The sequence below is a fragment of the Mixophyes fleayi genome, chromosome 12 (assembly GCF_038048845.1).
Source record: "Mixophyes fleayi isolate aMixFle1 chromosome 12, aMixFle1.hap1, whole genome shotgun sequence".
Taxonomy (NCBI): Eukaryota; Metazoa; Chordata; class Amphibia; order Anura; family Limnodynastidae; genus Mixophyes; species Mixophyes fleayi.
Genome location: NC_134413.1, coordinates 9,687,969 through 9,832,147, shown reverse-complemented (window position 1 = coordinate 9,832,147; position 144,179 = coordinate 9,687,969). Strand labels below are relative to the sequence as shown.

Here is a 144,179-nt window from a genome sequence, read left to right as displayed (position 1 = left end):
TTGCACGCAAAAAAAAATATTAAATAGCTAACCCTCCAGCAAAAAAAGCATTTTACAGACTTAAAATGAACATGTTTAACACCCATCGGTGATGTTGTGTAGAGGGCTGGTGTACAGAGGGTTAAGCATTGTAAGAGACAGAAGTAGAGCGCAGATAACCTATCGGTGTCTGTCTGAGGCAACAGCAGCCATTTCCTGGGTGGTCAAGTTGTTGTCATGGAGATGAGAGAGCGACGGGTTGGCAGCGCGCTGAAACAATCATAGCGTGTAGTAGTCAAAAATGTTTTTAAGGATGGGGACCCCCGTACAGACCTCACCAGTATATTATCAGCAAAGTATTTTCTTGTACTTAAACTACATGGTTTACGATCTGCTCGTAGAGAATGACGCCGGTAGACTTGACCAATGTACGCGTGCGCGGTAGTTTAACAGAACTGACAAATCCTGTTTTCTAGTCATTTTCTAGTCATCTTAAATAAAATAAATAATCTAAATAATACAGACGTATTTCTAGTTTCTAAACAGATCATTTAAAAACAGCGCAAAACTTATCCTGCGATATCACGTACGGTTATGTAGTTGTAACTGGTTTTACAGGTAAACACATGGATTTGTGGGCCCAGACGACTGCGTTTGTGGGTGTAAAAGTTTGCCCCAGCCGCCGATGCGGAGAGTTTGAGGGAATTCCTGCCTAAGAGCGGATTAGGCGCATTCGTCTTGCGGTAAAGTAGAGAAATTAGATTTTCGTTTGCGAGACGGGATCATTTAAATGAGGTGGAGAACCTGCTTGGCGGGAGGGCGTAACATCCTTTTGCTCCCCACAAAACCCAGGGAACCTAGGAAGGATTGGTTTTGTAAATCGAGGTAGAAGCAGCCAAATATGTTTTTACTGTTTTCAGACACTTGAGATTGCTCCAAAACACGTGACATGGAAAAAAATACATTTTATATACAAGTATTGGAGAAATGAATGGCTCCATTGTAATAAAATAGTAAAAGCTCTGTTTATCTCACAGGACCAGCGCTATTTAAAGTAATAAATTGGCAGCTTATTGCCACAGTCACCCAACAGCAGAGGCGTTGGGCTCAGCTGGTATCCTCTATAACAGAGAGACCACGGGTGTCCCCTGCCTTAGTGAAAACCATCCACGGGTTGCTTGTCGGGGTGAGGTCTGCAAAACTACCCCTCCGCTTCCACAGCTCCGTGCTTGTGGGGTCCGGGGTAATGGACAGGACATTAGAGCTCCAAGTATAATGGTCACAAGTCACTAAAACCTATGTCGCTGGCAGCCAATCACAAGCGTTCTTTAACACTGGCCACTTGTGATTGGCTGTGACTCAGCTTTGATCCTAAATCAATAGATGCAGCTTCCAGTTCAAGCTTTGGGCATCTCTCGGGTACGTGATTTTCTGTTGTATCACTTGCACCAGCTACAGGTTGGGTGTAGGGGACGTGTACTAGGGACGACGGCTGTGTATACAGCTGGAACATGTGTTTGCAATCAGGAGCAACTGGAAAAGTGTATTTTATGTACAGTAGACATTAATAACATCCTAATATCCCCTTTTGAGGCTGTTGTGTTTATCTAAGAATACACCCACTCATACCATTTCAGGGATTTACAAAATCTTAATGAATGATATATTTCAGTCTACTCCATCATATACAGGTCCATGGGAGCGCAACCTAACACCTCACATATCACAAACCTCATGGCCCAAAATCTATCAAAATACCCAGAGTTGCTCTTTGAGTGCCTGGGTTGTTGAAACGCAATATAAACTCCTGACTAGATGGTACAGGTGCCCGTCCACACTACATAAATACCACCCTCAGATGTCCTCGCTGTGTTGGAGATATAACGAAGCGTTCGGCTCTTTGATGCATATATGGTGGGAATGTCCAAAGATCACTCCCTTCTGGGACGAAGTCATTAAACTCTCTAAGAATATCGTTGGTTATGAAGTCCCTGAGGATCCCGGTTTTTGGCTCCTGTCTTCCTCTGATATCCCTTCATCTAAATATCACTCTAAGGGGGGTATTCAATTGTCAGCGTTAACGCTAACAAACGAGCGCTCATAAAATCTTACCGTTAATACGGTAATTACTCGCGGAATTTCAGCTCGCAGCCCCCTGAGCGGCGAGCTGAAATTCCGCGAGTAAACTACCGTATTAACGCTTTTCGGGCGCAATATTACCGTATAAACGGTAATATTTTTTGAGCGCTCGTTTTTCAGCGTTAACGCTGACAATTAAACATCTGAACAACGCAGCCAGGGCGGCTGTGCCTGCACATTGGAGATCCTGATCCCCCCCCCCCCCCCCCTTCGGTTAAGGACTGGATCTCCAGAGTGGAATATTTTATGTCTATGGATGACATTATTTTTTCTGTAAAAGATAAATATTCAGACTTTACGGCCTCTTGGTTTAGATGGATGGAGTTTAAATAAAAAAAGAATTTAAGACTCTTGCAAACACGCCCTGACAGATTCAGGGTTACATATACATATACAACAATAACCCCAGAATCCTCTATAGAATACAAATTTATTTAATTTCGTTATAAAAAAATAAAATAAAAAATAACATCCTAATAAATTTATTTTATCGGAGGTAAACTGAAAAATAAAAGCTGTTGTTTAGTGTTTTCTCATTAATGACTGTATTATTAACAGGCGACATTAATTGAATTTTTTTTTTTCTGAAAGTTCTTTTGTGACTTTCTATTCCACATATGTATCGGATGTATCCTGCAGTGTATTGTCTGTTGGCGCAGAGCGGACCTAGACGTATCTTTGCATCAGCTCCTTGTTGAATGCAGACGTGTGTATACCAGATCCACGTACATTTTACAAAAGAATGCACAATATGTTGACTTTGTGTGCATGAATCAGGACCGTAGCACAATCTGGAAATACCATTGCAATTAATGGGTGCATTAAAAGGACCTTTATGAATGATGTAACATTATTATTATTATATCTTTTTTTATTACTGGTTATATTTGTTTATGCAATGACTGCCAGAAGGAAACCAGTTATTGAAAACACGTAAAAAAAATATTCTTATAATTTTGGGTAAAAAGTTCCTTCATAAGTACAACCAAAGAATTACTTTTCCGGATAATAAAATTAATTGAGTCAAACATGTTTATCTTGTTGTTGAACACCCCCCATAAAACAGTCCATTGGTTAATAAAAAAAATGTTGTCAAGACTTTTCATTTTTTAAATTGTTTCGACTGCCGATGTCACGGCCCCTCTACCACTTCTTTAGTACATTAGTATGGCTGCACCTAGAGTTCGTAGACACTACTAAGGATTTTGCGCAGAGCAGTTTCATATAAATCTACTTTTAAAATGTATAAGATGAAAGATGGAGGTTCGATGGTGCGTTTTGTCAGCTCGAAGTGAAGCATTTCTTTATAACTAAATAGAGATGTCCAGAATAAAAATGGGGGACTTTTTTTCTAAATGTAAGCATGTTTTTTTTCATTGAAATGTAAGATATTGTTTCCCTGTAAAGTGGAACAGAATGCATTTGTTGCAGCATAGAGCTGCGACCTCTCATCTAGCAGAAGTGATGTTGTCTTCACCTGAATTGTCCTGTTTCCGTGGTTACCAGTCAGTCCCAAAAAGTTTATTTTTAGTTGGCAAACATGTCGTTCTCTAGATCTCTTCGCACTGGTGTACTTTCCACTTGCCTCCCACATGTGATCCACACTCATTTAGAGGCTCACACTGCCGTAAATAAACAGAATGTGGAATCCACGCCTCACATGTCTGTCACCAAAATGTTTTCCCATAGACTCACCGTTCTTGTACAAAGTCTCTTTACACAGCAAACTATACACAGAGAATGTTGGTTAAAGGTGAATTGTAGCTGAAGCCCAGACCTCTATGCATGTGAAAAGTTATTTAAAGGTGCAATTGCATGTAAAAACGAGGTCAGTGTCGTTAACATAAATCACTCTGGTTATCTGTAAGAAATTAAGTCATTTTGCAACGTATATTCTTAGGGGCATATTCAATTCCGATCCGATCCGAAAATGCGCAGTACTGCCGGTAATACGGTACCGCAATAACGCGGATTTTCCACGTTATTGCGGTACCGCGGATTAGGTTTGCGGCCGTTCCGGCGGATCGGGATTGAATATGCCCCTTAGTGTTTTGATTTAAGCTGCTATTAATGGTTTACAGTTTGCTCAGTGTCAGGCAATTACCATGGCAACCACAGTCACATGATGTGAGCAGAGAGAATTTAAAAGCCTTTCTTCTCCCTGGGTCGCCCCCACCCACCCAAATCTTCCGCTGCCATCATGTGACCACCAAGGAGCTCCGTGATTAAGTGCTCTGACTCAGAGATTTTCACATCAAGGTTGGAAGATTGCGGATTCCCTGTTTCTCAGCCTGAATCCAGAACATTGGGAAACGGCAACTTAAATAGACGCGTCTGATCTGATTTTTGGCGCGTTGATGATTTCAGATGACCACCATTAGAGAATTTCAGAAGAGCCGCGACCGGTTGCTCGGTAACAGTGCGGGGTGTGGAGTGGACAGGCAGGGGAGAGGATGCGGGCTCCGGTCAATAACATCCAGAAGCCAGGTCCGTTGTGTTTCAGGACACGGACATCTATAAGAACCATTCCTTTCCTTCTATAATCATATTTGCCAACTCTCCCGGAATGTCCGGGAGACTCCCAGATTCCAGATGGGTCTTCCGGACGAGTATGTCAGCTCAGCAGACTATTAGGAACATTTTAAAGGAAAAAAAAATGGAGAGGTACGGCAGTGAATTTGGCCAGTGTGAGTGCTTGTCAGCTTGCCATTAGTCAGACTGTGACCACGTGGCAGTACATGGTATTACACCGTGCACACAGGGCCATCTTAACAACATTATGGGCCCCCGGGCAAAGCAGTGCACCGGGGCCCCTACATACATATAGATATAGATATATAGATGTATAGAGATATAGATATAGATGTATAGCGATACAGATATAGATATAGATGTACTTGCTCAGTGACCCTTAAAAGTTTTTTTTGCAGGTTTTTTTCTTTTGCAGGATTATTTATTCTAATTAAGAGCCCTGCCTATGGGGCCCCCTTGGGCAGGGGCCCCCGGGCACCTGCCCATCGTGCCCAATGGAAAAGATGGCCCTGCGTGCACACTGTCCTCACCTCATCTGTACACAGATGATAATATACCTGAGAATAACGCTGAAAACCACGTTTGTTGTGCTCTGCGCTGTAGCGCCATCTAGTGGTGAAGATGATTATCACAGTTATTCTTGCAACAAGTGGAATATTACTGTAGAAGTGTTTAATTTACGTTTTTTTTTCTATTACACCATTTTTGAAGAGTAATGTTTTTGTCCCACCAACGATTGTTCGCAACTTCAAAAATCCAATTGAATATTTATTATTCATATTGGAAAATCTGGCAGCTTCAGTATGTGTAAAATAGTCATGCACTGATTGCTATCCATACTGAGTTCCAGTCATTTGCCTCTACCTGTGAAGGTCTGGACCAATGTTCATATTGATAAGTGAGATTATTCTGCCATTTAACAGAGCATTCGTATTTCCATATGGGCAGTGCCGTAATCGTTCCATTATCGTCTGCACGTTCCTGGTCAATATGTAGCAGATTCTGCCAACAGGAGAATACAGAATATCTGCAAGAACCTGTGACATTACTGATGTACTTTTATTATAATCCTGATTGTGTTGTTCTATAAGGCTCTCTTCTTTTCTTGTTGTTAGAAAGTTTATGAAATAAGGGACGAGAGGACTGAGTACGCACAAACCTTCACGGCGAGATTAGCCATATTAAAAGTCCACTAACCCAAAACACAAAATAAACCATATTAAAAGCCATCTTGCAACAATCGCAAACATTTCTATGTAAAATTTTCCATGCCTTGAGAAAAATTCACATTTTAGGGGATCATGTAGAGTTTGCACCACAAACGCAAGTAAAGACACACACATAAAAAAGCGCATTTAGCTGCGTCTAGCTGTACAGCAGCAGTAGGGCGTACATCCAGAGTAACAAGTGTGTGTACTTACGCCCCTCGATAGCAGAGACCGAGCTTCGGGCTGTGGGTTGAAAGTATTCGTAGTAAATGCCAAGGTCGCTTTACCCTTTGTCTACAATCTAATAATGTAACGAAGCTTCATATAAACAAGAGAATCGTGTCTTGACAGTGTTATTAATAAATGCGTGAGACGCATGTTCTATATAAAATATAATCAAATACAAACACAAGTGCAAAGTAAAAATTGCATTACATTTTTTGACGCACAGTATGGAAATTCATATTTTACACAAAAAAAACAGATGTACATCCAACTGAATCTACATGCCGTTACCTCGCTGCAAAGCATTGTCATATCGTGTTCTGTTATTAGTCATTTTTAGGCACAGAAATTCTCTCTGCAGTTCCGTAGGGTTTACTTGTGGGCAACACTGGTTCCATTTTGTGGCAGAAAACAACATTGTCTATCAATTCCATATGTACTAATGTCAGCGAAATTAATTACATGATACCACCCCAGGGTCAAACGCAGGATTTGCAGAGGGGGGTTTCCACACTATGCCGCCAGTGGGCGTGACCAGCATGCATGGGGGCGTGGCTATTATATTAGACAGTGCTTGGCTGCTCTCCAACTCTCCCTTTCCCCATAATATACATGGGCAATGCTGCGTGCACTACTGTTAGGTGCACGCAGCTCCCTTTTCGAGCAGAGCCCTGTGAAGCGGGGGCAGGGTCCATCCACCTCAATTATACAGTGCCCCAGGCTTGGAGGGGGATTTCCAGGCACTAGGAACCCCCCCCCCCCTCGGTTTGCCTATGCACCCTTGTGGGTGGGGGTCCTGTTGAAGCCAGGGAATGTGTGGGTGAGATCTCCAAGACCAATGCTCCTGATTTATATGGTTGTGGCTGCAGTTGGCATCTTATTTGTCACTATTTCAAAATTCTACTCCCCATTTAATAAAAGCTGTGACCTTTTCTTGCCACTAACAAGTCTCTCTATTTCTTATTAATTCTGTTTTCGTGTGTCCTTTCTGATGTAGGGGGTTATAACTTAAACGTGAGGGGAACGAATCATTTGCTAGGCGGTTTAGTCGTATTCAACAGTGGATTTATCCAACTTGCGCCCACTTGTTGCTTTTTAACAAAAGAAAAAGTGGAAGAGGTGTAAAGATGGCGCTATAACGTTGAACAATATGGAGTGTGACAAGGAGACGTAACTTGTTCCCAGGAAACAGCAGTATGGCTGCTATAATCCCGGGTTCCCACAGATTTGGGTGAATAAGAAGATAAGGACATTTTTTATGTTTGAGTAGCATTCTAACCCCTATTATATTCCTTATCAAAATATGTAGTTAAAACATTGGGGTATATACATATAATTATATATGTAACATGGAGGCTAAACAGAACTAACTTTCCTGTGCTATTGCCTTAAAATTTAAATACCACAATAAATTAGAATTACCACTATTTCCCAAATCCCAGAAATGTCCAGATCATTTCCCCGGGAACCATATGGAAGTGTTGCCTATAGCAGCCAATCAAATTCTAGCAATACTTTATCGAGCACATTTTAGAAACCAGTAGCTAGTATCCAATTGCTTCGTATGGACAACATACATCTCCACTTCTGCTTTTTTGAAGCCTTCACAAACCTAATGCTTACTGCATTCATTCGAGCATGAAAAACACATTAACTTAACATTTCTTAACACACTTTTAAAGTTCCTATTTTTTTTTTCACTGCTGGGGGGGGATCTGATGGGAAGACAGCAGCAGAAAGCTGCTTGCCCATTTCTGGTACTGTTAAAACCCTCTGCGGAATTTTAAAAAGCCTGACACACCCAGACACACTTCCCCTGTGACCACCAGCTAAGGCTGCACACCTACAAATACAAAAGTGGAAGCTGCTCAAATCAATTTATAGGCCATAACAGGTGCTTGAAAGGGTGGGGTTATCCTGCAAGGAACATACACACAACATTTTTTCCCCCAGCACACTGCTATAGCCAGCAACAGATCTGCCATTTCTACTGTAGATAAAAATGCAAAAGTCTTTGTTGCACACATTTGCAAATGTATGTTTAAGCCATCCGCCACGCCAAGGAGCTTTTGCTAATAGGATGGTCCTACTCTAAACAATGAGAGTCCCACATATTTGGGCCATACATATGTGTTTTTAAATTGAGAGCCAACTTACCAAAGAGGTAGCCCAGAAGCCTCCAAACACCTGCCAGTCAGTAATATGATCGTCTGATTCAGCTTTTGTCAACTGAAATAACCTGGACTAGATTAGTTCATTAATGTTAACAAAACCTCTAACAGCAGTTATTAAATGCAGTCCCTGATGGTATAGATCAGTGTTTTGCAACCCCAGTCCCCAAGTACTCCGGTGCTTGTTTTACATTTCTCTATGCTGGAGCACAGCTGTAATCATTACTGACTGATACATTGTAACAGTTGCACAGGTGGTATAATTATATCACTGGTCACCTGGAAAACCTGCACTGTTAGGGGCCCTGAGGATTTGGGAAACACTGGTATAGATGGAAAATCATTTGTGAGCAGCAGGAGCAGACTATTACACTGTGAGGTAAGGAGTTCCCTTGTCTGTATCACGTTTTGTTTAGATGCATGTAAGCAGTTACCATATGAGTTATGTAAACATCAACACATTACATAGACCCCCCACATACTCTATGGCTGCACTGCAATTAGCGTTGTGTTGTACTAAAGGGTACAACCTAACGTGCACAATGTTCCTATTAAAATGAGCTATGATAAAGAAATGAAAGTTTAACAATAATTGTAACTAGTGAGAATTCCCCCCAAGGAATCTGCTGTTGCAATGTGTATATATTTAGTGTGCGTTTGGATAAACCTGCTTGATCCTGTCCTATGCATCACATTTGGAATATGTTGGGAGGAATTATGCATGTGATTTTGGACTCCCTACCACCACTGCTGCCCCTTAGGCTATGTGCACATAGTCTGCATGTTCTGTTATAAACTTGCGTTTTGTTGTTTGTTTTGTAAACCTGCGTTTGGAAAGGTTATTACAGTCACATAGGAATACATTGTTGAATACAAAAAATGCTTTGCAATCCTTATGCAAATCTGTACGTGCTTTCAGTACTGTAGCCATGGGCAGAAAATGTCTGCTTCATTTTCCACGTTTGAATGGGGCGTGAGAAAAAAAAAATAATGGCAAACAATTTCATTTTTAATAGGGTTATTCACTGTAAACATGTTTGCATGGTGTCCACTAGGTGGCAGTGCGGCACAAGTCATGCAGAGGACAAGTTTGCAGATATTGGGCAGGTAACTCCGTTTAGGGTACAAAGATCTAAGTTCACATATAGGAATAGCACAAGACGTGGGTGCAGTCAGCCAAGCAACCAACAGGACAGAGAAAAATAGGGAGACTGATAAAAGGATTATTTTCACACAAGTATTATATACAGAGTGACTTAATATCAGTGCTGCCAAAATGTTTTATCAGCTGGGCTGCTTATATTCTAGTGATGTCCTACAAGGGAATACCCTGGGACATCCTGGTCTCCCTGAGGTTAATCTCTATAACCCTAATTGTGTCAATGTGACATTCAGACAAGTGTCACCTTCATGTTATGTAAGTAATTGGCGTGACATGCCTGGGAATATATCGCTCATAGCGGAAATGTTCTGGATGCTAAGGTCAGACACACACAGCTTGTACACGGAGAAGAATTCCATAGAGAGCTATTCCAATGTAATGAAGGAAACTGAATAACATTTAAGGCGGGACGATGGCTCAGTGGTTAGCACTTCTGCCTCACAGCACTGGGGTCATGAGTTCGATTCCCGACCATGGCCTTATCTGTGTGGAGTTTGTATGTTATCCCCGTGTTTGCGTCGGTTTCCTCTGGGTGCTCCGGTTTCCTCCCACACTCCAAAAACATACTGGTAGGTTAATTGGCTGCTAACAAATTGCCCTTAGTCTCTCTTGGCCTGTCTATGTTAGGGGATTTAGATTGTGAGCTCCAATGGGGCAGGGACTGATGTGAGTGAGTTCTCTGTACAGCGCTGTGGAATTAGTGGCGCTATATAAATAAATAGATGATGATATTTATCAAGGACACTGTATGGATGATAGATGTGTGTAGAATGCTTTGTCAGCTTGTACGTGTGTTCCAAATAGTGAGAAAAATACAAATGGTGCAAGGACAGGGCATCTTTGGGATTCACAGCTTGGTGTCTCTTTACATAATGGTCCATCATACAGTCATAATAAGAGAGGTTTGAACTATTTCAGACAGCTTGAAATCCGATCGGACCGTCCTGGTTTGACAACCTTGAACTTTTGGTCGAACCATCTTGAAAATACTGAAATAACTTTTTTTTTTTTTTTTACCACCATGTTTTATATTTTATAACTGCTAAGCGGTTATCTCGAAGTTCGAACTATCCTGCGACATGGTCGAAACTGATCACCTTGGTCAATTTAGATGTATTTATTGTAAATCTAAAGTTTGAGAATTGATTGCAAACGTTTAACTGGTCCAGTAGCCACTTTGAAATAACTTTGGCCATCTTCACTTACACTTGGGCTTACATATGTCCAGGGGAGTACAGATTTTGGGTGGTGATTACAGCACAGAAATGTTTCCGGACTACTAGAGGGTACAACACAATGCGCAAAATGTTCCTATTAAAATGAGCAATGATAAAGAAAGAAATGAAAGTTTAAGCAACAATTTTAACTAGTGAGAATTCCACCCAGAGGAATCTGCTGTTTAGTACAACCCCATGTGCAATGGACTTTTACTAAGCTTCTTCTAGAATGTTAATGTATAGCAGGATTAGTAGATTCCTATAACTGTTTTCACACACTTGGGTGGCATTTTTGTACTTTAAAAACAGAATATTACAGCTGTGTCCCTGTTTCTGTTACACAACGTAGCAGTCCTATTTATAACCCTTTCCAATCTTGTAATGAAACCGTTTTCAAAGTATTGCCTTCAGATTTATACATTATTTAAAAGAATTCTGTTGATAGTACCAATGTTCTGTCTACGTGGTCTTCTGCGTAAACTAAACAGTTTAAAAGTGTATCTTATTATTGTATATAATGATTGTTCCACTTTGGGAGCCCTGTATTGAGAATCTGCTGTTCAGCACAACTCTGAATAACTTGTTTTTGGTTTTTCTTAGTACAACTTTTACGATTATTGTATGCAGTTTGAGAGAACTGTTTCTCTGAGCCTGTACTGTGCACGGACAGGGTTTAAAAATACTTCTGTCATCATCAAAACGGCAATGAACTTTCTTGTGTGTCAGGGTTCAAAGAAGCTTAGAAATACAACTATAGTTAAGAGTCCCGTGGTAAAATGCTTATCTATCTAACTGGCTTATTCATGTAATGCTTATCTTCTGTCAAGTGTCTCGGTGATGTGTGGACTTGGATCCTATACACTAGATAATCACCAAATCTCTCAGTTGCTTTGACTACTTAAAGTGAACTTGTCACAATTTGTCCACAATGCGTAAAAATAGCAACTCTACTTTGTTCCAGAATTGTGTAGTAATTTTGCTCTCTACATTGACTCTGTCTCCGTTACTGATATCTCCTCCCGAATGATGACCACACAGGCAGTAATACCAGGGGCGGACCCGGACATTTTTCCTACCCCGGACGATTTTTTTTGGGGGGGGAGATTTAGGCCCCGCCCCCTTTCTGTGTTCTAAGGCTGCCGGCGGCTGCACAGTATGTACAGATCCGCTCAGCAGTGACCGTGTGCTGTCCCGCTGCTCTGATTGTGTTTAAAACACAATCAGAGCAGCCGGGCAGCACACTGTCACTGCTGAACGGACCTGCACAGTTACTGCAGGGTTTATTGTGCAGGAGCACAGTTATTTATAATGGGTAAGTGGTAATGGTCACACTTACTGAGGATTGTAGGGGAGCACATTGCAAACTTCCCCATAATAACAGCTAGCCTTGGTATAAAGCAGTGTTTCTCCAGTCCTCAGGACCCACTAACAGTGCAGGATTGCCAGGTGACCAGTGATATAATTATACCACCTGTTACAATGTATCAGTCAGTAATGAATACACCTGTGCTCCAGCAAGGAGATATGGAAAACATGTACTGCTAGGGGGTCCTGAGGACTGGAGTTGAGAAACACTGGTATAGAGTAACCAAACATTGAAATATTACAGGCGTACGTGGTGTGTCTGTATCAAGAAACAATACAGGGTGGCCCAGTAGTTATAACTTGTCATCAGACATAATGTGTCTGTGTAACCAGTCATTTGAGAAAAGCTTTAGTTATGTGGTTGTAACTATGTTCATTCATAAAGAACAATGGACTTGGAAACATTTTGTGTACTTGAACTTTAAGAAAAAAAACGTTTCAAATGTCATAAAGGTTTGTGTCAGCGTAGAGAGGTGACAATGAGATAGATTATAAGACGGGAAAAATTATTTACTATTATTAGTGCCTGAAACACGAAAACAGATATTATACAATGTGTATATTTTATTAAAACATTTTAATGCACACATACAATGAAGCAGCATAAACATGGATGTTACAAACATCAGCAGTCAGAAGTAACAATTTTCCAATATACAATTGTGTCCACTGATTTAGCTTTGATAAAGCTTCTATGCATTCTCTTTTAATACGGACACAGATGGATATTGCAGCAAGATCGAGTCTAACTTTGGTCCAGTTCCCAGGGTGGGGACCACCCCAGTCTCCTTCTCCCATTTGGTTTCATATAATTCCTTATGCTGGACGGCAGCTGCCATTAAGCAATTGTACATAGAGGAGTTTATTGGAGTTCTAGTGAACAAGGCACAAAGCTTCCAGGGTCTAACGTAAGTCGGAGAAAAGAGCCGACATACAAGAGTGGGTGAAGTGTCGAAATTGTTGATATTGGTAAAAATGACGATTCCATAGCTGGAGGCTGGTGCATAGCTCAGAGAACGGTGGCTCAGTGGTTAGCACTTCTGCCTCACAGCACTGGGGTCATGAGTTCAATTCCCAACCATGGCCTTATTTGTGTGGAGTTTGTATGTTCTCCCCGTATTTGCGTGGGTTTCCTCCAGGTGCTCTGGTTTCCTCCCACACTCCAAAAACATACTAGTAGGTTAATTGGCTGCTATCAAAAATTGACCCCAGTCTCTATCTCTCTCGCTCTGTGTGTGTGTCTATATTAGGGAATTTAGACTGTAAGCCCCAATGGGGCAGGGACTGATGTGAATGAGTTCTCTGTACAGTCCTGCGGAATCGGTGGCTCTACATAAATTGATGATGAAGTCAGGTTCAAGAATTGGAACATATTCTAGTATTTTGAATAACCATATATATTACTGAAGTTTAAATATACATTCCAAAAATACTTTGCTGCTGAGAAGGCCTATGCAAGCCAAATTTATCAGATATTGAAACCTAAACAGGGACAAAAATGATAGTAACTTCTGGGCATATAACGAGCGACAAAATAAGGACAGCTTTTAATACATTAAAACTGTCACAATGTTTTATAAAACACATCAATCTCTGGCTCATTATAAGACACAATGGCCACAGCTGGAACTGTCCCTGAAAAATAGGGATAACTGGTGAAGCACATTGAGTGGTACTGAATAGATGGATCTGGGTGGCGTACATTCTCTATGTTCATTGTTCATTGAGCTTGGTTTTAATATCTTCTTTTTGACAACAATCAGTAAAGAGCAGAATAGCAGATGATGATGAAAGAGTTATTAAATGTTTACCAGTAACCAGGCCCGGCGCTCCCATTAGGCAAGGTTAGGCACTTGCCTAGGGCGCCGGGCTCTGGAGAGCGCCTGGAGGGCGCCACAGAACTGGAAATTAATTTTAAAACTGTGCGGCGACCGCTGACCATACCTGTCACGGCCGCCGCACAGCATTCAGATGCATGGGGAGGGGGGGAAGAGGCTATTGCTCACCACCGCCACCTCTCTGCTCCGTCTCCTCCCCTCCACTCACTAGTGTCAGTGAGTGGAGGGGAGGAGACGGAGCAGAGAGGCGGCGGTGGTGAGACAAGGTAAGAAAAGACGGGGTGAGGGGGAGGAGGGCGCCAATTTTTGCGGGGGGGGGGGAGAGGGCGCCGATTTCGCCTAGGGCGCCATGGACCCTAGCATCGGCCCTGCCAGTAACTGCACAGGAAGGGGCTTGGGGATTGGAAACAGCCTTATGCAATCTCAAACTCATTGTTCTGTTCCTTTTGTGTATATTGTAGTATTAGTGGGTCAGACGTTTATTCGCCTGTTGTTGGGCACAAAATCCGATCATTCAATCCAATCGTCTTTTATCGACTTGTGGAATATTTGACACGTGTGGGTGATTTCTAGGTCAAGTGCAAAGATGGGCCAAATCGATTGACAATATGATCGGATTAGGTAGAAATGTTTAAACGAAAAGGGATTAAGCGATTAAGTGTAATAATAGGAGTTAAATGAACAGTGCTACAACACTACAATGCATATGCACTAAATATATCTTTCTGCTCTATTAAATGATACAATTTGTAATGTGAGTGAGATAATCACTTTTTCATTAACAATCTGACTACAAATGAGCGGATTGTAGCTTGTGCGCATATTGAGATGATTACACAGGAATGCTGAGAAAGACAGAGTGAGATATGTTTACCTGGATGTTATATGTCATCTGTAATAACAGCAATGTGGGTTTGTGACATTGGGTGGGGTATCACAGAAGACTTGAGCAAACATTATACAAAATCAAGCAAGTCACTATTGCAAACTCCATTGTTATCTGTTTACTGTGCAAAGGTTACTTGGATGACCTGAAGACGATCTACCGTCCACTGCTTGTCTGGATGGTGGGAAACATTATGGAAAGGAATTTAGTTTCCTTAGTTTGTTATTTTGTTGAGGTCTAACAGCATCTGGAATGGTACAAGGGATAATTTGCCTCTTAAAAGTGTAAGGCTACATTCACACGGACGGTTTTTGTGAGTTCAAGAAGTAAATTGGAGCCACTACCTGAAGAAGCGCTCACATGGGGATAGTGTTATGTTATATACAGGGCAGAAACGCCGCGTGTGCCATGTAAATGAAGTCTAAACCTATTTTACCCCATACTTGGTCATAGCTTCTAAATGATGGGTTAGGTACAAAATGTCGGTAATGAAAATGTTGGCAAATATCCTACAATACAATAACGAGTGTCTGCAGCCAGCAGTGAAGCACAGTGGAGGTTCCTTGCAAGTTTGGGGCTGCATTTCAGCAAATTGAGTTGGTGGACTTGGTCAGGATTAATGGTGTCCTCAATGCTGAGAAATACAGGCAGGTACTTATCCATCATGTGATACCATCAGGGAGGCGTCTAATTGGCTCCAAATTTATTCTGCAGCAGGACAACGACCCCAAACATACAGCCAACGTCATCTATCTTTATCGTAAAGAAGAACAAGGAGTCCTGGAAGTGATGATATGGCCCCCACAGAGCCCTGATCTCAGCATCATCCAGTCTGTCTGGGATTACATGAAGAGGATGTTACCCAGCTACATCCACAGAAGATCTGTGCTTAGTTCTCCAAGATGTTTGGAACAACCTCCCTGCCAGGTTCCTTCAAATACTGTGTGCAAGTGTACCTAGAAGAATTGATGTGGTTTTGAATACAAGGGGCGGTCACACCAAATATTGATTTGATTTAGATTTCTCTTCTGTTCATTCACTTTGCATTTTGTTAATTGCTAAAAATAAACTATTAACACTGCTTCTATTTTTGAATGCATTATTTACCTGCCTAAAACTTTTGCACTGTAGTGTGTATGTACTGTACGTTTATGTGTGTGTGTAATATATATATATATAATTATTTTTTTTCTCAAGAAATAAGACATACCTACAGTGATCTCATCTTGTGTCATAGTATTTACATATGCTGTGTCAGCATCTCATTAGTTGGTTTTATTGTCTTTGTTTTGCTTTTAATCCACATGACAAGAAAGACATCTGTGTCCTTTCTGTAGCGCTTTTGTGTCCTAGGATCATGAACATAACACAATAAACTGATAGACGTGGACAGACCTCTCCCCATAATAAATTAAGCAGTCCCATGTCCTAATACTCTCTGAGAATACAAGGCACACATTGTAACCTTTATACATTTATGATATTGAAACAATTGATGTGAGAATGTTGTCAATATTAAAGTAAATTATTCATGCTTTGGCAGCCTTATTGCTGGGATTTGTAGTCCCGTAAACGTTGGAGACCCAATCTCTGATACGTGCCATTGCCTATACCTATTTATTACTTCCATAAAAAATGTCTTCTACATGCTCAGATTTTTATTATGCAAAAGGAAATTGGTTTAATAAATTGGCTTATGTAAAAAGTGCCATCATTATATCTCATAAGCTCAACTGAAATATTTATATATAAGCTTTACATTGTTATCAGTTTCGTTTTCTGTCCCTTACGTTTGGTGCACTTGTTTTTTTTTTATCATCACTTCTATTTTTGAGTCCTGGCCCCACCCCAGAAAGTGCTGCCAAAAACTGTTAGAATGAAGTGGTTCAATAGCCTGGTCTGTATATACATAAACAAATAATCCTGCTATACACTGAAAGCTTGGGGTGTGTGTGTGTGTGTGTGTGTGTGTGTGTGTGTGTGTGTGTATATATAATATAATATAATAATATATATATATATATATATATATATATATATATATATATATATATATATATATATATATATATTTATTTATTTATTGTAATATTAGATAAACTTCATATTTTGTTTGTTTTTCATTTGCTAAAATGACAACTGTTCCATCTTTACCCTCAAACAATAGATTGTTTTTGGGCTTTTCTGGGAAGTGTTTTTCTTATTTTGCAATTCGTAATTGTTTCTCTTCTGTTTCCGAGGTGGCAACACTGCTTCATTTTCCTAATGAACAGTGAAACGATATCAGAACTCACTCTTTATACAGATATTATTTACAGGCGTTTATACATATATCAACATCACTTGTGTATTATAAGTAAATAATTTCATTCTAAAAAATAAATAGCATTCTCTTTTATGACTATTGGCTTCTAGACAGCGGGATAATTAGTCTAAACAGTTCATGAATTATTTATTTAGTCACCGCACCGCTCGCAAATGATTACATTACTTATCAGTCTGCAACACGAGACTACCTCAAATGTATATTTTAATAGCTTGCAACTAAGTAAAATGAAGGACTTTGGGGGCTGAGTAAGCTCAGGGGTCTGCAGCTTAGAAGTGTTAGGAGGTTGGCAGGCTGCGAGTCTCTATTTGCTATGGAACTACAAGTCCTAGCATGCTGTGACAGCATGCAATCTTGGTCTGATTTAGGGTTACTTAACCAGTGATTCTCCAATTACTGTGGAACTATAAGTACCAGCATGATGGCAGGGAGGAATTTGAAGTTCCAGAGAAGCTGCAGGTTTAAAGGAAGGTTTCCAAGCATGCATAATAATAATAATAATAATAATAATAATAAATTACTAATGATAATTAATAATGGTGCTTGTGTTGTTCAGAGTTTATATTAACCCTGTCTGTGCAGCAGTGTTTGGTGCAGATGGGATGTTGTCGGTGCGGGTCTCCCTAGCTCCCCCTCGCGGTGGACACGCCACACTGCAGCGCTGCTATCACTCCGGACTCGGACAACTTTCTTGGCACGCTGCCCGCTCGTGACGTCAGAAGGCCAGGGGGGCTCGGCTCGCTCCTTGAGCCAATGGGAGCGGGCTGGAAGTGCCGCCAGCCAATGGGCGCAGAGCGGACAGTTCCGCGGTCCTGACGACCTTCAGGGATCGGGAATAAAATTGCCGGCTGGAGAGAGGAAGAGTTTGCTGGAGAGAAGCGCTGAGTGCGGGAGCTGCGGGGTGACAGCCGGGAGACTGAGAGTAAGGAGCGGGCTGATCCCTGTCCCGACTTTATGTGTTATGTAATGTATGGCCGAGGTCCCGGGAGGGGGAGCTGCTAATGCTGCAGGACACCTAATAGTGATCTCATGTCATATACTGCACAGCTCTGCAGGACACCTAATAGTGATCTCATGGGGATATAGGACATTATGTCATATACTGCACAGCTCTGCAGGACATCTAATAGGGACTGCTGTCTGCTAGTGATACTGTGTGTCTGCTGATTGTAGGGACCTGTCCTGTATACTGGTCATGTAGATGTAGGGACATGTCCTGTATACTGGTCATGTAGATGTAGGGACATGTCCTGTATACTGGATATATAAATGTAGGGACCTGCTCTATATACTGGTTATATAAATAAATGTAGGGATCTGTCCTATATAGTGGTTATGCATATGTAGGGACTCTTTTATATAGTTTGTGTTATCGCAGTGTCTGTATATGTTGGTGTAGTATCCCTATATACAGTAGTAGTAACCCCTCTGTAGTTTGTATGCAGTTGTGTAAACCTCCCCCCCTCCCTGTGTATGTATTGCTGTCACTGTGGGTGTCGGGGCCCCTCCCCTCTATGTAGGTGTACAGAGGCTCCTCTATGGTGTAGATAAAGATGCACACATACAGACCCCTCTATGATGCTGAGCTAGGATCCCCCCCCAGCCAATGTATGTGTTGTTGTCACTGCAGGTGTCGGGGTCCCTCCCCTCTATGTAGGTGTACAGAGAACCCCCTATGATGTAGATAGAGGTGCACAGAGACCCCTCTATGATGTAGATAGAGGTGCACACAGACCCCTCTGTGATGTAGATATAGGACCCCCCCTCTCTGCTGGTGTATGTGTTGGTGTCACTGCAGGTGTCGGGGCCCCTCCTCTCTATGCAGGTGTACAGAGACCCCTCTATGATGCAGAGATAGGACCCCCCCCCCCAGCTGATGTTTACCTGAATGCACTTTGCCATTTTAGGAGAGCAGCCGCTGGTCCGCTCATGGTGCCCGGGTGATGCCAGGCAGCGTTCAGTGCCAGTCCCAGTACCAGTCCCAGAGACAATGCAAGAAGACCTCGTTCGCCTTCTACCAGGCGGTGCGGGACCTGCTGCCTGTGTGGCTGCTGGAGGACATGCGGCTGATGGAGGTGCTGCACTGGGAGGAGGGGGGCAGGGTGAGCTCCTACTCGCCCTCCGAGGCTCTGCTCTACGCCCTGGTCCATGACCACCAGCCCTATGCCCGCTACCTGCTCGGCCACTTCCCGCATGATGCCCTGTCCGTGCCCAGCAAGAGCTTCAGCTGCTGCCAGTCCTGTGCCCCGCACCTCTCCATGGCCGTGCGCTATGACCGGCTGCCCATCCTGCGGGAGATCCTGCTCACCCTGCGGGCCTTCCCTGCTGCCAGCCGGACTGCCTTCATCAACCGGAGGGGCTGCCAGCGGGTGGAGAGCGGCAAGACCCCCGTGCACCTGGCCTGCGAGCTGCAGAGGGCCGAGTGTCTGACCCTGCTGCTGGGGCACGGATCCTGCCCCTATGCCACGGACTGTAGCGGCAACACCCCCCTGGACTACCTCCTGCAGCTCATCCGGGACAGACCCCAGGACCTGCGCCTCAGGCGGCTGTGCCTGGACCCCCTGCTCCTCTACATGCCCGGGGGGCAGCCCCCGTCTACCAGGCACAAGCTGCAGCAGGAGAGCGCAGCCTGGCAGCAAGTGCTGGGGCAGGACTTGTACACATGGCTGACTGGCACCTCACCCCCCACCCTCTTCACCTTGTCTATGCAGAGCCTGCTCAGGGCCCTCCCCGCTGACAGATTCCCAGAGGTGCTGGAAGAGATCCCCTTACCAGACTTTCTGAGACCCCTGGCCTTACAAAAGCAAGTCCCAAAATAGAAGACATATATTGGTTATTTACCTAAGTGTCTGAGCTATGTGCCATGTATGGCAGTGACTAGGGGGGGGGGGGGGGTACACATACTCAAGACAGAGAACCTTGACTTTATCCAGACTTCACTGAATTGTCAACATTTATATGGTCTTGTATAAGGTTTTGGTTTTTCTCCCTGTTCAATTCTAAGTTTCTGCATGTGAACAAATACTAATGAAGAATGCTAGATATAATGTTGGAATGCTGCACTCCTACCTATTGTGTATCTCCAAATTCATACCTGCTGGCACTTATAGTTCCACAACAGTTGCAGAACCACCGGTTGCCTTAGCCAGAAACATTTGCCCCTGCAGCAGTTTATCCAGAATGAAAATGGAAATACTACTATAGAATGTATTATAATCAACAATATCCACACATGCCTTTGTAAGATAATCTAGATCATGTCCCCATCACCAGCATTACTGATATAGCCAGTAGATTTGTGTACTAGAAGGCTAAGTACTGAAACCTTGCAGTTAGCAACATGATCCAAATGTAATTTACAAGCTACCAATCATCAGGTTTATATGTCTCTCGGTGGCCATAGATTCAATCTATTTTCTGGAGGAAAGAAACACACTGCATTGGGATGGAGTTTTACTGGCAGAGCAGTGTGTGGTGTCTTATGGCCAATCCCACATTAAGCCAATCAGTCAGTTTTAAGGGTGTTTGCCACCTGAAGTTTACACCCTCAAATTGATAAAAACATAATCTACAAATCATTGCTATTAATTTTTCTGCTGCTTTAAGACTTATAGAAACTATGTTTCTAAACACTAGTTAAGAAAAACAGAGAAATGTATGTATTTTTTTCATGATATTCAAAATGTGTTCACATCGCCCTGAAACTGCATTAATAAGGCAGTGGTCAGGGTGGTTAAGTGCATCCTGACAAGCATTTAGCAAGTAGTAAATGGATGTCCCATAGAATTCCATTGTTTTTGTTATGCACATAGGGGAGATTCAATTCAGCGCAATGTGTCTCCGGAACAGTCCTGAGAGACACACCACGCCTATGTTGAGAACGGACTGAGCGGAGTCTCCTTGCCGTAATCATCGACATCGACATCGACACCGACACACACACACGTTAGCAGCCAATTAACCTACTGGTATGTTTTGTAGAGTGTGGGAGGAAACCGGAGCACCCGGAGGAAACCCACGCAAACATACAAACGTCACACAGATCAGGCCATGGTCGGGAATAGAACTCATAACCAGGGTCGGATCCAGACTATTGCTATACCCCGGGCAATTTTAGGGGGGGTGATTTAGGCCCCGCCCCCTTTCTGATTTCTAAGGCTGCCGACGGCTGCACAGTATGTACAGATCCGCTCAGCAGTGACTGCTCTGATTGTGTTTAAAACACAATCAGAGCAGCCGGGCAGCACACTGTCACTGCCGAGCGGACCTGCACAGTGTGCAGCTGTCGGCAGCAAGCCCCAGCTAGGGGGGGCGGACCCCCCCCCCCCGGATCCGCCACTGCTCATAACCCCAGTGATGTAATGACCAGCAATGTGCGCAGCTGGACATCGCGGCTAATTGAATCTCCTCCATTAAATGCTACAGGAAACACTGAAATTGATGTGAAGTAAACAGTGAACACTGGTCACAAATTGTGTGGAGGTCTATTGGGCTAATATTGTTGTTGTTTTTTTATATATACAATGTCAACATATTTTATGCAGTGTGATTTACAAATGCTGAATGCGCCAGCGACTGACAGTGTGAGGGGGGAAGGATAGGAGTAGGAGAGGAAGTATTTTTCTTCACCTGACTTCTGCTCTTCACCCTGTCGGTCATCCAGTCGCTTCTGGAGCAAGTGGCTGAGGATCAGAGTCCTTGATGGTTGCGGGCAAACTACAAGCAGGGGCTGGCTGCCAAATTGGGGAGCCTATCAACATTTTCAAGGAAAAAAAATTCAGGTCGCCCAGTGACCCAGCCCAAAATAGCCCACTATGGGACCAGCCCTGGGGGCAGAAGCCCCCCCAGCCCTGCAATGCACTGCCTACAAGTGCCCCCTCTATAGCAGCATGCACATGGTTAACTATGCATATTATTAATAATGCACATGATCACTATATTACCTCATGGTGGAAAGTCAACTTAATGGTCATTTGCCTATAACAGTGTTGGCTAACCTGTGACACTCCAGGTGTTTGTGAAACTACAAGCCCCAGCATGCTTTGCCAGTGGATAACTAGCTGATAGCTGGCAAAGCATGCTGGGGCTTGTAGTTTTACAACACCTGGAGTGTCACAGGTTAGCCAACACTGGCCTATAATGAAGGTTCTACTATAGATATATTGTATATACTGATTGAGAGAAATGATGAGGGTGAAACGTTATATATATATAATTTGAATGCTTACAATGACTCTCACATCTCCACAATAAGAAACATCAATTTCAATTGTTATTTGTTTATCAAGCATTATAATCTGGATGTGTTGTTCATACTCCACGTGGTTATCAGATTGTCTCCTTAGTGCAGGAGTCCTGTGCTCAAATCTTACTTCACATCTAGAAGTAGATCATCAATATTAATAATAATAATTTTGGCATCTTTTCAGCCTGAAATACAGGAGATATGATCTTGTGTTGTAATGCCACATATCTCCATTTGTTTTGGTGATATTGTTATACAATTATATTTAACTAAGCCACATTTTGTCCTCCATATGTACAAAATATGTATTTATTTCCAGATTGTGAACATCATTTGTCCAGTTCATTTACTTTAAGAATTTCACTCCCAATCTGTGCTTTTTTTTAAAAAAAATTATATAATGCTTTTGGATATTTTATTTAATAAGAAGGGCTAGAATTGTACTAAGCAAACCACTGAAAGATTAGTAAGGATAAGTAATACAGTTTACAAGAAACCCCTTGTCCTAGTGCACCCTTAGACAACAGCCTGTTGGCATATCGGGGGCTAGGATTGTAGTATTACAGAAATAAGCCGCTAACACTGGTATTGTGACAAAAGCTGCATTTTGAAATGTGTGATCTCTCCAGGGTGAGTCGATGATACAAAGTTGTATGAGCCAAGCGGAGGACGTTTATGTCCCGGCTTATGATATTTGCACTATTTCACGGTGGTGCGTTATTATGTAACAGACATTATTGGAAGGCGAGCTGGGGATTTTATCACAAATGCAATATACTGACAAGCACTTTACAATAATGTACAAATATATATATAGATATAATGTGCCCGCTGGAGACTTAACTCTGTTTACTCCTAACTTTTTTGGTACTATATTTTCCTTGTGTATTATATATTTATTTGTTGACTTTGTTATGATGAATAAAACAATATCTCAACTTTATTCTTTTACTGGGAGATGAAGAACTCCGGGAACTAGGAGTACTCCTGTCTAGAGTTGTCTCTCTGTTATACTGCAACAGGAAGAGCAGGAGAAGCCTGTGAGTGGTTTGGAGGGATGCCAGAAACACACATTCCCCTTGGAAAATGGATATAGAGTATTTAACATAGAGGCAGCCTCCAGCTCTTCAGCTGTTGTGGTACTACATCTTCTAGCAGGCTGGCTGACAAGACATGCTGGGATTTGTAGTACCCCAACAGGCAGAGAGCCAAATGCTAAGTAACTGGTTTATTTTGCAGTACTGGAAAAGTCATTAATTTTGCAGGCAGTGGGAGACTGTTATGAGACCCGGTGGTCATGATAAAATTGGTGGTATTCAGAGCAAATTCTATTTTCTAGTGTTTAGAAAATGAGAGCAAATGTTCGATTGGTTACTATGGGGTAACAACAACATTGTGTGCACCATTTTTCACAAAATTTCCCCCAATTTGTTGCTTAATTTTTTTTTTTTTTGTGAAGGTGTTCGAGGTGCTTCATCCACGGATTATATTTCCATCTAACCATTTTATCACAGTATAGTGATTAGATGTTACGCAACGAGAACGTTAGACTGTATTTTACTGAATGGTCCACTGCAACTGTTAGTAAATGCATTGGTTTATTTTTCTAGCTACATTTTGTGCCTTTTTAAAAAAAATCATTTTTCAAAGGTTTGTTTTTGTTGACCTGGGAAATGACACAAACCCTTTTGTCAAGCACCGATTTTAATAAGGGGGATTCCAACTTTGCGTTGCACGGAAATAAGCATATGCTATATCTATGTAAGCAGTATAAATAATATGTATGGTATATATCCCAACATTTCTATACATCCTGCTCGAAGCTTGTGCAGTGCAACAATGTGTATTCATTATGTCTGGTCTCCAGGGGGATTCTGGGAATTCTCTCCTCCACTCGCACATGACCATGAAATCCGCTCTCTGGATAACAATGCAGAGAGCACAGCCAGGGCCTGTCACAGCCCAGGACAGAGGAAATAAAACAGATCTGTCTGGTGATATAAATACACTGCTGAAGATAAAGCAATGCAGTTAGTAAATGGTGCAGGAGGGTGCACACAAACCAATAAAGGAAATCAGAGTCGAAAACCCCTGTTAACTTTCATTTTGCAATCATTATATTTTTTCATCAATAATTATATGCTTAATCTGTAGACATGAAAGCAACTAAAATAGAATATGGATATTATGTAGTAGGTGTTTCCAGTAGAGTTGGGATTTTATCACAAAGGCAACGTACAGGCACTGTACACAAAGATGTACAATAAGCAAAGTGGTCTCATAGCTCAAGAACATATCTACAAACATTTTATTTATATAGCAGCAGTATGTTCCATAGCGCTTTACAAACACCGTAATAGATCAAGACAGAGAGGTAAGAGGGTGCTGCTCGCAAGCTTACAATCTATAGCAGTGTTGGCTAACCTGTGACACTTCAGGTGTTGTGGAACTACAAGTCCCAGCATGCTTTGCCAATATATAGCAGCTTATTGCTGGAAGGGTATGCTGGGACTTGTAGTTTCACAACACCTGGAGTGTCACAAGTTAGCCAACCCTGATCTATAGGATACCTACCAACTGGATCCCAGGACAAAAAAGGAAATTGACGAGGACATTGGTAATAAATGACTAAAGATGAGCACATCAATAAATTTGCTATTTCTCTTGTTGCATACTAAACTAGTTAAAGTGAGTGGTAAATATTTGATACCTAGAAAAACAAAACCTTGTTTACCCTGCGTTGGCCCTTATGTCGAACATACCAGTAGTAGTGTATTATGTACATGTTCACAAGAACACGTCAGATGGTCTTATCAATGACACATTGCAGAAAGGTGGCTTCTAATTCATTCACGAAACTTCACAAAAACAAGAACGACACAAACATTTACTGTTATCCGACATTCGTAATCTTCTCGCTACAACTAACCACCCACAGATGTTGTTTTCCCATCGTAGACACGCAGAGGGTTTGTGAAAATTGCTTAATGAGAAATGACGTTGAAACGAAGTTTATATTTGAAATGTTACATAACAAACAGATATATATATATATATATATCTCTATTACACAACTAACCGTAACATTTGCACCTTCTTAATCTGGTGAGAAAATGTTGCTAATTCCATCTAGCTGGAGATTTTGCATTTCTTTTAATTAACGATATACTAAAAATACAGATGGAGGGCCTGAGTCATTAAGGAGAGCAAAGCATAAAAAAGGAGTAACATTTGCACTTGGGCAAAACTATGTTGCATTGGAGGGGGAGGTAAATTTAAAATGTTGGGACAGATTTATACTTGGGGTAGGACATGTCCTAGATCAACTTTAAATTTCAGTGTAATAATAAAGCTAACAAGTATTTGTGTGCTAGATGAAAAAACAGCCAGTATTTAACTTATGTGCAAAATAATAAACTAATTTTCACCCCTTAAGTTGTAACATGGTTTGTCCCAGAGAACATTTACTCCTTTTTTGCCTTAATGACTCAGGCCCGGAGTCGGTTTTAATTGGACCCTTTTTCAGACCAAGCGCACCAGGTACCGAATTGTGAACAAAGTGGGCAGCGGGGAAACGGGAAGAGGGGGGGGGGGAGTGGGTAGATTTCTGTCATTGATTTAAAACCTTAACACCATTTGGCCCCTGACAGGACTTCTTTTGAGAGTTTATACAATTCTGAACCTTCAATTCTGCATGTGATAGGGGCAGTGTTGTTACATGAGAAGGGGAATGGATGTGAGACGGGAGAAGGCGCAGGGTCCCCTTACAGCACAGTAATTATGTGACATGGATGCAGGAAGACTGTGGTGTTAAATGCACCTCTATATGGTAATGTGTTGCTACAGTGCCCTTTTAATATACATAATATTACAACTGTTACACAATGTGATCACTGGCAGGTTGCTGGTGTACTGACTGTGAAACATCTTTATGTGAATGAGGAAAGCACAGACTCTGTTATGGATATACTTAGAACCTTATCTCTCTGCACCAGCTTACTGAGTACGACACTAGGACATATGGGAGTTACAGTTCAGTATTTTCCCTCCAAACATTTCACTCTTATGTATTCTCAACGAAAACAGTATCTTTATCTTACTTTTACTAACAAATACATCTCTCTACATAGATGATATAAATAAATGATGATAGATGCCAGGTCTTTCAGATGCATTATAGTGATAAGAGAGGGAGTAATACTTAGTATTTACATGTTGTACTATATATTCTATTATGGGTAGACTGCTATAGCTTTTATCTTCCATTGTTGGGTTAAAGAGAACTTGAGAAAACCAGACAAAGAAGATATTCAGTTAAATTAAATAATATTTTCTAGTGCAAGGACCTGTCCAGAGAACTGTACAGAGCACAAACCAGTCTCCTGCTCTATCCCTGACATTAGTGTGTAGTAAGTGGTGTGATATCCCTGCTGCTGTGTGACCTGTCTACTGACACAGTGCAGGGAGGAGAGAGAACTGTACAGAGCACAAACCGGTCTCCTGCTCTATCCCTGAGAGTGTCTAGTAAGTGGTGTGAGATCCCTGCTGTGTGACCTGTCTACTGACACAGTGCAGGGAGGAGAGAGAACTGTACAGAGCACAAACCAGTCTCCTGCTCCATCCCCTGACATTAGTGTGTAGTAAGTGGTGTGAGATCCCTGATGCTGTGTGACCTGTCTACTGACACAGTGCAGGGAGGAGAGAGAACTGTACAGAGCACAAACCGGTCTCCTGCTCTATCCCTGAGAGTGTCTAGTAAGTGGTGTGAGATCCCTGCTGTGTGACCTGTCTACTGACACAGTGCAGGGAGGAGAGAGAACTGTACAGAGCACAAACCAGTCTCCTGCTCCATCCCCTGACATTAGTGTGTAGTAAGTGGGGTGAGATCCCTGATGCTGTGTGACCTGTCTACTGACACAGTGCAGGGAGGAGAGAGAACTGTACAGAGCACAAACCAGTCTCCTGCTCTATCCCCTGACATTAGTGTGTAGTAAGTGGTGTGAGATCCCTGATGCTGTGTGACCTGTCTACTGACACAGTGCAGGGAGGAGAGAGAACTGTACAGAGCACAAACCAGTCTCCTGCTCTATCCCCTGACATTAGTGTGTAGTAAGTGGTGTGAGATCCCTGATGCTGTGTGACCTGTCTACTGACACAGTGCAGGGAGGAGAGAGAACTGTACAGAGCACAAACCAGTCTCCTGCTCTATCCCTGACATTAGTGTGTAGTAAGTGGTGTGAGATCCCTGCTGCTGTGTGACCTGTCTACTGACACAGTGCAGGGAGGAGAGAGAACTGTACAGAGCACAAACCAGTCAAACCAGTCTCCTGCTCTATCCCTGACATTAGTGTGTAGTAAGTGGTGTGAGATCCCTGCTGCTGTGTGACCTGTCTACTGACACAGTGCAGGGAGGAGAGAGAACTGTACAGAGCACAAAACAATCACTGTTGTGGCAGAACAACAGACCAAGAAATAAGAACACAATGCAAAATAACTTTTATTTAAACAACAATAATAAAATACTGTTAAAAGAAACAGCATATATGAGTAAAGCTAGACACAAGGGGGAGATTCAAAAGCTGGCGTTGTGGCGCACAGACATGGCGCTGCTTACATCGCCGGCAGTTACAGTAGGACTCTCCGCTCAGCCAGAACATTGGCGCAAGGTGTCTCCGGACGTTCCAGAGACACTTTGCGCCAAATTGAATCTCCCCCACTGAATTTGAATAATAAATTGGCATATTTGTTTCCACTATAACCCCACATTTAAATTGAATAAGTAACAATATTAATTGCGAGATTAAAAAGTAATTTTGAGGTCACTATAACAAAACGTGGACCGTACTTGACATCCCAGTGATCTACTGGCGGATACAATTCAGAAGTGATCGGTCCGTGCTAGGCCAATGCAGCGCTTTACAGTGTAACCAGCCTACCACAATATCGTCACTTCTAACCAGTAACGTGGACATTTAGAAACTGAACATGTGGATCCAAGGTGCTCATAACACAGTGTCACTCAACACCACACCAAGATATGGTGGAAACTTAGAGGAGAAGGCTGCGTCTCAGTGACGACAGAAACAATGGCAGAATAATAATTATATAAAGTGGTAGACAGCAGTGGCCATTCTGGAAGATTAACATTAGAGCAAGTTGGGTACCCAAAGGGACGGGCGAGACTAAGTTGGGATATTGTAGAAGTTAAAAATTAACTTCTGTGATGCTAATGGACGTCTAGACTGAAAAATCTCTCTAAACTTTGTGCAGGGATTTTATGGAGGATGAATCCCATTTAGTGAAAGTAGAAAGCGTCGGCTACAGTTAGACGGGCGGTATCCGCCTGCCTTTGTTGAACACAACAGACCGTGAGAGGTCATTGGACAACTTCTGGCTGAATAGATCTTTTGTTCTCAGACAAGAGCCTATTTCTCCAATGTCTACTCACAATGGGGGACATTATGAAAACGACGGGTTAAAGCACATTCTTCGTACAACTACAGCTGTACCAGTTTTCACAAATGTTACCCCCCCCAAATCATCATATAAAAGCACTATAGGCTTCTAGGGGGTCTCACCGAGGGAACCCCAGAAACAGAGGTTCATGGTTACTAATTTATAAACCCTGTCTGACTATCCTTTGACACGTATGGTAAGGGAAGCGGTTAATATTACAGTTGATATGTTACACAATACAGCTCACGTGTCTCTAATCTGGGGTTTAAGTATATTACATCTATATATACAGGGCACACTTACAGTAACGTTGAAATACTCTGGACCAGGCGAAGTGCTTTGTATATTACACAGATTATTAATAAGGACAATACAGGCTTTTTAGCAGCTTAAGAACTATCACACCGGTAGCGTCGGGTCAGATCACCTCCCATTCGTCTTCGAAGTCTGAGTGCGCCAGCCGGCCGTCGCTGTTTGGAATGTTGGGGTGGTGGCTGTAGGTCTTGGTCAGACGCTGTAGAAGTGACCCTGCGCTGCTCACACCCCACAGCTCGTCCTGTGGAGTCACTGCAGAGAAACACGGGTGGTCAGTATGGGGGTAAGTAAAAGTCGCACAGGGGCGTGAGGAGGTTTATTAAGGCTTCTGTAAAATGCGCCATCCCAAAGTACCTTATTAAAAACTCAGATTATTTAAATTATAAATTAAATGTATAATCCACCTTCAGATAACTTTGATTTGTAGCTTGCCTACTACACCCTCCTTCAACTTGTACTATAAATGTAACAAGGACAACATAAATACATAACTGTGCCCACATTATATGAAGGCTTTGGCGAAAAAAATACAGGACCTAAAAACAAAGAGCGATGTACTTAGTGAAAGTCACAGTAGGGTATGGTGGTATGTGTAAACCAATACATTAAAGTCATATGTAGGTTGACAAACCTTTAGAATAGGAACTACCAGTTTTACTAAATACCATATTAAATAAGGAAATACCCCAATTAGTAACATGTATTTCTGTTTGAGTATAATAGATACTGATAATGACAAACAATCTCTACTATCTATGGGGGCAGCCATGTTGCCTACCTCATTAGAGGTCCATCCTGGTTAGTTATATAACTTTAAAAATATATTTCCTGCAGTTTCTCACATGACATCTCTCAGCACCGAGTGTAAACCTACCTGTTAACCAAGACATATTTCCTGGGATTTTCTTCCAGTAGTCGCCAGCTGCGTTCTTTTCGGTAATTCCGTAACGTCTCGCTATGTCCCCATTTGGGCACAGGGCCCAGACTGTTCTCACACTCACGGCCAGCTGACATGCTTGCAAGCCTACGGGTTGTAAAAATCACATGAAGGGACAATGATTCAAGAGCGAGTGCACCTGTCACCTACACGGAATCTGACATTTTGTTGGAGGAACCAATACTCATGGGCCGTCAATTATCCAGGAACCAATCGTATACCTGAGAATACAGCCTAACGATTCAGAACCAGCAACAAAGTGCCTGAGTGACGTCTCTGGTTATTAATGAAAGGACAGGATCCACAATGGCTGCCTCCACTGTGTGTTTGGTACAGATTTAGCGGTTCCGGAAGGTTTTTTTTTTTTTTTTTGCAGACTTAAATATTTACTTCTCAAGTCATTCAACATTCAAGTCTTGGGCACAGCGATGGGCACCACATTTGCCCTCTCAAAGTATTTAGGGGTTAATGTTGAAAGACACTTTGGCTTCAGAGAACATAAACTCTTTCTAAAATGTACTTAATGAGCATTTCTAAAGACAGGGAATGGGATAATAGTTATTGAATGATTGTAATAGGTCTTACCTGGAACATGCTCCCAGTCTATTCCAACAGGCATCTCGTCAGTAATGCCAATTCTTACATAAACATTGCATTTGTTATCCAGTGTCCAGAGCATGTTGTCATTTGGACTGGAATATACATTAATCAGGTTGAAACCTACAGGCTAAAAACAAAATAAAAATTATCATCAAAGAAGACAGTTCTCGGACACTATGAATATATAGTGATAGAATTACTTATGGATTAGGAAGACATGAGAAATGTGATTTTCATCTTAAAAGAACCCAAAACCCCTACAAAACTCAAACATGTTTTGCATGTCCCCAGGTTAGTTACTGGTCACACTACCGGCCTTTAAAGGTAACAGGCATTAGATGCTACAGTTTGTGAATGCACAGTTCTGATTACCTGTCATTGGCTTCTACTGTGAGAGGATGGAAATTTGCAAAGCTGCTGTCCAAACGGGGTATCAGACAATACTAGTGCAGGTCAGGACACTGACTTCCTCACTATTAATCTTTATTTTAAAAGACTGCTAAGCCCAAAAGACGCAATTATTATAGATGAGATTTATGGAGATAAAAGCATTCAGTCTTATTCTGAGATCTTGATGCAAAGAAATTAAAAACAAACCTTATTATATAGCGAATGTTAAAGCATAACATGCCTCCTGAAATGGCATCAGTGGCTATTTCCCTGTGTTTGGATCCACAGATTTTCTATCCTAGGTACTTAATGTTTGGCCCTTAAGTTTTGGCGTTTTTTTTTTAAAAAAATAAAATAAAAAAAAAATAAATCTTCAATCTATTAATTCTTGGAAGAATGAGACTCTCCACCTTTCAGAAAACAGTGGAGACAGAAAGCACATACAGATTTAGTATAAATCACTTATTTCAGATATAATGTGTTTTATTTCATACCACACAACACTTCGATACGTGTTTAAAGTCAAGTAGTGCAATGTTCTGTTCTGGGTCCCCTGTGGTATAATCCCGGTCTTTTCTACCATTGCTATTTGAGAATGCAGTTGAGCTGGTTATATTTAGCAGCAATCACTGGTGTATGTATAATCGTGTCATCGCTGTTGTTATGTCGGTTAGATCACAACCAGGTATGATGCACGAGGTCATGTGGAAAGAATGTTGGCACATGTGTGTTGCTTCTCAGAGGATTACGATGGATTTCAGACCTCTATGAAAACCGGCAATCACATCAGCTCGTGATGTACCCTGTAAATGCGCATACTGACACTGCTTCCGGCTCTAGCTTCCTCTACAAACATGCAAAATGGTTTAAATAGTTGTCCGGTACAAGAAGTACAAGTTGAAGGTTGCTTTAGTGAGCTGCTTAAAACTGCTAGGTTTATATCGTTTCAGTGAGGATCCTCTCTAGCACTCCACATGCAGAGCAGGAAACCCTGATCCTACACTGATGAGCTCCAACAAGATTGAAACAGGATTCCCACCTACCTATCTCAGCATAGGCAGGTGCGCTCTGGGTGCCCAGTGAGGTGACTCTCTAAATTGTACGTCTCTGTTCTAGAAATGTGACGACATTCGCAAGATGCAAACTCTTTCATATGTATCTGATCACAGATCTCCCATTTGTTTCATGATAACACCGATCCCCCTGTTCTATAGTTGTTTGATAATCTGTATATAATAGTTAGCAAATAAAGTGCTAATGAATATGTAAAATGTAGAGTTTAACAACCTGCCACAATCACATAGACTGGAGGGGCTGCTGGACTTTGCGGGTGTTCATCTGTTGTAGAACTACATTTGCCTACTTGGAATGCAACGTTTTAGAAATAAACACCAGGAAATAATTGTATGGCTGTGAAAACGTTTGATTGAAAGGGAACTTTGATTTAATAATAAAAAAATAATAATCCCAGGGAACTATTTACTGTTCAATATAACAATATACTTTTATAGCTTTATATTAAACAGTCTGCAGCAATCTGTGGCTTTCCACCTGCTGTGAAACTACAAGTCCCAGCATTCCCAGAGTCCCCTTCATTAAAATATGTGTCCTTTGTATAATAAACAAATATGGCAGCTTCCACTCAACTGATTCCAAGCAAATACCCAGAGAAATACAGACGGACTTACATGGTGAACAGATAAAGTGGTAATAAACAAGGTTATTTGTTTGCTAACAGTCTCTTTGTATTGTAACGCTGCACATCAAGGTGTTCCCGGAGCCTTCAGTCATTAGGTTTGCAAGAGATTGAATACATAGGGTCATATTCAATTAGCTTTCCGGTTACCGCGAAACCTGCGCAGTATTGCCGGTAATACGGTACCGCAATAACGCAGGTTTTCGTACGCAACCCTATGGGCTGCGAAGGAAAATCCCCGTTATTCCGGTACCGCGGATTGACTTCGCGGCCCGTTCCGGCGCGATCCAGAAAGCCAATTGAATATGCCCCCTAATGTGACGTCCACTAAAATAAGGTATAGAGGTTGCATGTATTTATTACACCCATAAGGAACTATAACAAGCTTACCACTAAAAAAAAAAGGGATCAGTCTTGTAAGGACGGCTGAGGGGGAGGTGTAAAACTGAGTCAATATGGCTAATTGTTCAGCAAACAGATCACCAATCCCAATTCACAATTGCTTTCAATGGCAGAAAATCTGATTGGCTGATCACACAGGATCAGGTGCGGTCATCATCCAATCAGAAAATCCGGTTCGGTGAGGCTCCTTCTGTTACCTGTATCGGTGGCTCAATCATGATCCAGGCGGGCAGCATCATACTTGGATTGAGCGGCTGGGTCCCCACTCGGAAGTAGACGACTCCGCTGGTGTCGCAGGCCCAGATGTGCTGATTGCCGCAGGACAGACCGCACAGCTTGACCGAACCTAGCAAAACAGAGCACAGGGTCACACCGAGGTACTAACCCTTCTCACACCAGAAGTAACTGGACCAACGTCCGTGAACCCGTACATCAGCTTGGTATGTGTCTGCACTACAACCATAAACTATACACACACACACACACACACACAGTCAGAGCGCTTCTCTATACAGCAGAGCACCTCTGATGTTATCTGTATGACAGGACTGTTCTATAGTACAGTATGTTATATAACAGCCCTGCCCAAGTTGTGACTCTCCCAGGTGTTGTGAAACTACAAGTACCAGCATGCTTGGCCAGTAGATAGCAAACTGATAGTCCTGGCGAAGCAGTGTATACCTTTCCAGCTGTTAGATGGCAAAATACTGAGCAATATCCCCAAGTGTGTGAAAAGTATAAAACATAACTTACTATAAAACACTTAACAATAATTTATAACCAATTAAAATTAAAAACATACGAAAGAGAAAATGAAAAAGCCATCAGTCCGTTAGGCGTCATACCCACTGGGTTCCATATAGACCCTGGCATAGTAACCAAATTGGGAAAAATATTTTGGGGTACTCTTTAGGGTACATACTTGGAGGTTCATGCCCTCCCAGGGATCACATTGGGTGGAGGTCAAACTGCCTATTACTATGTACCCTAAAGCGATGTTGAAAATTAGGTATTCATTAAAAATACTATAGAACACTCTAAAGAATTTGCATTGGGCAATTCTATAACCCCCAATAATTTATATAAAAAACAACAAAATAAAAAACTAAAACCTTTATTCACTAATTGCTCACGATAGATAGTGTTTCCCGTAAACAGTCCCTCTGACGTTTGGAAAAGCTGCTCCTATTATTGTAAAGGTAGAAACATTCCATCTAAGTAAGGTATACTTTCATTTCCAATATACCTTTTCTTAAAGCCAGGAATACTATGGGACGTATTAAGTCTCAGTTTCTGTTAAACGAACGCTGCAGATATTTACAGAAGCTTATAGACAGCACACAGTGACTATAAAGACATAATACCTGCTGCTTTCATGTGAGCTGGTTACCTACCGAGACTGCAGCCCAAACAAACCGCTCACTAAACAGAGATCCAGTTACATCCAGAGGGACCGGCCCTGTACACAATGGGGAGATTTGCTGGAGGCTAAACTGAAAACATCAGCTGATCAGTAACCAGATAACCGAGATCTACACAACACTAAAGGTCCCACTGTCCAGCCTGGTCCCAGGACCTTCCAGGGCCAATCTCCCCACAGCGCCTCACCTTCCAGAAGGTTGGCAAAAACAAACTCAATAACTTAAAATCCAGCTTCCTTCACCAATATTTATATTCAATAACAAATGAATAAAAAAAAAAAAAAAAAGAAAAAAAGTTATTTAAAATCAGACCCATAGTAACAGACTGAAGGTAGAGAGGAGAGTAAACATAACTTGCTATTGAATATGGAGTACACGCGCTTACGTGCAACTTTTTCAGAGTAGCAGATGCATCCAACAGGAACAACTTCCCAATATGCATACAAAAAATAAATCCTAATCTGTAACAAAGAAATTATTGAAGTCTCAATAATCAGTCTACAAATCAATCACTCGCAAACCTCTAATTACAAGCAGTTCATTAGTTTGGGTGTTTGTCTCCATCATCCGCTACTTGCACCCGCAAATAAAACCGCTTTTTCAGCCGTATCTGTGACTAAGTCCCAGTCTGAATTCAAAAGCAATTGCTGGAAGACGTCCTTACTGTACATCAACTATGTTAGAACACCCCGTCCCTGCAGGGTACGGTCGGCGTCGCACACCCGCGTGTGCTAGAAGTGGGGTAAGGCCGGTGTCGCACACTATTGGCGCAGTCCCTCCAGTACCGGTCCTTCTACAATAACATATCGCCTGGTGACATTACTCCTAATCACATCACTTCTGTAACACAAAAGGGATTCCTGGGAGAACAACCATGAGCCCAGTGCTGGCCAGGAGACTGTACGATGTACACAGAGTATTCTAGACCACAGAAGGCGGCTTAATACCGTTATCTCTGCTGAATCCTCTCACATGTGCCGGAATAAGCGGGATGTCATGTACACAACGATCAGCCGGGATGTAATGTTCTACGGCTGTCACACAACAGCTACATCTAATCACTGAGAGGACCATTATATATATATATTATTACAGCTGCCTTTCCAAACTACCAGAGTCTTACACTATGTTAACAAGTGGATGGATCTAGATTCCCTTGGAGAATGATTAACCATCATATGATACTTCTCTGGATCTCTGAATAGGTCTCAGAGAAATAGTTTAGAGGTTTGTGGTTTGTCACCGAAACCTGCCATATTTCTCTCCAAGTCCCACACACCCAGTAAGAGTCTTGGATCAATAAAGAAACAATGTAATATTACCAGCAGACTTTGTTCCACTTGTCCCCTTCTGTTTACACTCCACACATAGAATCCCATTAAATCACTAATATTTGGCGTTTAGTTTCACCTTAAATAAAAACGTCAAGTCATACATTAAGTCAAATCCTTTCCTGATTAGCTGAATTAAAATGTATCCAATTGCTGAAAAATTCTTGTTCAAAAGTTCCTTCTTTACCTGTAGAGTATGACAACCCCAATTTACTTAAATATTAATGTTCTTTGCTCCTATAAAAGGGCCGGTTCTACCCCCTTCTGCAGTTTTGTCCATCTACAAATACACTGTTTTTGTCGTCGGTCTCGCCCCCCCTCCCCCTGCCTTCTTATCACTTGTATTCCTGTGTAATACAAGGCTTGCAGGTAGCTGCTGGTGTAATATGACCATTGGGGACGGAGATCTGGCAAATTGTCAGATTAGGCAAAAGAGAGGCTACGTTTTCTAAGTCTATTCTACAACTAGGTCAGCCTTATACAGTCCCTGGACTACACACATACTTTCAGGTTAGCGAGTCTTTAAGCAGTGTAACGAGTGAAGATATAAATCTATGCAGCCTGGTCTACAGTTTTGTAAAACTTAAATTTTTCTTTTCAACAGCATAAACGATTTAATAAAAGAAATGTGTGTAATGCAGATAACAAGCCTATAAAGTAACAAAAACAAGACATATAGACACCACCCCTGGGTAACATTTCCGTGACACAGATCATTTGGTTCTCAAACACAACATTGTACTGTCTGACATTAAGTTACAAAGTCGTCCTAGTTAGTGAAGTCTCCCATCTACGTGTGACTTGTGTCTAAGATATCGCTGACCCGTCACATGACTCCCAGCTGTCAAAATGTGTCGGGGGCGACAGTCACTGCCTGGCTGCTCAGCATCAAATATCACTTACAAAGCTGCGTGGGTGTCTCGTGCCCCCCGAACTACGCCCGTTGTGTCACAGTTCTAACCCAAAGGCACAGATTCACAACTAAAACCCCTTTTATTTGGATCAGATCGACAACGTAACGCTCAGCTTCTGTGCTTTGAGTCTGATTAGTGTCACCGTGGCGACGACATTGGGAGCTGTCACTCTAGAAGGAAAACACAGCGGGCGCACTAAGTTTAGACGTCCTGATACCGATAGTGTAACCTTACACAAATGTCATTCTACAGATATAGCCGCTTGACGGCAATGAGCAAATATTGGGTTTACAGAGAGCAGAGAATGTAGCTGAGCACACGGGAATGAGCTGATGAGGAAACCGGCAGCCACGACTTACAAACAACTAATATATAAACCACGATCTGAGAGATACTGAACGGAGAGAAAGTCTCTACACTAACATCAAACACGGGTCTCTCTTCTACCGAGGCTGCGCAGACCATACAACATGACACACGCAGGAATCTGTACAAGACTTTTATGAAAATAGATATATAACAGAGACTATAACTGTCAAATTATTTGTGTAGCCCGATTCACGAAAACAACCTCAGATCTTGTGATGCCCGTGTGGTCCGTACCACGAAGGACTAGAAAGGACCGGCTCCGTCGCAAACTGACCACAGGTTACATCGTTATGTAGGGCAGGGATAGGCCACTTGATACATTTCAGGGGCCACATGGACAGCCGTCGAAACTTCAAAAGGGCCACACATTACCCTTAGTCACAGCAATCAGGTAAAACAATGCATTTAATCAAAGAAACAGGCCCCCATCTGTAGTAACAGATCAGCCGGCAGTTTACACAAGTGTTACAAGCTATAACAAACATATATGACAATAGAGCAGGAAGGAGCTAGGGGCCACGGGTGAAGGCTCAGAGGGCCGCATGTGGCCCCAGGGCCACCTCATTTAGTGCATGTAATTACAGACAGCAGATGCCGTTTCATTGGTCCTAAAAATGGTGAGAACACAAACCTATGAGGATATCCTTTTACCACACTCTTGGTACTCTGATCAAACACACAATGTGCCATGAATAACACAGGAAAGATTTGTGGTCCCTGAGACGTCTGATAACCGCACAGCGAGCCTGGTAAATGCGTTACTACATTGGGGCGTATTCTTTTTTAGATCTGTTAATCATATAAGCTATGAGTATATGTCAAACACTATGAGTCGTCTCAGAGAATCCTATTGGTCAGGCAAATCTGTTTTGCTGCCCTTGGATACGACAGACGCCCTCAGGTCAGTGCATTTGTTGGCAGCAGATCTACTGTCGTATCTAAGGGGAACGAACAAACATCGGCCTGGACAACAGAAGGTGGACTTTCCCATTAACTTTTAAATTATTTCTCTTGCAATGGGGACAAGGAAGTTTTTGGGCCATCAGTAACGTTCAAGATGGTGTTTCACGGTGAACACAGTGGCGTACCGACATATTTCATGCATCTTACCCAACTGCGAGAGATCCAGCTTCGTCCAATGCATCCCCGTGGGGCAGGACTTGGAGAGTGTTCTGATGAGCACCCCACTGTGACTGTCTAAAGCCCACACTGCATCCCCACAGGCCGACATGTGGATCATCTCGGTGTCAGGGGGAAGCTGGACTGTGGAGGGTCGATGGGGAGAGATCAGGTCGCTCAAACAGAACAGATCTTTCCTGCTCTGAGATATCCAGAGGACGCTTCCTACGAAACAGAAGAGTGACATCACGGTGCTGCAAAATACTTTACATTCCGTTCAACCTTAGAGCTACAAGTAAAACACACTTGATGTGTAGTGAAGTGTATTTATTATATATATTAATATACAGGCTGCTTTACTTATACAACTGTAGAAATAGGGCTGACCAAATAATAAACTTTTGAACAATTACACTGGATAATATCCTTCCGTTTTCATGTCTTCAATTAATCAGAGTGCGGTGACATCGGCACGGTCGTTACATTTGTGTGTGTTTAAAGATTTTAATATATTGATAAAATGTGCCTGGAAATGCAGGTTCTTGTATGAAGTAAGGAACGAGTGCTAATTTCCACCAAAAATACACTGCGACATCCCGCAAACCAGGAAACAGCCCCGAAATAAGCTCTCTCCACCCCCTCTCAGTTTAATATCTCGTACCACAAAACAAACTCACATTTTTTTTGAATAAGAGCGTAAAATGAGGCACACTCGCATTTACTTATCTACCCCCCCAATAAGCCGAACTCCCCCACTCACCGTGCTGAACACCTCTGCAGATACCGCTACGGTGCAGATACCGCTACGGTGCGGTGCAGATACCGCTACGGTGCGGTGCAGATACCGCTACGGTGCGGTGCAGATACCGCTACGGTGCGGTGCAGATACCGCTACGGTGCGGTGCAGATACAATGCGCATATTGGCAAATATTGGTGCACGAGTTACCAAAACATAAATCTGCGCTGCTGCTGGTAGTTTTGCACTTCTGATAATGAACCTTAGTGACCCCCAGCAACGTTGTACATAGTGAACATTCCTGTTTCCAGCAGACTTATTTTGAGGTCTGTTGTGACCACAGAAGCTACATCTCTACACATGGTGACAGCCTGGGAATCCTGCCAAGGTTAGTTTTCCAGTAAGAGGAAGCGTCGGCCTCCAATCCCCAATGTAGAACTCTGGTAACAAGATGCAGTTACTCACCTTCTCCACTAGGGGAAGCAGAAGCAAAGACATTGGTCCACTTGGTGGTGGAAGCTGTACCCCTCGGTACGATATGATGCCAGTAAGTACCTGTCAGAGAGACACAAGGCATAAAACAGGTTTATAAAAGCAGATATTGGAGCAACAGATTAGATCATTTATTAGTTTGTGCAAAACCCTGCTGGGAAACCCTGCTGACACAGCTTGGGGGCCACACACATAATGTTAGAAAAACATTTAAATCAGGACAGTCAGTGCAATCTGCAATAAAGTACACATACTCGTTATCCCCATAAGCCTTCAAAATGCAGAATAAATCTAGGAACAAAACACAGTAACATGAGTGTCCCCAACGGTGAGGTCTTCTGTGGGTAAACGGGATTAGAAAAGACAGGATAATGCTATTGCTTTACACTTCCACTAGGGGTCAGTGTCCAAATAAAATACAATGGGGTTATAGAGCCTATAGTCTGGCACGAGGTTTATGCTATATCTTGCGAGGACAATAAATTCGGCATTGGGCTGAACCTCTCCCACCCCTCGGATGTCTGGTCCATTCATACTATGACGTCACACCAGACACTCACCTATCAGATTTCCCTTCGCTACGTGAAACTCGTTTTTGCCGGAGGTGATCCACACCCCGCTGCTGTTGACTCCCAGTAGGCTGGGCTGACACTGGGACTGCTGTGACCAGAACGTCATGCGGAGTTTGTCGGCCACTTTTTCTACGGGTGCCTGGGCCACTGTGGCCACCGTCTGCGTGGCCTGGATGAGGGTTTGGAATAAGGTGTAATGGTCGAAGACCACGTAATCCGTGATGCCGACCTGTAAAACACCAAGAGAGTTAATTAGAAAATTGTCCGACGGAACTGCTGTTCACACAGTCGGAGTAACTTTTACTTTTTATAGCTCTAAAAGGATTTGGAGAAGTCGTAGAACAGGAAGCGGGAGCGGATCCGAGATCAAAAGTAGGGCAGATAGTTTATGGACTGAACCAATATAAGGATGAAGTCTCTATTCACCAAGATCTAAGCACTTGATGACTAATATTCATGGAGGTTCTGTTCCAACATGGCTGCCCCCATTGTGTCTAAATAGGAACGAACACCAAAATACAAGATTTGGGTGCATGTTAAAATTGTAAGTATAAATGGAGCCAACTGGTTACCCTGGTCACACAAAGTATCCGATCTCCCTAGGCAACCAGTCTCCCTAGGCAACCAGTCTCCCTAGGCAACCAGTCTCCCTAGGCAACCAGTCTCCCTAGGCAACCAGTCTCCCTAGGCAACCAGTCTCCCTATTCATCTTCACATTATAGACCAGATCACACAGTAAAAACAAAAAAGTTAACATCTCATCAATGGGTTACACCTTCAGATGACCAATTTATTGGCAGGCACATGTCTTTCTGTGTCTTTTACTAAGAAACTTGATTTTTGTTTCTAAATTCCCTGTGTGTTTTGTTTTTTTTAAGCTATGTCTCTATATAATTAGAGATGTTTATTTCCTTTGCCCTTGGATACAACACAGAGCTGCTCACAGAATACAATTGTGCAGAGGGGTGTCATATTCACCCTATTTGGCTTTTTTCATTTTCCCACAAAATGGGATCAACATGGATTGATCTGGGAATTGTTACCTCTGTTCAACTCTAAATACACCAATGTCAAATAAATAAATAAATAAAATAAATTCCCCCCCACCAAATAATCCCTGGAGATCATTGTGAACAATATCATAAATATGATAACGAAATGGTACATAGATCAGCCCCTACTCATAGCACCACTGTGAGAGGGGCACTTAAGGGAAGCCACCAAGAGGCCTATGGGAACTAGGAGACGGGAGACTCTGTCCAAGGGACAGTAGCAGCCCGGGGACGTCACAAACCTGCAATATATGGGGAGAATACCAAGGAGACGATTTAATTAGAAGCTAACTTTTGCGTTTTTACCTTATGTGTTATGTTAAAGTGTCATTATCAAGGGTGATAATACGCACGGTTGACCTGTGTTACATCCAGTTTAGCTGGAGTTAAACTGGATTGAATGGTCGGAAACTCTACTTTGAGGGATGCCAGAAACGAAACTGGTAGACTGCTTAGCAACACCATAATCAGCTGCTAATTTATTTCGTATACACCTCCCTCAGCCCTCTAACATACACCTCCCTTTATATACCATCTGTATTACTCATACCCACTCCTGCAAACTCTTTTCACAAACATGTGTCTCCTCCTCCGCATTGGACTGTCAGCTCTCCTGCCTGCTATTTTTGTGTTCTGCACAGCATGACTCAATGTTATGCTCAAACGTTTAGTACTTTGCCTGCTGTTCATCTTTGTACTATGCTGAACTTCCAATGCTGCATACTCGTCTGACACCTTGTAAATATACGAATATCATCAATAGGCTCCCTAGAGGTTTATATATAAATATATATTAGAATACAATTTTTTTTTGCTCATGTACAAATGCAGGCTGCAATTCACTTTTCTTAGCAACAGGTGTCTAGAGAAGCCACAGACTACAATACAGTTCACCGACAGGCTGTTATCATGTGGCAACCTGCTATAGACGTGAAGACATTTGCAATAATCCCCCCAAATGTACCTTGCATGCATTGGACATAGTATTACACTTGATACGCTGGAAGTGATCTTCAGAATTGAATTCACTTAGAATAAATTGGCTTCTGACAAAATGAACACACTAGTATGTTTTTGGCGTGTGAAAGGAAACCGGAGCACCCGGAAGAAACGCATGCAAACATGGGGAAAACATACAAACTCCACACAGATAAGGCCATGGTCGGGAATCGAGCTCATGACCGAAGTGCTGTGAGACAGAAGTGCTAACCACTGAGCCACCGTGTTTAAAACTTCATGATTAATATCTGAAAGCTTCAATTTGGAGGTTTAGTGGCCATTTAAAGTTAAACAGACTTTTTACTTGCTACTGGCTGTGCGAGATTGCCATGTTCATAGGATAAGTCACTAGAATACATTTCAGGTCACTATAGAGAGTTCTTGGTACTATAAAAGACAAAATGCCTACTTGCCACCAATGGTCATCTTCTCCTTGTGGCATCTTGGGAGTGACTCCGGTCCTGAACCACAGGTTGCCATTGGCGTCCAGCGTCCACACGGTCTCTTGGTCACCCAGCGTCACGCAGACTGGTTCCAGAGCTTGTCTTTCACTGCAATGACAACACACAGCAATCATGGAAACGGGACTAAATCACGCCTATGAATGGGGGAGGAGGGGGTGGATGCAGCTGCAAACGTCACTGATGAACGCTGAATGCAGCATTGCAGCTCCACTATACAAATATATTCACCAGGGAACACGGGAGATATCAAAGACAAACGGTTTGGCATCACCATTAACTATCAGTCATGTGACCACATTTTGAGATGCATCACGTGACAGTTAAGAGGACCACATTGATTGGCCGGACCTGATGCCCACACCATGTGACCACAGTCATTCTCTTTAATTCCTGACTTACACAATGTCACTGTACACTACTTTGTTTGACGTCATGCTCGACCACCCATATATTTGCTCACAACCATATTGTAATACAGCAGATAACATTGTATCAATGTGGAGGATGTTCAAATATATATATATATATATATATATATATATATATATTTTTTATTTATTTTTTTAAAACGTCATGCGTTTTCAATATATACTAGCTAGTAGATAGACTCCACCAGATCAGAGTCAAGGTGTATTATAATGGAGACCTCATCATCACACGTATTGACTCCAGCATGAACTTTGATGGTCTCTGTAATGAGGTACGGGACATGTGCTCCTTTGGCAAGGACCAGATATTCACCATGAAGTGGATAGATGAAGAACATCCTCCATGTACTCTGCCCTCACAACTGGAGCTGGAGGAAGCTCTCCGGTTGTATGAAATCTATAAAGCCTCAGAGTTGCCCATTTACATCTTCTGCGGCACTCCCGAGAGGCCTGGGATGTGGTGCCCTGGAGAGCTGACGTGCAGCAAGAAAGTGGAGGAAACTCTGCTACGCAAATGGGCACGCATTCCAAATAAAGAGATTTCACATGGGGGCTTGGGCGCAAATGTTACAAATGCTTGCACTGTGAGCTGACAAATGTGTGGCAATTCTTATGTACCATCAGCGCAGAGTGTGGAAAGGTGCTACTGGTGCGGCGTGTAGAGACTGGAAGCATCTACGCCATGAAAGTGGTCAAAAAACAACTGGCTGATGCTGATGACAGTATGGACTGGGGGTGCAGACCGAGAAGAGTGTGTTCCAGCGAGGCTCAGAGCACCCATTCCTTGTTGGACTACACGCCTGCTTCCAGACAAATACCAGACTCTTCTATGTCATCGACTATGTGAACGGAGGAGATCTAAGCTTTCACATACAGTGTGGAAGGAAGCTATTTATGAAACATGCCAGCTTCTATTCCGCTGAAGTTAGTATTGCCTTGAACTTCCTGCACGAGCGAGGTATTATCCATTGTGACGTAAAGCCAGATAACATCCTACTAGATTCTCAAGGGCACATAAAGCTTACGGACTACGGTGTGTGCAAGGAAGGCTTGGAGCCTGGAGGAACAACTAGCTCTTTCTGTGGCACACCCCATTACCTTGCTCCGGAAATGTTGCAAGGCAAAGGCTATAATTTCAGCGTCGACTGGTGGGCGCTGGGGGTCATCATGTTTGAGATGCTGACGGGGCGTTTGCCCTTTGACACTGCAGAGGAGTCAGACATGCCAGACATGCCAGACCACAGCGCAAACGATATTCTGTTCAAAGTTATCATAGAACAAAAACTTTGCATCCCCAAATCATTGGTTGTGAAAACAGCCAGTGTACTAAAAGGATTCCTAAACAAAGAGCCAAAGGAGCGTCTGGGCTGCAATCCACAGACGGGGTTTTCTGACATCCAGGGTCATGCGTTCTTTAGCATCATTGACTGGAACCTCATAAAACAAAAACTACTGGCTACCCCATTTAAACCAAAGGTCTGTGGAGAGTTTGGATTGGAGAACTTTTATACCGAGTACATAAGCCAGTCTGTCCATCTAACACCTGATGAGGAGGATGTATTGTGTATCCAGACTGAATTCCAGGGATTCGACTACATCAGTCCCCTATTGATGGTTGCAGAGGAAACTGCATGAGGTCCGTTCCTGGTCCATCTTCCAGAACAAAAGCAGAAGACATTGATCATGTCTAAATAAATGTATGGGTTATTTGATATGGGAGATTCTATGCTAGAGGAGCTAGGTTGTCCTAGTCCGCCTCTTTTACGTGTTTGGGGAAACTCAAATAAAACACTTTAATAAAAGTACCTTGTGTCCATTTCTGTATTTTTACATGTCCTTATTTATATAGATAGATTGAGATAAAGATTAGTAAGCAAAGTTTGAGAATCATTTTATGATAAAGGCAAGAAAAAAAAAAAAAGATTTTCCTAATTTATCATCAGGTTACAGCATGATTATACCAACAATATTTACAGTATATGCGAATACTAGCGGATTTGTAATAAAATCTATGTTGTAATTTGAATTCCCAGAGACATTGAACCCATTATCTGTAGATCAGACACAGACCCTAGGGGTGCTTCCAGGACGGGCATCTCCTCCTCCGCCCAGCCTGGCACAGTGGTAGTATGGTGTGAATAGATTGGCTCTCAGTAATTACCTGACGAGATCACACTGCCAGACTTCACCCTCCGGAGAAAAGCTGCTCACCCCTTCCCTATAGAGGAGCCCACGCTGCTCAGTGAGCGCCCAAACAACGTTATTCCTGGTGGTGATCTGGGACAATGGGCACGGGCAGTCCACCTTTATGGCCCTGGCACACGGGCGATCTACACTGAGGCCTGGCAGAGACACACAAGGCAACAGTTACAGGACTTGTGTAGGGAGGAACATAAAATGCTTTAAATGAACTGTAATGCTCTAACAAACTATACAACATATACAGTATACAATTAAATATACAGATATGAGATTCATTGCTCTGGATCTAGGGGTTTTCTGAAATTTAGAGGACTATGCCTAAAATATACTAAATTACATTTAAAAATTGGCCCTTATCTGTTTTTTTGCAGCCATTGCCCAGAGTCTGAGGGGATGCAGCTGAGCCCCTGGAGCATAAAAGATCCCAAACTTGATCTGGACTTTGTATTAAATTGATGCATTATTTTTTAATGCGTAATATGCAATGTTCTTTTTGCTCCTCCTCCGTATGATTTTTAATAGCATGCAGTTCCCGTTTTATCCTCTAAATGTCATTTCTGTGTACAGAATGCATTAGGCCAACCTGTGTCTCTCCAGGTGAAACTACAAGCCCCAGCATGCTTTGCCAGTAGACAGTCAGTCAATGGCTGGCAGGGTATGCTGGGAGTTGTAGTTTCACAACACCCGGAGAGCCACAGGTTGGCCAGGCCTGCACTAGGCATATAGTTAAAGCAGCAATCCCACATGGTTCTTTTGTTCCTTTAAATAGGAAGTTCCTGTTCTTCACCATTGTCCTACAGATCATTATCTCCTTTTCACTTCCTCTCTGGATGGCAAGCAAGTATGGCTGCCACAGGGTCACAGCTCTCAGTGTGTCATGATGGCAGACGGGGAGAAGACTTGCAGTGAAGACAGACACAAAACACACTATCTGGCTGCCAAACTCAGGCACAGTTAGTCTGTTACACAGGATCAGACTGTCGTCATGTCATGTGATGGCAGAGGGAGAGGAAAGATCTCACAATATACAGTTCAGACAAGAGCTCAGAGTGGAATTCCAAAGCCTCTCTGCTTACTACATCACGTGCCAAGTGACTGTGGTTGCCATGGTAGTCTAGAATCATAAATCATTAATAGCAGCCTGAAGAAAACAAACAAGGGGATATGATATGGTAGATGTCAACTTTTTTCTTATAGCCTGCCACAGTGATTTATGCTAAAATACTTTTTTTTCTTTCATGTGATTGCTTCTTTAACTTCCTACACACAGAAGTAGAGACAGTAATGCCTACACATTTTACAATTATTTTAAAACATTTGTCTTTTTGCTTGATTTAAAAACAATACTGATATCTTGAGAACATTGCATCACATAGGGATGGTAACACACTGGTTTTAATTAGCGGGAATAATCCCAGTTGGAAAACAGTAACATAACCCCTATAATAGGGAAACGTGCTGATATTCTGTAGTCACACTCATACTATGATTGTCATCCGGCCAGTATCTACCTGTCTGTAAGTACAGGTCTCCATTGGTTCGTATAACCCAGGCAGTGTCATCACTCAGCGCTACAAAGGAAGCCTGAGGCAGCGCCTCGTACCAATGACGCTTCCCTTTAATCGTTACCTTCCCACACGCAAAGGCCTTGTCCGACTTCTGTTCTATCTTCCACAGGAGGTTTCCTAAAGACATGAAATCTATTATGTTGTATTATTGCAGCAAACACTCTAAAGATATCCCCATGACCAAATGCACATTCTGCTGCTAAATAAACTATTAAAAAAAGAGTTTTACTCAATTACTACTATAAGAAATAAAGAAATAAATATATTATATTATATACACACACACATACACTGAAAGCCAATGTGACATTGCGGAGAAGCTCAAATAAACCCTAATTACTTGTAATCTTGTAGCAATAAGCAGATAGTTAAATGAATGTAGAATACTGCAGGAACTTTAAGAAGCCGGGGAAGATGGGAGCCCAATGGTATGAATATGAAAGGCTCCCAAAACGTAGGCGTCAGTTGTAACTGTTTAGGTGCCTGGGTTACTCGACCCTTTGTCCGGCATTAGTAATAAGCAATGAAAAGCGCTACAGTATATGCTGGCGCTATATAAAAAAATGTTGAAAAATGTTGAAAATAAATATTGTGCTATATCCTGCGGAAGTCAGGCTGACAATTGATAATGAATGAAGCTCTCCCAGACAATATGGAGGTCAAAGCACCATCTCATTCCTGACACTGCCTATTATATAGAAGGAGACTCATGTACGGGATCGGTCTGGAGTTAGAAGACAAACCTGAGGGAGAGACTGCCACCTGCTGGACGGATTCCTCAAACTTCTGCCACCGCAGCCCAGCAGCCGGGAGAGAGCTGCAATACAACGAGCCCTTGTAGTCCAAACACCAGACATACTTCTCCGACACCACCAGGCTGAGGATCCCACTGGCAGGTCCCGAGTAAACCATCCAGCTCTCTGCAAGCTAAGCAGATCAGACCCAGGGGGGCACGTTATACAATGACAACTACACTGCACCCCTAAACACACTATACTGCTGGTTTATTGGCTACTGGTATGTGTGTTGTGCAATCGGTAGGGAAATTAGATTGTAAGCTCCACTGTAGCAGGGACTGATGCACCTCAACAAATTCTGCTGTGTGTCCTGCACTGCACAATATATTGGTGCTATGTAAAATTAAATAATAATAATACATATGCATTATATCCTTTCCATATCTATAAACCCTAATTTGCATTATCCTAAATTATCAATCTATATAGTTTCACATCAGAAATATGTCTTTGTCAACTTATTGTTTTCCAGTTATTGGCTAGTTGGACATTTCCACGTATTTTAAAAGGACTCTAAACTGGTACTCAGTGCCTTATATATACACAGAATCCATACTTCATTTCATTGTTCCCAAGGATTCACCTAAATACCGTACTTAACCAGAACTCAAAATTTGTATTTTAAATTTTGGCGCTGGGAGCCAAATGACCAACTCTTATCTTTAGCTCTGGGAAGTGACTGAACTCTTGGTAATTCTTCACAAAGTTTACAGAACTCCGTTTTGATTGGTTTAAACCTAAGGATTTGGCTAAAAACCACAACATGATTCTTCAAAGAATCCTACATTCATTAGGCCCCTTCTTCCGATATTAGTTATTATACATAAGTAGAGACCACAGCAAACAGTAGACCATTCTAGATCAGTAATACCTGTTCAAATTTTTGTGACGAGTTTTCTTCCTGCATGGATAGGGACATATTTTGGGATGTGGCCATTTCCGCCACACTGGTATTGGAGGAAGAGTTTGGTATCCTATGTCCGTAAATATCCTCCTCATCACTGGACATCAAGGCGTGATCCTGGTCACTCCGCACGGATCTACAGCTTTTAGCGGCCTCTATGGATTCCTTGGGATAGGAGTACGCAGTTTGACAAGAGTCATCCCCAATATAACTTGAGGGTATGTGGCACTGGGCACTTGACACTTCTTGTTGCTCCTTAGACACGTCAGCGAAGTCCGTGCGATCGCCCAAGGATTGTCCGAAGACACTGTCGACGCATAAGCCCCCACTTGACCCATCATCGTCTTTCCCGGAACCCTTTTGGTCTTGCTTCTCCTCTTGAGGACACTGCTCGGAGAAATCGCTTCTCTCCTCCACAGGTCGAGGTTCTAAACAGCCGTTTGTAAACAATATCTGAACTTCATTAACAGTTTGTGAATTGGCTGCAGAGTCTGAAGCAACTTCAGTTGACGCAACGTCGATATTCTTACCATCGTCTTCCGATTCTCCTTTATCTCCATCGCAAGAACGGTTTACACTACCCACATTATCCGGATCAGCAGCGGGAGAGTCGGAAGTCTGCAATGTACTGAAAGCGCTTGATGCGTCGTACTTCCCGCTGGCCAGGCTCTCCTGAGAACTTAGGTGATCGGTACTACCACTGGGTAGACTTGTCGTGGCAGAGGAAAAGTAAGACGCTAAAGAGAGCGGACTGTCCACGCTGGGTGTGCTCTCAAGGGAGCCAAATTCTTGATTCTTGGATCCACTTTCTGAAGTCAGAGCATAAAATAAAGAAGAGAAGGAAATTAATTCATTAATTAATCTAGCAATATGCTCAGCAGCCCTGCTTCACAGTACCACAACGCCACCTAGTGGTATGAAATGGTAAAGGCTACAAATTGGGTTACAAAGGCCCTATGGCAAGCACAGTCCGCACGTTTATAGTAGTACGATAATCATTTCAGCGCAGCTGAACAAAGTTTATGCAACTCCTCAAACAAAATTATGAAAAATAAAACTTTTTATTTAGCTGAATAACTGTAAGCGAGAGCCCTGACAGCAGTTGTGGAACTACAAGTCCCAGCGCACCCTGCTGTTGCACAACTGTTTAAGCCATGGGTTGTCTAACTATGGTGTATGCTGTATATGATTTTCTAAATTAGTCTTATTCAGTATATGCTGAGACTTGTAGTTCACCAGGTTGCCTAGGCATGCATTATATCTTCAGGTGTGTACTCTGTAATTACCCTGTCTTCTCTTTTTCTTCTTTTTCACTTTGATGGGCTTCACCACCAGTTCCTGGTCAAAGTCCTCATTACTGATGGTGCTGAACCTCTGAGAGGAGGACCGCTGGTCACGTACCACCACGGTACCAGGGGAGTCCTGATCCGCATCCGTTACACTGTAGCCGCTGTCGATAGAGACCGTGGTGTTGCTCCTGCTGAACTCTACGGGGGGAGAGCCCCTCCGGACTATCGGCTCCTCTCCCGGCTCTGGGGTCCCTTCTTCGCTCTCCAGGGGGTACAGCTGGATCCTCTCCGTTATTACTGTTTGGACAGCTGGGGTCTCTGTAATACCCGGCACTGATCCGTTCTGGGTGTTTTTCTGTAGCTCAGAGTGTTTTGGCAGCATCCGGAACGGGCTGTGCAGGACGGCTAGTACAACAATACAGACGGATTACTATAAGGTACAGCGAGAGCCAATAGCAAGATAAAACCGGGATGCATAAAACAAGACTAGTTCAATGACTATATTAACACCTACTTGTGGTCTGCAACAGACAGCATCAACAACATACTGCTTCTGGTCATTAGCTGGACATGCTTCATTATGCAAGTTACCAAACATAAAGGAGTACAGGAAACCTGGCTAAATTGATCACTCTTAAAAAATAAAACCCGACTATTTTCATGGGATTCCTACTTTATTTTTGTCAACATAAATCACTGTGGCAGGCTATAAGAAGAATTAATATTTACTATTTTTCTTTGTTTGTTTTCAGGCGGCTATTAATGATTTATAATTCTGGACTACCATGGCAACCACAGTCACAGGATGTAGTGAGCAGAGAGGCTTTGGAACACCCTTCAGAGCTCCGTCTGCAGTGAGACATCCTTTTCCTCCTTCCTCTGCCATCACATGCTGACAGCTGTGAGTCTGTGTCTGTGTAGCAGGCTGATTGTGTGTGTCTTTTTCTGGCACACATTTCTTGTTTGTCAAACAGAGAGCTTTTGAAAAGGAGATAATGATTTGTAGGAGGATAGCTAAGAAAAATGACTATCAGAAGCATACTTAAAAAAAAAAAGGTACTAGGATTGTGAATTTAAATTGCAAGTTATTTAAAATCTTCTATAGGGTATTGTCGCTTTAATTTGATGCCAGCTGTGTGTTTGATGTCTGTGTGTGCTTTGTTTGGACCTCTAGTAAGTTTTCTTTGGATTCTAGCTCCAATTTTTTAGACTGCACTAGAACATGATAGCTAGAATCTGATTGGCTGCTATGGGCAACACCTCCACTTCTCCTTTTTAGAACGTTTGATAAATCATCCCAATGGACATATTCTTTCTGATGGAACATTCTGTTCCTACAATTATTCCAAAGCAGCCTCCTTATCACAGAATACTTTTTCCTTTCGATTTCTACAACCCAGGCAAACAGCCAATACTCAGTTCCGTCTGGATTTCTGGACATGTGGCCGATTTGTAAAAGATTCGGGAAACCTCTCTCATGCATATATGCAACACTGCTCCCCTCCGTCCAGACGGGTCTCTCCAACTGCTTTGTGGAGTAAACAAAAGACTTTTCTGAGCTCAGAGGGGTCCTCTTAGGAGATTCTCCCACAGTTGGTGATCTCTGCTAGGGATTGTATGATTCAGCTCTGGTATTTACAATAATAATCCTGTAAAGTGGTTAGGCTCATCACAAAAATGAAGACTTCTAAGTTTTAAAGATCTCTTGTAATGGGTTTGGTAGCATGAACACAGCACGATTGTGTCATAGTCTTTTGTTTCTAACGTGTAAACCGAATCCCAAATGTTTAACATTTCAAAATAAAGACCTATAGGAGGGGAATTCAATTCGGCCACGTTAGTGTAGGAATAACGCGGCGCTAATTGCATTATCGTTAATATGGTAATTTTAACCTGGATTTTTGCTTGTGGCCCCGAGGTACTACTGCGCAGGTTTACCGTATTAACTGTAATAGTGCGCAGGCCGCGTTATTCCTAGAATAACGCAGAATTGAATTGGTCCCATAGAATATAGATTAAACTGTGATAAAAAGCTTCACGCACACTAAAACTGACAAGTAATAAAAACAGTCCCTCTTTATTTAAAGTATAAATATGCTAATCTGATCAGTATTTTAGGACAAAAATAGAAAGTTATTTTATTGAAAGGGGGTGATAAGAAAGGAGGAGGAGGTTGCATTTTGAGGTCAGGTTATACGATTTACAAGGCACCTTCTGAACATTGAGATGCGCGATCAGATTGCGGAGCTGCTCTTGGGGAAGAGAGGGTGCGTACATCTTAGTGTACGCTAAGACAATTAGCAAAGCGCACTGATATTTTGCGGTGTGAACTACAAATTCATTTGTAACTAACATCTAAACATTTAGAGCAAGCAGTCATTAGCAGATAGTCAGATTAAAGCTAACTGGCTGATAAGATTTTACCAAAGATTTACACCGGTTATGCACCTTTTAGTACACAATCCTTTGTAACATTGTCAGAGGCACAATGCAGCAACCAGACAGTGACATTGTGATACTAGTGCTAGGAGCGGTTATACAGACAGTGGAGGAAGTCATGACATACATTCGTGTCTGTGATCACAGGTTAGACATACCTGATAAACACGGGTTATATACAGAACAGGACACATTACATAGATGTAGTCTTGAGTCAATGATGTGCAGTATTTAGGCATCAATCTAATGTTACATCCAAATTAATAAACCATAAATATCTAGATATATACAAACCAGAAACGGCTCCTTCTGGAGTGTCGGAGATGCGGATGATTTCCCGGTCGCCTTTCAGGAGAAAGATTTCATTGTTTACACACGCGACAGAGACAATATCCCCGATGCTCTCTAGGCCTCCAATCACAGCCTGGAAATAAATAATATTTAACATCATATTATCGAGCAATCACACTACAGATACCGGACATGGTCTTACCGATCAGTCCCGCTACAGACACCCGACATGGTCTTACCGATCAGTCCCGCTACAGATACCAGACATGGTCTTACCGATCAGTCCCGCTACAGATACCAGACATGGTCTTACCGATCAGTCCCGCTACACACACCCGGCATGGTCTTACCGATCAGTCCCGCTACAGACACCCGACATGGTCTTACCGATCAGTCCCGCTACAGATACCAGACATGGTCTTACCGATCAGTCCCGCTACAGATACCAGACATGGTCTTACCGAGAAAGATTTTAAAACTGAGAAAACGGACATCTAGGAGATAAATCATAACAAAAACATGCTCAAACATTGGTCAAATGGACCCTACAAAGTTACCAGGACAAGCTCAGTTTACCTGATTGATAGTGTCAATGAGATAGATACTGTACTCGTCCCAGCTGAGAACCCATCCTTCATGTAGGAAACAGGACACCTGACCAAGGTGTTTCTCGGACAGTGTATAGTCTTTTTGGTTTGTCGTTTCCACTCGAGGATATAGCTCAAATGACTCCAGTTCAGCAGATAACACGTCCTTTAAAATGAAAGTAGACTGAACAGATCCGTGGGCATCAGCCTTCCAGAGGCGCAGTCCCGGCCTCGATGCAAACAACGTAAGGTCGCTCTGCTTGCAGAGACCAGGAATAAAACATGCTCCGTACCTGCCATGCCTGTAAAATTAATAGGAAGTTATTGATGTTGCAATAATGAAAGATTAGTTACAAAAATTACTGTTTAAGTGCACAGGTCACCTACAACACATTTGAATGAACCAAGAACATCACAGAGGCACAAATTTCCTCAGTTATGTCATGTCATAGGATAGGATAAGCTGCACTCCCAGTGATGTCTCTGATTTATAGTGAATGGACAGGCTGCATTCTCAGTGATGTCACTGGGTCCTAGTGAATGGACAGGCTGCATTCTCAGTGATGTCACTGGGTCCTAGTGAATGGACAGGCTGCATTCGCAGTGATGTCACTGGGTCCTAGTGAATGGACAGGCTGCATTCGCAGTGATGTCACTGGGTCCTAGTGAATGGACAGGCTGCATTCTCAGTGATGTCACTGGTTCCTAGTGAACGGATAAGCTGCATTCTCAGTGAACTCATTTTAAATATTTTAGCTGGTGCATTAACACCAAGGGGTAAATGTATCAAGCTGAGAGTTTTTCGGCGGGTTTGAAAAACCAATCAGATTCTAGCTATCATTTATTTAGTACATTCTACAAAATGACAGCTAGAATCTGATTGGTTGTTATAGGCAACATCTCCACTTTTCAAACCCGCCGGAAAACGCTCAGCTTGATACATTTACCCCCAGGTCTTGCCTTCTATAACAACACTGAGATCCTTTCACAACGGAGGTTGAAGGGCATTGTTATGTCACTAAAGCTGCTTACGATTTTCTAGGCCGATTCCCGACTTGCTTGATGGACTTTTCTTCGGTGTAGTAGAGCAGACATCTCTGATTGGTTGATACAAGCAGCACCTGGTGACTGTAGTCCAACTGAACAATTGAGGACAACTCCTGCAGTATGAGGCTGGGGTTGCAGGTTCCCTACGTAAAGACAAACGTACAGGAAGTTAGTAACAGAAACTATGGGGAGGGAAAACAATCAAGGTGAATTTCAGGAGCGGGAGCAGCCATGAGGTCAATGCCCTCAGTAGTTATTAGCACTGCACCTTGTCAAAGTCCAGATCAGCCTGTATGATCTTTCCTCTGTCGTCCCCGGAAAATAACTTCATCCCGTTGGGGCTCCAGGCCAGTGCGGTGATACCGCTCTTGTGATTGCCGAGCACGTCAAACCGCCTCAACTGCAACACAAACCATAAACCGGCATGAGACGGGGGAACTAAATCAGACGGTTGCAAGATGAAAAAGGATTCAGGATTTGCACAATCAGTGGGATCTGGAGACCGTCAACACGGTGCATCAAGTGTAACATTGCTCAAATACAGCCTGGGTGCTGGAGATCTCCCCAATAGGACATCTGTTATTGCCATAACAGGACAGCTCTGCTCTCCTGACAGAGAAATGTACGGCTAGGATAAAAGGGGTCAACGGCTGACTGTACAATAGTACAGATCATGGTCATTGGCCAATTGAATTATCTGGGATGTGCGACCATGAAACAACACTATAATTCCCAGGCATGAGACCTGGGGAATGTTCAAAGTTATTACGCCCATCTCCCCAAGACTACAGAGAGCCACTGTCGTGTTGTAAGTCCTTTAAGAAAAGAGATTATTGGGCTCAAACTACCACTATTTGCTACCCTGTATTTTTGCCGACTATCGTGCTTGTTTATGACACATAGCTTGCCAGATATACATTAATATACCAGGTTTCTATACTTCACTTGGATCATTCAGCAATGAAAAAGTCTTGTTGCAATTAGAGGTACCTAAACAATCAATTGTACTCAAAATATATTTTCACAACCAATATAAAGCTAAATATACCTGATATATTTAACATGCACTTGACGACTGTTCAATCCACGGGCACACACGGAGCTACGATTGTACCACACAGTGATATCTGTATAGTATACAGTGCTGCTTATATTACGCTTATATTTTCCCCTGGAAATAAAGAAAATACCGACCTGCTTATTTCTCCCAGGTAGCGGGGATACCAGCTGGAATATGGCCACCCTGCCCGAGACGGTGCCCACTGCCACCAGATCATCGAAGCAGCTGAGAAGTTTAATGACAGATATAGATTCGGTTTTCCTCTGGAAGAAAACAGAGTGAGGACATGAATCATACTCAGGACTTACAAATAGCAGAGAGACTCGTGTACAACAACTGGAGGAGTCTCCCTGACTTCAGCCAACACGTTCCAGTGCGGAGCTCTTATCACGTAAAAGTAAAGTTATATGAAAGAGACACAGCGGTCACAAACTCTGCAGTTTCTCCGTGTTTCTCCGGTCAGATATCCATCACATCACGCTGGAAGCTACGTCAGGCTTGTCTGTGCTTGTTGAAAACTAATATGTATTTATTTTAATGTAATTGAAAGCTTTTATCATGCACTATAAATACTTAATTTTGTTTCTTTAAAAAAACCAACAACAACCAGCCAATCAACACAGCTGGGCTCAACAATATAATGTTACGTATGCAAATGTGCCATAACCTGTAGCAAAATTTGTATATCACCAAACGTCCAGCAGCCTTACATAGGAACATTTGCATTCTATGTGACAATAGGCTATGCACCCCCCAAAGTCATGCGACACTGATACAGCGGGAGTGGTTACATACAGATATGGGCGGGGCCAGACATGAATGGGTTGGGCCAAATGCCAACGCTATTAGAACACTTAAAATGTACTCTGCAACATAGGGGGCAGGGGGGGGGGGGGGAAGGATCCATCCGAGCGGTTATTACAGTCATTTTGTGGATAAAGATACATTAGCCGTAGAGATTGTTCAATTAGTAATTTGATCTTCTTATTAAAAAGGGAGGAATCTAAGGACGGCGTCGTTATTGCTTCTAACTAGCACACAGTCTGTAATGGATGAAGTCTCTGATGCCCAGGAGTAGGTAGAAGATGGAAGTGCCATGTTTTAATAGCATATAGAAAGCTGGAGGGACTAAGACTCCAAGAAAATATACAACATAGAGTATAATGTTCTTTTATTACGTTTATTTGGTCCTTTGTGGATGATGCAGAAGAGACAATGAAGGCTTCAATAAAGTTACTTATTTTACATATTTTGTCACAGTGTCCAGGAGCGCTGTCTGTATCCGACATATTCTACACTCTAATTTCCCTCCTGTATTTTACATTCTCTGGGTCAGATTCATGTCCCACACAACATGCACGCAAGCTCCACGTTTAAAGAGCGCATGCAACTCGAGCGCAGTATTCAAATCCAAGCGGATCTTAAAATACGTTTCGATTTGAATCTGGGTAGAAATACGCTGTGATTCAACAGTACCTGCCGTACGCAGACAAACAGAGCAGACTGCAGTATACACACAGGCGTAAGTACATATAACTGTCAGCAGAACATCCGTCAACAGTATAATCATTTATATGAAGATTTCTTTTCAAATATAAAACTTTATTTAAAAAAAAAAATATATATATATATATATTAAATAAAGTTGCTCTCAATGTGTACTGTACATATGTGTTTTTTATAGTATACCTTGGCTGCATACAGTTATTCTGTGATAGATGCTGGCATGGGTCATTTTTAAATCAAAAGACTATGCCGTGTCTGTCCTGACCATCAGTCGGCATTTACACCTGTTCTGTAACGGGTGTAAAAGTTACGGCTGAAAACATGTACTTATGACGAAACACAAGACTTGGATCGGACGCAGCTGTGTTAGAAGCGCCCTTACGGCACACGGTCTACGTAAGTCCGCCCCTTCACGTTCCGCCCCTCCAGTCACAGACAGTGGTAATTGTCAGTTGTGTGTAGACTAGAATTGGAGTAATATCAGTTTCTGTGCATGCACAGAATGGAATCGTGTCATATTCACTACACCAGCGGGTGTACAGCCAAACACGTAGCAGACCCTCACTGTCATAACAAGCTGCGGCTTTATAAAACCTCCATTAGGATCCTTACCTCCAGGTTATATTTCTTCATCTGGTTTGTGTGTCGGCAGTAGAGATACAACATCCCAATGCTGCTCCCTACCGCGATGTAGTCCCCGTTGACATCGATCGCTGTGAGATAGACGAGGTAGGATCGGAACCCCTTCTGTACTTTAGCCGGGATAGCGTTGAGAATGGAATACAAGGGACAGAACTCCTTAAACGTTACGGGTCCCGGAAGAGCCGCCATGGCTTTCGGTCTCGTTGAAAAATGCAATTATATCATTTCATTCTCAAGAAGTACCTGAAAACCACATCAAATAAGTCAGTTCTGAGTACAGATATAGAACAAAACAAGACGTTACAGATGCAAAAAGACAAAACATTGTGTTACAGAATCAAACAACAATACATTTTTGTTAAATAAATAAATATTGGTCGAGGGGCTCCTTGTAGCTGCTTTGGCGTAAGCCATTTTCGGGGGACTTTAGCTGCCCCCTTCGAAGCTTCTTTTGCACACACCCCCACGAGAGGTAGGATATGTAATCACTTACATCAGTCCCTGCCCCTCTATGGGCAATGGAATCTATAACTTACGAACTGTCCTCGACAAGTTGGCGCACTCACATAAAACGCAGGTTGGCAGAGACTATATTTGGACAACAGAGCTCGGAGGAATAATAAGACTGAGCTGGGCGAACTACAGGAACCAGGCAGCCTTAACTGTTGTAGATCTCAATGGGAGACGTGTTCTGGCTCCTTAAAAAGTTTAGCCATTGTCTGCATTTGCTGAACATCAAACATTAGGTCGACAAAGTTTTATATATTTAATATAAATATACCAAACAGTGAATCATTGGCTCCATAAAATTCCCCCAACAGAAATAGATTTGCATTTGTTAGATATCATCTACTAGAGAATATTTATAACATTGATGTTATTTGTGACACTTTCTGTGCTCTATTTCCACACCCTGCACATTCATTTGCTGAATTTCGTGGGCTTTAAATCCCCAGGGTAAATAGTTTTACATTCTGGGGAATTTTCTCCTTCATCAAAACGCGGAACAAAACCAACGGTCACAGTCGTTGGGGACAGGTCTGCAATAAATCTATATGACACCCCAACGTGGTACCGTGCGACTCATAGCGCCAGACACCAGAATACAATGGGGGCATGGTGACAGTATTTCTGAGGAAATCTCTTATTAGCAAATAAGCTTACTCTGATCTGAGAGAAGGATACGATCAGAGGTAAGAGAGAGGACCACTCCTAAACACGTCATTAATAGCCCCCCCCCCACTATTATTCTGCCATCAATGCATCCAACAAATCAGGACACGTCACGTGTCAAGATCTGACCAATCACTACTCTCGACACATGACCAGCAGCTGTAAAACATGGAATTTAAAAAATATTGGTCTACTTCCAGTGGTTACTGGGAGATAGAGGGGGATGGAGGAGGCTGGTCAGCATTCCCCAAAAGGGAGGGTCCCCAAGCATCACTCCTACCATTCTGATACTAGGGGGTATGGAGGGGCTTTGTTTGCGATTTGAGTTACTTGCTAAGCCATGTAAGTTAAATCACAACTGGAATTACTGTTATAGATAATATTTCACTCTATCTAAAGTAAAAGAAAACTAAAATGGCAGCTGACACCAGTAATTAACGCAAATTAATAGAGAAATAAAGTGCTCTGGCATGTAAAACATGTGTGTTTTAAGGAAAAAAATAAATAAATAAAATAAAAATAAAATTATATATATATATATATCTGTAAAGAACAAAACAAAACGCCATGGAGTTAAAATAATCCCGACTCTTTGAAGTTGTAAATGACACACAATGTAATAAAAGGAAAACAGACCGGACAATGAGCAGTTTCCACTGAAACCAACACAAGTGACAATTGTATTGGGGGGCGATAGGAGAGACAATGGCGACAGTGTATATAGTACAAGAGTCAGGTTACAGATTATATAGGAAGCGTTTGAGTAACTCAGAATTATATTCCAGGTATCTGCAGAGCATTCACCTTCCTGCACCAGCAACAGAAGCAAATCGCTCTCCCTGTAATTACCGCACAGACAATCTGAGAAGGTGATCACACAGCTGACAATCCTTTATAGATAGCAGAGCTGCGTCTACCGTGTAGACTAAATGGGCTGCGCACACAGGCAAAATGCCCTTCATTTAAAAAAGGGCCAAACTGCAACATTTTCATTTTTTTAGAATCATGAGGATAAAATACATTATTTCCACCGCTAGTACATTACCTTCCCTATACCAACTGCTAAAGCTACTCCCACATCTATAGGAGTTTGTGTCGTGTTTTGTGGGTGGAGGACCCTTTAATAACAGAATATAAAAAAGACACCCAAAGTGCAAAGATTTTATGCATCTGAGATACAAGATCTTTTCTCAAACTATTTATGCAGAAGCAAATCAGAGACGACTTAATCCTGATGGCTGAATGCGCCGGTACACGTAGAGATGCAAAGAGAGACAAAGAAACAAGTTCTACTGTAGGAGTAGTTTTATCACTTATCTGATTTCCAGCTAGTTACAAGTTCCCCACTCAGGTCATTAGCGCACAATACAAAAACCCAATAAGGTTCTTGCTGGCGGCCAACTTTGGAAAGCAGGTAGACTAGAAATGCAAGACCCCCATCTTTTTATTTATTAACTGTTTATTGAAAGCATAGTGAGCAATACATACAACGAAAAAAAACATAGCCCCAGTGAGTAAAAGGCGTAACAAAATTGCTTGTAGTTATTACATCATTGTAACTAACAATATAATGACCAGGGACTAATGGTGAAGGCGTAGGCCAACGATGACAACTTGTTTTACCTGTTTAGGTGGATTGTCAGGAGGGAAAGCAAGGATCAGGGATAGGAAGGACGAGGAATATAGGGACATGGGGCGGGTATTGATCCACTCGGGTGGGTTCTGTGAGAGGCGACTACGTCTAGCACGACTTAACGTTACGATGGATACCCAAGAAGATGTTCGAGATTACAAGTTCACTACCTCCACCATAACAACACTTAGGGGTATATTTACTAAACTGCGGGTTTGAAGAAGTGGGGATGTTGCCAATTGGATTCTAGCTATCATTTAGTACTTTCTACAAAATGACAGCTAGAATCTGATTGGTTGCTATAGGCAACATCTCCACTTTTTCAAACCCCCAGCTTAGTAAATCTAGCCCGTAGTCACTCTCAGGTCTTGCTTCATGATAGCACTCACGTAGCATGGCTCAGGCTACCGAGATTAAAGACCACAGGATCTCAGCATGTGGGATGCGAGTCCCAAGAGGTACTTCAGACAGACAAAGGGTATTTCCAACTTTTACATTTAAGTAAAAAGAACAGTCTAATGTACTGGTAAAAATTAGTCACATACAGAACTAAGTTGGCTTATTATTATAATCACATTTAAAATAGTGATGACGCTGATTAATCAGAATGTTTACACAGGGAAATTTGGTACAAATGTTAACACATTAGGGGATAGTTGGAAATATTTACAATTATAAGTGGATTTAAACAACAAACAAAAATGTTAAAAAACCAAGTTACTCTCAAGTTATAATACCAAGTACCTGTTTGTTTTGGGAAAGAACTCAGCCATTGGTAGTGATAACAGCAGAATTTATTATTTACAATCAGAGTAGCTCTCAAAGGGAGACATTTCAAAACTAGATAGTGAACGATTTAAAGGATTAAGATGTAAGATGTGACTTTGCAATGTGGCATTTAAAAATAAATAGTCAACGTACATTGCAAGATAAGAAAAAGAAGCACCTTTTGAAGTGCAAGGTAGAGATTTATGGGATGCTAATAAAATCTGTCACTAGGCTATTTATGCAAAAAAAATAAAAGGAAAACATCACAAAGAGATAAAAATGGTTTATACCCCCCACCAAATTATACCGGTCTGACACAATGCTCCGCACACAGAACACACTTATTCCATTCACCCTGGCAGAATGACTCCATCCAGACCCACCCTGCAGCAATGTAATCATTTGGCAAATACCCACCTTCAGGAAAAGTGACATATAATGAAATATATAATAAGGTGAGGGCAATGTAACCAGAACACCACCCACCGTAGAGCATTCTGGCAACAGATCAGAAACAAACACTATGCAGAAGGGCGTCAATATGCATCTCACCCGTATTATTGATTTATAAAGCACGGAAGTCACCCACAGTGCAGGGTTATAGGACATACATTATTACAATTACACAAATGTTATCATATATGAAAACATGGATACACAACACGCACTTCTCACTCTATTTCTCCAGACGGCCAGTGACAAAATATTCTGCTGTGTAAAAATATCCAAACAGCAGCAACTGGGCAAATATGAAACGTGTTAATCAGACTGCAGCAGTAACTACCATAGAAATGGGGGGTTCAGCTGCTACGGAGGGGGCTCACTTCCAATGTTACAGCCCCTCATATGTGTTTTTTCCAGTCTTGGGCAATATATGGGGCTCTTCCAAACCCTTGCCATGGGGTCCGCACAACACCCTGAAGTGACCACCTGTGACTTGTAAGACACTGAATCACTGACTTCTACTAGCTGGAGCTCACTGAACCGGAATAGAAATTACTGATTGCGCTGGGCACCTCTCACCCAGGTGGCGGCCACTGGCAGCACTGGGCACCTTTTGGCCCTAGAGCTGGCACTGGGCACCTGTTGGCCCTAGAGCTGGCACTGGGCACCTGTTGGCCCTAGAGCTGGCACTGACAGCACTGGGCACCTGTCGGATCTGTAACTGGCACTGGCAGCGCTGGGCACCTATAGCTCCTACAGCTGCCACAGACAGCGCTGGGCACCTATAGCTCCTACAGCTGCCACAGACAGCGCTGGGCACCTATAGCTCCTACAGCTGGCACTGCCAGCGCTGGGCACCTGCTGGCAGAACAATTGCCTTGTTGTGCACAGGTATGTAGGGTATGATGACAAATACATGATATATTTAGGGATTGCCTGTGAGTTTCCATACACTGCTGTGTGTCCAGCTGATCCTTTATATGAATACAGATATTACAATGTACATGTGTTACAGAGATGTACAGACATTACAGTGTCCAAATATCACAGTGACATCCAGATATTACAATGTATGACAGACACACAGATATCACAGTGTACATGTATGACACACAGATATTAGTGTACATGTATGACAGACACAGGTATTACAGTGTACATGTACGACAGACACACAGATAGATAGATAGATAGATAGATAGATATATATATATATATATATAATGACATACAGATGACACACAGCAGGATATGTATATACAGGACATATAACCATGTGTGTGATCCTCTCTCACCTGCTCCGGGGGTCTCACTGCTTCCTCCGGCCGGACCACCCCCCGGTCCTCCAGCTGCCTCTCCCCCCAGAGCTGCCCCTGACGCAGCTAAAATACAGCCCCCCTGACACCGACCAATCCGGACCCACCCTCCCCGTGACGTCACTCTGCCTCCTCCTCCCCGCGGAGGGCGGAAGTGTCTTCTAGGAGGTCACGTGGTGTGCCAGTGCTTGGCCTTACTGACTGTTTCCTGACATGCTGCTGTGATCACCATTCAGCAGGATGGAGAGTAAGTGACCACACATGGCATAGTGTACTGCTGCTGGAGGGCATGCTGGGAGTTGTAGTTCCACAGCACCTATACAGCATCAGGTTGTTTACATTGACACAGGCCCTTTGCTGATACAGTAATAATAACTATGATTGGTATCTAGAGTGTGTTACTAGTGTATGACTATGGTGTCACGTTGGTTGTATGATGCTTCCATAGTCATTTTGTCAGCTGATGTCTGTTTTGTATATTTTGCATTGTTGGAACACATTATACTAGATTTCCCAGCTCCTGGCTTTGCAGATACATTAGTTGTGTGTGCCTAAATGTTGATACAAAATTAAAAATAACCTCTCAATATTGTGTTTTATTTTAATTGTCTACAGGTAAAAGCCCAGGATTTGTTACCCCTAAGAAGACGGCATTAACCGGCAGTGCTAGGAAAATCAAAGACAATGTTGCGGATTGGCACAACCTGATGCTGAAATGGGAGACTTGTAATGACACGGCGTTCAGTGCTGCGAGCAAGATCGTCAATCTTAAAATAAGTACCCTGTAAGTGTTGTGTGTGGTGGTCCCTCGCAGGTCCCAAGTTTCCACTGAAGTTTGTGCGATATCTTCCTCGTAGGCGCACAGACAGCATTGCTCAGTAGTTTGCTATATATTGTAGCTGAGTGTGTAATACCCTTACAGCGCTACATAAACCACTTCTGCAAATCAGTGAGTTGCAACCTAACACCTAGGTATAGATAACAGATAGAAAAAATGTATAAATCACCTTTTTGCGCTATGGTTTCCCAAACAAGACAAAATTGAGTAGATATTGGGAAAAAAGAATAAATAAATAAAATAAAAAATAAAAAAATAACGAGTATACTTATTGTTATTGATGTGAAATTCGATTCCCTTCAGATGATCATACACAAGTTTTCACGTTGGCAATCAGACCATATAGAAAAAAAGAGAAATATATAATAGTGTAACACTGTAGAATACAAATAATATGTATCTCTGAGTCCAAATGATATATAGAATATCCAATCCTATTGTTGCCTTCAATCAATATTTCACCACTCATTACTCCGCGGTATGAATATGTATGTTTTTTTAAATAAATGTTTTTAACTACAACCTAAAAGGTATACCTCTTTCTTCCATATATTTACTGAGAAATTTCGGAGAAGAAAGGAGGAGTGGAGACTAATATTCTGAAGTGCCAATTTTAAAGAATCTACATTGTAAGTAGATTGGATTGTGGGACATCCCACATCATACATCAACTTGGAAAAATAACTTTGTTACCTATGGTGAAATATTGATTGAAGGCAACAATAGGATTGGATATTCTATATATCATTTGGACTCAGAGATACATATTATTTGTATTCTACAGTGTTACACTATTATATATTTCTCTTTTTTTCTATATGGTCTGATTGCCAACGTGAAAACTTGTGTATGATCATCTGAAGGGAATCGAATTTCACATCAATAACAATAAGTATACTCGTTATTTTTTTATTTTTTATTTTATTTATTTATTCTTTTTTCCCAATATCTACTCAATTTTGTCTTGTTTGGGAAACCATAGCGCAAAAAGGTGATTTATACATTTTTTCTATATATTGTAGCTGTGTTATGACAAATCCAACCAGTGAAATGTTACGTATCAAGTCATTCAAGAGCCTGGATAAAAAAAATTATATAGCAAAGAATCTTGTGCCATTTGGTTGGCAAATAACCACATATACACACAATAGCGCGGTCATCTGCCAATCAGATTTTGGGAAGCGCTTATCAAAGCAGATTCCATTTCTGTTAAGGTCCATGGTGCCTTAATAGTCAACAATTCTAATATTTTGCCCATTGTGTTGACTCAGTTGTTTGGGTACACTCACAATTAAGGGTGACTAAATTTGGCCCATAAAATCGGAATTTTGTTGATCCAGAAAAAGGCAATACAAAACTACTTATTTTTCCAAAATTCTGACTCCTAATGTTCCCAAATTAACAGGACAGTTGGGTAGGAGATTGATATAATAGTTTTAACTTATTTGGAACAAAAATGAAGACATGGCCTCCTGGTGTCCCGGAATTTACGTGGCCTTCATGATCAGTTTCCTGCCTAGCGGGGTTAGTAGAATGGACAAGTGCCGGATTCCTGTGATGGACGATACAGAATGCAGATAATGTTCACATTAATCAGACAATGCTGGATAATATCAAGATGTGGAGGCAGTTTCCACGGGGGCCAAAATTATTTGCACTTTAATTTTTCTAATGAGATAAATACACTGTTTGGGACAATAAATGATAAAACTGTAACTGACTACATTGGTTTTCAGATACTGAGGCTGTATGTACAAGGTTCTGCCACGTTGTCTTTCAACTTGACCCCAACACATAAATATAGTTTCTGTGGGCAGCACAGTGGCTTAGTGGTTAGCACTTCTGCTTTACAGCAGTGGGGTCATGAGTTCGATACCCGACCATGGCCTTATCTGTGAGGCGTTTGTATGTTCTCCCCCTGTTTCCTCTGGGTGCTCCGGTTTCCTCCCACACTCCAAAAACATACTGGTAGGTTAATTGGCTGCTAACAAATTAGTGTGTGTGTGTTTAGATTGCAAACCCCAATGGGGCAGGGACTGATGTGAGTGAGTTCTCTGTACAGCGCTGCGGAATTAGTGGCGCTATATAAATGATGATGATGTCTGTGAGCTACGTGTTAAAGTGACGGTACACAGCTCTATCCCGCCCCACTCTAAAAAAAAACCTATCATTTGGCCGTAGCCAAATCTGAAGGATCCAGCTCTACTGCGATCAAAGATCACTGGCCGTCCAGATTTAACTTCTGACCCGTTTGTTATCTGTTAGATCTCAATCAGATGTTGATTGGCATTAGAAGTGTTTTAATGCCCACACTCACTGTGATTACAAGGGCATCGTACCTAAAACGGCCCAATCACTCATTATAAACACTGTGTGTACGGGACTCTAGACCAGCTAATCAGCGCAGTTATGTGTGCCTTGTGTCGGAGTAGATTGCCTGCATGAGATTAAAAAGCACCAGAATCCTGAAACATAAATTGTTCTGTTCCAGATTTTCTTTATTAATTTTATGTTATCTGCTGTCTTTGGTCTATGGCTCAGGAAAGTTTCTTTGGTTCTTGCAGTTGAGAGATTGAAGAAAATATTGGATACTTCTCTTGCAAGTATTTGGACGCACTTCACACATAATAACAATTATTTATTTTTTAGATCATACGAGAAAATGTTATTAGATCACACTTTACCCAGTAATGAGAATGCTGACAAGAATAAAGAAGAACTCGAAAGATTATGCTCAGAATTGCTGGATCTATTGGAGAATATGGTCGGTACAATGTTTATTATACTCATCTTTCATATTAGTTCAGTTCTCAGAATCCCCCTTGTAATATTGCTGGTTTTTTTTCTCTTTCAAATCCCTCTTTAGAAACAAATACAAATGAAGATGGAAAAATTGTCCTCTACATTTAAAGGGGTTTGTGAACTGGAAGCTTTTCAGTGCAGCGGCAAAGATTCTAGACCCGTTCTCTTTCATACATGGCCCACAACCCACTTTTGTGAGTGACTTACTTATAATGTAATATTTTTGTTAATGTTCTGCATAATTAAACTTAATAAAGTTGAGATGTTAATATTTGTTAACCGTTATGTCCGGCGCTTTGAGCACTTGAGCTCTGAAGACGCTGCACACAATGTTTTTCGGAGCTTAATCACTCGTGTATGATGGGAAGAGCAATTTCCTTTCAGTTTAACCTGTCGCAAAAGCAGCGATTGAGGGAGATGAACAGGAGCTGAAGAAGTGTTAGTGATCCAAGTGTTTCATTTATATATATATATATATTTTTAGTTTTTATGAATAAAGCGCTGCGGAATTAGTGGTGTTCTATAAATAGCTGATAATGATAAAGTAAATTAATGCCTTATGTTGTGGCATCACAGTGGCCTAGTGGTTAGCACTTCTGCCTCACAGTACTGGGGTCATGAGTTCAATTCCCGACCATGGCCTTATCTGTGTGGGTTTCCTCCCATACTCCAAAAACATACTAGTAGGTTAATTCGGCTGCTATCAAAATTGACCCTAGTCTGTCTATGTGTTAGGGAATGTAGATTGTAAGCTCCAATAGGGCAGGGACTGATGTGAATGAGTTCTCTGTACAGCGCTGCAGAATTAGTGGCGCTATATAAATAGATGATGATGATGATGATTATGTTAAAATGTCTATGACATCCAATCACGTGACATTTAGAGTTTGAATTACAAGGATGTTAGAAAAACATTTGTTAAAACATAGACCGAACATTGTACTTTAGCCTCGCCTTAAAAGCATTAGAAGCACCTTCATTTAACGTGGGTGAATGCGCCCATAGAACGCCATTGTACTTTACCAAGCTCTAACACGTACATCATTTTTTGGGGACTATTGGCATCATATCTCATTTAATAGGCTTTGAGAATATGATTTGAACACTGACATCTGGTCTGTGTATGAGGATTGAATTAGATTGAGCTGAAAATGACTGATAAGAGAATAGCAGTCTTGCAAATCTAGTTAAAACATCGCCAGTTATTCCAAAGTGTGGAGATTTAACATGTACTTGTGAAGGTTAGTAGCTGCTTATAGAAGACCACTTGTATTTTAAATTTGTGGTCCTTTAAATGATGTCACAAACAAACTATTTCTATAATGACATAGTAAGCAAGAATTGTTTAATACAAGAACATAGGGGATAGTGTCTGAGGAACACTCCGTCCACCTTAAGCAGTAGACCAGTATTATATGAATGGTAATTGGTGCGGAATGCCCGTTATTTGGTTACAGACTCTTAATTTTGCAGCTCGCAAACAAAAAGAAATTACTTTCTGCATTGTTATATTTTGCAGATGAAACCTCTGTAAAGATGTCAGAAATGTACAAGAAAGAAATCTCCCTGAAGAGCGTGATTGTGGGGGAGATAGCGCACACCTCGGACCAGGAGCTGCTCCTGGTCTATCTATCCTGCTGGTTGTATCAGCCCTACGTGGACAACTCTATCAAAGTCCTGCTGGAGAGCATGTTGCTGGAGACAGGACACCGTCCCCTGTAGGGACATTAACATCGGTGACTGTACCCCGGCACGGTTCTTCAGGGAGCGAGGAGGCACCCGACTAGGATATAGTGATCCTCTGCAGAGGACTGAGATCGCCGAACTGGTTACCGCGGTAGTCCTCCGAGGGCAGTTGTACGGTACAGGGGAACCATTACTGCTGTAGCAAATATTGTCCTATGTGTCTACCAAATGCAGCATTTCAGGAAGTGTGGGTTAAACATGTGATGGCACAACAGGCCTGCCCCTCACAGTTATACTGTGGGACACACTAGTGTTGCTGGAAGAGTGAATCTATTATGTGAAGTTTGTTTCAGTTTATGATAGAGATATCAGCTGCCCGAATAAAAAGCTTGCCCATGACATTATCAGTACCATTCAGTCTTCTTGTCCCACTGGGGGTAGGTTTCGATGGTTTGCCTGGCTCTGGGTAGATTTACTAAAAAAAAAAAATTGTTTTAAGTGGAAGTGTTGCCCATAGATTCAATGGGCAATCCCAAGTCTAGCCATCGTTTATCTAGAATCTGATTGGTTGTTATGGCCAACACTTCCACTTTTCCTTTTTAGACACATTAGTAAGTCTACCCCTTGGAATTTTACCCTGTAATTCTGGATTATTTAATACCCCACCAGGTCTCATCCTTATCTGCTAAATAAAAGCATTATGCCTAAAACAGTCCCACATAGAGTTCATCTTGTTGTGGTCCAAGGTAATGGCAGTGAGGTGCCCCTAAACCAGCTTCTCAAACACGTTATTAAAAAAACAATGGTATTAGAAAGTTTATACCAAGAATAAATCTGTTCTGCAACAAAGGCTCCTTAATGACTGCTCACTCCCATAACCCAAGGTAGTCGTTATGAATAGTTGTCGAGAGAGCAGAGATCGAGTTCACAAGGGTTCTTAACGGTGCGATGTTGGTGGACCTTTGGGTGAGAGTACAAGAGACACACACAGTCTGCCCAGGTAGGACGTGGAAAGTGGTGTGTCTATATTCCGGAGTCCTTGGCTGTAGAGACAGAACCTGCCGAATTAATGTCAGTGTTATGCAGTAAGCAGTTATCTTGTGCAATACTTCCTTATTCACCGTTATGCAGGACAAGACATAGGCTCGTTTAATGAAAAGCTAATGTTTATTTCAGAAAAACATACAATTTCATTGTGCAGCAAATGGCAGTCACATTGTATCTACATGGCAAGGCCTGTACAATCTCCATCAAGTGGTACGGAAAACATGGTTAGTCGTAGGGTATGGGTAGGATTAGCAATCATTAAGACTTCGATATACATGCTTTAAAATCATTTTGTGTAGTGGAACGGTTCAGGTAGGAGGGGGATGCACGGTAGAAAGATCTACACAAACCTGTAATAATGATGAATAAAGATTCAGGAGTTGTTCTGGAAAATCAAAGAACTTTTCAGGATCTTTAAAAATCACAGCAGATAGTTTGGTACCAGGCGTATCTCTAGGCACCATGTATACCTGTATTAAGTACTGTGGGACTGTCATATATGCTGTAATTGTCCATTTTCCTACTTTGGCCTATTGAGCGCAATATGCAAGTGGCAAAAAACACTCTATACACTGCATAACCAACACTCACGCCCATCACATATACAGCAAGCAAGCAGCTAATTTGTGGGCTGGACCAAACATACAAGAATACAGCCTAGCGGCTCACTAGATACTAGTGCGCTATCTGTTCCACCTACAAATCTGCAAAGATTGCCAAATGGTTATCTGCGACTTCACGAGTGATATACCAGCTTTTCTTTGAAATAGTTAAGGACCATCATCAGTTACCATATACCAGCAAGGTTTCTAAATTCTACTCCAACCGGCCAGTTTTAAACGCAAGGCATATAAGGCTTCTCAATAAGACGAAACAGCAGCAAAGCTTGTAGGTGGTTTAAATTGGCAACTGGGCTGAGAGAATACAGGTACATAGAGGCGTTGGGGGCGTTCAGATTATTCCCTTCTTTCCAAGTGTACGTTGCTGGATCAGACAAGGCACTATTAGCGTGATGGTATGATAACGACATACACAATCGTGTAGTCCTCACCCAACCAGTTACCCTCCCGGCCATCGTCCGATATATCTCGATCGGATATCGATTTGGTGCCAAATGCAAAATCGGTGAGTACAAGTATCTTTACACAGTAAGTATTCATCATTTTAAAAAAGCAAGGTTGCCGAGGGATTGGATGAGAAAGCAGAATAGGGTTAAAATGTTCAAAATGATGCGTTCACTTTTAAGAAGGTATTAGCAATTTCACTTTTCCAAGCAATGGGAGTGGAACAGTAAAGAACAGTGTTACACCTCTACCCACTCCTGGGGGGAAACAAAAAAACATTGCCATCCTCCCTTTATAAATAAAGTTCTGTCTTCTCAATGAGCATCACACCTAACTGAATAATTGGCAAATGTACCCGTGTTGTGGTTACTGTATGGTGTTGCCGATGTCTGTACCATTGGTTCTCTCCCAGGACAAAATAGTGCACGTGCGGAAACTTCTATTCTGAAAGTCTATGGAACTAAATGTCTTCCCTCTAATTGGTAAAAAATAAAACTCTCATAGAAACAAATTTACAAATAAGTTATACATTGCAATTTAGAAGAATATATAGGAAATATCCTAATTTATTTTATATATTTATAAAAAAACAAAAAACACAAGCGTAATGATCATCTCAAAGCGAGACGAATATATTCACTTCATTTACATCTCAACAAGTGCTACCACTGTGTCTAAGTGCGTGTTTGTGGACTCTGTGTTGTCGAAGATGACAACGGCTTCGTCTGTAATGGTTTCTTCCGCGCTGTCGATGAAGACCAGCTCGTGTTCATGGTTTAAGTCATAAGCTGCGCTGCACTCATCAGCACCGAGATTTTCTGTACAGAAAGTGGCTGAAGGAGAGACAAGAGACTGTCCCACCTCCGGGGGGAGGTGTGAGGTTTCGCTGTACGTCTCCTCTGCCGAATCTGATGGCTCAACAGTGGGGAAAGTTTTTACAAGAGTTTCCATCGGTTCAGGCTCAGCCATCTGTGGACAGTGACCTGAGCTGAAAGACGATGCACTGCAGTCAGATGGCGGCGCTGGGTTAGCCGATTCGTCTTTGCCCAAATCAGAAGAGAGCTCTGATACAACTGTTCCCTCCTTCACGTCCTCGTGGGTAGCTGGAGTTTGAAAACCACTCAAGGTGTCCTCTGGAAGCTCACATAATATATTATAGGAGTCGTCACACGATTGGACAGTACTTAGAGTAGATGTTTCCAAGGGTCTTTGTTTTGTCTCACAAGGAACAGGTTCCGATTGGGTCGGTGGCTGAAGACTCTCTGTATCTCCATCCACTTGTTCGGGCTGTATGGCTTCAGCGTTCTGCTCTGCGGCATTAGAACCAGGGTCATTTCCAGATGATTCCTCTGGATTGTCACCCTGGGATCCGTGACCTATATATCATAAATAATAATTGGAGTCTCAAAACGGTCAACGTCAGCACACAACTGGTCATGATTTCAGTCTGCCATAAACAGTTCTCAGAGTGTCATTAACAAACCAAACCATGTACTAGTATTATACAACAGCTCACTGCACTGCTAGCCACAGTCCCCCAAGACCAGTCTACTAGAGGGACAGACGATGCTTGCATTAGTAAGGACTACAGAATAGCCGTGGGTAAATATCCACATTTCCCACCAGTCTGCCCTGAATCACCTCTTGCAAGCTAATACAGACTGAGAACATTTAAAGCTCAACCAAGCTGGTCAGTGTACGTTCTTGTTACACAAGCTCAGATGAGATACTGAGATTTTAACCAATTCTTAAGCATTTTTGTAGTCACTCGTTATCCACATTGAGGATAAATTGGCACGTGCCTGGAGTAACACCGCTAGAAGGTAAAGTATGTTGATGTAGACGGAGAGTCGTCTTATCAACCTTACTGGATGTTTAACTGTACATGTATGTAATGTGTGGTCTCTGTCACTATACTGCTATAAAAGTAGGAATTATTCCTTGTAGATATATGGAGCAAGTTTGGTTTTAGTGCTATCGGCCACCACAGGGAGTTACGACGTGATATTTAAGTAATAGGGATTGTACCTTTCAAAAGACATCTGTGGCTCAGTCTGTCTTGCTTTAGTGTTTGTTTGCATTATTGCCTATGTTTTGTAGCTATATTGCATAGTATGTTTAGCCAGCTCTTAAAGTCAGTCATTCTCCCCGATTCGTAGAGAAGGTATATAGATAGATACATATGTATATATAGGTTTGTAAGTTTATCTTAAATTCACAAAAGAAATTTGCCTTTGGAGGCACTATTATAGTCATATATAACTCTGGGGTCAATTCAATTATGACTGATGGTTCTGTATTTGCCTCACAAATTGTAAGCAATTACCATGCGTGGTAAAATATGCTAAAGTCGGCTTATTTTTGCGCGCACCCCTAAGAGCTGCGAACAACGTCTTGTTTATATAGTGACTGTATTTTGCAGGTTATTGATTGGGGTTTAGTAACTTCTTATTGAAAATACACTTTGTTTTATTCTTTAGCGAGGAAACAACAAGAATACAAACATTGCACAACTTATAGGATGTTTCCCAATTAGTTTTGTGCCTTCTATCAGTGAGAAGTGGGGAGGGGGAAAAGGACGAGATTCTTATCTTTAAATTCTAACTATTAAATATGTAATAGTTCAGTATTAATTAGTATATTTCACTTAAGTTTAAGAAATTAAGAAGGACATTTGAAGGAATATATCCATAATTTAGTAAAGTTATCAGTGATTATCAAAGATGTTCATGATAGATTGTTAGTATGGTTGATTCAATGTAAATCAAATTGTAATTTCTTAAATATTTCTTTGATATCATCAGGAGGATGTTATAACACACTAACGGCATTTTTAATAACCCGATATAACGGAGAAATGAGGACGTTTATATTTCTCAGCTAAAAAGAAAGATAGCAATATATATTTCTCTCTAATCCTCTCCTTATCATTCAGTGACAGTATTCTAGCTTAGCCTTGATTGTAGAGTGACCTGCATTTTGTAGTTAATGTAAGTTACTCAGTATTATTGGTGAAGAGATCCACATTTATGAGGCAATTACGTAATAGTTCAATATTAATTACAATATTTCACTTTTCATCTAATTTAGGAGCCACCTTACCCTCCTCCCTGAGTTCTGCTTCACAGACGCCCGGAGTGATCTCACTGGCTCTGGGTTCAGCCGATGTGTCCAATCTGAATCTCTTTGATGGTGGCATCGTCTCTGCACCTGAACACTAACACAGAAGATCACGATTACAAATGAACCTGTAAACGTCAGCTATAACCACATAGGAAGTGATGACTTATGAAGCAGACTTACCTCATTCTCTGCCTCCGAATCTTTTTCCTGCTTCTCGGTTACTAAAGGGGCGACAGGACAGACATTTATAATGTCTTCCGGGATGCCCAGTGACTCTGCCACCTAGAGGGTATAATGCACAGGGCATGGATTGGTAAAGTGCTCATCTAAAAAAAAAACACATTGTATTCTCCCAGTCATGTAAATCACCGTCTCTAGATCAGATTACATGCACGCCGGCTCACCTTGCTATCGGTTACGTCAAGAGTCCCCTTCTCCGTGCTAAGAGCCATGTTACTGACGTATTCTTGTGCTAAGGCTTTGACCATTAAATGCAAGTTCTCAAACTCTTTATAAACATGTGGAAACAGAGGCTGGTCTGGGTGATCTTGTTTAACCTGTAAAACAAAATAGAAGGGTGTACATGTATAAAAATAAAAAAATATAGCTTAAAATGCAGTTTATTATTTGTGCTCAATCGATTCAACTAGTCCGCAAATCAAATTGGCCTGGAGCGGCAGATTCTCCTGCTCCGCACACCCGTGATCTAACCTGTCAAAGTTCCTCCCTGTAAGCTGCTCATTAGCATAAATGGGAATTCATGTGGGAGGGACCTTGTTGCTGTGAACAGGGTCACCCAGGTAGGAGAGGGAACCGCCTGTTCAGGACGATGCATTGGGGAACCCACTGAAACAGAGCACAGGTAGTTCAAATTTGATAATTTGCTGTGAATAACTAATAAATACATAATAACTTATACATAAATGCGGTCCATTTTAATGTTTGAGACAGACAGTAGCGTGCTACTAGGAGCTTATAAAGGTGCTTCAGAAAATCAGATAACTTGTGTCATGAGGCCGATCCAAACTGGATTATTCAACATTAAATCACTGCTGAAACTTGATAATGACTCCAGGTAATGGGCCTATATGATGCAATCATTAGGAGGTCAGTTGCTTTCCTACTGCACAAATTTTTTTAACCCGCTCTCAACCATAATTACCCATGTGGCAGCTGTAGATGTAAATGGGTGTTAAATAATATATTCTTAAGATGTTGTGGTAGATGATGGCCAGCACTATATTACATCATGATTTTGCTAGGACAGCTTTGTGGATTGCTGGATGTTGCCACATTTCTGAAAATGTCTGTCCCCCACATAATAAAACCGCTTGAAAACTTCTGTAACGCTCAAGGAGAGAGAGGAAGATCACATATGGAAAGAAATTAATAAATGGCTGTGAGTCAATCTGGCCCCTTCATGCGGTCCCTATTCTCCTGCAGCTCTTGCGGTACAGTATCTGTCCAGCAGAGGTCCTCGTCACATTGGGTAAAAGGATCATCTGTTCAAACTGCTTTGCTGAACGTATTTCTGTCCCCCGCTCTATCCGAAACTTACAAGCAACTTTATTAAAAATTGTCCTAACAGCAGAGGTGGTTAACGTAGGATGAGAAAACGTCTCTAAATCGTCCATCAGTGGAGATTACGCTGGACAGACTTCAGAGAAAAGCAACAACACACTATGGAACTTTCAAAAGTGTGAATAGATTTGGAGAGTATTTAAAAGGTTGGTACAGTGTCAGATGACAGAACCCACACAATACTCAGGGAATTAATGTACCGTTACACACAGGAGGAGTAACGCTTACTGTAGTCCTGCTTACATATATGCGGGCGCAACAAGTCATGTTTGTCTGTGAGAAACGAATCAGCCAAATAAATTAACTCATCTGTGCATGATTAAATAAACCCTCACAACATGACCTGTCGGGGGTTCTCGAGAAACCCTGTGCTAGATAATCCATAGCTATGGCTGTAATATGGACCACACCCCTGTACACTATCTATACTAGAGGGAGAATGAGCCGGCTGCAAAGAGGTGATAAGATAAACACAACGCTGGTTCCTAGGAAATGAAGCAACATAAGGGATTTTCCCCTAACAAAAAAAAAAAAAATGTTCTATATTTTTTATTTTTGCTTCAGAGCTACAACAGATCTGGGGGTAAATGTATTAAGCTCCGGGTTCTTCAACACCCGCGAGTCCGGCGTTTAAATTTAAAGCGGCGCTGCCTTGTAAAGGGAAACTTCCCTTTACAAGGCAGCGCCGCTTTAAATTTAAACGCCGAAGACGTTGAACTTGCGGGTGTTGAAGAACCCGGAGCTTAATACATTTACCCCCTGCTGTATTAATTGCCAATCTATATGCGGATTCATTGCACTTATACAAAAAACTGGACCACAAAATATTTGTTCTGGGTGAACCCAATGAGAGCAGACGACCATTGAATGTGGAGGGCATTGGATGAGAAAGGTTTTGAAGAAGCAAATTAATTGTCATTAAGTGTAGTTTTTCCATTTTTTATTATAATACATTAAAATAAGGGACGTATTCACCTCCCGTATCCAAAAAGTACAAACCTTTATTAGTAAAAAGTCATAGACTGAAAAGAGTTTGGCAAAACTTGGTGCAACTTGTCCTTTTAAATCTGCATAACTGCACTGTTCAATCATCTACAAAAAAAAACAACATTTTATTATCATCAATACACAAATAAAGTACCGCTGTACATTTAACTTATCGTAATATATTTTGTATCTATCATGCACTTATATGACTTCTAGGTCTATATCACATATATTTGATATTTTAGAACTTATATAAATATATTCATACCTCTTTTACCGTCGGTTCCACCGGTCCAGCGGCCAATATTTTTCGGGGACGTCCGAACCTCCTGCCTGACATCTGCCGACGTCCCCGACGTGCGGTTGGCAATGGTACAAACTCAAAACCATCTCGGGCCAAGGTGGGGTTGAGAGGATCGTCCAGCAGCCTCTTTCTAGGTCTCGGGACCGGCTTCTGAGATCACATGTTAGACAAAGTACATATGATAAACAAATGAGGGTGTGGAATATAGAAGCTTCAGCATCAAACGGTCAACAAGAAAGCACAGCCACAACACTAACCAATCTTCAAATGTTTATTTCTGAATTTAAAGTTAGCGTAATGTCTGCATTCACAAGTTCATGTCTACACACCGCAAGTATGAGGACCAACAAACGTGAACCCAAGAACAGCGAGTGCTAAACATAGAGAAATTCAGTTTACACTGGTGAATGTGTAATTGCTGGGAACCAAAACAAGTGATTCTAGGCTGTAAGACTGCTGTGCATGGGAAGTAATGTCCTTTCCTCATACACTTCCTCCTGAAACCACAGCAACGTCATCACCAGTGCATTAATGGAAGGACAACTCTTGGAAGACCCCGAGAGTTGCTCTCCGCACTCTACCACTATTGTTAGAAAAACATTTGCTTAGATGTCAGTGTCACACAAGCTCATCTTTTACTTGTTTTTTTTTTGTTTGTTTAAAAACATCTACATCTAACAATGACATTCTGTGTAATCTGGAATAAAGTACACCTATTTGGTATCCCTATAAACCTTACAGTATGTAATAAATATATATATATATATGGTTATGCCAACAAGGCCCTTTTCCTTATTTTGTAAGATATAATTATAAAATAACCAAACAGAACAGTTTGTTCAGAATACAAACAGTCTGCTAACGCAACATGTTGTAGCCTGCAATATACTTCTGGATAAAGTAATACATCTGGTCATATGGGACACACCTGGTGGGTGGCAAAATTATTCAATATTTTTTTGCTTCTTTTTTTAGGCTCTCAGCCCCTACCTCCTGGATTGTAGTTACTAGTAAGTGCAACGTAAGCCGTTTCACGTAATGAAGTGTTCTCTAGGAAGCTTGTATGATAACTGAACCAGACACCGTACATCATCATCATCACCATTTATTTATATAGCGCCACTAATTCCGCAGCGCTGTACAGAGAACTCATGATAAAATCTCACAACACAGGTTCCTTAAACCAAAGCACAGTATCAGAGGCAACATTTTTTTTTCTAGCATTATATATAAATTGGACTTCCCTCCTATGTATACGGATGCCACTGACTTTACAAGACCAACAAGTATTTCTGGAACAACAATACAGATGCTAGAATCATACAATGTGGATGCAGCAGGACAGGAGCCCATGAGGTCAGCACACCACGTGTAATTACTCATAGCACCATGCAAACACCTCCATACAACCTTGGTAGACGCATTATTTTGCAGACTTCCAGGTGTCTAAACACGACCATGATGACCTCAAATATACAATACCCACAGCGTATTAAAGCAGACAACAATGTGAATGGACAGCCTACCCACTCATCAATACTGCTACAGCCCAAATAGCATCTGACACCACCGTGCAGAGGCAAAGGGTGGGGCTTACCTTCTTTTCAGTGGGGAAGGATTGTCCGGCCACACCAGCATCTCCGTTTTTCCTGCCATCAGAAACGAATGGAGACTCCAGCTGCCCATGACTGGGGTAAAGTCTGTAGTGACGGGACAAACCTCCTTTCCCCATATAGGACTTCTCACACGTCTGACATTGGAAGAGAGTGTTTTTCACAGTGTAGGGTTGCAAGTGACAAGGAGCGCTCTCCTTTTTGCTGCCCCCCTCTTCCTCTTCTGTGCTCAGTTCCGAGTAATCTTCTGAATCTGAAGAACTGCCCTGTATCATATCCCCCACTTTGAGAAACTTGTAATCTTTTGCCTTGTGCTTCGGAGGGCGGGAGATGCGACCAGAGCGGGTTTTTATTTTCACAGACTTTTTGCGTTTCTGACCTTTCTTCTGCGTTTTCTCAGCTGTGCACAAGGAGTGGCTGCCATTCTGGGGGTGGGCGGCACAGGTTCTCTCCTCGTCTAGAGGTTCGAAGAGTCTTTGGTTCCTGTTGGTGTCTTGGGTTTTGGCTTTTGCCGAAGCCAACTGAGCCTGTCGGATGAGAACTTGGAAGGGAGACTCCAACGAGGAAGGACTGACAAGAAACTGTTGTGCTGAATCAGACAGAGGTTTGATTTGGACAATCTGAGCACCCAAAAGACTGGAATTAGCAGAGTTCATATTGGAAAGGTCAGACGTATTCTCTCCGATCCCATCATCGAGCGCATCTGTGCTGTTCTTTGACGGTAGGCCGGGCACTTGAACACGAATGGATTTCAACTGCTGTAAAACAGACATTTTGGACACAAGTCATTCCTGTTTCATCAAACAAAACAAAAATGCAAATATACTGTGTTTATTTTTGCAAACTCTTTATCTCTAGGGAGGAATTCAATTAGCCAAAAAGTGTCTCCGGAACGTTCGAAATATATTTTGTGGTGGAGATTTGACAGAAATCTCTGCTCATTCTTCCTCGCAGCTCTGCAAAATGAGCGGAGATATCTACCGTAATTGCCGGCAATGAATGCGGTGCGGTGTCCTCAAGCCACATCGCCGTCAACTGAAACTGAACTAAAACTATATCTCAACCTAAACTAGCGTGGTGAGATCAAGAAGATAAAATACCCCCCCCCCCCCCCCAACCCCAATCTGGCTGCAATGGTCCCATCGCCAGCAGTTTGAGAAAAGCACAAACTGAAAGGACGAGAACTCCTATTTGCACCATTCCAGGTATCATAGCACCCTCTGGATAGGAAGAGCACAGAGAAGATTTAGGGATTTTATCGACCTCGCCGAACTGCGCCATAAACTAGAAATTTATGATTATGTGATTATCTTCTAAGATATTATTGAGGGTCACTGCAACTTCTTATAGAAATTACTTACTGATCAATGCTACATACTTTTTTTAATCCGAGAGAAACTAAACTCAACAAAAGGAGTCACTTTAAAATTGAATGCAAGTGAAAACGAAAAACAGGTATTTTATACTAAAGACATCTACACATGGCTCCCAAACATAACGTAAGCAAATGGCTTGTGATCTCTCTGTGTGTGTGTGCGTGCGTAAAATATATATCTGTCTGTATCTCTATACACACACATGCCGTGAGATGCTTTCACTGTGCGTAAATTTCACCATTTCCTGCAGCACTAAAACATTACCGCTCAGTAAACCATAATGGAGATTTATGGGAACATCCGTCAAGGCACTAAGTACATAGTGCACTCAGCATTTCATACAAGTGACTCAAAGCTCTTCTGAAGAGCGGTCAATTTAAAGAAAATTGTACAAGTTTCTCTGCAGAAATGTTTCACAAAGAGCTGCAACATTGTTCCAACCAAGTTAAAAAGAAAACGAAAAACACAACAACGAATAATAATTTTAGCTTCTTTTGTAGTAAACAGGAAAGGAGGAGATGAGAGCTCTATCTTATTCAAAACACAGCAGGTGAGATATTCATCACAAAATATTATTTCATCGCTAGGAGGCAAAATGAGCCAACGACTCCTCAGTTTACAACTAGCCCAACAAGAGAAGGAAGGGGGGAACAAACAAAAAAACAAACACTTCTAGGTGAAGGATTTCACATTAAAGTACAAGACTCCTTTTATTTCTTCCCAGTCTGTATCCCCTACTACCATGTCAATGAATAAACAGCTGCCTGAAGGACCCTCTCTCACCAAAAGGTGGGCTCTGCAGACGATTCCACTTTGTAAAGATTTTAAAAAGTATGAAAACCAGGGGGTCAATCTGCAAATCTGGTCCAACACCATCCATGGCCCCATCCTAGGAAAAACAATGACTATAAAAGCTGGAAGCAGAACCAGCTAGTCTTGGAAAAAACAGGGCAGAAACCTTGGCTTACAGTACCCACACAGCAACTAAAATTGTTATTCAATTTCTTATCAAGATTTCCCCTCTACCGATACATTTCAGGGGCCACATAGATACTTTTTAACCTTCAAAAGTGCCACATGTTACCTTTAATCTCAGTAACAAATTAAAACAGTACATCAAAGATTAAAAACAGTCACCCATCAGCGGAAGGCTCGGAGGGGTGGTCCATCAAGGGACAGGGTCAAATTAACTCTTTCATACCACTGTATGTCATTTATTTGTGTCATGATACAGTCAATGTACAGCGCTGTGTAATAGGTCAGCTGTTTGAAAATTAGATAATTTAAAAAAAAATTATCTCCAAGTCCCTCCTGAACTCATTACCCTTATATATTACAGTGTATTCATCATATCCTCTCCTCTGTGCTGTACACGTACGGCTCTTGAACTTCTGACATGCAGCCCATGCATCATTTTAGTATCCCTTCTGATTTAATTTTCTATTTTATTAATGTTGTTTTGGAGATAGGCCTGAGAAGTACACACAGTTTAAGGTGTTACCAGTGACCTATGAGGTAATATAATGTTCCTCTTCCTGCTATGATTATCTCTCTATATACAACCAAGTATTCTGCTGGCTGTTCCAAATGCTTTCTTACGCTGGCTACCTACTGGTGTTAGGAATACACCAGTGACACCATAGGGCAGATTCAATTCTTGGTGACGTGCGGCCGAACATCACTGTTATGTTTGGCAGTAACCTACGTGGCAATTTTTCCTGCGTTCCGCTATGGCGGGCTAGGCAAAATCTGCCAAGTTACATTACTTCAGACTACCCCAGCGACCATTGTGGTGGTACATTGCCAAGATCTGTGTCACACAATACCCTACCTACACCTTTTTACACACTTTTACTAGAGCTAGTAAAAGCTTGATCTTTAACAAGTGGCTTTTTCTCCATAACATCTGAAACTAACTACAAGGTTCCTTTCCTTCATTCTGCTTTCAGATGTGTGTAAACCATTTGCAATATTTAACATTTCGGTGTATAAAACAATCTCTCTTTCCAGCACTGCAATAATTATAGGACTATGAGCAAATATTAACTACAATAAGGGGGAGATTCAATTCTAAACAAAACTGTGCAAGATGTTTTCGGAACAGTCATGAGCCACCCCAAATTTTTTTTTTTGCCACAGAAATATCCATTATTATTATTATCTTTGACTTATAAGGTGCCACAAAGGGCCCGCAGCACCGTACATTACATATACAGAAAACAGAAAACAGAACCAAGACACAACATGATACACAAATATATACAAACACAGGTGACAGGGTAAAGCAAATCAGGTTATATCTGACAGATAGTGAACGGGATGGTAGAAATCAGCAAGAAGGCCGAAGATTAATAAAACAGGGAAGACAGGGCTAGCGAAGCAGGCCAAGAGGTACAGAGGGTGAAGGAACAGTAGAAGGAGCACACAAGGAAAGAGGGCCCTGCTCATGAGAACTAACAACCTTTAGGAAAAAGAAGGGGGAGACACATTTTGGTTTGAGCCCCATAGAGGTGTGAGCAAACATGAGCAGATATTTTAACCACAAATTGTAAAAACACACAGCCAACTGAATTCCCCGCCTAGACATGGGAGTTCAAAGATCAAATGTAGTAATGTCCTGTGAGGCTACTTCTAATTTAGCCTAGTATGCCATCTGCATGTGTGGAACTACAAGTCTCAGCGTGCCCAGACAAGCTGCCTCTGACATATGCATCATATTACTGGTATTATTCAGAATACAGAGATGAGGTACTCATATAAAAGGGATATTGCTGTCTCCCATACATACAGGGCACAGGCCTGGGGTTACCTTTTGGCTGAGGAGCCTGGTGACCGAGCTGGAGTCCCCCTGTATTAGGGCCACATGGTGGGCCACAGTCCTCAGCTGCTGGGATGCCTCCCTCAGCACAGGGGTGGAGAGCTTCAGGGCCCCCTGGCTCCCAGGTGGTTGTCTTGGGGGCAGAGGTCGGGTCTCCTGGGTGATCTCGGTCTCTTCCGCCATGCTGATCCCGGGCTGGTCCCCTAGGCCTCCCCCAGTCTCCTCAGCCAGGCCGCCCCCAGTCATCAGGCTGACCTGGGTCCGCACGGTCTCCTCGGCCAGGCTGCCCCCAGGCACCAGGCTGCCGTCGGGCTGCACGTAGAAGACGGTGTCGGTCTGTGCGATGCTCTGCAGGAAATCCGAGGTGATGCCACCCCCGGCGCCCTCCTGCACCACCATCACCTGCCCAGGGTCACCCTCTTCGCCCACCACCACCTGCACGTACTCTCCCAGGGGCTCGGGGCCGCTGACTGCGCTCACCGCCGCCGCCATTTTGCCGGGGCAGCTCAGCGCCGCCATCTTGTCGGAGGTTTTAATGACGCACCGTTACCCGCCGCACAAAGTCCTCCGTTCCCTCTGCCCGCCGCTCCCCGGCCACACGCCGCACCTGCTGAGACGGAGGCAGTCACGTTTCTAGTGACGGGACCTCCCCCCCTCGGCCGCGGAAGGTCAAGAATTAGGGGGTGGTGGAGGGAGGCGCTGTACGGCGAGCGCGGAGGGACAATCCCCGCAACGCGTTCTGCCTCAGGCTCAGCCTGGCTGCTGTGACTTTCACCTCTATGTGCAAAATAAATGCTGTGTGATGTGGATTTAGGCAAAACAATCACCAAGTTTGAAGTTTAAAATAAAATATGTCAAATAAAAACTGCAATATTATCAAACTCTATGAGAAATCATCATGCACATCATTGTGGTTAATATTTTTCTACAATTTTTTCTCCAACATGCTGAGACTTGTAGTTCTACAGCATCTGGTGATATACATGTTGCCTACATCTGATTTGCTTAGTAAAGTGTGCTGGAGCAGGGACACAACATGCTCACAGTTGGGTAATACTTTACTTCTGCTTTTCCCACTTGTTTACCTGCTGCAAGCACATGGGCTGGGTGAGTTATCTAAATTTAAAGGCATTTTTTTTATAGCAATGGTTATCAAATTCAACCCAGGTTATTGTAATTGTAAAATTAGTGTGATAAGTAGAATGTTTGCAGGAGTATAGGCATTATGGGTGGAATGTAGCAAGTGTTTGCTCTAGGTATATGAGACTGATGACACTAATATTTTGGAAGCAGCAAGAATATCATATTGAAATACAGCTACAGATTGCCTTTTGGATGCATCTTATTTCCCACATGTACAGTATAATTGATACATTGTATATATAAACAAAATGTTATTGTTGCATTCCGTATACGGTTCATATTTTTATTTTATTTACAAAGAAGGTTTTGATTTTGACATTTGGGAGATACAGGCGACCTGAAAATAACTTCATCACTGTGAACAAAAAGATAAAAAAGTAGCTGGCCCGTACGGGGATCGAACCCGCGACCTTGGCGTTATTAGCACCACGCTCTAACCAACTGAGCTAACCGGCCAGTCATATGCATGGCAGAGAAATTACTTCACTGATATTTTAGATGTGAGGTTTTTTTTTTATCACTTTGTATATTAAGATGTTTTAGAACATTTCAAAACTAGACACCAAAGCATTAAATACTGCAATATATGGTGGCACAGGACATCACAGAGCAGCTAAGAGTGGCAGATCAACTGATGTAACACACCAATTATAATCATTGGATTAAATAAAGCTATTTAATATTCGCTGTTCTAATCTCAAGTGTACAACCAATTACTAGTACACACTGAGAGGACACCAGTCTAGTACACACTGAGAGGACACCGGCCTAGTACACACTGAGAGAACACCAGTCTAGTACACACTGAGAGGACACTGGTCTAGTACACACTGAGAGGACACCGGTCTAGTACACACTGAGAGGACACCGGTCTAGTACACACTGAGAGGACACCGGTCTAGTACACACTGAGAGGACACCGGTCTAGTACACACTGAGAGGACACCGGTCTAGTACACACTGAGAGGACACCGGTCTAGTACACACTGAGAGGACACCGGTCTAGTACACACTGAGAGGACACTGGTCTAGTACACACTGAGAGGACACCATATTAGTACACACTGAGAGGACACCGGTCTAGTACACACTGAGAGGACACTAGTTAGTACACACTGAGAGGACACCGGTCTAGTATACACTGAGAGGACACCAGTCTAGTACACACTGAGAGGACACCGGTCTAGTACACACTGAGAGGACACTGGTCTAGTACACACTGAGAGGACACTGGTCTAGTACACACTGAGAGGACACTGGTCTAGTACACACTGAGAGGACACCAGTCTAGTACACACTGAGAGGACACTGGTCTAGTACACACTGAGAGAACACCAGTCTAGTACACACTGAGAGGACACCATATTAGTACACACTGAGAGGACACCGGTCTAGTACACACTGAGAGGACACTAGTTAGTACACACTGAGAGGACACCGGTCTAGTATACACTGAGAGGACACCAGTCTAGTATACACTGAGAGGACACCAGTCTAGTACACACTGAGAGGACACCGGTCTAGTACACACTGAGAGGACACTGGTCTAGTACACACTGAGAGGACACTGGTCTAGTACACACTGAGAGGACACTGGTCTAGTACACACTGAGAGGACACCATATTAGTACACACTGAGAGGACACCATATTAGTACACACTGAGAGGACACCGGTCTAGTACACAGAATAAAATACTGCAATATATGGTGGCACAGGACATCACAGAGCAGCTAAGAGTGGCAGATCAACTGATGTAACACACCAATTATAATCATTGGATTAAATAAAGCTATTTAATATTCGCTGTTCTAATCTCAAGTGTACAACCAATTACTAGTACACACTGAGAGGACACCGGTCTAGTACACACTGAGAGGACACCGGTCTAGTACACACTAAGAGGACACCGGTCTAGTACACACTGAGAGGACACCGGTCTAGTACACACTGAGAGGACACCATATTAGTACACTGTAAACGCTACTCCCACTCCAAGCACAGAAGACCTGTAGACAGCCAGCCCCACATCTGCCCGGCTAGCTCAGTCGGTAGAGCATGAGACTCTTAATCTCAGGGTCGTGGGTTCGAGCCCCACGTTGGGCGACTGATTTTTTTTTTTTTTTTTATTATAAATTTTAAGTGATTATTTCCTCCTATTAAGCTGCGTGTAATATATATAATATATCCTTCTCCTTTATGTCAACTTCCCAGTCACCAAACCGTATATCCCGGGGCCCCCCTCCCTAGGGGCAGGCGGGGACAAAGGCGGGTGACGTCACAAGCCGGAGCCCAGGTGACAGGCGCGGTGTCCGGGTGCGAGCAGCGGTTGCCTAGGAGACGGCGGGACAACATGGCGGCCTGACAGCTCAGTGATCTCCAAGCACAAGACCCTGACACCTGAGGGGGGCGATGCCAGTGCCGGCCCCCAGCGACCATTCATGCGTGAGAGACTCCGGGTGACCCTATCACCATGCACAGTAAGTGCCCCACGGGGGGGCAGAATACCTACCCCCCCCCCCATCTGTTATCACCATGCACAGTAAGTGCCCCACGGGGGGGGGGGGGGCAGAATACCTACCCCCCCCCCTGCAGTTATCACCATGCACAGAAAGTGCCCCACGGGGGGCAGAGTACCTACCCCCCGTGCAGTTACCTCCTTCACAATCCAGTATCCCCTCCTAGAACATTTATAACATGGTCACTGAATCTTGTTGGTGCTTTTAAAATAAATACATAAATATTACTCTTACAGCAGCTATGTATTCCTATTATATATGTATACTCCTTATTATATTTTATTATTATGACTAAAATGATCACTCTACTAAAGGAATACTGTTATTTCCTCATGTCCTTCATTCAGCTTTACCGACAACTGCAGCCCCTCCCACAATTCGGTTGTCAGACCTTTGCTGCCTTGGCTGTGGGATGCCCCCTAGATTGTCAGTGACCCCCCCCCCCCTCCCCCAGTTGTTGTAGGGGAAAATTTGGATTTTGTATTAAAACTGTACCTCCAAAGCACAATAGGAGACTCTGGATTTCCACCCAGGAATATACAGGATATTTTGCCTAATTGTATTTTTTTATATTTTTTTAATACACTCCTGCTAATATTGCTATTATAAAAGTAAATCTAGACAAATGGTGTTTAATGTGGAGAGGGGAGACAGTTTTGAAGCTATAGTGCTCTGTGTCCTAGATGGCAGACTATACCCAGGGTCATTTGTGCTCCCATTAAGCTTTGGAGATTAGTAAATGGCAAAATCCCATTTTCCAAAACAGCCCATGTACGTTGGTGTATTCCTGTGTGCGATCTGTTATCGTCTTTTTATGTTTTGTTGCAGGATATAAAACAATTAGCAGAATAGGAGAAGGGACATTTTCAGAAGTAGTGAAGACCCAAAGCTTAAAAGATGGAAATTACTATGCATGTAAGAAGATGAAGCAACATTTTAAAAGGTACATAGGTTCTGCTAATTAGTGTCCTATTTAATATACTGTGCCATCAGAGAGTGCCCATTAGGAAACTGAATTTGTTTCATATATCACTTACTCTAAGGGCTAGATTTACTAAGCTCCGGTTTTGAAAAAGTGGGGATGTTGCCTATAGCAACCAATCAGATTCTAGCCTTCATTTATTTAGTACATTCTACAAAATGACAGCTAAAATCTGATTGGTATTGCAACACCCCCACTTTTTCAAACCCGCAGCTTAGTAAATCTAGCCCTAAGTGCCATGCAGATCACAATTACATATCCTGGTTTACAAGCTGATCAGTCAGTTGTATTGATTTGATCATACGTTTACCTTCCATTCATTTTTAAGCCAGTAACTTCATGTCATGACATCCATTGTTGTAGTATGTTTATATTACAACACATTTAACCGTATGGTGTTGAAAAAATGCAAAGCATCTTTACATGGAATACTGTGTTGTAAAGTATTTATAATCTATTATGTTGAGTAGTACTTGCTTCTATCCTGCAGATGTCAGTGCTTCCATAGCTTTTTATGGAGATGTTTAGCCTGTGACTGAACTGATAATCATGAGTGATTTTAGATCAACCCATGAGGGTATATTTATAAAGGGAATTGATCAGGGTGGGCAGAAAACAAAGGGCTAGATTTACTAAGCTGTGGGTTTGAAAAAGTGGAGATGTTGCCTATAGCAACCAAGCAGATTCTAGATATCATTTATTTAGTGCATTCTACAAAATGACAGCTAGAATATGATTGGTTGCTACAGGCAACATCTCCACTTTTTCAAACCCACAGTTTAGTAAATATACCTCCATGGTGTGCATTCAGCAGCTAGCAAATACATCTTATATACTTGTAAAAATAATGATGAATAGATTATAATAATAAAAAACACCTCTCCCTCATATTTGTATGATAACAACCCCTACCAAAACAGGCAGACTAAATGAACACATGCTATGTTTCTATAAATGTTCTGATTCTTTTTTACACGTATGACATGAAACACTTCTTTATGCATCAATTTTTCTTCCTGGACAGTTTAGCGAGTAAATCAACAACTTGTGATAGTTAGATGCATAAAATATGGTAGTGTGTAGTGAACAATGTTTGAATGGTTTTCTTTGAGTAAACATATCCGTTATACCACTTGAAGTACATCTTATCCTCCTCAACAGTATACAAAATCCTTTTTGTTTTTTAAATTGAGGTTTAGTTTTACTTTAAGGCAGATAAATAGTGTATGTTTTGTTATTGTCTGACTATGTCTAATACACCTTGATTTATAGTAATGAGCAGGTGAATAGTCTGAGAGAGATACAAGCATTACGAAGGCTGAGCCCACATCCAAATATCCTCACGCTACATGAAGTACTTTTGTAAGTATCTTTTTTATTTTTTATTGTTTATTTTATTATTTTATCACAACTTCCAGTAACAGCTCTTAGACTGTCTTGTTGAATAATGTTATGTAGAATGTACATACTGTATATTTGTTATATCCATCTCATCACACATCTTATAAGTAAAAGACTTTCTCAGAATTTGTGTGATGGCAGAAAGGCTGAATGGCAGTTAATCGTTACAGATCGATTGTTTTATCTTCCAGTGACAGAAAATCGGGTTCCCTTGCACTAATTTGTGAACTGATGGATATGAATATCTATGAGCTAATAAGAGGTAAATATATAATCTATTTATCACACACTGCATGCACACGATGGGGCAGATTCAATTAGGCCACTTTAATCTAGGATTAACGCGGCATTAGTAGTATCACCTTTAATACGGTAATTTTAACCCAGATTTTTACTTGCGGCCCCGAGAGATGTGAGCAAAAATCAGCGTTAAAATTACCGTAATAATGGTAATAGTGAGCGTTATTCCTAGAATAACACGGCCAAATTGAATGGGCAGCAGGGTGGCTCAGTGGTAAGCACTTCTCCCTCACAGCACTGGGGTCATGAGTTCAATTCCCGACCATGGCCTTCTCTGTGTGGAGTTTGTATGTTCTCCCCGTGTTTGCGTGGGTTTCCTCTGGGTGCTCTGGTTTTCTCCTACACTCCAAAAACATACTGGTAGGTTAATTGGCTGCTATCAAAATTGACCCTAGTCTGTGTCTGTGTGTGTGTGTATTAGGGAATTTAGACTGTAAACTCCAGTGGGGCAGGGACTGATGTGAATGAGTTCTCTGTACAGCGCTGCGGAATCAGTGGCGCTATATAAATAAATGGTGGTGATGATGATGATGATTGCCCCGATTTCCCAATTCCACACTTACTTCTCGTATTACCAGCTGAAAGGGAAATAAACTGCACATATTTATATATTTATATTGACATACAAATATACCTCCTTGTGTTTCCTCTTGATTTGAGCTAGAGAGTTAGGAATGAGAGCTGGTGATTATTCCAGGTAGCGTACGGTCCCTGATCCTTGGTTAATCATTAACTCACGTTGGTTTTGCAAGGAAAGCGAATGAAGCAGAACTCCTTTTATAGGTTTACTGTGTAGTAATCAGACCATGTACATAAGCCTGGATTCCACCTTTTATTGCTCTGACTTCTTGGGTGAAGCCAGGCCGGCGTAACTGACCTGACTGCCTGTAAGGAAACGGAACGGAACGGAGCGGGTAGCGTCTGATCGGCACTGTCTGTAAACCAGGACACATCAGTATTGCTGTGCTGTACATTGTGTACTGAAAAGAATAATAAATGGAGATTATAAATGGAAAATAAAATAAAAAACACGCAATGACCTTTCATCATCATCATCATCATCATTTATTTATATAGCGCCACTAATTCCGCAGCGCTGTACAGAGAACTCACTTTCATGTAGATATATCCGGGGGTCGCCTTAACAAAGGGAAACTAAGCTCTGATTTCCATAATCTTCCACACTGATGCTGCCATTAACACCCACCAACCTCCGCCAGCTTCCTGCTTTATTGCGTGTCAGTTTAATTTTTATGCATGAGCAGAGCCCTTCTGTTGTTAGACCCTTAATATGGGAGCAGAGATTGTTTTTGTGGTTTTTGCCCGTTTGATGTAAATAAAACGACACTTACTGTTCAATACAAAACACAGCTGAGGTCTTGATGTATGGGGAGTAAGAACGGCTCCTACACAGCACTAAATACTTGCTGGATCCGCTCCTTAGACAGATAATACGAAGGTTCCCACAATGAGAAAGTTGATTCCAGGTTGTGACAGAACAAAAAACTTAAAAAAAAATCAAGTTACCAATAATGCGAGAACCTTATACATAGATTCTCTCTGTGGCAGCAGGAAGATACCGAGAACGGAGCGTGGAAGAGTAATCTCCACCTAATCGGCATACCGAGAATATCAGATTATGTTTTGGTGACTAAACCTATGACTACGCGTTGTCATTTTTATTCTTTCTTTGCACAGTTTGGTCAAATCTAAGGATTACAAAGAAATCCAGTAAATCTGAAGCATTGGACTCTATACCAACATCGCTCAAAAATTGTTTGAAATTACCTTTCATATTAAGTGGCAAAACATGGACAAGATCTGAAGCCGCAAACTTTGAGAAGTTGGCAAATCAGACTTTATACTCGTATGACGTGTCCTTATCCTTAGCCACTAGATGCTGTATAGCTCAATCATGGAGAACATAGAGTGGTGTGTATATATATATATATATACACACACACACACACACACACACACACACCTCCCAACTGTCCCTATTCATGCAGAACAGTCCCAATTTGAGGAGGACTGTCTTGCCATGCGCTATAATTACCTCTGGTGCAATGTTACAATATATATATATGATCCATTGCTCTTTGCAATTAAAAATGTTACAGATATTTTCTATTAGAAAATAAATATCATAGGTCAGTTATGTATAAAGTGTCCCTGTTTCCTACACCGTGGAGGCAGCCATTTTGTGGGAGGAATCAAAGTGTCTCACGGACATTCTGGAGACACTTTGCGGCTAATTGAATTCCCTCATAAGGTCCAGCAAAGGTGGGGCTTACACATTCAGAGGCGTGGGGTATTTTGGTGTTTTTTTGGTTTTGTTTTTCCCCTCCACAGTTGGACGGTATGTTAATAGTATGTTATCTGGCCAATCGGCTTAAATTTTGAACATTTGAAAATTCTACTGTTAATAATTCTCCTTTTAATGCTTTGTTTAACTCTGCAATACACAACACTTGAGCTTTTCTGGAATCCGCTAAGGGACTGCAGTACATTGTCTCTAGCCGTACATTTATACAGTTTCATTGTTCATTCCCTTCTCTTGGCACAGACAGAAGACAGCCATTATCTGAAAGCAAAATCCGGAATTACATGTACCAGCTCTGCAAATCTCTGGAACACATACACAGGTAGGTCGGGACGCCGTCTCTTTGGCGGCACAGGAAGCGGTTTATGTGCTGTGTGCAGTACTCTGTGTCCTCTCTGTTTATTGCCGAGAAATCTCTGATAATTACATTCCTCATTACATAAGCAGAACATGAGTAACCTGTTAACTCTGCAGTCCTGGTGTTTGTCCAGCAGCCTCTTCTGGTTATAGGCAGCGCACGTAATCTCTTTCCCCTACATCCTAGAGCACAGATTGCATTGTGGGTGGTGTATAACATCTGGGAAGATGCCTTGTGATGAATCTTCTTGTGATATGTTGCACAGAAGCTGCTCAATAAAAGCTATTTAAATAAACATTTAATATTTGAGTTATTTGAAAACTTGATATTATTTGTAGATTTCTCAGTCCAGGTAAAACGGGTATGGGGAGAGCATTGTCTTAATTGGATGTTTAACTTTTTTCTATGAATATTGCTGCATTAAATGTTTTCTGTATAAAATAAGTTGTGTTCATTAATGATACCGGCAGTGTAAATAGCATAATAGAGATTACTCTATATTAGGACTGATGCCTTAGCAGTAACTCAAAGGGGTATACTTACTAAACTGCGGGTTTGAAAAGGTGGAGATGTTGCCTATAGCAACCTATCAGATTCTAGCTGTTAATTTGTAGAATGCACTAAATAAATGACAGAGAGAATCTGATTGGTTGCTATAGGCAACATCTCCACTTTTTCAAACCCGCAGTTTAGTAAATCTAGCCCTAAGCATTAATCCTTTTCCAACAGCTAGGTAATGATGACGGGACCCTAATAATGTACATTTTATCCTAAATGGAGTATATAAAGAGTGCAGGGTTAATCTATGTACAGTATATTTTACTAGAAAGCTAGTAGATGTGGGGAATAAGCCTATTGTAAAGCTATATAAACCTGCTTGTCAGGGACGTACATTCATTTACTAGTCCTCTGATATATTCATGTGATATTAAGTCTCCACTATATTGTATTTTCTTTGTTGATTTGGACAGAAACGGGATCTTTCACCGCGATGTGAAGCCAGAAAATATTCTAATAAAGGTGAGAAGTCTAACAGGGTAAATGATCGTAAATATACACAGGTAGTAAGACACGGTTGTCACTGTATATCACCCGCCAAGGATTATTTAAAAGTTGTTTTGTATAAATAACATTCTGTACATTCTAAGTTTTCACTGTTGGGTTCTGCAGCTTTAATCATTGTTCAGTTCTTTCTGTCTCGCTCACTGTGCATCCCGGTATCTCCGCTGGTCCCTGCAGGAGGAAGTGTTCTGTATATTCACCATTTATCTCCTCCTGCACGTTATCAGAAGGTGCTGGACAGCAATTGTCTTCTCTGCACCTCTGCGATTATCCTTTATTTATCAAGGAATTCTCGCCCCCGAGCCGCATAGTGATTCCGCGTGTTATAAATAAAATTGGGATGGGGCGAATCGCGCACACACCGTTTAGATATAACCTTGTTGGTAGACATAAAACCAAATTCATAGAAAAATTATTATTATTATTATTACTATTTATTTATATAGCGTCACTAATTCCGCACCGCTGTACAGAGAACTCACTCACATCAGTCCCTGCCCCATTGGGGCTTACAGTCTAAATTCCCTAACATACACAGACTGACAGACACAGACTGGGGTCAATTTGTTAGCAGCCAATTAACCTAACAGTATGGGGAGGAAACCGGAGCACCCGGAGGAAACCCACACAAACACGGGGAGAACATACAAACTCCTCACAGATAAGGCCATGGTCAGGAATTGAACTCATGACCCCAGTGCTGTAAGGCAGAAGTGCTAACCGCTTAGCCACCGTGATGCCCTAAAATGTGTTAAAAATACCTGGTTTTGCCAAATTTACATCCAGTTGTGACGGCTTTGGCAATACTAACTCCTTCACCGTTAAAAATGACTTTAGATGTTTGTGGATATGGAGCTCAAAAATGGTGTTTATAACATCACTTCTGATTTATTTATTGTAAGTAGTCGCCGAATTGGCCCACAGTATCTCCCAACCAGGAACATTGTATAATTAATATACAGTATATCTGAGCATATTACCCATTCATCATTATTAAAGCTGCTTTAATCCCCTCACCAAAACCCCGTCAGATCCTACAGGCAGCTGTTTTTCCCAGGACTCTGCTGGTTCTGTAACAGAACCTGCAAATTAATTTTGTTAACCATCTTTAAATGGCAGTGGAGAGGGTGCAGGAGCACTAGGGCCAATCACAAGCTGCAATCTCTTGGCTGTGGCCCGTGATTGGTCCTTCTGCTGTTCCCCTCCCCTATTTTCGGAATAACAGCAGACCGTGTGTTTTTTTTTCTCAGGGCTCCGTTTGGGAAGGGGGGAGGGCTACCACCTATTAGCAAGTAGTAGTGCAGTTTCCATGAAATTGTAATGTCTTTTTGTGCTTTTAACGTCACTTTAATCTCTGTCCATCAGTATACGCATGAAAGGTAAACATGATTTTCTAGTTAAACGTACTGCCCTGTGATGCACTCTGTAATTTGCCACCCTAACTCCTCTTGTCCGTGAAGAGCATCTATATAGCCTGGGGGCTGTGAGACAAGCTGCAGCTTACACATTAACCTGATTGTAGGTTTACTTACTTGCAGGTTTTCCAGGTGAGGTGTTATTACAGTGCGGCATGTAGTAAAACCAGTAACACAGTGAATGAATCTATCATTGTCAGATCCGATCATATAACGTGACCTTGGTCTGACAGGTAATGTGTAAGCCACCCCACAAACCTAGTTGTATCATAAATTGATGCCAGAGGAAGGTAAACAGGAGTGACCATAGAACAGTGACATCTATGGTGCACAGCATAGTAGGGGCTTCATGGCCTAGAGTAAAACAAATACCTATAAGACATATCAGACTTTGGTGTAGATTTCCTAAAACTTCAAAAAGAAAAAAGTGGAGGTGTTGCCCATAGCAACCAATCAAATTCTATCTATCATTTATCTACTACATTCTAGAACCTGATAGCTAGAATCTGATTGGTTGATATGGGCAACACATCTACATTTCTTTTTAAAAGTCTTCGTAAGTCTACCCCATGGAGTGATTTAGGGCATGTTGGCGGTTTTCATCAAAATCGCCCAAATGTTAGTGTGTGAGTCTACAAATGAGCATCGATCCCAACCAAATTACAACCGGGATAGACCAGGATTTGATTGGTCGTACCAGTAACTGTGTTATGTGTGTGGTCGTCGTCCAACCAACTGAATCCGGCTCCGTGTGATCTGGTCGTTTAGTTCAGCAGATAAATGAGCTATTTTGACACTCAAACTGTGGGGAAAAAAAACAGTCACTTTGCCTCCCACTGTTATACAATTCTGTACTGACCTATAGAACAGTAGACGTTACTCTGGATTTATTGCTGAATTAAAAGTTGGAGTTGGAGCTCTTCTTTAATCTTCTGTGCCCGTCAGGTCCTTTTATTTATGTAAAAAGAGGCAGCAGTAATGGTTAATCACTGACTCACTTAGAGCCTTGTTGCTTATATTGTTCTAGCAAGATGTCCTAAAACTAGCAGACTTTGGATCGTGCCGCAGCGTGTTCTCCAGACAGCCGTACACAGAATATATTTCAACTCGCTGGTATCGGGCCCCAGAATGCCTCCTGACCGACGGATATTATACCTGCAAGATGGACATTTGGAGCGCTGGTTGTGTTTTCTTTGAAATCTGCAGGTAAGACCACACAACTACGGATTTTTCTTACCCTGGGGTGTTTCAAGGGTTCGGGGTTTTTTTATTGTACAAAACGAATTAGCAAATACCCTTCATATCTTTAATTTTCCCCTTTCCCACTTATTTTATCTTATAAAAGTGAAATATTTCCTTTAAAATTATTCAGTGATAACTGTACAATATTGATTTTTGACTGTTCTTTATTGTATATCTCTTTGAATTCAGTATGTAATTGTACAATGTCATTTTGAAATGAAACTTAAAAAAAAAAAAATCTCTTCCCTAAAATGACACACTGTGACAACGCAGAGATAGGGAACAGAGAAATGTCCCACCGCTAACAGGAAGGTATCATGTCCCTCTGTTTATGGGGGATGGTAATATTTAAGAAAGATATTTTTCCGACCACTAGAGGAGTGATCTTGAATTCTTCTCCGTTTCGGAATCCCAATCCTAGATGTCTGAGTTATGTTACCTATCACCTGTGTGTCCAGCCCCAGGGATCCCTACTGACCTCTGACCGGCCGTAGTTGGAGGATTATTACAATAGGCGTAGAGTAATTTATTTATGGCCTAATCAATATGGTTTACAGTGCACCTGACACAGACAGCGGAGGAAGTCTATTCATTCATTATGAACAATCGCCTGTTACACAGAAAGACCTGTCTCAGTGCTATTGCCGATCCTGGTGAACCAATAGGCTGCATTGTCATCAAGTCCAGCACACAAAACAGCTGCCCCCACTTTATGTAGGTGACACGTTTGCTTTAAATCCACGTAGGAGCTTCACCTATGGTCTGCCGACTCCTCCAACACTCTAACGTGTGTTTATTTTTTTCTAAATGTTGCTTAAATAATGCTGAACAACAAGTATACAATTTATATATGTTTCATTAACCTGATGCTGATGGGAGATCTCAACTGAAGTTCATGTAGTATTGTGAGACCTGCCCCTGTGGATCTTCACTAGGGGACTTGTACACTCGACCATATCTTATATATCTGCTATAGAGAACTGTCAGACATATACAGGTGTCATAACATCGCCAGTTCTCTACACACAGAGATCCACACAGACCCGTCTTTAATGTAACGCCCAAACCATCATCATCATCACCATTTATTTATATAGCGCCACTAATTCCGCAGCGCTGTACAGAGAACTCACTCACATCAGTCCCTGCCCTATTGGAGCTTACAGTCTAAATTTCCTAACACACATACACACACAGACAGAGAGACAGAGACACACATACTAGGGTCAATTTGATAGCAGCCAATTAACCTACCTTAAGTATGTTTTTGGAGTGTGGGAGGAAACCGGAGCACCCAGAGGAAACCCACGCAAACACGGGGAGAACATACAAACACCACACAGATAAGGCCATGGTCGGGAATTGAACCCATGACTCCGGTGCTGTGAGGCAGAAGTGCTTACCACTTCGCCAACCGTGCTGCCATCATTAATTACTGCAAGTGATAGGGCGGCCACAACTACCGTCATAATAGTAGCAATAGTAATAAGTCACCAATACTAATAATTTATAATACAACAGAAGTTGCAATATGCCAAGTTATAAGCTACCAGTAACAATAATGCCCTTTTACAGGCCCCCATAGTAGTAATCACTAATTAAATCACAACAGTCCTAGTGCGCAAAAATTTGCCACTGGTAGTAACAGTAATACCCATTAATAATGATGCTCAGTGATACGGGGTTCACCACACACCACTGCCATGGACTGTTCCCCCTCCTCCTCCTGACCTGCCATAGTCCCAGGGACCCTCTGCTTCACATGGGAAGAGAACTGTACCAACTTTGGTCATTACCAATTAGAAGCCGAGGGCTCGGGTCTTACAACGGATGCGAGCATTGAGCTGAGCCCTTCTGTCGTCTCTCTCCTCCTTTGCCAAAAATCCTGGGAAAGGGGGAGAGACAACAATAATCAATATTGCCCTTTTTCCTGGAGGTCTGCTGGGTAAGCACCACATGCTCACATCTGCATGAGGTTCGAGCATTGGATAAGGTGCCATGTTTATCCTGTGTGGGTGTAACGTACATGACACAGCTGTCCAGCTCTTCTCCGCGGTCATTAATCCGCGCTGGCCTTTGTACAGACAGTCGTGTATCAGCAATTCCCATCTGACTATGTCAACAGCAATGTTTTCCCTGTAGAGAAATGTGAAAGCCAGACACGAGTCGGTTCCCTCTTAAAACAACACCATAAATGTCAGATACTGATTTTATTCTCATTTCTTTTATTCCAGTCTCCGTCCGCTTTTTCCTGGTACAGATGAAGTAGACCAGATATCCAAAATTCACGATGTCCTCGGCACTCCAGCCTCAGCCGTACTGAGAAAGTTCAAACAGTAAGCGCTTTATCCTGTGTGGGTTCACGTGGGCTGGAGGCCTCGTGACATACATAGACCAATCTATTCACATTTAATAGATCCATGAACATTGGTGACTTTCTTTTTGCATACATGTAAATGTCATATCCACAACGTGGAGTCTTTTCTATAACGTTTTAATACAGAATGTTAAGGGTAGGTTATGTTTTAATAAAAAAACAAAAAAGCAAATCTACTTTAATTAGCACTAGAAATATTCATTTGCATCAATAGAAACAATGCCGTTTATGTTCAAATACTCCGTTTAAGAAGTTTGGGTTTTAGTGTACAGTTTCCTCCTTGATCTTCATCATACGATATTACTAAAGCATACTCATATACCAATCTGTATAATTTACACTTGGATATTTGGAAGGTGACTATATACCCAACCATTGGAGTGTTATCATGAACAGTTTATTCATTTCTAATACAGGTCAAAAGTAATGAGCTTTGATTTCCCAGCCAAGAGAGGTTCTGGGATCAGTCGTCTGCTCCCTGGTATCTCCTACGAGCGTAGATCTCTGCTGTGCGGCATGTTGGAATACGATCCTGATGAGAGACTCCATGCCGCACAAATCCTCCAGCATTCCTACTTCGCAGAACCCAGGTAGAGGATCGCTGTGATCACCCTACTCCCTTCCCTTAGTTACCTGCGATGGTTTCTGATCTTACTCTGTATTTCAGGATATTAGAGAGGCATTCCCTGCCCCGTAAGACAGGAATAACAGATAAGTCCAACGCTTCCATGAATTATTGGCTGCGGCTCGCAGGAGAGGAGCGAAGGCAGGTAAATTTTCACCTCTATTTCTCACGGCATTGCAGCATCACGTCACCAGGGCTCATTTAGAAACCGCTCATTGTAGGTACTCGCTCTGTGTATGCTTAGAAGAGGTTGTGGAAAGGCCCAAAACCGGCTCCCAAATATTCTTGTCCTGGGTCAGGATTGGTCTACAGAGGACCGTTAAGAACAGAGTTGTCAATGTGATCATTTTAAGGGCACATTAACCCCATTTATTCATTGTTTTGTTTTTTTCTTTTACGCTTCCTAGTTAATTTATAAAGAAACTTTTATAGAAAAGCTGTGGAGAAAGTCTTACCAGCATTAACAGCACCAGTTATGGACCAAAATGTTCACATTTACCTTCATTCATTCAATATAAATACAGGTAGAGGGGAGTTAGGGAGTCCCTCTGAGGAAACTCTGCATTTTGCTTACAGGGAACGCTCCCAGGTAGCTGGTACCCAGTTGTACAGTGTATATGATGAGCCACTCAAAATTGTTTGCCGTAAGATCTGAGCATATAAACATCATATAATGCATAGGGCTGGAAATCCATCTTTGTAATGTTTGCTGATGGGCATTAGACCCCGGAGAAGAGTGTTGGCATTTCCACTTTGATAAAATTTAAGTTTATTAAAAACGGGAAAAACTGATCAAGATTCTATCTTAAAACAGGCGAAGACCAGACCCGACCGTCCGTTCCACCGTCCAGCACCTACCTACCCAGTGGAGCTGCCAAAACTTAATGTACCTGGTTTAACAAAGGCCGTTCCTTTTCCGCCAATGAAGTTTCGGTCCGTTTTCCCTACACCTGGAAACAATGGAAAACTTCCCATAATCCCCAGCGTCAAATACGACAACAAGGTAGAGTGACCCGGCCATGTTTGTATTACTTACTGTCTGGTGATAACCTGGAGCTGTAACATTCTCTGTTTTGTGTTAACAGTTTGATATCTACCAGCCTGGGGGCAAATCAAAGCCGTATAACTTCCCCTCCCTCCAAGGAAAAGGAAGAGGGGGCCCACTGTGACCAAAGAATGAACTCTTGTGCAAAAACTGTGCCTTCAACCACATGGAAAAGCGGCATCGCTGTGACAGCTTTGTAAAGTATACAGCCAAAATAATTAGACTTAAACAACCCATTTTGTGTGTCCTGGGCTTTCATTTCCTTCACACAATGGAGAAGCAGTCAGCACATTTTCACTCTTACTGCACTTTCATTATATTATATATACACTTACATTTAATTCTGTACCAATCTTTGCACTGCAGCCCATGATCCCATTTCTTCACATTTTTTTATACATATATAATTATTTAGGTTTATATTAAATATAAACATGGAAGTATTACAGCATCGCTGTACTTTGTGTTAAAACATTTGTATATGGTCAACAACCAGGTATTCTAATAATCTGATTTCTAATACATTGTATGATTGGGCTATTCCTTCCCCCCCTACTTTACTGGCAAACTATAAAGAAGTCTGAAGAATCAGTCACATCCCCCCCATCACCAGCCCACCTGGGAGAATGAAATACAAAGAGCAGAAATGGATGGAATCCGGAGACATTTCCCAAATGAGATGATCTGAAAGCAAACTGGTCTGTTCTAACCTATTGTTAGCAAACTTAACAGAACTGAAATCAACAGAACCAATCAACTGTTGATCATTTCTCAATAATTGTTAATCATCCCCCAATCTGTTTACAATTGATCCAAAAAAAAACAACCCATCCGGACCCATATTCTACTGCCCGATACAAGGAAAACCATTCTTCTTTATGCCAAACACAATATATGACCAATAGCTTTCTGATTTAATACCCTGTGTGTGTCTCTCTCTCTCGCGCTGAAGGTCAATGGGGGAGATTGCTACCAGTGAGGTTTTGCAGGAACCTTACATGATGCATCTCAGCCAAATGTTTATGGAAATAATCTTCATTCATTTTTGTTTTCATCTCTATGAAACTAAAACAAATAAGCAGTATTCTCCCCAGCATCTATTTCCCGGGTTCTCCACCCGGCTCTTGGAGTCTAACAGAGTCCTATTATAATAGAATAAACCATTGTTTCTCTTGTTATAGCAAGCACTACAACGAGCAGAGTGTGTTAGACCACCAGTCTGACAAGTCCCGGCAACTGTGGGCAACAACCTTCAACATTTTCCGTTATTGTTGCAAAGATTACATCTGCCCACCTATTAGATATAGTCTAATGTCCATGGATTTCCCATTGTGAATCCATAGTGTGGAGAGTTTCAGAACCCGTTAAGTCTGGGACTTGTCATTAATGAGAGACACTTTGCACCTATACAGGACTTACCACAAGAAATTCTAATTAATGTATGCATTTGTTAAGACAACCTACAGAAAACAAGACACCTATGTGCACTTTTATAGTACCTCAACATCGCAGATTTCTCCTGACACCTCTATGGGAGGGGGGAGAGAAGTCTGTGATGTTACATGGCCGCGGACTGCCTTCGAAAACCGTTCTGGAAGCACTCCGCAGCTAATTGAATCTGCCACCTAAATAGAGACTTCTCCTTTTACAGGAAACCTATGCAAACTATATAAAAGTCTATAAACCATTGGGATCCTACAGAGAGCACTTAATAAGGGATCTCCACAGTTCAGTGAACATTCATATCACCTATTTGATAATAGTTTGCAAACCTCAGATTTTTCTGCTGCCCCTGCTTAAAATATGCATGTATTAGTTTTCCTTAAGTCTGTTCACACCCAAGAGTGCATGGCGTCCGTATGAAAGACGGGGAACAAGCTCTTTTATACTGAAATGCATCCCTCAATATCTCTTTACCCTCGCTCTTCTGTACCCTTATTGAGCAGCAATAAAATGTTCTTTTAAAAAAGAAAAAAAAAAGTTGAAATTTACAAGCACTCATGCCAACTTTTTAAAGCACTTTTCAATCTCCCAGCCTATAATGAGCACTAAAATGAGGAGTGTTACCGGAACTGCTCAAATTCAGTGTACTGGAACTGGAGTTTTTTTGTTTTGTTTTATAAATGGGCTCTGATGTAAACGTTGCTGCGATTAAAGAGCTTGCGCGACAGCCTCCATGTTTTACTCCCAGAAACCAGCGATTTCATTTGATCAGGCTCTAACCAGCTAGTTGCACAGAAGCTGATCACTTTGTTCTTATTTTTCACTTGGGGGGGAAGCAGGAAAATTAACACAAATGTTTGCAAAACATCAATTAGAGAAAATAAAATCTCTATCTCTGTTCATAAAATGATACACATGGCACATTATCCCCATAAACCCTGTGTAACAGACTACAACATTGTCTCCATCCTTGCGGTACTTTCCGCACCGAGTATTAAGCAATCTGTAAAGTTTTGTTGACCATATTAAATAAAAAAACAAAAAAAAACAAACACACGACTCTTTATGTATTATGTTAATGTAACACAGATCACCCCTAAAACATGCAAATCATCTGTAAATTTGCCAACTGAATATTCTAAAATCTTTGGTTGTAAATATTAAACTTTATTGCGTTAGATAATTTAACACAATTCAGAATAACCGTCCCAGCTTGTTTTGTTTGTTCCACAGCAGTCGGTAGATCACTTGGTAAGGATGGTATATATCAGAATAACCTTTCCAAATGGTTGTGTTTTACTGCAACAGTAAACATTTAATTTCCGGAGCACAGTGAAATATCTGACCAATAAAAACAAGACTGCATATGCAAAACTTTAATATTAATATGTATTGTTTAATTAGAAATCACTATTTTCATATAATGAAAATGACTAGTGTAATGATTAAAATCCCCTTTATCCGACCACTGAATTACATTATTTATACATATAATACAGAGGCATTAGAAACCACAAAAAATAAATGTTTAATAGATACAAAGGATATTTATCTTAACAACAATTTCCTTTTCCCTGGGAATTTTCTACACCCAAAGTCATTTCTCAAATCGCATTTTGCTATTTTAAGTGCAAACATTTTTTTTTTTTATCTTTTTTTTTTTTTTTAATTTAAAAAACCTCACATAACTAAAAATTGCAGCTTCCATCTTCCTGAATTACATTTCAAGTCAATGACTTGCTTTCATATCAAGTGCATTCCAGACGCTCATCTAACCATTGTAGGTTAAGACATTATCAGTGCAATACACACAATTGTGAATTAATTCTTAATAACCATCTAAAAAAAACAAAAAAAAAAAAAGTTACTGGGGATTTTCAATAAACATACTTTATTTTACATTATATTTATAAAGATTAAATTACATTAAAAGTTTAAGTATAAAGCAAGAAGGAATGAACGTACTATTTAATTTCACTGTAACGTCTAAAGGAAGTTGAGTGCAATATATATATATTTATATATATTCTCTCAACCTCTATTTAAATTATATACACACATATTTGTCAAGGAACTTGGGTGAGTAGTCATGATGACGAATAAACCAAAGCTCAAATTTTTTTTCTATCAAGCATATTTAGAATTAGTGTGTTTTGGATTTTTATTATCTGAAATAGAAATCCATGTGAACGTTTTGCCGTGTTCTGTGGCTGAAGGACAGCTCCTGGATCCTCTGGCTTTACGTCTGGTCCTGTTGTGTATGTTTTGCTAGCAGTAATGTGAGGACTATACTACTGTCCCACTTGGAGAATTCGCTTGGTTTTGAGAGGACAATAAACCCTGTGGACAAAGCATCTTTTATTAATCAAGAACAACAAACCCGATGTTAATTCTTACAAACAATATACACCTTGTTTGTTACCGAGTAAGCAAATCCATAAATACCTGCAAATTTAGGGTACATATGCCAAAACAAATTGAAAGCAGTGTTAGCCGTTACCTTCTCGGGTGCAAGATTTAAAGATCACATCTCACCCCTCCAACTAGCATGGACCACAGGGATACCGGTTGTTCCCGCTACATTCACCACCTCCCTCCGCCGGTTAAAGGTCTGCTCTTTTGGGACTGACACCCTGGAAACCTTTGAATGCATGGCGAGTGCATCGATTAAGCTTATTGGACGGTAGCCCATCCAATCCGCAAATTTCACTACTGGCTGTGCTTCTTAAAAACTCTCTGGAGATCAGACTGTTAAGCGGCTGAGGAAGGGGGGGGACGGACCAGGTATAGGACCCGACGCTCTATGCTAGTCAGGAGAAGTGGTTTTATTAAACATTTTTCTAAAGCATTTAAGAGCACATTCGTGCTACCAGCTAATATTACATTTCTTATTAGCTTTCTGGTTTCTCATTCTAATCTTGGGCACCGAAACCTTCAGTTTAGAATCTCAACCATAAATAGCAAATTACAGCACTGGTCACCTTAAAAGGAGAACAATCAAATAATTGAAACGAATAGATATTTCAGCCAAATTATTGATCCGCTGTAATATAAGTATCCCAAAAAATACAGATACAATCTGGAGTCCAGGCTAGGTAGTTGCTGTCAAACAGATATTTGTAATAAATTCCCAAGTTATACATTTCTTTCCCATTTATGATCGATTACATCACAAAAATATTTTTCCTAATTTGTTGTCAGTTTTGCAATTTTGTGATTGTCCCCTTTAATGTGAATGTATTGCATTGTATGAGCTATAGGCCTTCCAAAGCAATACATTCACATTAAAGTGGGTTGTTTAGCTTAAAGTGTGAGCTCAGAGTGATTGTCGGGGTTTATATAGTTCTTCCAGGGTCTCAGATTTCACTCAAACCCTCTTATCCTATGAATGGACGTAGTAACGTTAGCTCAGTATCTTACACAATAAGCAATGACAGTCTCCCAGGAACCCACCACACATCCACTAAAATCCCAAAATTAGGTGTCGGGATCCGTTTTATCACATAGCCATTCAGGCAACCAGGTATATATAACACCGGTAATTCTGGCTTTATAGAATAAACGTGAACCTTTCACATTTTATGCGCTGCAGGATACACCCCCTCCATAATCTGGATGAGGGATTAAGTACAGTCCGGCATATGGTCCATTCATTAACGTAGGATCTCAGCATTCCTACATAGTGACATCTACTCTTATTCCCCTGCACAGACGGGTGGCTTAGTTTCGGAGCAAGTGTTCCATTGTGGGTCGTTCATTAAGGAGGGGGTGTGTGTGTGTGTGAGGGGGGGGGGGGGGGTCTGGCCCAAGGCTACAAGCAGAAAACGACAGTATATACAGCAGCACGGAGCAGATAGTGAGGAATGGCAATGATTGGCAGTTTACTTCTGACAGTGGAATCAAGGAATACTCAACTTCTCTTCTTAGTAGAGGTCAGGAGCTACTTAATATCAGTGTAGATGCACTTAATGCTTGGTCAGACTTTACAGCTTTGAGGACTGGAATGTGAACAGAAGCAATAAATAAGGTTGTCAGCTGATTGGATGGCTACTTCTATTTGTCCAATCAGAATTCTAAAACCCAGTCCTCAAACTCACATGTCTGCACTGTGCCCACTCCGATACACCTCTCAGTGTTCTCCAGCTGTGCAGGCTGGAGGCGGCAGAGGATGCAGTACAAAGTGCTCCTTGCTGGGGAGGGGGGATTCCCTTATGTGCAAAATAAAAGGTAGAGGAGCAAACAGGTCCACTTAAGTCACTGAATGTTACCTGCAAGGGTATAAATAACAGAGCTGTGCTAACATTCAACCTTTAATAAATTAAAAAATTGAAAACCAACATGCCAGAGCACTGGGCCTATCCAGCAGCTCAGATCAGTAGGACATCCTGGACTGAACTCTGCTTGGAAGCCTGGAAAGATTTATTGAATATATACACGTGCTGCAGAGGAGGCGTCCTGCTAAAAAAAAATAACATCCAGTATTACCCTTAGAAATAAAGGGTTTTTCTTATGTATACTCAACATCTGACAGTTTGAATGACAGGACTTCCAGGTATTATTTACATGTTCCAGAACTAAGTAACCCAACCCTGTACCTTATAGCATCACTCACATAAAACACCACAATCCTACAAACTACAGACTGAGATCTATGGCTTCCTCGCATCTCCTATACGTCATATTTCAGTTCCCTTTTCCTGTTAAAGTGCAAGTTCTATGGGGCAGGGTTTTCATTCCTATCCTTTCTCCTTGCTGTGTAACAGTTATAATGGCCGACTTGTGACTACACAAGTACAAAATCATACCACCAATTTGTATACTTCTATGGAAATAGGAAGCTCTGTTAGCCAAGCCCTCATTTCACTATTGAATCACATCTGTGAAATAGTACATTTTATCTGTGACCAAAGGATATAGGCCAACCCATCGCACTTGTGAGATCCCCACATCACTCCCCCTTTTACATCACCTACTGACATAGGTCTCTGAAACATTGAATTTTGTACATGTGCCTGGTTTCACCTGCTGTTAGCAATAAGACTTGCAGTTGAAAATGAACCACTTAGGTTCAGAATTGAGCTACATTTGCCCTCAAAATCTTCCAAGTCACAGAAAATCATTTTAGTGCAGGCATTAAAGTCATCAAAGTATTGCGGCTAGTCTATAGATACAGATCTATCTCGTCTTCTGGAAAATGTAGTAATCAGCCCAACTAGAAGATTTTTGCTACATCTCTCACACTGACACAAAGACACATGCTGTTGGGAGACCCTGTTCCTTCTATGAGAACACGCTACACTCCATCACCTCCCGACACAATTACAGGAGTGGACAGGACACGACCTCACAAGATCAGCTCAAATCCAACCTCTCTGGTTTCATAAATATATCTGCATCTTTGTAGAACTAATGTATATACCTCATTTCATAGTCCATCAGCAACAGGATGATAATTCCATTACTGCTTTTGCTGTTGCTACTGTGCCTTAAATAAATAATATTCAGTGTATCCACTAGATTTCCCAAAAGGGACCGTTCCATAACTAAACTCACTACATGCAGTACTAAGCCCTATGTACAGAGTGTTACTGTAACTGTCACATGACTGTTCTATTCCTGTAAATGTTACATTGTAACCAGGGGGAACTGTTGCTCAACGTGCGATGTAGACGAGACTCCACGCGTTTCTGGTTCAGCTAAAGTAAAACATTCACAAATCTTATTACTGGTTCAGCCACTCAAAGGAAAACTATTTTTTAAAAATGTCTCCATCTTTTAGAGCCGATTCTCTCTATGTGTTGTCAGATACTTTGCCATGTCTACCTAAAAAGCCCCCCTACATTCTTAGTATGAGTGGCGTCTAATAAGCAGCACAATCAATTAAGTAAAAAAAAAAAGAAACACCCCTGTAAAACACTAATTACATTGAGGAGAAGTCTTGTTCTCTGCTGTGAACATTACACACATTTCCTAGATAACAGGAACATATGAAACACTTACCTGAAACAGGCAACAGGCTTCTGAGCTCTATACAATAAGATGCACCATTTTTGGTACTGCATACTCATCTCTCAGAAACATTTGAAATTTTAATTTTGTGCACGTTTTCCCCCTTTTAGAAATTTAGACACTTACATTTTTTTTTTTTTTTTACTGTAATTTGCCAACAGAATATCAATTAAAAGGGGAAGAGAAAAAATAAAAAATGAAAAAAAAAAATAGCAAATTAAAAGCAATTTTGTTTAGATTTTGTAACTACACCCTCCATCACCCTACCCGTTTCCTTTTAGACATTTCCGATTATTTAGACTACATACCAACTGGCATTTTCCTCGAGTTAAAAATGTTGTAGTGTGTATACCCGACGCGTTTAGCCATGACAAATGCAAAGGATAGTGATCCAACACTACCAGAATGCACCAAGTCAAACAAAAACGCGTCAGTTTACATCGGTTTTATAGGAAATAAACACTCATATAAAAACATTGGTATAATGCCAGTGGGTACAAGTCCTTACACAGAAAAATCATTAGACCACTCTTGTCCAAAACGTCAATGGACACCTTTTCTGATCTTTAAACACTGCGCTTCCTTTTTTTTTCTTCACAGCTGTGAAATATTTTTACAGAGAAAAGGCTAAAAAAATTGAGAAAGGAATGTTTAAACATGTTGCCTAGCAACAGAATGAGTTTAGGATCTAATCAAGAACGATAAACCATAAGGTGGAAGGGAATAAAGTTCTATTGAAGTTTGGGGGGTGCACTTTAGTGGTGAGTGGGAAAATAAATGGAAATTGGAAATGTGCAGATTAATATATTTACTGTTATTAGGAAACCTATTTGGGCAAATAAGTCACTTTTTCTCTAAAGCCTTTTTTTTTTTTCTTTACTAAAAACTCACAAATGATGACTTCTAATAAAAATCACTACACTGGGTACTACAGTTTACTGTAAAAACAGTACTGGAGAAGCTGCGACAAACCCTGTCCACCTGTCAATCCAGGGAGCCTGGTACTTGAAATAGGATTTGTACCTGAAATGGCCTCTGGAAAACTCAGGAACACATTTCTCCAATTTTACAAATAGGATCAGTTATACACAACATCTAACCATGGAAACAATTACTACCGTTCACCGTTTCCAAGGTTAAATGCTGTCTAGGAAGATCAACTATTCACAACCTGCTTGTAAATTGGTAGCATCAGTGTGTTATTGAGTTATAAGCAGTTAATTTCAGGCAGACGTCCCACTTCAGATATAAGGAGTCGTTAAAAAAAAAAGGTGTAGTAACCAAACTAATGATTTTAAGTCTGGCAACATAACTTGAGTGGAGTTACTCTTTAAATCTTTATGTGTACCTGCCAAATACACACACATTGAAGGCAGCCAATTTGTGGGTGGAAGCAATATCCCCATTGGACAGGTTGTATTCTTTATTTTTAAATAGTGTTAAACACTATTTTAAATAGTTGAAGAAAAAATCCTTTGACTATAAACAAAAAAAAAAAACATAAAAAAATAAAATAAAATACACTGAAGAATCGGGTCACAGAATGTTTTTACACTAACTCACTGAATTTTGCAAGGTGAACACCTAACTAGAATGCTTTTAAAATTAGCAAAATAATTTGTCAAGTGTTATAAGAAAAAGAGTTACACATCGAGAGTACTAAAGAAATCAAGGTAACCGTTTTATTTACAGAAATACAGATCTTATTAGCTTAATAGGATAAAGTTGCGTCCATGTTTGGTTTCGCTTCTAGATGGACTCAATAAATACACTTTTGTTTCTTCAAATCAATACATTAACAGGTGCCTCCGATAAGTAAAGCCGGGCCACAATTCATCCCCACACCTCTCTATTACTTTAAATTAAGCTTCCACTGACTGCAATCAAGTTCTGCCTCAGTGTTCTGAACGTTGGTTTTGCTGGGAAAAAACACATTTGTATTATGTCACAACGTACAGTGCTTCTGGTTAATCTTTGCTGTTATTTATTATTTTATTTTGTTTCTTTGGTTGGCACAATGCGCTTCAATCGTACATGTAGAATTATTCCAACACACCGGTTGCTGTGGCAAAATTTCAAATGATTCAAAACAGTATGACATGCAGTAACCAAAATATGTCTCAAAAAGGAGAAAGAAAAACAAAAAAGAAAAAAAAAAAAAAAAAAAAAAGGAAAGCTTTCTACATTGAATTGGAAAGAAAAGTTCAGCATTTTTTTCCAGAATGTTACAAGTGGACCCATCACTTATGCACAGTGGAAGCAGCCATTAGGTGGGAGGAGCCAACATGCAGCCCATCAAATCACTAGGCGCTCGTGACATCACTAAGGTCATGAACGACAAGCTCCTGGCGATTTGATTGGCCGACAGTTGATTTTGCCCACGCAATGGCTGCTCTGCCGCGTTTCGGTGACGCGTCAACTATAAACTACCCAAATTCTAATCTTGACGCAGCATTAAGGATTAAAACTTACCACTTTACCAGGCCTTGCCCATGTGCAAATAAATCCTTCCTGACAAGCAGTGACTATACAGTCTTCAAGAAAAATAAGCACAGTTAGTCTTTCGTGTGCTATCTTTTTACAGATAAGAGGCTCTAACAAAGGAACGTCTTCCATCCTGGGGCACAGAGGGGTCCCCAACGTTTTAGCAGGGTCCGTTTTGTTTTTAGTAACTAGGTTCAGTTTGTCGCTACTCTTGCTCGATATATGTCCCATACTGTGGTTCCTCTTGTGGTCTTTGTCATGATGCCTTTCCTTGCGGTCATGAATGGACAGAGTGGCAAACTTGCTGACGCCGGACGCGATGGCGCTGTCCACGCTGCTTTTGCTGCCGGTGTTGGACACGGCAGAGTGGGGAAGGCTGTTGGACCTAGGGAGAGGGGGAGGTATAGCGTTCCCTGGCGTCGTGACGCTGTTGCCGTTACTTCCTGGGTTGGCAGCGCCACTTCCCGCGGGTGGGCTCGTAGCGTTCATAACATTTGTATGTGTTCTTGTTCTTGACAAAGGCTGATGAGGGAATAGGATGTCTTCAGTCAGGTCCCACAAACACAGCTGCGTGTCTTGGCCTACCGAGCCAAATCTATAAGTCACGCTAACTGGACGACTGTCCGTAGAGTTCCTTTTCGACAATCTTGACTGCGTACTGTTCGCCCTGTCTCTACCAAAGCTGATCAGTTCTTGAAAATCTTCATCGCTTCCGCTAAACTCCATGGGGTCGGTTTCTTCTACACTAGTGGTATTGGGGTCAAATGCCACCACGCTGACCCAAGACTTGTGTCCCTGACCTCTGGCTATTACTCGACAGTCAACAAATGACCAAACGGTTACCAAGTCATCCTCTCCGCCCGTCACAATATACTTCCCGTCTGGGCTCCAACACACACAGAGGAGTCCCCCAAAGTAGCTTTTCATAGTACCATGTAACTCCACAGAATCGAAGTTAAACACTCGGAGAAAACCATCTTGGCTCACGCAAGCCAAGAACTTCCCGTCCGGGGAAAAAGCAAATTCGTTAAGGGCGCCCTCTCCAACAGTCCATTTCAGCAGAGGGTTGCGTGTCGACTTGCTCTTGCATGTATGAACGGCAAAGTTTTCTCCTTGCTTAAGTAACTGGTAGTGGGGCGCTGTGGTACCACACGTGTGCTCCACATTATACAAGTACATGTTCCCACTGGAATGAGCTACGAGGAAGAGACTTTCGGAGCCCGGGACCCATTTTACACAAGTTACTCTGGACTTGTCTATTAGCCGCTGTTAAAGAGAAGATGAGAAAAGCGGATCATGTTTAAACATATAGAAGAATAAATCAGTTAAAGTGAATGACAAACGGTTTCTTTATAATACAACAATACGGGTAGATTTTCGTAAATTTTTACCACTTTTCAAAGTCTCCCCCCCCCCCATTCATAACGCCACATTCTTTGTTGCATGAATATCATTTATCCAGATAAAACTTCGAGTTATTTTGTGTTCAAGGTACTGATAGAGACATGGAAAAATCCACAGGACACCACATCAATAACCCAAAATCTCTCAAGCCAACCTCTGAGCGAAGATAACCATCTGCCCTGGGACTTTTAATGAGCCATATTGGGTGAAAGGATGAGGGCATCGGTATACAAGAGAAGCACCTGTAGCTTGAGTAACTAAGCCTGAGTTGTGTTCTCCCGTTTACCAAGTACCGCATAGTACATTGCTAAGGGTCATCTAACCCATGCCCCCATTACCTTATATTATCTGCCACCCAGTAAGGGTAGAAAGCTGCCGCTGGTCAGTACCGTAGAACGATGCCATCCAAAACATTCCAGCTACTGAGATGTGACATGTACATTTAACGCGGCATCTTGGATGGCTGTAGGACCTGCCCAATCAGGTGCCATGTCCAATGCACTGCCCCTCCCCATGCACTGTAAGGGGTACATTTTTAAGACCTTCCACCTATCATTTCTAGAATGTATTTGATAACCGATAGCTAGAATCTGAAATAAAATACTATCACCATAAACAATACCATAAATGCAAAACCAGTCCAGACGCCTGACAGGTGAGACGAAGGGCTGGGTTTAATCATTGCCTAATACAAAACTACTTTTATTTTCACCCACCGGCAGCTTCCAGTCCATAAAAAGGAGGAATGTAGAATATATTTTTTTATTATACTTTTTAGCATTATACAGGCGTCAGAGATAATTCTTTTAAAATAAATGTGGTAATTATGTAATATTGTGTAGCTTTGTCTCTAATAGGCAAATATTCTGCCGCACAGTTTTGAAATATCACTTAAGTCAAACCTACAGGATTATATAACATTACCCTCAAGAAGGGCAAGGTCAGCACCAATCAAGAAAAGCCTCCTTGTCACATGATATATGTGTATTCAGCTTAGTAATGCACAGCCTAATAAGTGAGGTGTCTATACATATACAACCACCTTGTGTTTCACCTGTCTTCAGCAGGCTGCAATGGTAAAGTGATTCTCTAACTGAACAGGCAGTGTTTGAGTGACAGCTGGGCAGACATGCAGCGTGTTGATTGGTTGATTGTGGGAGAGTGATGTCACAGTAACACAAACGATTGTAGAATCAGCCCTTTAATTGTATCACCGTCCTAAGCTTGTATGTAGGGGGGGGGGGGGGTCTTCAGCACTCTGTAATGGAGCGGGGATGTAATACTTCATAACGGAGCTGCAGAATAATGTCTGTAGCAGTGATACAAATGTAGTTTACCGATTATATCTGAATGTGTCAGATCTGGTGATCCTTAAAGTGGTTTGATTACATGTGTGGATGTGTTGACCATAGCAACCAGATTATAGCTATCATTTATCTAGTACATTCTAGAAGATGATCGCTAAACACTGGCTGGTTGATACAGGAAACACCTCATTTCCTTTTTAGCAGGTTGGATACATTTACCCCCCGGTGTCCACCTCTTGCACTAACAGAAACCTCTATCCTTACCACTGCTAGGATTGTATAACCCAATGCAAGGACTCAAGTCATATCTCAGTACAAACTATAGACAAGATACATCATCATATATTTATATAAATAAAGAGATCTTAATCTCCCCAGATTGGGGAGATGATCACAATGTTATTTGAAATAACATTTCTGCCATCTTACAATCGTATAGCTGTCTAAAAGGGGGGACTCAAACTTTGTGTGCATCTAACAAAATAAAACCATAAAGATATTGGTTAATATTAAACTATGATCCAACACCTCATGTTGTCAGTTTACTTGATACACAAAAATATGCGCGCTGACAACTGTCTTTTTGTTTTGTATACATAATGGCATTTATATTGCCCAGCAGCTGGTACCACATATAATATGGGATTAGCAGTAAGCGAGCTTATTTCTTCTCTGGCTTTGACTCAAACTTTCTGGTCCCGGGAGTAAAACTGGCATATGGCGCTCACCCACAGAACTGACCACACAAGTTTTGGTATCTACATTTTTATTTTTTTTTATGTTTTCAATCCAAGCTCTTAGAGATGCAGCATTTTTGAGCGGCTCAACTTTTCTGCCAAACATTTTCCCCAAAATTACAATTACGGTCGTGACGGCCACGTGACCAGCACAAACTTTGCAAGGTTTTAAACCAAACTATCCCAAAAATCAGCTCTTCGCTGTATTATGAAAATGTACACGATGCACTTAACTTAGATTTGATAGATATATCTAACACATTAATAGACCATGCACCACCTGTAAACAAACCTACCTCTTCATTAAATAACTTGCTTGTTTCCTTCTTAATAGGGTCTATAAGCTGGACCTGGCCTGCGGAGAACCCCACCAGCAGAGAGACGCTCTCGGCCGTCGCTGTGAGATGATTGAAGTCATGACACGTCGGCTGCGTTCCTTTGTAGATCCGCTTGTCTATAGGTTTGCTTAGGTCAGCCGCCTGGGGGGGGGGAAAAGAAGACAACGTGAAGCCCTCTGTACAAGGTGAAAGGACGGCAACAGTAACATGTTTCACCGTTTACTCTTCATTTCAAAACAAAGGTTATACAGAAAAACAGGACTGCAGATAATTACAGTCCCTTGAAAAAGGATTCAGTCCCTAACTTAATTTCTTGCAGCAGATTCTGAATATGAAATAGGATGAAGGCGGATTTTTATCTCTTATTTTGCTTTAGAGCGACAATGTTTATTGACGTCACCTACGTACGACACTAATTCACAGCAGATGATCTGTTAATAAGTATCCCCATCACAAGAGGTCCTACATCTGGTATTCCCCAAACCCCGTTATCGTCCCCCAAAATACAGTGAAAGTGAAGAGGAAAGTGCAACAAATCATACATATGAACAAATGATGGTGATGACAGACACATCTGGGGAGTACAAGAACATTGAATGCACAGAGAAGCAGAGGAGTGCGGAACAGAGTGCAAGCAGAGGGGTGAAATAAGAACAGCGGCACAGAGCGAGGGGCAAAGGGCAGACAGCCCCAGAGACCCCACAGTAATGTGCCTGGGGAACTAATGAACACTTTGTGGTCACCTCCTAATATTCCGACTCCCAGCCACGCAGCCTCATACATGGCTGTCTCGCTCAGACAATCCGTTACGTTTAATTGTAGAGAACACACATCTGTATGCTCAGCGCTTCATAGCAGGGAATCCCGAGTCCAGCTACACAGAACCCAGCAAGGAGCCAAATATAAATACTCTATACAAATGGCTGACCGCGGATGCCAAAATGCAGCACCCCCATTGTTTCTGGGCCCTGTTTCATGTCTAAGCAGTAAATAAAAGGACACATGGGAGGTGTTCCCCCACAATTACATGCTACCAAACCAAAAACACCCACACGACTTAGGTACAAACGTTCAAAAAATGTACAAATCCCTGAGTGTATTGAGATTAATATAAGAGTATTTCTGTGTCTCAGGTTCGTTCGCACATGTTAGGAAAATGGGTAACACATGGAGAAAAACAAAAAACATATCACTGTGTGTTGTAACACAATTCCCATGTGCTTTTACCAATACAAGCTAGCTGTGTTAACACATGAACAATTATCTACTTGGTCTATTTTTAGGTGCATTTCAAGCAGCCCCCCCAACAAGAAAGTAAATAAACCAGATTCAGGTAAATAAACTAAGAAATAAAAGAGCAATTGTCAAACTGCAATATTGTGAAGCTCTGACGACTGCCCTGGTGTTTACCCAGGGAGGGTGGGGGTAACCGTGCCAGACATGAAGGGGTTAATTTAAGCTGCGTTTTATATTGATGTTCGCTTGTTGGGTATTTTCTCATCGATTTTATTCTGAATCTTTAGTACATGTACAATACAACAAACCCCAGAACACAGCCAGGAATTATCCAGAGCATAGAAAAGTTACGTTAGTTTGCAGTTTTAGAAGCTTTGAAAGCCCTGCCAAGGTCAGTGAGGGAACTCGTGCCCATTGCTATGGTGATCGGTGGGGAGGAAGGGGGGAGACTACAGATAGATGGCAGGTGATGTGGCTGCACGGGAGAACGCTTGTATGCCTTAAAGCGCACCAGTTACCTGCACACAGCGGAAGCCGCCATATTGGGGGGGGGGGGGGGGCTGAGTCAGGTTTTTAGTCCTTTCTGGACCTGACCACACCCCCATGACATCATATATCCCTCTTCACTAGGCCACGCCCCCTGATGCTTTATTGCTAGAGGATGAACACAATGCAGTAAGATTGACAGGAGCGTCCTGATACAAGATAAGGGGATTATGAAGACCATGGCAGATCTATGGAGTGGCGAGCTCGACAGGAAGACCAGCAATACCTTCATAGAAGCTGGGCAAAGTCCTCTAATAAGAATATTACCTTATCCCTCGTTATTTACATTACAGAAATAAAGAGTGAATATTTAAACATAAGTATACATCCTTAACATTTTGGTACGGACATTGCAAACCAAGTAATCACAATGCCAGGGGCTAGTGTTCGCAATAATTAGCATATCAAATGACCACCACAATATCCCGGCACTCCTACGAAAATCATTTGGAAAATGACATTCATTCATCGGTTTGAGATGTTACTGCACCCTTTAATTGGAAGAGGCGAACGCCACTAATAACAAAGCTGCGACAGAAGATACATTCTTAATTCTGAATTCATTTCATGTAAATGACTCTCCTCGGTAATCTGCTTCTAATGCTCCGAGGTCCCTAAACCTCCACGTCGTTAATGCCTCCTGCAAATCTACGAAACAGGGAAGAGATGAAAATCCCCTGGCTGGTGGACTGTAATCGGATTTCAGATCACCAAGGGGGGTAGTCGGTGGGGTGCCAACTGTCAGCATCTCTACTCTGCAAATCTGGCAGCGCACTTGGGACACTCCGGCAGAATAACCAAACATACAACAGTTCCACCCCCAAAAACAAATAACCACCAACATCAAACACAGTGCTTATAGAGAATAGCAAAATATTAGTTATAGGCCAGGCGCTGGCATCTCCTGACACATGGACATGATGCCAATCTACAGATGTGATTAAATGCAGAAGCTGGTATAACCAAACAGTTCCCTGGCTGATCGCGGCTTACACAGCCAAATATCAATAAAACAAAATAAGATCATAGTCACTGTCTGGAGCCAGAATGAAATCTGGGGTGGGTGGGGGTGACTAAATCTGGCCAATATTTAGAGGATCCAACATTTCACCTAGTGCAGAATCCTAGAACAGGTGGACAATGCAGACAAGTGTGACTGAAATACGAGGATCTAAATGCTCCCCCAATCTGCAGCTGATGAGACCGTGAACCCACCTATAAGGAGTACAGCAATGCACACAGAGGTTACAGGAATACACAAACAACGCTCTCCCTCCTTCATCCAAAAACAGATTTTGCTTTCAGCAGCAAAATGTAAACCCAGAAAGCCTCTGCAAGGCGGATATCTACACACAAGAAATAAATATGCAAATAATTAAAGTATAAGGAGGTTTGTTATGAAGACTCGGCCAGTATGATACTATTCCATTTCGGTCTACTTAGATTGCACAATAGGCTGTTTTTTAAAGAAGGAAACATGAGGCTTTGAAAAGGTCTGATGGAAGTAGGAGACAATGCCGGGCATCACGAGGGAGTGTTCACACGGGGATGACACAACTTTAATAGAACAAAATATCACAAGTACAGCAAGATAACAACATATCTGCAGAAATGACTAAGACCGGTCGAGAGCAATGATATGTAATATTACTTGTTTCATTCTGCCCTGAATAAGTGCCGACATCGTGAACTACTGAAAGGTGACGATTACATCGACGGCATCATTATCTCAATACACAAAAACAATTAGCAGCTCAAAGTGCACGTGCTACACGGTGCAGACAGTCATAGCCTGTGACATGCACAACCTATTGTCCAACCAGAGACATGCTCACTCCTCAAATGTACCCCCCTCTAGATTGTAAATATCACTCCTCATACCTATACTCATGCAACCTTATAGGGTACCGTCTTGTGGCTCTATGTCATGTATGCTGTCCCATCACTGCACAGGGCAGTATATACATCATCATTTATTTATATAGCACCACTAATTCCGCAGCGCTGTACAGAAAACTCACTCATCAGTCTCTGCCCCATTGGGGCTTACAGTCTCAACTCCCTAATATACACAGAGAGAGAGAGAGAGAGATAGAGACTAGGGTCAATTTAATAGCAGCCAATTAACCTACCAGTATGTTATTGGAATGTGGGAGGAAACCGAAGCACCCAGAGGAAACCCACGCGGAAAACATACAAACTCCACACAGATAAGGCCATGGCCGGGAATTCAACTCACGACCCCAGTGCCGTGAGGCAGAAGTGCTAACCACTGAGCCACCCTGCTGCCCACATGCACTTTATTTTGCTATTAACCACCAACTGCTTTTCAAGCACCTTCATGTGTATCATAGTGGATAGAGGATACCAATACTGATTAACCAGTTAACTAGATAGATCATTGCTTGGAAGTCTTTCATCATGGTACACAATAATTATACTAAGCGATATTAAACTTCCATGAACACCCCCCCCCACACACACACACAAAGATTGTAGTAGTTTTGTTTCCCAATTCATACACTATGTGTCTTATGTCGCACTAGTTTGTACACAAGTAGGATGTTCTGGGGGACCAGTGACCCCCATTTTAGCTGTACTCGGAAAATACATTAAGGCTTAGTGTAAAGCATTTTCCTCCCAAAAGCCCCCACCAGCAGAGATCTGACAATGTGGGGTATATTTATTAAGCAGTGGTTCAGACAAGCCGCCTGATTCTGGACCGTCATTATTCAAACTGCTAATTTTCTTAAAGGTGAAGTCCATCCGACAAGACAAGAATCAGAAGCTTGTCTGAATTGCCACATAGTAATTATAACCCATGGTCAATTCCTACAGAAAGTAAATAGTTTATGCCCACCCCCTTTGTGGGCAACACCCAAGTGCAGCTCACAAGTATGGAGGAGGACAGAGATGGAACGTACACTCCTGAGCAGGAGCAAGGCATCATGGGAAAAGTAGATCAGATCCACAAAACAAACTATAGGACTACTGAAGGGGTCACCAAATCTAGGCAAGAGTTATGCACCAGGGGAAAACCTTAAGAGCCACAAATTTCTAAGAGGAAAACAAAAAAAAAAACGTATCCACTTGCCCGTGGCTAGGCAGCGACAGTGAGGATGACCTTCTATAACCCTGCGTCTGGCACCGCAGTGCCAAGCTCCATCTCAGAAGACAAAACGTTGATCATGTCTCTCTTGCACGACTAAGAAGTCAGCAGTTCTTGCTCACGGATTTTATCAACACCACACACTTAACAACGTCACTGTAAGTAGAGGTTCCGATGGCCGGCTCTACAAACAAGCAATGATCTGGCTGCAGTGGTGAGTTTGGCAGTGGGTAAATCTTGGAGATAGATACACAACGATGCATGTAAATGCTCAGAAGGTACAAAACACAAAAACAGAAGATCAGACCTGTGGTTGTATCAGAGTTTTACACAAGGCAGCGAGTGTCCAAAGTACACACAACTAGACTGCCAGGTGCCAACTTCAAGCCCAGTAGACACCTACACATTACGCAAACCCTTTCAAGTTAATATTTCTTACAAATAATCTCCTTGATTAATATTCCTGACGTAATTGGACACGCAGTCACAACGCCACTGCCCGTGATCAGTCTTGTGCAGCTGCTGCCATATTGTGACCACAAGCATATGCCCAACCACAATACCAGGAAGCGTGAAACGGATTTCATTCTCATTTCAGGTGTAGCAAGAAGATTTTGTACAATGGATGCATTGCCCGATGCCAAAACACAATACAACATTGAATCAAAACAGTGTCAGAGAGACAATGATACACTAACAACAGTGGATGCTTCGGAGCACCTCTCCAAACCCTCAAAATGAACAGATTCAGATATGAGCCACAAAGGAAAGACCCATTGCACTGTGATTGAAGCGTTTCATTCCCAAATATTAGCTCAGCAACAAAGGCGGCCATCCACAGGCAATAAAAATGGGGACAGGATAATATCCCCCACTGAACCACGGCTTACTTTCATCAAGAAACATGACGGGAAAATGAAAAACAAGTTTCACAATGAAGGCAGGGCAAATCAGTTTATGCAGAGAGGATTATGGAAGACAAGTAGAGCTTGAAATCATTTTTAAAATGTGACCCATTTCATTTTCTGCCTACACACACACACACACACACACACACACACACACACACACACACACACAAAATAAAAAATACAAAGTATAACTGTGCTTGAGCAACAAAGACAGGCATCAGTGCCGGAGAGTAGTCTGGGACTTGTAGTCCAACAGGTTTCCTATTTGCAATACTGCACTGGAATACCAAGATCCCTTTATAGGGGTGAATGATTTGTTTCTTTTAGAGCACTTTAACCAAAAGGATACTATGAAATGCCCAGCTATAACATTTTATAGATCAAGCGTTTAACCTTGCTTTATCTATTAACCATTTACATGCATCACCCTGCAGAGATCTTCCAACAAAATGATTTGGTCTTTTTCTCTGGGATAATTAAAGCTGCTCATTAGTTGGGTTCTACGATTGTCTGACGGTTCTCAGCTAGTAACGAGCAGGATCCAGCGTGCTTCTGCCAATCTGCAAAAAATCTGTATAGTACTGGTGCAGACTTCCAGAGTACCTTTATGGAAATCACCAAGCAAGGAGTATTAGCCGTGACTTGATGACACAGCAAGCATCTGTGTAACTCTATGAGCAGTTCCTCAGCTAACAAATGATTCTGCTTGGCAGTACTCCTGCAATGCATGCTGGGTGCACGCTAACAGGAACAGGCTTTAATACAACAGGGCTATTAAACAATTTCCATAAATGGGGAAAAGCCACAGTAAACAACCGCATGAAAAACAAACATTTGTATGCAAAATACACAAATGCTAAAATAAAGTCAGCCCCAAAGTAGAATTAAACAATGAATGTTCAATAAACACAATAACATTACTTATCTGCACTGAAGCCTGCATGCTATACCTATTTTAATAAATAAGGGCGCATACTTTGTCTATCTACAGATCAATGTCCACAAGTGGATAGACCATAATGAAAACCTGTGCACCAATTGCTGGCATTCGTTTTATGTACTTTACCTATATGGAAGAAGCAATTTGCGGATTTTCACTCAGTGAAAGTTTCTAGTTAATCACAACTATAAAGCGCAGGTAAATATTATCTATAAGGATTAGTATTAAGGTTTTAAAAAGACGTGGCGAAATCTCTAGTTGATACTTTACCACAACAAACTTAAATCTAAAAACCAACACGGAACAAAAGTGAACAGGTTGCCCATAATAGCCGACATTATTGACATAACTAAGAACTACCTTAATAAACATGTAACGCTCTATACAAAAGTAGCTGTCATTGTGTTCCGAAACATTTTCTAAAGAACGTACAGAATACTAAAAGATGACAGAGACAATAAATGTCAATCCATTGGGCAGCACGGTGGCTCAGTGGTTAGCACTTCTGCCTCACAGTGCTGAAGTCATGAGTTCAGTTCCCTACCATGGCCTTATCTGTGTGGAGTTTGTATGTTCTCCCCATGTTTGCGTGCGTTTCCTCCGGGTGCTCCGGTTTCCTCCCACACTCCAAAAACATACTGGTAGGTTAATTGGCTGCTATTCAATTGCCCTTAGTCTCTCGCAGTCTATGTGTGTATGTTAGGGAATTTAGACGGTAAGCTCCAATGGGGCAGGGACTAATATGAGTTCTCTGTACAGCGCTGTGGAATTAGTGGCGCTATATAAATAAATGGCGATGATGAATCTATTTATTGGAGGGGGGCTGTCTGAGACACTTTGTCCTTTTTCTACAGCCTAGTAAATCACCAGTAAACCTTTATGGGATTTGTTTTACTTTTTTTTTTTTTTTAATTAGAAAGGAAAATATTGACGATATTACACATAACTAAGTCCCATTTGCAAAACACCAAGCGCCTTGTTTAACAATAAGAACAAAGGGAAAGGTGCAGATTTTCTCTTGGACAGACCATATTGCACAGCCTTATTTATTTATTTAGCATACAGGGACAATACCAGCTGCTGTTGCATGTAGCGCACAGTATTTGGCAGTTTCATTTTTACACTACAATTTAGAGTGGGCTCAGGACATGCACCCTCCCAACTCTAACACCCCTCCCCCCCTGCAGTGCAACATGGTTTAGCCAAGATGCACATTCCTCCTTTTTCAGCTCTGCTTCTAACCTTAAGCTGAGCCCTGTGTGTGTCAGGTCACTGGCTCCAGGTGAACCACATCTCTAAATGGGGCCCAAAGTGTATAACATCTAAAACATCCGTGTACATGTGCAACAGCGCTGAGCAGTAAAAGTAGCTGCTAATAAAGAACCTCCATTCTTGTGAGACACCTATAACTATTCATGTGACCTAAAGAGAACAGCTGACACTCCACTACATCCCCTGGCAGCTGTGCTGAGGCCTTCGATCCAAGACAATACTCTGCCCGCTGCGCAGAAGTCCTCATCCAAAGAAAGTGTCCTGGAGGATCCTGCCAGAGTAACCAGCAAAGAGGTTCTGCAGCAGCCCCACACACCACCCAGGAGCTGGTGAAGAAGCCTGGTGGTGGCAGCCACACTTGCAGTCAGCAATTGGCTGGTTTAACCAAACTGCACCAATAACGGCAGGTAACTGATGTAAAGAGGAACCCCCAAGCCTGCTGTACACCCCAGACAGGGCGGTCTGGTAAGGCCACTCTGTCACAACACCTATATATAAACACTTCTCTGTCCCGGGTTTTCACACATCTGAAGACATGTTTGAGTTGGAGCTGGACTCACCCTATTGCTATCCGGCCCAGCCAGAGACATGAGCTAATGTAGCAGACTCTTTGATCACACTGCTTAGGTTTATCCTGTGAATTGGCTTCTGCAGAGCCAACACACCCTTTGTTTCCTGGAAAGGAACGAGTCAAAAGGACTCAAGTTCAAATTACATTAGGTAAGCAAGAAATTAGTAAGGATGAAACGTTTGACATTGAGATTACAATATCCAGGTCATTTGCCTAAAGGTGACACAAGACACATGTGAAAAGTTCTCATACTACTGTTATATATACACAATGTAGTGATTACATGTAACAGTCCACAGACGGATTACATATTGCAAAAACTAGTCCTTCCAATGGCTCCATATCAATCAGCTTTAGTAATGTACAGGAAGAGCAGAGAGTGTATACTGCAATATGTTAATGGAATACACACAGTACAATCCAGATTCATTTTCTGCTCGCTGTTAGAGGCTCATATAATGAATGAATGACGTAGCCGCACATATAACGAGTTTGGTGACACTAAACCAGTGGGCACATTCAGTACTTCATCTCCCATGACGCTTAGACACCAGAATGACGGGAGACAAAGGTCATTACAAAACAGATAAAACTTGTTTCTAAAGGACCCTTAGGAGCCATTAACAAGCCACAGTTTACATGGTACTAAACACACGAGAATGATTTCTCAACTCCTCGTGAAAGTCACATATACAGACTGGCATTACTGTCAGTGTTGGAGTCCCAGCTTTCATGAGAGAGTCCTGAACCCTACTGATCAGATGATAGGGCTTAGTTCACAGCATGAGCAAAAATACTCCATGATGTTGATAGGCGTAATATGGGTAACAAGCTGTTGTGAAATTACAAGCCCCAGCATCACCTGTCAAACCCTGTATGGGAAGCTGGGAGCCACAGGTTGCCTAACATCATCCAAAGAATACAGCTTTTCATTATTTATGGATCACAGTCAGTGTATGTGGGGCAGACTTTCAGAAAAAAAAATGGCAGTATGCAGCAAACAACTTCTAAAGGATAGTGTCATTAAACAGTACTGTTCTGTACAGAAATACAATAGTGCATACTCAACAAAACATGTTAAATTATTTGATGTAAGTATATCCATTGAAGATTAGCCCTCAGAGTACAACATCTGCAGAGTCAGGGCATTACTGATCGGAGGCAGCATAATCAAGCAGAAAAGTCAAAATATATTTTCAGCAGACAGGAGAGAGAGCAGACAAACTACATTGTATCAAGTACAGTGTTTAAAGTGAGCACTTCCTAAATACGGTTCTCGGGAACCACTGACAGTGCATGTTTTCCATATCTCCTAGCTCTACTACAGGTGTATTAGCCGACATTTTAAAACAGAATACCATATGTGGCACTAAATATTTCACTACCGATACTATTATGCGACCTGGAAAACATGTGATGTTAGCAGTTCCAGAGGACCAGATCTGAAAAACACTGGTTTATATGATTGTCAAGAAAAACAAAAACAGACAAAGTAGACTTCAATCCAGGAAGGTTAAAGTGAAAACTATTGATGCAAGACAACATTGTTTATTCAGGTCAGTGATTTTATGATGTAAAATGGACTTTGACAAAAAATATGGAAAGGTGCAATGAGTAACCTTAAAAACATTTAAGTAAACAGCCGACATTCAATAAAAGGCACATGTATTGGTTATTTTATCAGGTGTAACTAAACTTTGAATCTATATGAATATTCTGCACTCAGAAGACATAACATTAGTCTGAACTGTATGGCTATATGTCCAGTAGTCAAACCCATGTACCCTTCTCTACAGATATCAGGGCCAACACAGCTGCATGAACCCACCACTTGGGTACTCTACATCTTTAGTTTCTGGACGACAATACAGGAGGCCTTACAGGTGGAGAATTGCTACTGTGTCATCTGCCAGTATCAACTACATATATTATGACTTTAATTTTTATTCTGGTATATTCAGTATATTGAAATGATTTACATACCAAACCAACAGGACTAATACATAAAAACATTGGAAGATCAAATCTTAGTATATATCTCATACACTTGTTAAACATCCCTGGAGGTTAAATGTGTCACACTGGCATTTTCAGGTAATTCCATATAAGCATCTTCCACACTGTGACCAAACTACACCTGAATCCTGAGATATTTACAACGATGCTGCCAGAGTGATCGATGTGCTAATATACAGCCAGCTGCCATATATCCCACGCACCCAAATTATATGCTGACACAGAAGTTAGTTACCCTGCATCTTAACATCACACTGTCATATACAGAATCAAAGAGCTAGGTCACCCCCTCTACTGCCACCTGTGCCCAATCCCATCCACAGACTGGGCACCCCCATGGCCAATCCCTTATGTGCCCTGCACCCCTTGCCCAATCCCCTGTGCCTCACGTGCCAGGCATCCAATGCCTAATTCTTCACATACCAGGCACCCCATGCCCAATCCCATGTGTGCACTGCACCCCATCCCTCATGTGCCAGGCACCAAATGCCTAATCCCATGTGTGCCCTGCAACCCATCCCTTATGTGCCAGGAACCGCATGCCCAATCCAATGTGTGCCCTGTACCCCATCCCTCATGTGCCAGGCACCCCATGCCCAATTCCATGTGTGCCCTGCACTCCATCCCTCATGTGCCAGGCACCCCATGCCTAATCCCATGTGTGCCCTGCAACCCATCCCTTATGTGCCAGGAACCCCATGCCCAATCCCATATGGGCCCTGCACCCCATCCCTCATGTGCCAGGCACCCCATGCCCAATCCCATGTGTGCCCTGCAATCCATCCCTTATGTGCCAGGCACTCCATGCCAAATCCCATATGGTCCCTGCACCCCATCCCTCATGTACCAGGCACTCCATGCCCAATCCCATATGGGCCCTGCACCCCATCCCTCATGTGCCAGGCACTCCATGCCCAATCCCATGTGTGCCCTGCAATCCATCCCTCATGTGCCAGGCACCCCATGCCCACTCCCATGCCCCATCCCTCATGTGCCAGGCACACTGTGCCGAATCCCCTGTGCCACATCCTTGTGCCAAGCACCCCATCCCTCATGAGCCAGCCCCCCCCCTTGCCCAATCCCTCATGTGCCAGGCACCCCATGCCTAATTCTTCACGTGCCAGGCACCCTGTGCCCATCCCCTCTGTGCCCTGACCCCATCCCTATGTGCAGGGTGTGGAGGAGCCCATGTGATGCCTCCTCTGAGAAGTGTTTTGTAACCTGACTCTGCAGTCACACTGCCGCCATTCCGGGGCCCACACCCCAGCGCCCGGCCCCGCCCTCCCCCGGGTGTCATTACCTTCCGGACGCCCTTGTAGATGTAGAAGTAGAGCTCCCGGCCCACATTGAAGCAGATCCTCTCCCCGTTACCGGACTGGTCGTTGACGTTGACGAAGGAAACCTTGACGGGGTTGGAGCCCTGCGAGTTGAAGGGCACCCGGTTGGGGCGGCTGTACTCGGAGTGAGAGAGGAGCTTGTAGAGGCCTTCCCGGGTGGTGAACTGGGTCTTAATTTCGTTCATTTCCTTCCCTCCTCCCTCCGCCGCCATCTTGGAAAGCAGCTCTCATCCTGACAAATACCCGGATCTCCCTCAGCGCGCATGCGCAGGCCAAGCCCTCGGGGGTTCGCTCACTAGACCGGACGGCCTCTCTGTAGGTGGCCGCGATCCACGTGACGTCATCCGCGCTTCTGCGCAGGCGCGCTCGTTCCATGGTGTACGGCGCTGTAAAACTGTCTCGTTGGCGCCCTCTGTCGAGCATAGAGAGAACTGCAATTTCTGATAACTGCAGCGCAGTCCTATTAGATTAATTGTTACTGGATCTCTCAAATGTAAACTATTTCTACAGTGTGATCATGTCCTGCTCGTTTTCTACCACTATACTCTCCTGCTTTTCTCCTAGACCTTCTTGCTACCTATTTATCAGTGCATTATCTCGTTGATACTAAATTTAATGTCATAAAAAACGCGCATGCAATTTAGGTCCAAACGCAAATGACACTTGCGACTTCCTACGACGTGAATAGCAGAATGGGGGTGGGAAGCAGGGGCGCACGCAGGATTGCGAGAGCTGCAGAATTGCGAGAGCTGCTCCGTTTCAGCAGCACTGTACTATACAGCAGCCGCGGCGCTGTCAAAGAAGCGTCTGCGGCAGTGCTGTATACAATACAACACCGCTGTGGATGCTTCTTTGACAGTGCCGCAGCTGCTGTATAGTACAGTGCCACTATGTGGGGCACTTCGTTAGGAGACCCAGAAACCCCCCCTGCGTGCGCCCCTGGGAAGGGGGCAAAATCACGTAGGCAATGTACAGTAAGGGCGTGCAGAAGGCGTGACTTAACAGATGTGGCCAATTCAAGTTCAGGGCATCTCCTAAGTACTTTTTTTTCAGCCATATCATTTGCACCAGCTACAGAGCAGGTGTAAGCGCTGACTGATAGTGATGACTATGCGTATACATGCCAAAAGATGTGTTTGCAATTAAGAGAAACTATAAAAATGCATTTTATTTACAGTACGCGTTAAGAACATCCTGATCTATGTATTTAATTTTAAAAAAAATACAATTTTAAAAAAAAATGATTAATGATTATAGTATTAAGAGTTGTAAAAACAAAATTATACCATTTTTATTTGTATATGTTCTGATGGGACTTTACGTTCCACATATGTATGTGCGTATCCTGCACTGTGATCTATCTGTCTACATACGGCAAGTAACGTATAGCCAGAACCGACTTATACCCAGATTCCAATGGAAAATTATCTTGAGATCTGCTTGTATTTGAATTACATGCGTGTGTTCTTAACGCAAGCTGCCTTCACATTACGTTCAAAAATTAATCAGGCCCATTATCCATAATTTTGTACCTATATACCTACAAAACTAACAGCAGAATTTACCTTATTATGGAATTATACAATGCCGCAATAACCGTATAACGACAGAAGTGGGTGCCCATATTCTACCACCAATGCTCATATGACTTTATAGCATCCGTGATGCCCATATGAAATCATCAGTGCCCATGACTATATGCCAGCAATGGAGAATGCCAATGTTCAGGGCCAGCTGTTGGGGTTTGCCACACAGACCACCCCACGTAATGGCCCTGGCAGCCCCCAGCTCCTCCCTCCATCAGCCCCAGCTTTGACTTGTTCTGTGATTAATGTGTCGCCAAACCTCACCCACGGCCACGGGTGAAGCTCGGCAGGACACAAAGCAGCAAATAAGACTGGACCGGCCAACCATCGCATCACATGACCTCTACACAATGCAGGGTGCTCATGCAGCACCTCTGCACCATCAATTAATACTTATAATAATTAACCCTGGTCGTGCAATACTATTAAAACTCTTTTTCTACTGATTAAATATTAGCAGTGGATGCTCACTGGTAGCCTATTGAGTGCATGATTAGGGCATACTTGCCAACTCTCCCTGAATGTCAGGGAGACTCCCTGAACGGGCGGGGACAGGGCTTAATTACGCAAATATTGTGCCATCTTAGCTCCACCTCCTGCTGTAATTGACCAAAATCGTTTAGGGACAGGGCCAAAATGATGCAATTTGTCAAGCCCAGCTCCCGAACACCCACCTCCTCCTGGGATCTCCCTGAAGCCACTGAGGAAAAGTTGGCAAATATGGATTAGGGCAGGGTCTTACTGGCATGTGGGGGATTTTGTGGTAAGTGGTGGGGCTGTAGATTTTCATTGACAGTGGGGCCCTCAGGAAGAGCTTTGTGGTGCGAGAGTTAATTAATCACACATGTTGTTTCACTGTTATCACAAAATTATTTTCTGTATTTGTTTATATCTGTAAACATCAAACAACATAAATTAGGTTGAGACAACTTTCAGCTCTCCAGCTGTTGCACTTTATATTATCTCAGCTGATACTTGTTCAACAAAATCTGGGCAGCCGTGTTAAGCTATTGCATGCTGTTCAAGAGGGAGACACATTGTTTATATAGTGTTTTTATGTTGATGAACATGCAATTCGGTGAGATTTGTGATACAAACTGTACAGCTCACAATGCAGATTACAAACACAACGCGTATAATCAAAACAAGTCCTAACACACAACAGCTAATTTCCAGCCTAGAGCGCTGGTGTTCATAGTGCTCAAATCGCTCAATGTTGACACACCGAAGTGAATGTTATGGTATGTTTTATCCTAGCGGGACCTGGCAGCTGTGGCCATGCTGGTGCTTGTAGTTCTGCAAACGCTAGCATGCCCCAAGCAGAGTCAGTTGCTGCCAAGGGTCACCAGGACTTGTAATTCCACAATAGTACGTAAACTATTTTTAACATTCTACTATTACAATGGCAAACACCACCCAGGAGTATCTAAGGTATGTGCAATGCAAAATACACATGTAAAGCCAAAATTTTGCAGGCCGTAGGTTTTTTATCTACATTCAGGCTGCAAAATTTCGGTCAAACTGCAAAAAATGCGGACATGCACTTTCTGCTCCTTGGAACTGACCCTTACTTTTTGAGGATCCACGTGAAAACGCAGGCAATGACCTCAAAATGCACATTCTTCACTTTCACTTTATTTAATTTAGTTAGACTTGTCCACAAACAAGTTCTTTTTTTTTAAACGGGCGCTAAAGTAGGTATGTACCTAATCCTCATTCAGCAAAGGAATGTTCTCTAATTTGACAGGTGTTCTCATCAGAAGGTGCAAACTTTGCACCCATGGAGGTGCCGCTACCCTGGCCTGCAAATCCGAACTGCTTAGTCATGAAGTCACAAAGCCGCAGTACCATCTTTGCAAGTAAGCTACCACCAAGGTTATTGTACCGTGGAACTAGTGTCAGTCTAATGTGGTGGAATGATGGAGCCCTTTACTTCTATATATTTTATCTATTATTGATGTTAATGTCCATATCCTACCATTAATAATCATCCTCTACTCTCTTGGTCGTCATGATTCAACCCTCGTAATTTTAAAAAACTTTTTATTTGTAACAATAGAAAGTTTAAATAAATAGACAAGAAAATCATGACATAGCTGTGTCTAATAATAAATAGACACAAATATTCACAAAATGTATACAAAAAAAAACAAACAAACAAGTGTAAACAACAATACATGTAATAGGTAGAACAAATTAAAAGTGCAAAATGCTTGAATTTTTGTAAATAAACACAGTCCTTTAGTCCTTTCTATTTGCTCACTACTTCCCATCCTTCCTCTTTCTGCTGGACTGATAGGAGGGTTCATACTCTTCATCCAGGTTCGGATTTGTGGAAAGACAACATAAGCCTCGTCCCAGGGTGGCAATCTTGAAAGGGGTAGCAGGCTCCCATAGTTCATTATTGCATCAATTTTTGTTCGACTTGTGTGTGTGTCTTCAAGCATAAAAAAATATATAATTTTAATTCTAGTGTCACGATCTGCCTCCCGTTGCTCCTGTCTGCCAAGAAAAATATTGATCTTTTGCCTTTATATGTATCCAGCTTGCAGTACCACTGTTCCACCAAAGGGGGCACTGTGGTACTTGGACTGTTCTCCTACCTGACAGAGCTAAGATTGTTACTCCAGGATGCTTAGTACCTGTCCCTGGCCTATAAAAGTCTGCATGTCCCAGCAGCCTTTGCCAGTTCATCTGTTACCTTTACTGCTGCTGGTTGTCCTGTGTATGAATCCTGTTTGATTTCTTGGTTTTGACCTCTGCTTGGCTCCTCATTTTGCACCTCATCTTAAGAGCCAGACCCGGCTTTGTTAGGACTCCTCTTCTGCTTTCTCCCTGGTATCATAGTGGACCATGTGGCTTTGACCCCTGGCTTGTTTGACTCTCTTGCTTTACTGTGTCTGTATTCCATTGCACCACTAGCAATCCGTGCATTTTCTCTACATATCTGACAATATAGTACAGTATTGCTATGCGTCTGATGCATTACCCCTATGCTACTGACAATGTAGCACAGTATTGCTATGCGTATGATGCATTTCCCTACATATCTGACAATGTAGTACAGTATTATGTTATGTACAGTATATTATGAAAAATATGTCCTAACTTGACCCCTCCACTCTGCCCAAGACGTGCACCTCTTGTCCAGACTTATTACTTGCTCCCATTCCTGGCTACAGGTTTTTTTGTCAGGCTGAACTGTATAGAATTCCCTCCTTCATACAAAACTTTCTCCATAGCCTCCAACCTTCACGCATTTAGTGAAAACACACCTCTTCAGGTAAGCTTATAAAATTCCTTTACCAGCATCTTAGCGCCCCCTCCACCCCCCATTCTATCTGATTACTACCCCTGTACACTCAAAACTTAGATTTATTCTCCTTCTATATGCAGACAACCCCTTACAACCTAAACCTACATTGCTGTGTGAATTGGATATATAGCCCCACAGGGCACTTTTTCCAATTGCTGTCTGGCTGGACCAATTTGCAATCTGTGGCACGTAACCTCATTTAATAGAATGTATTCTTGTGAGTAGGACCCTCTTACCTCTTTGTCCTTTTATTAATATGCCAACTTGTTCTATAACTGTGTTCGTATTGTAAAGCACTGCAGAGTATGTTTGTGCCATTTAAATAAATGTTAAATAGTAATAAAAGTAAAAATTAATGTAATATTTAAACAATCAAGGCAAGTTTCATAGAAAACATATATGCTTATTAATATTAAATAATAAATAACAATAAGCATTAAGTAACTTAAACAAGTAAAAATGTTAACAATTAAAAAAAGAAAAAACAAAATTAAGATCAGCCAGGGACTTAAAAGGTTCTTTCCATGTTTTTAAGATTGCATCTCATGTTCACAAGATGACTGTGCATGACCATAGGTTACATTGTTCTGTGTCTAAACATACAAAAAAATAATTTCCTGAAATCAACAGAGATCTCAATCAACTCTGCACTCTTCAGATCAAATCATGCAACGCCTTCAAGAATGTTCAATATTCAGAGACTGCCACAATGTTTCTTCATCCACAAGAGTGATTCTATAATAATCTCTTCAATATTCAGTCTTTAGCCTCTGCAGTTTCACAAGATGTAATTAGAATGCCATTTAGACAGTAGATGGCAGTAGTACTCTATCCAAGTAGAGAATATGAACTGTAAGACCATATCTAAAGCTAACATTTATGACAAGCTGTAGATGTTTATACATTAGTTTTAATTTATTCCCAGGTTGAATGTACTTTTCTCTTTATTTTACCTAGAGAAAGAGCTCCTCTTTTGAGAAGGTTCTGTCGCTCACGATTATATTTCCTACATGAAATAATGTAAAAATGCCATCATAAATACCTTTTCTGCATAGAAAAGGACAGCACGGTGCAAGCGTAGGATTTATAAATACATGTTTTTACACGGATACCTACCTGCAAGTGGAGAGAAACAAGCGGCAGGACACAAGTTGGTAAAAAAAAAAAAGCAACACCCACTTCTCTGTTAAGTCCCACCCCTTTTTGCAGTCCGCGAATCGGGATATGCCGCCAAAATGTTGGCATTTATGTGAATCACTGATTGTACCTCCCCATCACTTTCTATTGTCTCTTCTATTACTGTATGCACTGTTAAAACTTACATATAGCACAACCCATGTATTATTATTTAACAGAAGCCTATCTAAAAAAAGTGAACAAAAAGGAAATAAAAATAAATAAAAATAAAATAAGAATAACATATAAATGAAATAGAATATAAAAAAACAACTATTGGCTGTACTACCTAAATAGTATGTAAATGCACAGCATATTGCAATTAAACAGCGCATAAAAAACAAACACAACTACTGATATAGATACCAAGAACTGATACCACGTATGGATAATAACTCAGTCCAACTTTAAGTGCTTGTTGAACCTTTGCGATCTGATAATGCAAACTCAATGGTGGATTAAAATTGTCCCACACAGTTTGAGCTGTTCGGACAATAGCATAAACAATGTAAAAAGTATCTTAAGTTCCCTATCTTACTTCGTATTATAGCCGATGGGTACAAACTCAACAGCTCTTTCTACTGCAATTCGGCTCTTAACCGTTTCTTAAATAAACCCCTTTCTGGATATTAGATTTGTTTATTTGAATGTATGTGGCCACATCAGTAAGTTTATATTATAGTATTTTCTAAAGCATTGAAATACACTGATAATTGTTATTGTCCATGTAAAGTCTACATCTATTAATAATATAGATATTTTTTTCTTGGAATTTTCTGGACTTTTCTGGAATGTTTCAGAGTTTACGGGAATGTTCCTGGGCATTGGCAGAGCTTGATGACGCAATTTGCATCATCAAATGGGCGGGACATATGGCGCCGCAAATCGTGATCAGTGATCACTGTGGTGGGTGGGGCTTGATTAGGAAATTCATAGAATTTCCAGTATGTCCTCACCAACTTTGCAGGACATTGAGAGGTCTTTAGTGAGAATTACCTATTTCCTGGGGAGTCCAGTAGGTTGTGGAGACTCCTGGATTTAATTTATTTAGTGCCAGTCAGTAGTAGTGTTTGATTTTTATAGCGATTATTCCATAGTGGCCTACTCTCCCGGAATGTCCGGGAGACTCCCGACTTTTAGAGAGTTCACCCGGGAGAGCAGGGGAACCTCCCGCATCCTGCCAATTTCATCAGTGAACTGGGTGGGGTGGGGCTAATCGCTCCATCCTGGTACCGCCCCCCTACTGCAATAGCCTGAAATTGGTATCATTTACCATTTGGACTGAGTCAGAACTATATTGAAGAATTTTTCTCCCATATATAATAAGGTGGGGGACTCTAGAGTAATTTAAATAAAAATTTACTCTACAAAAGTTTATTTTTTTGATATAATGGACAGGGATTTAAGGCAGCCTTGAACATTATGGGTTCAATTCGGATGCGTTATTCTAGGAATATCGAAGCCTGCACACTATTATCATTAGTTCGGTAAAAGTGCACAGTATTACCGTTTGTATGGTAATTTTAAGACTGATTTTTGCTTGCACCTCTCGGGGCCGCAAGTAAAAATCTGGGTTAAAATTACCGTATTAAAGGCAGGGGCGGATCTAGGCAACTGCTCTACCCGGGGCGATTTTAGGGGGGGGGCGATTTAGGCCCTGCCCCCTTTTTAATTTCTACGGCTGCACAGTATGAGCAGGTCCGTTCAGCATTGGCAGTGTGTTGTCCCGCTGCTCTGATTGTGTTTAAAACACAAGCAGAGCAGCCGGGCAGCACACTGTCACTGCTGAACGGACCTGCACAGTGTGCAGCCGTCAGCAGCAAGCCCCTGCCCCTAGTCATAGGCAAACCGAGGGGGGGTTTTAGTGCCTAGAAACCCCCCTCCAAGCCTGGGGCACTGTATAATTGAGGTGACTGGACCCTGCTACCGCTTCACACAGCTCTGCTTGAAAAGGGAGAGCTGCGTGCACCTAACAGTAGTCAACGCAGCATTGCCCATGTATATTATGGGTATAGGAAGAGTTGGAGAGCAGCCAAGCACTGTGTAAAATTATAGCCACGCCCCCATGCATGCTGGTTACACCCACTGGTGGCGTAGTGTGGAAACCCCCTCTACAAATCCTGCGTTTGCCCATGCTGCGGTAAGAACGCCTTCACCCTGCCTGAATTCTGTCTGCGCAAAACTGCCAATCCTGCTCTGCAAACATATCTGCCCTGGTGGAAATCTAAGCACACTTGTGCAAATCGAAGTGCACGGAAATTGCAAAGTTGCATTTACGTTATAGGAGGGGCCATTCTGTGTCTTGTGAATGACCTACTGAGGAGAAATCTTCCTTTACATTATTCAGTTTAAAAAAAACAGATTCCTTTCCAGAAATATTTTTTTCTAGAGCACTGAACACATTGATAATTTCAATTATCCATGTGTAACCCCCTGTCACTGTGTGTAGTGTGGGGTGCAAAGGGTACACAGTGCACCTCCTGCTCAAGCCCTGGCTAGCTGATGGGCATGGGTGTAAATGATCAGGGGGTCCCTGCACATGCAGGTGTTTCTTTGTAGTTAGTGGGACACAGGTAATGTCACTTTGGTGCAGTGTAATAGAAGTCACAATAATTTGGGCGCCAGACCATCTCTATAACAAACTCAACTCTTTATTTACACTCTTCCTCCAGCACGATAATCATAATGGTTGCAGCAATAAAGAAATATATGTACAGCTCCTTACTCTCTCCAGCACAGTTCTTAATGAGCAATACGAATATGGTTGCAAATATATCTCATTACTCCTCCTGCACAGTTCTTAATGTTATCCAGATGTTATGTAACATAAATCATTGGTCTCTCTTACACTCCATACTCACTGCAGATACCCTTTCTGCAGGGGCACATGCATGGATGCTAATAGGCAGGCAGCCTCTCCTCCATGCAGCTCTGACACACTCTGTGTACCTCTCAACTGCAGCTCACCCCTCCTCTGCGGGGATGATGTCTCCTGTGCTCTGACACGTCACTCTGTGTACTCTCAGCCTCAGGATCTGACACTACAGCTACCAGGCCTCTTGTAGCAGCCCTCACTCCAGGGCCTCTTCCATGCAAAGTGTCCCCCTCTCTCTTGGGTTCTCTATAGTGGCATGGAGTTCTCCCCCTCATCCAGGGCACACATTCCTTGCCCTGGCTCAGTCACCATGCTCAGACTTCCAGGCAATGCTGGGGGAGCCTGGGAGCTTCCACCCCAGGTCCCCAGCTACAACTCTCCTCTTGTGTCTCCCTTCTCAGTTCCTATCCCCCCTTAATGACAGCCCCTCCTTCCTCTCACTTAGTCTCACAGGCTGGGCTGGGTTATCACCATGGTAACCAGTTTATGTAACTTTTCAGAAACTTCTATCTTACCCTCTAGGTGACCCCTCCTCTATTCACTGAGGTAAAGGTTTAACTAAAACACCACTAGGGGGGTGTTACATTCTCCCCCGATTAGCTGGGCACCCTAAACTACACCTAATGGGGCTGCCTAGCTAATCTCACTCACACCTAACTCACATATGACCACACACATGTAAACTTTTCTACATCACTATTGCATGAAAAATCACAGTGTAAAGTGAATACATACATAGCAATACAATGGCAGTATCAATATAAAACACATTTCACATTGCATACCCCACAACACCCCCAATGGATGTAAACATGTGAGTCACAGGTGTCCTGTTTTCTTTCAATGTACATTTAAATATGGCTTTATGCCAAAGCAATGTAGCACCTGCCCATGCCTGCCCATGTCTCCCCCCTCCTGGGTCAAAAAGAGACAGGTGGCTCTCGTGGGCCCCTCCCAACAAATACATCTCAGCAATATATGCAGGGGTGGCATTTGACCAGCGGGGTTGTCTTCCCCCCCTTTCTCTCCAACGTGGACGATCTGCCTTTCTTTGCTCCCCCTAATCCTCCGGAAGGGCAATATACAGACGTCACTTGCACAGCCTGCCTCTCTTTGCTTCCCCAAATCCTCAGGAAAGGCAATATACAGACTGCATTGTAATTGCACCTCACATGTTGAACCTTTTCTTCTTTTGCTTCCCACTCAGCTGGGATAAGTGGCACTACAAGTCTCAGCAACAAGCACACTGCTGCTCCATATACTGTCCTGGACAGAACTACTCAGCAAACAACTTGCTTTACCTCCTCATTACCCTTGGTCTCTGTTGGGCACCTAGAGACGGTCAGACATGGTGTCCCAAGGGTGTTTCTCCGGCTGGGCACACTGCTCTCAGTTCCTGTGTCCTGCAAGCACTTTCTCCATCTGTTGTGCTCGAGCCCCACGTTGGGCGCCATTATGTAACCCCCTGTCACTGTATGTAGTGTGGGGTGCAAAGGGTACACAGTGCACCTCCTTCTCAAGCCCTGGCTAGCTGATGGGCATGGGTGTAAATGATCAGGGGGTCCCTGCACATGCAGGTGTTTCTTTGTAGTTAGTGGGACACAGGTAATGTCACTTTGGTGCAGTGTAATAGAAGTCACAATAATTTGGGCGCCAGACCATCTCTATAACAAACTCAACTCTTTATTTACACTCTTCCTCCAGCATGATAATCATAATGGTTGCAGCAATAAAGAAATATATGTACAGCTCCTTACTCTCTCCAGCACAGTTCTTAATGAGCAATACAAATATGGTTGCAAATATATCTCATTACTCCTCCTGCACAGTTCTTAATGTTATCCAGATGTTATGTAACATAAATCATTGGTCTCTCTTACACTCCATACTCACTGCAGATACCCTTTCTGCAGGGGCACATGCATGGATGCTAATAGGCAGGCAGCCTCTCCTCCATGCAGCTCTGACACACTCTGTGTACCTCTCAACTGCAGCTCACCCCTCCTCTGCGGGGATGATGTCTCCTGTGCTCTGACACGTCACTCTGTGTACTCTCAGCCTCAGGATCTGACACTACAGCTACCAGGCCTCTTGTAGCAGCCCTCACTCCAGGGCCTCTTCATCATCATCATCATCACCATTTATTTATATAGCGCCACTAATTCCGCAGCGCTGTACAGAGAACTCATTCACATCAGTCCCTGCCCCATTGGAGCTTACAGTTTAAATTCCCTAATGTAGACACACACTCACACACAGACAGAGAGAGAGACAGACAGACAGACAGGGAGAGACTAGGGTTAATTTTGATAGTAGCCAATTAACCTACCAGTATGTTTTTGGAGTGTGGGAGGAAACCGGAGCACCCGGTGGAAACCCACGCAAACACAGGGAGAACATACAAACTCCACACAGATAAGGCCATGGTCGGGAATCGAACTCATGACCCCAGTACTGTGAGGCAGAAGTGCTAACCACTAGGCCACCGTGCTGCCCGTAACCACTCTTCCATGCGAAGTGTCCCCCTCTCTCTTGGGTTCTCTATAGTGGCATGGAGTTCTCCCCCTCATCCAGGGCACACATTCCTTGCCCTGGCTCAGTCACCATGCTCAGACTTCCAGGCAATGCTGGGGGAGCCTGGGAGCTTCCACCCCAGGTCCCCAGCTACAACTCTCCTCTTCTGTCTCCCTTCTCAGTTCCTATCCCCCCTTAATGACAGCCCCTCCTTCCTCTCACTTAGTCTCACAGGCTGGGCTGGGTTATCACCATGGTAACCAGTTTATGTAACTTTTCAGAAACTTCTATCTTACCCTCTAGGTGACCCCTCCTCTATTCACTGAGGTAAAGGTTTAACTAAAACACCACTAGGGGGGTGTTACACATGTAAAGTTTACATCTATTAATAATCTAGATGTTTCTTCTTCTTTTTCTGGAATGTTTGTCTAGGAAGACTCTACTGTAACGAAATGCACCACACACACAGTTCTACCTACTGGTTCCATCTCATCTTGTCTTTACTCACGGATAGGCTGGATACACACCACAGAAATTTCCTCCCGATGCGATATCCTTAATGATTTTACCAACGACTGAAAAAAAAAAAAAGTCCCGATCAGCAGCCGATCCATGTGTACACACTATACACGTTTTGCCTTCAGATCTGTGCTCTTCATCTGTCATAACCATCGGCTGAAAACATTGTGACTCTGCACACTCCATAGAGATCTATGGGCACTGCCGGTCCTGAGTGCTTACACACTGCAGGATTGGAACAACATTGTTCCGTCGTTGAACGAGATTTTTAGTTCAGTTTAAACATTGTTATGATACGATGAACTTTGAAACCATAATCGTTCATCGCTGCAGCGTACACACTAATGTGATATCTGGCCGGTCGTTTATCGTATGATTGGCTCTATAACGGCTCTAAACCCTACAGTGTGTACTCAGCCTAAGTACAGCAGCAGCCATAGAAATGCTATTGAGATGATAGCTGACAACTTACAGGTCTGCAGCCCAGCAATGGGGGAGAGAATAGCAGAGATGGATTATTATTATTATTACCATTTATTTATATAGCGCCACTAATTCCACAACTCATTCACATCAGTCCCTGCCCCATTGGAGCTTACAGTCTAAATTCCCTAACATACACACAGACACAGAGAGACTAGGGTCAATTTGTTAGCAGACAATTAACCTGCCAGTATGTTTTTGGAATGTGGGAGGAAACCAGAGCACCCGGAGGAAACCCACGCAAACACGGGGAGAACATACAAACTCCTCACAGATAAGGCCATGGTCGGGAATTGAACTCATGACCCCAGTGCTGTTAGGCAGCAGGGGCGGATCTAGAAAATTGCTATACCCGGGGTCGTTTTAGGCCCCGCCCCCTTTCTGCCATCTAAAGCTGCCGGCGGCTGCACACTATGTGCAGGTCCGCTCGGCAGTGACAGTGTGCTGCCCGGCTGCTCTGATTGTGTTTAAAACACATTCAGAGCAGCCTGGTAGCACACTGTCACTGCCGAACGGACCTGCACATACTGTGCAGCCGTCGGCAACAAGTCCCTGCTAGGGGGGGCGATTGCCCCGATCGCGCCCCCCCTGGATCCGCCACTGTTAGGCAGAAGTGCTAACCACTGAGCCACCGTGCAGCCATTATCAATAACACCTCCAGATTTAAAGTCAGCACCCATACTCAGAGCCTGATTATCCAATAGGCTGACTAGTGCAGCCTAGGGCATTAGGCTTTAGTGGGGGTGCAACATTTTTGGAGGATGCAAAACTGTGGCATGGAGAGGTATGAACTGAAATTAATTTTAAAATATAAGAGAATCGTTGTTCTCCAAAGTAAAAAGAAAACATGCAGGAAAAATGTCGTAAGGTTTTAATCTTGACGTATTCCCGTGGTAAAGGCTGAAGAAAATGAGTCATCCTTGGACGGGCACTTGAAGATAAGCGAGTAGGAGAGACAGGGATGGAGACAGGCGCAGGTGTGACAGCCCCTCCCCATCACATCGTCACCCTCAGTAGCGTCGTTCCTGCCTCCGTTCTGCTAAACAGTTCTGATTTTAAAGAAAATGAATGATAAAGATTGCTGTGACCCGTTTAAAAAGCCAAATGATGCTGAGTTTGGAATACATGGGAATATAAACATGAAGGAAACCGGATTTAAAATTATGGACGGTTCATTTATACCTACGTTACATTAGTCTGGCATGGGGAGAGCGGCAAAGGGGACTCATGACCTTATTTGCCTAGGACAGCCTGAACCCTTAATCAATCCCTGGCCAAACTTACCTATTTTTCACACCTTCCTCCCAGGAAAAGGTAAGACAAGAAGACGTGGGCGGAGATTTAACTATAAAATATTCAGTATATAGAATAAGGACAGATATGAGAAGTGCATAGGAAATGGGCCACAGCATTAGTTCAGTTTTGAAAAGTAGGGACATTGTCAGGGATAAAGTCTTCAGGGGACAAATAGTGTAAAAATACGCTGCCATTGGTGACAGCAGATAATTGGGGACTATAAACTACACAAAAATAGGTTCACACAATGCCAACATAAGTATTTATCCAGCAGTTGTTTTACTACAAATCCCAGCATGCACTGCCAGCCCCTACAACAGATGGAGAGTCATAGGTTGCCTAGTTCTGTATTACAGTATCTTCATTCAGCAAAGCCTGCAGTATTACCTCAGGTGCAATTATCACATTTTCTAATTATCATTAAATTATTAGTATTAAAATGCAAAAAAAATTGAAAAAAGCGTGCTCCACGGTGCGCAAATTCAGCTAAAGCTGGGCGCACACAACAGAATTTTCCACCAACTTTTTATGCCGATCGATTTTACTGCACACACACACTAGCCTTGTTTTAGAGGATAAAGGGAAGAGCGGCCATTCCAGTAGCGACTTTTTACAGCCATGTTGTCGTGAGCAATGATTTTAATTTCGTACTCACTGCAGCAACATTTGTGGGGCATGTAACGATATACCAAAGACAGTAACGTAAAGGGGCAGAGCTTTCACTATAGTTAACCCTCAAAACCACAAAAAAAGAAGGCAACACTGTCTCTTCATTCATTCCTATACAATAGAAGTTTATTACCATACATAAAATGTAGAAAAAACATTCAACTTGTAAAGTGCAATGCAGTAATTGTTCCCTAATAATAAAATCCCTTCGTATGTAATGGTCCTGTACGCAGGGCCGTCTTTCCGACTGGGCACAATGGGCAGTTGCCTGGGGGCCCAGCGGACAAGAGAGCTCGAGGCAGGACTCCTATATATATATATATATATATATATATATATATATATATATATAAAAATTTACCTTTTGCGGTCACCATTCAGGTCAGGTGACTATCCGGCTAACTCCCTGGTCCCCTCTTCCGTGATGCGCTCGCAGTGAATGTCGGGCGTGATGATGTCATCACGCCTGACATTCACTGCGAGCACAGCATGGAGGGGCGCAGAACAGTGAACGAAGAACAGAAGAGGATTCGACTCAAAGAACAGGGCGATTAAAAGGTAAGTTAAGGGGGATTTGAAAAAAAAAAAGGTGATATATATATATATATAAAATCACCTTTTTTTTTTTTACACACACTGACCCGACTTTCGAACGAGGGGTCGTATGTCGGCTGTCTGAGCCGATTGTTGGACGAAAACCGTGTAGCGTGTACCCAGCTTTAGCGCGTGACATGTTCAAAATTTAGCATGAGTGACCCTGGAACCTAATGTAAATGTTTGGGAACAATGGAATCTGTGTGTTATTACTCATCAGCAATGGGAAGTGATACTGTGTCACTCCCAGTACTCCCCCTGCACCCAGGTTACACGGTCTAATGATCCATCACAAACACAGACTGCATTCTGCAGCATTGATGCTGCCCTGGTTGCCAGGGGCAACCAGCACATGTCTCCAGCTACTTCTAGTGTTTTCTACCATTTCGGGGGCCGGTCATTCCAAACCACGCCCTCAAGGGGCGGGGAAAGCATCTCAGTACACTGCGGACAACGGAGAAGGGGGCGGGGGCGGGGACCTTCGCGCCGGCGCACTGGGAACGTTACCGTTGGCTGAGCGTTGCAGGCTCTGCTCCTCCCGCCCTGCGCTGGCCGGGAGCCGCCAAGTGAAGGTTCCAGACGGTTCTGGAAGGTGTGGGCGGTTCTAGGGAGGGAGGGGGCGGGGTATAAAGGCTGCGGCTGTGCTGTCAGTGCCTCACACCTCACACAGCGGCTCCAGCAGCGCAACAGACCCAAGGTGAGCGGCACAGGCTGATATATAATATAATATAATATAATATAATATATAATATAATATAATATAATATAATATAATATAATATAATATAATGCAATGCAATGCAGCATCCTGTGCATGGATATATAGTTCTATGGCCCATGGCTGCTCCTCCAGATGTTGTAGAACTACAAGGTCCAGCATGCCCTGCCAACATCTCTGGTTGGATCTGGGCTGAGGAGACTGTTGGGTGCATGCTGGGACTTGTAGTTCCACCCAGGCTGCTGGCTATTGGTTACAGAGCTGCTGTATCCTGATGTGGTACCTGGGGGGTCCTGGCTATGTGGGGAGGGGGGAGACTGATGTTGCAGGATTAGTTGGGGGGGGGTCTACTCATCTTTTATTTTACACCCTGAATCTTCATTTGCTAGAAATAAGCAAAGAAAAAATCAATGTTTGTGTTTTAAATGTGCATTAAAGTGATAAACAGCAGCAACAATGTGTAGATCACATTCGATTAGTGCATTGGGGTCCATTATTTGCTGGGGGGGGGGGGGGGGGGGAGATTGCTGTCTTAGGTGTATGGTACCCACTAATCAGTCCCACGTCCCATCATCATCATTTGTTTATATAGCGCCACTAATTCCGCAGCGCTGTACAGAGAACTCATTCACATCAGTCACTGCCCCATTGGAGCTTACAGTCTAAATTCCCTAATATAGACACACACTCACACATAGACATATACATACAGACAGAGAGGTAGAGACTAGGGTCAATTTTTTATAGCTGCCAATTAACCTACCAGTATGTTTTTGGAGTGTGGGAGCAAACCGGAGCTCCCAGGGGAAACCCACACAAACACAGGGAGAACATACAAACTCCAGACTAAAAGTAGGGATCACTATAGCAGGACGTTAGTTATCCCTGTTTCTACGATGCTATTTGGTAGATATGAAAGAAGTTAATGGCTGTAGATGTTGTCTGTAACTCTCTCATGTATTGACTTTGCGGACGGTATGCCCTTGCAAGGAACCAGGGTCAGCTCCTGACTAGAAGGAGCTCTCCGCATCCAGAACCTTCCTGGTATAATCTGCATTAACTCCTATAGGATTGAGGAAGGTTGCTGTACCTGACAGTAGTTTCTAGAAACTTGTACTATCCAGGTCTTGCCAGAAGGTGGCACTCTGCCTCCATTTGTATACTAGACTCTAGAAAGATCTTAAGTTTCCTCTCATCGCTGCAGCTCTGTCTACCCCTATGAGAAGAGTTATTGGATAAATAACTTGCATGGATTGTTTACGATAAACATACATTTTACTTATAGATGCCGGAGGAAGTGCAAACTGCCCCCCAGGATCAGCACATGGAGGAGGATGTGGAGACTTTTGCCTTCCAGGCTGAGATTGCTCAGTTGATGTCCTTGATCATTAACACCTTCTATTCCAACAAGGAGATCTTCTTGAGAGAATTGATTTCTAACTCATCAGATGTGAGTCCTGTTAAATAATAATCTTTGTTGTTGCAATGTGTTGATGGGCCAGACTGTTTTAGACTTGTATTACGTTTCTTCAGGCTCTGGATAAAATCCGATATGAGAGTCTCACTGACCCCAGCAAACTGGATTCTGGGAAAGAGCTGAAGATTGACCTGATCCCCAACAGGCACGAGCGCTGCCTGACGCTTATCGATACAGGCATTGGGATGACCAAAGCGGACCTCATTAACAACCTGGGTACCATCGCCAAATCTGGAACCAAGGCGTTTATGGAGGCTCTCCAGGCCGGTGCCGATATCTCCATGATCGGCCAGTTTGGTGTCGGCTTCTACTCTGCCTACCTTGTAGCTGATAAAGTGACTGTGATCACGAAACACAACGATGACGAGCAGTACGCCTGGGAATCCTCCGCTGGGGGATGTTTTACTGTCAAAGTGGACAACAGTAAGTATATTGAAGATCTATAATACACTTTAGCGCTGTAGGTCTTTTATCTTGAGCTAATCTACTGTCATTAAAAGCTTGTCTTAGATTAAATCCTGACATTTCGTTGCCTTTGAATTATTGCTTAATTATCGATTACATGACATGTTTTCAGGTGAGCCCCTGGGACGTGGCACAAAAGTTATCCTGCATCTAAAGGAGGACCAGGCGGAGTACCTGGAGGAAAAGAGGATTAAGGAGATCGTAAAGAAACACTCCCAGTTCATCGGTTACCCCATAACTCTCTTTGTGGAGAAGGAACGTGACAAGGAAGTCAGTGACGACGAGGCCGAGGAGGAAAAGGAAGAGAAGAAAGAGGAGGAGAAAGATAAAGAGGAGGAGAAGCCAGAAATAGAGGACGTGGGCTCTGATGAGGAGGAAGATAAGAAGGAGGATGACAAGAAGAAGAAGAAAAAGATCAAGGAAAAATACATTGACCAGGAAGAGCTGAACAAGACGAAGCCAATCTGGACCCGTAACCCAGATGATATCACCAACGAGGAGTATGGAGAGTTCTACAAGAGCCTCACCAACGACTGGGAGGATCATCTGGCTGTCAAGGTAAATTACTGCACAACGTAGACTCCTAGTTGGTTAATGCAAAGTCCTTGCTCTTTAACTGATCATGTGACCTGTGCTCCTGGTGAACTGAATGCCCTTTAGTAATGGTTATATGTGTGACCCGAACTTGCACACTGGTGCATATCATTCTCCTCTAACCGGCGGTAAAGCCTACACTGCAGTACGTGACACAGAAGGTCTTATTATTGATATATACCATGGAGATCGTCTTAAACTTTTTCTCTCTCCGTGTTTAGCATTTCTCTGTGGAAGGTCAGCTCGAGTTCCGAGCGCTGCTGTTTGTGCCCCGACGAGCTCCCTTTGACCTGTTTGAGAACCGGAAGAAGAAGAATAACATCAAACTGTACGTGCGCAGGGTCTTTATCATGGACAACTGTGAGGAGCTGATTCCAGAGTATCTCAGTAAGTAGGAGCCCAGTCTCCCTCCGCTCTGTACATGTGTTCTGAGGCTTCCATCTAACCAGTCTTCTTATCCTGCAGACTTCATTAGAGGCGTAGTGGACTCGGAAGATCTCCCCCTGAACATCTCCAGAGAGATGCTGCAACAGAGCAAGATCCTGAAGGTGATTAGAAAGAACCTTGTGAAGAAATGTCTGGAGCTGTTCACAGAATTGTCAGAAGACAAAGAGAACTACAAAAAACTCTACGAACAATTCTCCAAGAACATCAAGGTTGGTGACGTCTTAAAATATTTTCCAGATGTTGTATCATGCCGTTAGAAAAGATGATCTGACTAATGATTGATCAGGAGAAATGGTCATAACCCTATTGATTGCACTAAGGTAGTAACGGGATATTATTTCTCTAGCTTGGTATTCACGAAGACTCTCAGAACCGCAACAAACTGTCCGAACTCCTGAGATACTACACATCGGCATCTGGAGACGAGATGGTGTCGCTGAAAGATTACTGCATCAGAATGAAGGACAACCAGAAGCACATCTACTACATCACAGGTATGTAGGATCTTCAGCCGATGCTTCGTTTCCTCCAAGACTGTCTATGTAGCTTGATGAGAATGGGAATAGTTTTGGAATAGGGGCAACCACTGGCTGTGGTGGACATTTGGACTCTAATGACCCAGGCCCTCACCATCCAACTTAAAGCACATACACGGATTGCATTGTAGTCTTTATAGTTGCAAGAGCTCACATCTTATTAGAAAAGCTGAGCCGATTTCCAGGTTGAGTGGGACATACGATCCCATAGAAATGTAATGTTCTACAGCCAGTAATCGACCTCTTCTTGTCTCCTCACGTAGGTGAAACAAAGGAACAAGTAGCGCACTCGGCCTTCGTAGAGAGGCTCAGGAAGCACAACCTGGAGGTCATCTACATGATCGAGCCAATCGACGAATACTGTGTACAGCAACTGAAAGAGTTTGAGGGAAAGACTCTGGTCTCCGTCACAAAGGAAGGGTTGGAGCTACCAGAGGACGAGGAGGAGAAAAAGAATCAAGAGGAAAAGAAATCAAAGTTTGAAAACCTGTGCAAGATCATGAAGGATATTCTGGAAAAGAAAGTTGAGAAGGTCGGTATTCTAGAATCTTCGTCTTTGGCCTCTGAAAAC

At 42.2% G+C, this 144,179-nt stretch overlaps 7 protein-coding genes, 2 non-coding genes and 1 pseudogene across 16 annotated transcripts in view; 6 read left to right on the top strand and 4 right to left on the bottom strand.

Annotated features, from left to right (window-relative positions):
* The first annotated feature begins 17,876 nt into the window (after nucleotides 1-17,876).
* Nucleotides 17,877-23,231, top strand: ANKRD9 (ankyrin repeat domain 9). The gene is made up of 2 exons (XM_075193064.1): nucleotides 17,877-17,970; nucleotides 18,956-23,231. Exon 2 carries the CDS (start codon nucleotides 18,992-18,994, stop codon nucleotides 19,865-19,867), a length of 876 nt encoding a protein of 291 aa, XP_075049165.1. The 5' UTR covers nucleotides 17,877-17,970; nucleotides 18,956-18,991; the 3' UTR covers nucleotides 19,868-23,231.
* Nucleotides 23,232-27,772: 4,541 nt separating this feature from the next.
* TECPR2 (tectonin beta-propeller repeat containing 2) lies at nucleotides 27,773-62,726 on the bottom strand. 3 transcript variants are annotated; one of them, XM_075192634.1, is made up of 21 exons: nucleotides 62,633-62,726; nucleotides 57,290-57,562; nucleotides 55,306-55,434; nucleotides 54,380-54,511; nucleotides 54,097-54,254; nucleotides 53,054-53,366; nucleotides 52,481-52,610; nucleotides 49,745-50,152; nucleotides 48,989-49,267; nucleotides 48,426-48,886; nucleotides 47,501-47,684; nucleotides 46,701-46,874; nucleotides 45,149-45,329; nucleotides 42,505-42,646; nucleotides 40,033-40,273; nucleotides 39,446-39,535; nucleotides 38,235-38,468; nucleotides 33,287-33,435; nucleotides 30,587-30,728; nucleotides 29,939-30,088; nucleotides 27,773-29,316 (listed from the first exon to the last, which is right to left on the bottom strand). In XM_075192634.1, exons 2-21 carry the CDS (start codon nucleotides 57,506-57,508, stop codon nucleotides 29,168-29,170), a joined length of 4,065 nt encoding a protein of 1,354 aa, XP_075048735.1. In that variant the 5' UTR covers nucleotides 57,509-57,562; nucleotides 62,633-62,726; the 3' UTR covers nucleotides 27,773-29,167. The 3 variants fall into 3 exon arrangements, with proteins under 3 accessions (XP_075048735.1, XP_075048734.1, XP_075048736.1); XM_075192633.1 differs by having other exon boundaries at nucleotides 48,426-49,267; XM_075192635.1 differs by lacking the exon at nucleotides 62,633-62,726 and having other exon boundaries at nucleotides 48,426-49,267; nucleotides 55,306-55,396; nucleotides 57,290-57,379.
* LOC142108920 (protein kinase C iota type pseudogene) lies at nucleotides 43,233-44,622 on the top strand (annotated as a pseudogene).
* Nucleotides 62,727-62,795: 69 nt separating the features above from the next.
* Nucleotides 62,796-68,378, top strand: CINP (cyclin dependent kinase 2 interacting protein). Its single transcript, XM_075191869.1, has 5 exons — nucleotides 62,796-62,900; nucleotides 63,269-63,437; nucleotides 66,141-66,255; nucleotides 66,358-66,487; nucleotides 67,813-68,378. The coding sequence occupies exons 1-5, from the start codon at nucleotides 62,894-62,896 to the stop codon at nucleotides 68,013-68,015; spliced, it is 624 nt and encodes a 207-aa protein (XP_075047970.1). The 5' UTR covers nucleotides 62,796-62,893; the 3' UTR covers nucleotides 68,016-68,378.
* Nucleotides 68,379-69,135: 757 nt separating this feature from the next.
* ZNF839 (zinc finger protein 839) lies at nucleotides 69,136-82,586 on the bottom strand. The gene is made up of 8 exons (XM_075192935.1): nucleotides 81,884-82,586; nucleotides 77,683-78,456; nucleotides 76,050-76,235; nucleotides 75,794-75,886; nucleotides 73,618-73,770; nucleotides 73,394-73,495; nucleotides 73,193-73,307; nucleotides 69,136-71,466 (listed from the first exon to the last, which is right to left on the bottom strand). The coding sequence occupies exons 1-8, from the start codon at nucleotides 82,409-82,411 to the stop codon at nucleotides 70,736-70,738; spliced, it is 2,682 nt and encodes an 893-aa protein (XP_075049036.1). The 5' UTR covers nucleotides 82,412-82,586; the 3' UTR covers nucleotides 69,136-70,735.
* Nucleotides 82,587-83,417: 831 nt separating this feature from the next.
* Nucleotides 83,418-83,491, bottom strand: TRNAI-AAU (transfer RNA isoleucine (anticodon AAU)). Its single transcript has one exon. It is a non-coding gene; the product is annotated as a tRNA-Ile (tRNA).
* Nucleotides 83,492-85,067: 1,576 nt separating this feature from the next.
* TRNAK-CUU (transfer RNA lysine (anticodon CUU)) lies at nucleotides 85,068-85,140 on the top strand. The gene has a single exon. It is a non-coding gene; the product is annotated as a tRNA-Lys (tRNA).
* Nucleotides 85,141-85,290: 150 nt separating this feature from the next.
* MOK (MOK protein kinase) lies at nucleotides 85,291-98,912 on the top strand. Of its 3 annotated transcripts, none has more exons than XM_075192483.1 (12): nucleotides 85,296-85,514; nucleotides 86,382-86,496; nucleotides 87,808-87,897; nucleotides 88,128-88,198; nucleotides 90,803-90,881; nucleotides 91,889-91,937; nucleotides 94,422-94,600; nucleotides 96,871-96,972; nucleotides 97,430-97,603; nucleotides 97,681-97,783; nucleotides 98,453-98,641; nucleotides 98,724-98,912. In XM_075192483.1, the coding sequence occupies exons 1-12, from the start codon at nucleotides 85,508-85,510 to the stop codon at nucleotides 98,805-98,807; spliced, it is 1,242 nt and encodes a 413-aa protein (XP_075048584.1). In that variant the 5' UTR covers nucleotides 85,296-85,507; the 3' UTR covers nucleotides 98,808-98,912. The 3 variants fall into 3 exon arrangements, with proteins under 3 accessions (XP_075048586.1, XP_075048584.1, XP_075048585.1); XM_075192484.1 differs by lacking the exon at nucleotides 85,296-85,514 and adding an exon at nucleotides 85,569-85,576; XM_075192485.1 differs by lacking the exon at nucleotides 98,724-98,912 and having other exon boundaries at nucleotides 85,291-85,514; nucleotides 97,681-97,779; nucleotides 98,453-98,634.
* Nucleotides 98,913-101,998: 3,086 nt separating this feature from the next.
* On the bottom strand, nucleotides 101,999-124,616 carry WDR20 (WD repeat domain 20). Of its 3 annotated transcripts, XM_075192480.1 has the most exons (4): nucleotides 124,307-124,610; nucleotides 112,364-112,546; nucleotides 108,608-109,885; nucleotides 101,999-102,466 (listed from the first exon to the last, which is right to left on the bottom strand). In XM_075192480.1, exons 1-4 carry the CDS (start codon nucleotides 124,553-124,555, stop codon nucleotides 102,413-102,415), a joined length of 1,764 nt encoding a protein of 587 aa, XP_075048581.1. In that variant the 5' UTR covers nucleotides 124,556-124,610; the 3' UTR covers nucleotides 101,999-102,412. The 3 variants fall into 3 exon arrangements, with proteins under 3 accessions (XP_075048581.1, XP_075048582.1, XP_075048583.1); XM_075192481.1 differs by lacking the exon at nucleotides 108,608-109,885 and having other exon boundaries at nucleotides 124,307-124,612; XM_075192482.1 differs by lacking the exons at nucleotides 108,608-109,885; nucleotides 112,364-112,546 and having other exon boundaries at nucleotides 124,307-124,616.
* Nucleotides 124,617-139,936: 15,320 nt separating this feature from the next.
* The window catches only part of HSP90AA1 (heat shock protein 90 alpha family class A member 1), a 5,144-nt gene continuing 901 nt past the window's right edge, over nucleotides 139,937-144,179 (top strand). The window contains exons 1-8 of one of the 2 annotated variants that reach the window (XM_075193217.1): nucleotides 139,937-140,068; nucleotides 141,375-141,539; nucleotides 141,623-141,989; nucleotides 142,144-142,589; nucleotides 142,847-143,012; nucleotides 143,091-143,173; nucleotides 143,419-143,566; nucleotides 143,872-144,140. In XM_075193217.1, the coding sequence (XP_075049318.1) occupies nucleotides 141,375-141,539; nucleotides 141,623-141,989; nucleotides 142,144-142,589; nucleotides 142,847-143,012; nucleotides 143,091-143,173; nucleotides 143,419-143,566; nucleotides 143,872-144,140 (1,644 nt within the window). In that variant the 5' untranslated portion in view covers nucleotides 139,937-140,068. Of the gene's footprint in view, nucleotides 140,069-141,374; nucleotides 141,540-141,622; nucleotides 141,990-142,143; nucleotides 142,590-142,846; nucleotides 143,013-143,090; nucleotides 143,282-143,418; nucleotides 143,567-143,871; nucleotides 144,141-144,179 lie in introns of both variants that reach the window. The other variant, XM_075193216.1, reaches the window with a different exon arrangement.

Bases quoted from the DNA above. Each gene is read 5' to 3' on its own strand.
- ANKRD9 (XM_075193064.1), top strand. From the start codon at position 18,992: ATGCCAGGCAGCGTTCAGTGCCAGTCCCAGTACCAGTCCCAGAGACAA.
- TECPR2 (XM_075192633.1), bottom strand. From the start codon at position 57,508: ATGGCGGCTCTTCCGGGACCCGTAACGTTTAAGGAGTTCTGTCCCTTG. The intron at 49,268-49,744 runs GTAATTACAGAG...CTCTGACTTCAG, and splicing joins GAAGAAAAAGAGAAGACAGG to AAAGTGGATCCAAGAATCAA. The intron at 40,274-42,504 runs GTAGGCATTTTG...GGTGTTTTACAG, and splicing joins AAGATGACCATTGGTGGCAA to GTCGGCATCACGGATTACGT.
- CINP (XM_075191869.1), top strand. The intron at 63,438-66,140 runs GTAAGTGTTGTG...TTTATTTTTTAG, and splicing joins AATCTTAAAATAAGTACCCT to ATCATACGAGAAAATGTTAT. The intron at 66,256-66,357 runs GTCGGTACAATG...ATCCCTCTTTAG, and splicing joins TGGATCTATTGGAGAATATG to AAACAAATACAAATGAAGAT.
- ZNF839 (XM_075192935.1), bottom strand. From the start codon at position 82,411: ATGGCGGCGCTGAGCTGCCCCGGCAAAATGGCGGCGGCGGTGAGCGCA. The intron at 73,496-73,617 runs GTGAGCCGGCGT...TATACCCTCTAG, and splicing joins TTGACGTAACCGATAGCAAG to GTGGCAGAGTCACTGGGCAT. The intron at 71,467-73,192 runs GTAAGGTGGCTC...TATGATATATAG, and splicing joins AGCAGAACTCAGGGAGGAGG to GTCACGGATCCCAGGGTGAC.
- MOK (XM_075192483.1), top strand. The intron at 87,898-88,127 runs GTAAGTATCTTT...TTTATCTTCCAG, and splicing joins ACGCTACATGAAGTACTTTT to TGACAGAAAATCGGGTTCCC. The intron at 91,938-94,421 runs GTGAGAAGTCTA...ATATTGTTCTAG, and splicing joins CAGAAAATATTCTAATAAAG to CAAGATGTCCTAAAACTAGC.
- WDR20 (XM_075192480.1), bottom strand. From the start codon at position 124,555: ATGGCGGCGGAGGGAGGAGGGAAGGAAATGAACGAAATTAAGACCCAG. The intron at 112,547-124,306 runs GTAATGACACCC...CCCCCCCCCCAG, and splicing joins TCTACAAGGGCGTCCGGAAG to GCGGCTGACCTAAGCAAACC. The intron at 102,467-108,607 runs GTAAGTTTTAAT...CTTTGTCCACAG, and splicing joins GGGCAAGGCCTGGTAAAGTG to GGTTTATTGTCCTCTCAAAA.